Here is a 144,179-nt window from a genome sequence, read left to right on the forward strand (position 1 = left end):
GGCCTCTACCCAGTGCACTAGGTATAGGCCTAATTGCTCTCAAATTGTGCCTACAATCTTTTATTATTTTATTTTTGGGCCAGACCTGACAGTGCTCAGAACTTACTCCTGGTGAATCTTGAGAAAGTATATAAGATGCAAGGGATTGAATCTTTCGTTATGCTTTCGGAAGACCCATTCAGTTGCGATTGTCTCAGTCTGACCTCTGGAATGGGAGATCTTATTTGTTGAATAGATCTTAGACCAAAATCTAGGCTAGTGCTTTTTGTTGATGTTGTTGATGTTGTTGGTCCCGGAATGCATACTGTCCAGTTCTGGTTGTAACAACCAGTCATCTGTATATAGCTATCTTGGCTTTTGCACAGATCAAAGAGTGACATGTCTTCTGATTTTGTCTTATCGTTGGCTGGTGAGGAATGACAACTTGCTCTTGGATCAAGCTGTTCCCATTTCTTTGTTGTCAGGTTATCAATTTAGAACTGGCGCTTGTTGGTGTCAGAGCAGCATTATGGATGCCCTGGAGGGGATTTGGTTCCAGGAGCTGTTGTGGAGAACTCTGTTGTTTCTATGTCTGGTATCCAAGAGTCAGGGCTGGACGGTCAGTGCTTAATTCCCTGGGGTCTAAGTTGGTTCCCCATCATAGGAGCAATGTAATTACCAAGACCACCAACTACAGAAGATGGATTAAAACAACACTGAAGAAGCAGAACTGCTAGAACCACAAAGAAATATTTCATCATAAGCTCCATTCCTTGAGCTATACAGACACCAAGAGCTCTAGACACAGAGGTCCGATTTTACCATCCATGATGAAGCAGAAGTCTTCTATACACCAAAAAAGCACCGAGGAAAGAGTAAATGATCATGCAAGGAGTTTATAATTAATCCCATGACAGTATACTTCAGGGGTAAAGAAACCCTGTATCTCCTAGGCCAAGGGAATTCCCTCTATAATATCCCAAATAGTTACTGTGCCTATGCAGGTAGAAATGGAAAAAAGCACAAAATAATCATTTTTCCACATATAAAGTTATTGATTGATAGATTTTTATTGATGTTTTTATTTTGGTGTAGATATTGAAATTGATGTCTCCAATTTTATTTTATTTTATCTTTCTCTTTCTTTTTGTACTCCAGCATGGTTTGATTTCAGAACCGAGATTATTGTGTGGTGCTTGTCTTTATTGCTGTTGTGTTCATTGGATATTTAATTTGATATTTCTTTCTTTATTGATGTGGTGCTTCAATTACCTTTTATATGTCCTCACTCAAACTGAGGTTGAAAGCCTCTAGAAGGACTCTGCCATTTTCAACTTATTTGATTTATTTTATTTTACGTTATTTTTTTATTTTTCTTGTTTTTTACTTTATTCTATTGCTTTTCTTTCCTTCAAACAAAACCACATAACTCAAATTATTGAGCTCCACCTCTCAAATAGAGGGGGAAACAAGGGAGGATACCAGGACCAAACAGATATATGATCACTAATAGTAAGCTAAACAAAGAGGGGACCACCTACTCTAGCAGCCCGGGGGTGATGGTGGGGGATATGGTTGCAGGAAGGGAACGGGGATGGGGGAGGACAAATTTGGTGATGGGTATTCCCCTGATTCAATGTTAATATGTACCTAAAATACTACTATATGTAAGCCAATATGATCAAAATAAAAATTAAAAAATTAAAAAAAAGATGCAAGGGATTGAATCTATGTCAGTCATATGCAAGACAAGCACCTTAACCATTGTGCTATATCACTGGCCCCCATAATTTTAGTTATTTACATATTTTAAATTTTTGTGTCACACCTGGCAGCGCTCAGGGGTTACTCCTGGCTTTATGCTCAAATTGCTCCTGACAGGCCCATGGGACCATATTGGATACCAGGATTCAAACCGCCATCCTTCAGCATGCAAGGCAAATGCCCTACCTCCATGCTATCTGTCTGGCTCCAACATATTTTAATTTTTGTTTAATTAAATAGCCATGGTTTACAAAGTTAATTATGGTTAAATTTTAGGTATATAATGTTAACATCAAATCCACCGCTAATGCCCTACAATAATTTAATAATAATTTTATAATTTAAGTAAGCATAATTTTTTAAATTCCAATAATATATTTATTTAAACACCATGATTAAAAACATGACTAAAGTTGGATTTCGGTCATACAAAGAACACTCCCCTTCACCAGTGCAACATTCCCACCTCCAGTGCCCATTATCTCCCTCCTCCCACAAGTTCTGCCTATATTTGAGACAGGAAATCCACTTCTCTCACTTATTAAGATTGTCATGATAGTTGTTAGTGTACTTATTTCCCTAACTGCACCACTATTCTTTGTGGTGAGCTTCATGTTGTGAGCCAGTCCTTATGGCCCTAATCTCTATTGTTTCTGGAAATTATTATCATAATGTCCTTAATTTTTCTTAAAAGTTATAGATAATTGAGACTATTCTGTATCTATTTCTCTCCCTCTGACTTATTTCACTCATCATAATAGATTTCATGTATATCCACGTACAGAAAAATTTCATAACTTAATTTCTCCAGATGGCTGTATAATATTCCATTGTGTATATGTACCACAGTTTCCTTGCCATTCATCTGTTGAAGGGCATCTTGTTTTTTTCCAGAGTCTAGCTATTGTAAATAGTGCTGCAATAGGTGTAAGGAAGGGATTTTTATTTTATTTAAACACCGTGATTACAAACATGACTATAGTTGGGTTTCAGTCACAAATAGAACACCCCCCTTCATCAGTGCCACATCCCCACTACCAATGCACCCCGTCTACCCTCCCCTGCCTGTCTGTATTCAAGACAGGCATTATATTTCTCTCGTTCATTAACATTGTCATGATAGTTGTTAGTGTAGTTTTTTCTCTAACTGCACTCACCACTCTTTGTGGTGAGCTTCATATCATGAGCCAGTCAAGAAGGGATTTTTGAAGTGTATTTTTTGTGTTTCTAGGGTATATCCCTAGGAGTGGTATAGCTGGATCATATGGGAGCTCAATTTCCATTTTTTTGTGGAATCTTCATATTGTTTTCCATAAAGGATGGACTAGATGGCATTCCCATCAGTAGTGAATGAGAGTTCCTTTCTCTCCATATCCCCACCAGCACTGATTGTTATTGGTCTTTGTGATGTGTGGTGCGAGATGGTATCTCATTTTTGTTTTGATTTGCATCTCCCTGATGATTAGCGATGTGAAGCATTTTTTCATGTGTCTTTTGGCCAGTTGTATTTTTTCTTTGAGGAAGTGTCTGTTCATTTCTTCTTCCCAGTTTTTGATAGGGTTAGATATTTTTTATTTCTTGTTAAGTTTTGTTAGTACCTTGGATATTTTTTATATTAGCTCCTTATCTGATGGGTATTGGGTGAATAGTTTCTCCCATTCTATGAGTGGCTTTTGTATCCTAGGCACTATTTCCTTTGAAGTGCAGAAGCTTTTCAACTTAATATAGTCCCATCTGTTTATCTCTGCTTCCCCTTGTTTAGAGAGTGCTGTTTCATCGTTGAAGATAACCTTAGTCTCAATGTTATGGAGTGTTTTACCTAAGTTTTGTTCTATGTACCTTATGGTTTCCGGCCTGATATCAAAGTCTTTAATCCATTTGAATTTGACCTTTGTGCATGATGTTAGATGGGGGTTTGAGTTCATTCTTTTTTTGCAAGTGGCTAGCCAGTTGTGCAAACACCACTTGTTGAAGTGGCTTTTCTTGCTCCACTTTGGATTTCTTGCCCCTTTATCAAAAATTAATTGATTTTATGTCAGGAGAACATTCTCTGAATATTCAAGTCTATTCCACGAATCTGTGGATCTGTCTTTATTCCAATACCATTCTATTTTAATAACTATTGCTTTGTAATACAATCTAAAATTGGGAAAAATAATGCTTCCCACGTTCATTTCCCCAAGGATTTCTTTAGCTATTCGTGCATGTTTATTGTACCAAATGAATTTTAGCAGTGTTTGATCCACCTCTTTGAAGAAAAAAAAGAAGAATGTTGTTGGTATCTTTAGAGGGATTGTATTAAATCTGTACAATGCTTTGGGCGTATTGCCATTTTAATGATATTAATCCTTCCACTCCATGAGCAGGGTATGTCTCCACTTACTAGTGTCCTCTCTTACTTCTTGAATCAGGCTTTTGTAGTTTTCTTTGTATAGGTCTTTTCACGTAAATTTGAGCTTGTGTGGCATTAATGTGAATGGGATTGTTTGGGTTTTTTTTTTTACAATAATTTATTTATTGAGAGCTTCCCCGCCATGCACCCTAGATCATTTTCTGCGCTTATAGATCTTCTGTGCCAGCCCTAGGAAGATGCTCAGTGACACGGGCTTCACATCCTTCTCCACGAGGCTCAAAAGGTGATTGTAGCTCTCTTCTTCATACCGTGTGAACACACCATGCAGATCCATTTCCTCATAGAGCACCTTCACTTTAGCCACCTTCTTAGGATTTTTCTGCCCATAGTTTCCCTGTAGGATCTGACACTGCTCTGGCAAGGCTCACTGTATACACTGGACCACCAGCCAGCTGCACTTGTTGTCCTCAATGTCAGTGCCAATCTTGCCCGTCACATTGGGGTCTCCAAAGAAGTCCAGATAATCATACTGGATTTGAAAGAACGCTCTCAACACTATGAGGATTTTCTTGGCATTAGCATGAGTCTTCTCATCGTCAATGCCTGCCATGTACATGCAGCAGCCACAGGAAGGTAGAAGGAGTCGAAGGAGGTCTTGTATATGACAATGTCTTTGTGCCTCTTTTCGGTGAATCTGCCATGATCCACGCTGTTCTGTGGGTATATCATGACATCTAAAGTCTGCCCAACTGCAGTCAGATAGCTCATCTCTAGGAAGAGTTCAATGAGGTTCAGGTAATAGGGCTGATCTTGGCAGCAGAGCTTCAATAGACGATAGATACAGGCCTCCACCATCAGAGAATCATTCACAGCATCCAGCCCTATGCCCGAATTCTTATACCAACAGAGCTTCCCCCAGTGAGATATGGACGAATCCATGATGTTATCCATCATTAAGAAGAAAGTTTGGAACATTTCCACACACAAGCCCACAGTGAGAGCATGCTCGATATTCTTGGCATCCTGCTTCTTGGGCCCGGATAGCTCCCGGTAGGCGGCCACCACTGTTACGCCCTGATTGTATTTGCCCCCAATCGTGTTGTACTCCAGGATCTCCTTGAGACGGATGAACACATCTCCTATAACAGGGTGGTCCAGGTCATCTTCTGTCAGCATCTTAACAATCTCAGGGAAGTACTGGAGGAATTCTTGCCTCTGTTGGATAGCTGCATCTGAATTCTTGTCTCCATTCATTCTGGAAGCGGGAAGTGATCTGTTCCAGGGTGCAGCTTCGCGGGTGGCCGAGATTTTTTTTTACATCCATTTCTTCTCTATCATTATTACTGTATAAAAAGGCCATTGACTTTTGAGTGTTAATCTTGTAACCTGCTACTTTGCTATATGAATCTATTGTTTCTAGAAGCTTTTGGTAAAGTCTTTAGGGTTTTCTAAATATAGCATCATGTCATCTGCAAACAGTGAGAACTTGACTTCTTCCTTTCCTATCTGGATGCCCTTGATATCTTTTTCTTGCCTAATCTCTATGGCAAGTACTTCCAGTATTATGTTGAATAGGAGTGCTGAGAAAAAGGGTAACCTTGTCTCTTACCAGTTTTTAGAGAAAATACTTTAGTTTGCCTTTATTGAGATTAATATTTACCATTTGCTTGTGGTAGATGGCCTTGACTATACTGAGAAAATTTCCTTGCATTCCCATCTTGATGATGGCTTTCTTTTATCAAAACTAGGTGTTGGACCTTATAAAATATTTTCTCTGTATTTATTTATATGATCATATAATTTTTCTTTTTCTTTTTGTTGATATGGTGTTTTATGTTGATTGACTTACAGATGTTAAACCATCCTTGCATTCCTTGGATGAAACACACTTGGTCGTGGTGAATGATACTTTTTCAAAACTTATTGTTAACTCTCACCTGCCTCAGTATCATCTGCTTAGCAGTTGGGAACTGAGAGAGTGAGTACTGATACTTGGATTTTAATAACATAATAACATAATTAAGGAAAGTATAACAGTCTTCTTGGACAGAAATAACAAAATATTATAAACTAGGTGATCTAAGCAACATAAACTTACTTTATAAGTTTTGAACACTAAATAAGGCACATGTGTTGCCAGAGCACATGTCACCTGATCTCTCTTGAGATGTGTACTTTTATTTTGTTTACTAGGATCGTGCATCTTTGGAGGGGCCTGAAGGCTTTCTTTAGCCATTACTCTCTTTTTATTATTTTATTTTAAATTTATTTAAAGAAAATGAATCACGTAGTTTACAAAGTTGATCATAGTGCATTTTTCTTTTTTTTAAAGTACAAGAAAAATAAATGTTTTTTTATTTTTTATTTAAACACCTTGATTACATACATGATTGTGTTTGGGTTTCAGTCATGTAAAGAACACCCCCCATCACCAGTGCAACATTCCCATCACCAATGTCTCAAGTTTCCCTCCTCCCCACTCGACCCCCGCCTGTACTCTAAACAGGCTCTCCATTTCCCTCATACATTCTCATTATTAGGACAGTTCAAAATGGAGACCCATGAAGAAAATTTCCAGGAAGAATCAACGGTCAAGAACATCATTAAAGAGAAACTTCCAGAGCTAAAGAATATATGTGATCAAATTCTGCATGCTTGAAGAGTATCAACCAAAAGAGACACCAGAAAAAATACCCCAAGACACATCCTAGTCACAATGATGAATCCCACAGATAGAGACAGAATTCTGTAAACAGCAAGATCAAAAGAGGAAATTACTCTCAAGCGAGCATCCTTGAGATTTACAGCAGAACTGTCACCAGAAACACTCAAGGCCAGAAAGCAGTGGTGGGATATTTTGGCAAGACTGAATGAAATGGATGCTTCACCTAGAATACTGTACCCAGCGAAACTCACTTTTCAGTTTCACGGAACAATACATGGCTTCACAGACAAAAAACAGCTCAGAAACTTTACAGACTCAAAACCAGTCTTAAGAGAAAAACTGAAAGACCTAACTTAAGACAAGACTAACCAAAAGACACACCAAATTTCGATATAAAGATGGCATTAAATCCCAGGACAATTCTTTCTCTCAACGTCAATGGACTAAATGCACCACTAAAGAGAAACAGAGTGGCAAAATGGATAAAAAAGAACTCAATCCAACCTTCAGCTGCCTACAAGAAACGCACCTGAATAGTCAGAACAAAGACTCAAAATAAAAGGCTGGAGAAAAATTATCCAAGCAAACAACACCCATAAAAAAGCTGGAGTGGCCATACTAATATCAGATAATGCAAACTTTATACTCAGGAAGGTTGTAAGGGACAAAGATGGACATTTTATATTAATCAAGGGGTATGTAGAGCAGGAAGAAATAACTCTCCTAAACATATATGCACCGAATGAGGGGCCAGCAAAATATTTAATACAATTGTTGACAAATCTGAAAAATAATATCAATAACAACAAAATAATTGTGGGGGACCTCAACATGGCTTTGTCAACACTGGATAGGTCAACCGGACTGAAAACCAACAAGAATATACTAGACCTGAAAAAAGAGGCCTAATGGATATATATAGGACACTCCATCCCCAGACCTGGATACACATTCTTCTCCAATGTACATGGAACATTCTCCAGGACAGACTACATGCTGACACATAAAACATACCTCCATAATATCAAGAGGATAGAAATTTTGCAGACTACCTTTACTGACCACAATGCTCTGAAATTATTTGTGAATTCCAAAGGGACTCAGAAGAAAAACTTTAACACCTGGAAGTTAAACAGCCTCATACTGAACAACCGGTGGGTCCGAGATGAAATCAAGGAGGAAATCAAAAGGTTCCTGGAAACAAATGACTATAAAGACAAAAACTATCAGAACTTATGGGACATAGCAAGAGCAGTACTGAGAGGAAAATTTATAGCTTTGCAAGCACACATCAGGAAGGAAGAAGAAGCTTACCTGAGTAGCTTAATGGCACAGCTAATAGAACTAGAAAGGGCTCAACAAAAGACCCAAAAATAGGGAGACAGAAAGAAATAACAAAGATGAGAGCAGAAATCAACGAAGTGGAAACCCAAAAAGCAACCCAAAAGATCAATGAAAGCAGAAGTTGGCTCTTTGAAAAAATAAACAAGATTGATAGACCACTGGCAAACATAACAAAGAAAGAGAGAGAGAGAGAAACTTGATAACTCGTATTAGGAATGAAAAAGGAGAGATCACTACTGATATGACAGAGATTCAAAGGATAATCAGAAACTACTTTGAACAACTCTAGGCCACTAAAAATAAGAACCTGGAAGAATTGATGAAATTAAAACGGTAATCAAATGTCTGCCCAAAAACAAAAGTCCAGGCCCAGATGGATTCACTAATGAATTCTTTCAAGCATTCCAAGAGGAAGTACTAGCAATCCTGTCAAGACTCTTTCATTAAATTGAACAAACGGAAACACTTCCAAATAGCTTTTATGAAGCCAACATCACCTTGATACCTAAACCAGATAGAGTAGATACGAAAAAAGAAAATTACAGATCAATATCGCTGATGAATGCAGATGCAAAGATCCTCAACAAAATCCTGGCAAATAGGATTCAATGCCTCATTAAGAAGATCATCCACTATGATCAAGTAGGTTTCATCACAGGAATGCAAGGATGGTTAAACATCTATAAATCTATCAACATAATACACAACATAAACAACAAGAAAAACAAAAATCACCTGATCGTATGAATAGATGCAGAGAAAGCATTTGATAAGGTCCGACACCCATTCTTGATCAAAACTCTCAGCAAGATGGAAATGGAAGGAACCTTTCTCAATATAGATAAGGCCATCTACCACAAGACAGAGGCAAATATCGTCCTCAATGGAGAAAAACTGAAAGCATTTCCTCTAAATTCTGGCGCAAGACAAGGCTCTCCTCTCACCACTCCTATTCAACATAGAACTGGAAGTACTCGCTATAGCGATTAGGCAAGAAAAAGATATCAAGGGAATCCAGATAGGAAAGGAAAAATTCAAGCTCTCACTGTTTGCAGATGACATGATACTCTACTTAGAAAATCCTAAAGACTCTACCAAAAAGCTTCTAGAAATAATAGACTCATATAGCAAGGTGGCAGGCTACAAAATTAACACACAAAAATCAATAGCCTTTCTATACACGAATAGTAATAAGGAAGAAATTGACATTAAGAAAACAACCCCATTCACAATTGTGCCACACAAACTCAAATATCTTGGAATCAACTTGACTAAAAATATGAAGGACCTATACAAAGAAATCAATAAAAATCTGCTCCAAGAAATAAGAGAGGACAAGCAGAAATGGAAGCACATACCCTGCTCATGGATTGGCAGGATTAACATCATCAAAATGGCAATACTCCCCAAGGCATTATACAGATTTAATGCAATCCCTCTAAAGATACCCATGACATTCTTCAAGGAAGTGCATCAGGCACTTTTGAAATTCATTTGGAACAATAAACACCCTAGAATAGCTAAAGAAATCATTGGGAAAAAGAATATGGGAGGAATTACTTTCCCCAACTTTAAACTTCACTACAAAGCAATAGTTATCAAAACAGCATGGTATTGGAATAAGGATAGGCCCTGAGATCAGTGAAATAGGCTTACATACTCAGAAAATGTTCCCCAGACATGGAATCACCTAATTTTTGATAAAGGAGCAAGAAATCCTAAATGGAGCAAAGAAAGCCTCTTCAACAAGTGGTTTTGGCACAACTGGCTAGCCACTTGCAAAAAATTGAACTTAGAGCCCCAGCTAACATCATGTACGACGGTTAAATCCAAATGGATCAAAGACCTCGATATCAGACCCGAAACCATAAGATATATAGAACAACACATGGTCAAAACACTCCAGGACATTGAGACTACAGGCATCTTCAAGGAGGAAACTGCACTCTCCAAGCAAGTGAAAGCAGAGATTAACAGATGGGAATATATTAAGCTGAGAAGCTTCTGCACCTCTAAGGAAATAGTGCCCAGAATACAAGAGCCACCCACTAAGTGGGAGAAACTATTCACCCAATACCCTTCAGAAAAGGGGCTAATCTCCAAAATATACAAGGCACTGACAGAACTTTACAAGAAAAAAACATCTAATTTCATCAAAAAATGGGGAGAAAAAATGGACATACACTTTGACAAAGAAGAAATACAAATGGCCAAAAGACACATGAAAAAATGCTCCACATCACTAATCATCAGGAAGATGCAAATCAAAACAACAATGAGACACCACCTCACACCACAGAGAATGGCACACATCACAAAGAATGAGAATAAACTGTGTTGGTGGGGATGTGGAGAGAAAGGAACTCTTATCCACTGCTGGTGGGAATGCCGTCTAGTTCAACCTTTATGGAAAGCGATATGGAGATTCCTCCAAAAACTGGAAATCGTGTTCCCATACGATCCAGCTATACCACTCCTAGGAATATACCCTAGGAACACAAAAATACAATATAAAGACCCCTTCCTTACACCTATATTTATTGCAGCACTATTTACCGTAGCAAGACTCTGGAAACAACCAAGATGCCCTTCAACAGACGAATGGCTAAAGAAACTGTGGTACATATACACAATGGAATATTATGCAACTGTCAGGAGAGATGAAGTCATGAAATTTTCCTATACATGGATGCACACGGAATCTATTATGCTGAGTGAAATAAATCAGAAAGAGAGAGAAAAACGCAGAATGGTCTCACTCATCTATGGGTTTTAAGAAAAATGAAAGACATTCTTGCAATAATAATTTTCAGACACAAGAGAAAAGAGCTGGAAGTTCCAGCTCACCTCAGGAAGCTCACCACAAAGAGTGATGAGTTTAGTTAGAGAAATAACTACATTTTGAACTGTCCTAATAATGAGAATGTATGAGGGAAATGGAAAGCCTGTCTAGAGTACAGGCGGGGGTCGGGTGGGGAGGAGGGATATTTGGAACATTGGTGATGGGAATGTTGCACTGGTGATGGGTAGTGTTCTTTACATGACTGAAACCCAAACACAATCATGTATGTAAACAAGGTGTTTAAATAAAATATAAAAAAGAGATTCAACGGGTAATCAGAAACTACTTGAGAAACTCTCTGCCACAAAATTGAGAACCTGTAAGAAATGGATAATTTCTTGGACTCTTATAACCTTTCACGGATGAATAAAGAGGATGTAGCATATTTAAAGACCCCCATTACTATTGAGGAAATTAAAACGGTAATCAAATATCTGCCCCAAAACAAAAACCCAGTCCCAGATGGATTCACTAGTGAATTCTTTCAAACATTTTAAGAGGAACTACTAGCAATCCTGGCAAGACTCTTTCATGAAATCGAAGAAATGGGAACACTTCCAAATAGCTTTTATGAAGCCAACATCTACCTCGATACCTAAACCAGAGAGAGATGCTACCAAAAAAATTACAGACCCATATCCCTGATGAACACAGATGCGAAGATCCTCAACAAAATCCTGGCAAATTGAATTCAATGCCTCATCAAGATCATTCATTTTGATCAAGTAGCTTTCATCCTAGGAATGCATGGATGGTTTAACATTTGTAAATCTATCAACATAATACACAACATCAACAACAAGAAAAAATAAAAATAACATGATCATATCAATAGAAGCAGAGAAAGCATTTGATAAGGTCCAACATCCATTCTTCATCAAAACTCTCAGCAAGATGGAAATAAAAGGAACCTTTCTCAATATAGTTAAGGCCATCTACCACAAGCCAGTGGCAAATATTATCCTCAATGGAGAAAAACTAAAAGCCTTCTCTCTCAATTCTGGCACAAGGCAAGGTTGTCCTGTCTCACCACTCCTATTCAATGGCTAAAGAAACTGTGGTATGGAGCCAGCGCGGTGGTGCTAGAGGTACCAGCACTAGCCTAGGACAGACTACGGTTCGATCTTCCAGAGTCCCATAAGGTTCCCCAAGCCAGGAGCGACTTCTGAGCGCATAGCCAGGAGTAACCCCCAAGCGTTACCGGGTGTGGCCCAAACCCCCCCCCCCAAAAAGAAACTGTGGTACATATACACAATGAAATATTATGCAGCCATCAGGAGAGATGAAGTCATGAAATATTCTTATACATGGATGTACATGAATTCTATTATGCTGAGTGAAATAAGTCAGAGAGAGAAAGAGAGAAAGACACAGAATGGTCTCAATCATCTATGGGTTTTAAGAAAAATGAAAGACATTCTTTCAATAATTTTCAGAGACAAAAGAGAGGAGGGCTGGAAGATATAGCCCACTTCATGAGCCACAAAGAGTGATGAGTTTAGTTAGAGAAATAACTACATTGAGAACTATCCTAACAATGAGAAGGTATGAGGGAAATAGAAAGCCTGTCTAGAGTACAGATGGTGGTGGGATGGGGAGGAGGGATATTTGGGACATTGCTGGTGGGAATGTAGCATTGGTGATGGGTGCTGTCCTCTTATATGACTGAAACACAACCTCAATCATATTTGTAACCAAGGCGTTTAAGAAATTATTTAAAAAGTAAAGTAATTTTTAAATTACTTTTAAAAATGAAAAATAATATTTTAAGTACTAAAGCAAAAATTATTTAAATTTTCAGTTGCTGGAAAAATTTTTTCAAATAGTACAAAGGAAGGTAAATTAGTAATTGAGACCCCTAGATAATTCTTACTCTACTATCAACTCTCCTTTTGTACATATTCATACTTGAAAAGAAATTTCTTCATATATTGCTAATGAAGTTGAAGGCATTGGCAATGCAGAAGTATTTACTATGCCTTTTTCATGCATAAATACACATAACATTTCATAAATTTCTCCTCAAGTACGGTAGAACTGTTTCTTAGCAATTGCACCATCAGTGCCTTGGACCAGGCATACATCTAGATGAACATGATTAAGTTTGATAATGTGACATGTAGGTTCAAAGACTACTTTAAAACTTCAGCAATTTGTGGGTCATTTTAAGGATAGACAAGTCATATATCTCCGTTATCTGACCATCCAAGACCAACTACATTGTCTCATTGAAAGACTAGTGGGTAGGATCACAGATGTAGACTTTTTGTCATAAGTAAAATGTGACCACCATCTCTCAAAAAGAAATTTATTTAGAGATCCACTATTTAGAAGTGTGTCCAGTGATCTTTAACTACTATATTCTTACCTGCAATAAGTTATCCATTCTAGGTCAACTGTACAACTGTACCTGGCAGGCTTCCATCCTCATCCTACCCATAATTGGCCTGGGCATTATAAGTTATCCATTCTAGGTCAACTGTACAACTGTACCTGGCAGGCTTCCATCCTCATCCTACCCATAATTGGCCTGGGCATTATCAGGATAAACAGGGGCACTTAGTCATAAGATTAGCAGAAATATAACTGGATTTGGGGTCAACAACTTTGAGTTCCATTTTATTTTCCAACATGAAAGTAGAAAAATCACAAGCAAGTTGCTTAGTTTGTCTCAGAGTTCCTGTGAAGTTGAAGGGTGTCTCTGTAATAAAGTATTCTTGAAACTTGATGCCAATGTATATACAACTCCTTTCCACTAGCCACTATACTGTCATAACTTTCATTGTTTATTTTAGCCACATTTAGTCATTCTGAGGGATTATTCCTGCTCTGTTCTCAGGGATCACAGCCAGCAATTTACTGAGGACCATATGTTGTGGGTGCTAGGGAATGAACCCAGGTCAGCAATATGTAAATCAATGTCCTTCCTATTGTTTTCTTTTTATTGAATCTCCAAAGCCTGTTGGTGCTCGATAACTATTACTGAGAGAACTACTCTTCTCATACATTTTCTCCTTTAGCTCTCATTATCAAATAGCAACAAATGTGCTTAAAGTTAGGTTGTATATGTAGTTACAATTTATCTCAACTGTTCAAAAAAAAGCCATCTTAAGTGTCATTCCTGCTTTACATATCAAGATATTGGAGTTCAAAGATGTCAACTAATTTTTAAAAAATTTTAAGCACTGTGGTTACAAAAATGTTTGTAGTTGGGTTTCATTCTTTAGCAGTGTAACTTTCCTGCCACCAATGCTCCTCATTTTCTTCCTTCCCTACCTCCTACCTGTCTTTCGAACAGGCATGCTATTTCTCTCTCACACTATCATTGTCATGGTAGTTGTTAGTGCAGTTATTTCTCTTTTTTTTTTTTTTTGGTTTTTCGGGCCACACCCGTTAGATGCTCAGGGGTTACTCCTGGCTACGTGCTCAGAAATTGCCCCAGGCTTGGGGGGACCATATGGGACACCAGGGGATCGAACCGTGGTCCTTTCCTTGGCTAGCGCTTGCAAGGCAGACACCTTACCTCTAGCGCCACCTCGCCGGCCCCGCAGTTATTTCTCTAACTGCACTCACAATTCTTTGTGGTAAGCTTCATATTATGAACTGGTCCTTCCAGCCCACACCTCTAATGTCTCTAGGATCTATTGCCATGTTGTCTTTTATTTTTCTTAAATCCCACCGATGAGTGAAACCATGCTGTGTCTATCTTCTTTCTGACTCATTTCACTCAGCATAATAGTCTTTATGTCTATTTGTGTATAAGCAAATTTTATGAATTCATTTTACTAAAAGCTGCATAATATTCTATTGCATAGATGTGCCACAGTTTCTTTCATCACTCATCTGTTGTCAGGCACCTGGGTTGTTTCCATATTCTGGCTATGGTAAATAGTGCTGCAATGAATATAGGAGTGCAGAGGGCAATTATGTATTGTGTTTTTGTGTTCTTAGGGTATATTCCTAGGAGTGGTATTGCTGAGTCATATGGGAGCTCAATTTCCAGTTTTCTGAAGAATAAAAGATAAAAATAAATCAAACAAAACAAATAAAAGGGAAAGAACAGCTGCCTTTTAAATGGTTGCTAATTCTGACCATTCTGTTTGTGAATGTGTGCTTTTCAGTGATAGTATTGGGGGTATGATGTGTCTAAGAGCTAATTTCCTAAGCTTTATGGTAATGAAGACCAGAAAACTAAAAGAGAATTGGTTCCTCATACTCAAGAGCCCTTTTAGATTAAAAAGCTTGCAAACATGCCTCCCCCTCAGCTTCCTTGAGATTTTATATTTTCACAATCATATTTATTATTATTAATATGAATCATTATTAAATGAATGGTGTGCATGTGGGATTGGATGTATCACAACTGTGTTTGGAAAATAACTTTGTTTTCATGGAGCTGTCTGGCAATAAAAATACTTACTTAAAATAAGCTAATGGCTGTGTCTTGCAAATGCCTGCAGCTCCATTTTTAAAGTGAGAGTCAATACTTTGGCTTGAAAAGTACTATTTTTGATAGCACTGGATATTGTCTTGAATATTATTTTGGATAGTCAGTACTATCCAAAAATAAACATCAAACCTCAAATGTGTGTATTATGCTTCTGTCAAAATAAAACAAATATGTTCCAGACAACAAGCCTCAAATCATATGGTAAATAATTTGTGGAGCATGATAGAAACATAACCTCCCTTTCCTAGAAAGTTTTTATGAGGTGATTACAGGTTGTTACTTGTAATATAAAATATTAAAATTGACAGTGAATGAATAAGTGTGGGGTTTTCTCTTTAATTTTTGTATTGTTCTTGGGCCACACCCACTGAGGCTCAGGAGTTATTCCTGACTATGTGCTCAGAAATAGCTCCTGGCTTGGGGAACTATATGGGATGCCGGGAGATTAAACCTCTGTCTGCCCTAGATTAGCACATGTAAGGCAAACACCCTACCACTTGAGCCACCGCTCCATCTGCCTCTCTTTAATTTTTTAATTAAATCATCATGATATACAAAGTTAAAATTTTGATGGTAGTTTCACTCATACCATGTTCCCACACCCATCCCATAACCAGTGTTGATTTTCACCAATTTTCCCAATTTACCTCCCACCCCATGTCCCAGCAGACACTTTTTTTTTTCTGTCTCCTCCTCTTTTGCCTCTTTAGGCACAATGGTTTGTAGGGTCTCTCAAAGATGGTTTATATCTAAGGAAGAAAACCACTTTCAGGCAGGAAACAAAAACTAAGAAGGCAAGCTTCACAAAGCCAGTCATTACAACAGATCTTGGAAGTCATAGATCTGATACTTAAATACAAGAGTAAACAAGAAGTGTATCAATGATCCTCCAGGGAGTGTTAATATAGTGCCCACCACACAAAAGTCTAATAATGCTTCAATAGGGGTGAATCATGTTATTTTCATGTATGTTTTTCCTAAGACCTAGTGTCAAACTTTTAAGAATTCATATTTTAATATTTTTCTCAGATGGTTTTAATGTAGAGAAGTCAAGGTAGATAAGCTCATTCCATCTCACTCAGATTCCTCCTTTTTTCCCTCAGGTTAAATTAAAAGTTCTATCTCTGGGACAGATAATTAATATAATGGAAAAGGCACATGTCTGGCATGTGGCTGACCTGACTTTAATCCAGAGCATCCTGGAACCACAACAAAAGTGATACAGAATTTCAGAATCATGAATAAATAGATTATGTTTTCCCCATTTTTTCTCTTTCTCCTGCTCCATTGAGGAACACCCAGGCAAATCTTTTTTCTTTGGGGCCACACCAGCCAAGCTCAGAGGTAACTCCTGGCTCTGAACTTAGGAATTACTCCTAGTGATATTCAGGGAACCATATGGGATGCAGGGGATTGAACCTAAACCAATATCACAGAAGGCAATCACCCTACCCACTGTATAACCCCCAGATCCAAATATTTTAAAAGTGACTCCATTGCATTCTTATACTACTGCATTAGTAGAAAGTGGCCACAACAGTAAGAATTTAATGCAACACAGTGCTTCAGTGTAAATACCAAAAGCCCTTTTCATGAAAAATTTTTCCTCCAAGGCCAATCTTTGAGATTCCAAATTTCTTTTATTTTTAATAAACAAAGTTAGTGATTCTTTTATAGTCAACTTCGAGTTTAGGCCCTCTGACTCCAAATCTTAAGCTTTCCCCATTATGCGTGTCTTCTGTTTTAAATACAACCTTCTAAAATAAGATCCTATAATGTATATTTAAAGAAAATAGCAGTGAGCAATGTATAGGCAGGGAACCTCTTCAACCTGACAGTTTGAGGCAGCTTAAGGGAATGAAAAAGCTCAAAGAAGTTTTCAACTACCTTAAAGTTGCTCTCTGCTCAGAGTATTATTACTGGATTTAAGAATCAAAATTTATTTCTTGTGGGTCTTTAAATATGTATCTCTCTTCCATATCCCAATATCAGTTAAAATAAGTGTAGCTGTTTTTTCTTAAGCAGTAATTTTACTATGAGTGGACTTATTATGAAGGAAGAGACAATAGTAGAGGGATTTTTGTTGCTCAAGGAAAGGTCAGAACTTGAAATCCTAGGGAAGTAGCTCAGTCCAAAAGACAGACTCTGGGGCCCAAGATGTAGTTCAGTGCAAAGCATATGCCTTACAAGCACGAGACCAGGGTTTGGTGACTGTCATTGCAAGGAGAAGAGGAGAAAACTGGTGGAAAGAGGGAAACAGGATGGAAAGTAGAGATAGATGCTGGAGATACCTGATAGATTTCTTACACTCATACATTTACTTGGTTTTATGGAATGTCTGTGGACTCCCTTTCCAAAAGTTCATATATTGCCATCATAATGGTATTTGGATAAATTTGGGGGAAGTGATAATGTCAGGAGAGTGACGTGCTTATATGTGAAAACAGTACTCTTACAAAAAATGAAACACTAGAAGGGCTGAGAGAAAATACATGATTAAAGTGCATTCCTTGGATAGAGCCAATTCTTGGCACGATGTGATCTCCCAACCATCACCAAGTACCGTCCTGGAGGCTCCTGATCACAAGGGTGTGTCCGTGGAGTCAGCATCCTCAAACCCCCCACCCCGCATTGCTAGGAAAGGTTGGATAATACCCGTACTGAAAAAGAGAGCGCTACCTATCTGACAGAGACTTGGTGGAAGGAGCCCCAGGCCCTTGAGTACTTGGGAGCCACCTCTAATAACAAGACTTTATAAAGCTCCTCCATCCCTTCTGACACTTCAGGGAACAGTCAAAATTTGCCAATAAAGAACCCTGATCTGTGAAAAATATGTTTGTATGAATCTCATACCAGGTATATCTCTGTCATTTGTTATGCCTCTGCATAATTATTACCAGTACTATGACTGACAATACCTTTATGACTATTGCATATGTCCGAGTCATGCAATAGCTTCTTAAAGGTTGGAACTCTCTTGGGAGCCAGAGCAATAGCACAGCAGGTAGAACGATTTCCTTGCACGTAACCAACCCAAGCTCGAAATATGGCATTTCATATGGTCCCCCAAGCACCGCCAGGAGTGGTCTGAGTGTAGAGCTAAGAGTAAACCCTGAGCACCACAGTGTGTGCTCCCTTCAAAAAAGGGAGGACTCTAAAGAGCTTTTTTAAGACAAAACATGGGGGCTGGAGTTCAGTGGCTATGGCACTTGCCTTACATGCAACTGACCCAGGTTTGATCTACAGCACTCTCTATGGTCCCCAACACCCTATCAGAAGTTATTCCTAAGTAAAGAGCCAGGAATAAAACTTGAGCATCATCAGGTGTGGACCCCAAAACAAAGCAAATAATAATAAAACATTCAATAACAGTACTGCAAGCCATGGTTTTAAAAGTTTAAGAGGAGAGAGAGAATAAATGTGTGTATCATAAGGACAGGCTGGGGAGAGGGGTGGGTATGACAGGACAGTGACTGAGGAAATTTGGGGTGGGAAATGAACATTGGTGAAGAGATGGGTGTTGGAACATTGTATGATCAAAACACAACTTTTTAACCCTGTATCTCATGGTGACTTAATAATGCAAAAGAAATAATAAAAGCATAAACAATATTGTATATAATTAAAATAATATATAAAACAATGAATACCCTAGGGCCTATGGTATAAGACATAAGTTAATGCTTCTTGCCTTACTCACTCTCAGACACAATACTCTTGTAGCCAAACTTCAGCTGCATCTATATTTTAATGATTTGACTGACACCTGGTGGCCATTTCCAGGTTTTTCAGTTTATCTCAAATGGCATCTAAGCAATTTTGAGCCCTAACCTTAACAAGATATAAGGTTTTTGGGGTTTTTTTGTTTGTTTTTGTTTTTGTTTTTGTTTTTGGATCACACCAGGCTCAGGAGTTACTCCTGGCTCTACGCTCAGAAATTGCTCCTGGCAGGCTCCAGGGACCATATGGGATGCCGTGATTCAAACCACTGACCTTCTGCATGCAAGGCATGCCTTGCCTCCATGCTATCTCTCTGGCCCCAGATATGAGATTTTTTAAATGAAAAAAGTTATTGCTAGCTGGTAATAGCAGTTGCATTGTACTTTTTTTCCTCAAATAGTATTTAGGTTACCAACTGGCAAGCTGGTAGTTTAGAAAGGGTTCAACATGATGGTAAATAACAACACCTAAAATTTCTTTGTGAGATTTCAAGAAGGAGGAAGTTACTTTCTTTGTTTATACACAGAGGTGTGCTTCCTGAAATTATACCAAGTAGCCAAAGGCATGAAAGTTCAACAAAGTCATTAAGAATGTCAAGGCAATCAAATGTCAAATAAATTCTTAAAGGAAAATCTTGAATACAAGATAAACTCTTTATTAGTAGTCATGCTAGTAGAGAGCAAAGAAACAAAGGATGCATAAGTTGCAGAAAAATATTAAGAAAGTAAGAAAGCCATACTTCAGAGCATTGCTTTCATTTGTGTTCCAAAAAGTTGTCTAAAGAGAGGTTTGAAGTAATCAACTAACTGTTGAAACCTTGCTCAGGTTTAATCCACAGTGGGGTTTCCAAGAAATGGCATTTTTTTCTCTTTTTGTTTTTGGTCCACACCTAGTGGTACTCAGGGCTTACTCTTGACTCTATATTCAGGGACAATGCCCCTGGGAATGCTCAGGGGACCATATGGGATTGGCAATTAAAACCAGGTTGGCTATGTGCAAGGCAAATGCCATATACTCTGTACTGTATCTCCAGCCCTGACGTTTCTTTCCTTTTTGGGCCCCACCCATATGTGCTCAGAGCTTACTCCTGCCTCTGTGCTCAGATAACACTCCTGGCAGTGCTAAGGGATCATATGAAGTGCTAGGATCAAATTTTGGTTGACTGTTTCCAAGGCAAGGACATTTTATTATCTTTCTAGGTCACATAGAAGGCAATTTAACCTCATAACACCATAGAGATGGTACAAATTACTTTACTGTTCATTGGTGATACCTTGTAAGAAGAGATTATAGGCCCAGAGGAGAACTCAGTGGCTGAGAACCTCTGCATCATGAGCAGTTTGTGAACTTGATACCAGGTGCTGCCCTGTATACCAAGTACAATCTTGGTAGGCCTGCTTTCTGTGAACATAACTATAAGGGGCTGCAACGCTTAGTTATCATAAGGAATAGATGTATAAGCACATAAGCACAGCAGTCATGAAATGTGGCCCCATCCCCCCATTCTTCCTGTGCAACTTGATCTTACCTGCAAGACCCCTCCCAGTCCTGGGCAGTCCTGGGAGGGGTCTTGGAAAGGTTAGATAAGGCCTTGGACTGAAGGGATGAAGGCCTTTGCCAGCATGGAGAGTTAAGAGGAGGAGACATGGATGGAAAAGGCTAAGACGCAGGGCAAGCTAAGGATAGCATGCGTAAATGGTTAAGATAGACCACACATGTGGTGGATAGGGTATGAATAAAGCTGATACTTCCTGAAGCCTGCTTGTGAGTGAGATTTCTACCCGCCGCTATCCTGGACCCTGATGACCAGCCGGTTAATGAGGGATGGAGCCATGTGGTCCTGAGTGAAGGACAAAGGCCTCCATTTCCATCCAGCTCCATCTTAAGGGCCTTCATTATTATTATTAAACAACAATGAAATACAACTGCTGGTGATCACGGGTGTGAACATGCATCCATTCCCAGTAAGCATAAAGCGAATGTCAAAACTGCAGAGTTTGAGCCCTGGTGAACACTTCTATAAGCACAGCTAAAAGGAGCACAATCCTTAGTGGTAGCTGAGTGAACAAGTATTGCATCATAATAAGTCCTTGTGAGGACCAACAACCAGGTGTGTGATTGCCTCCCACCCCCAATTATCAGAACAAGGAAGAGAGGAAAGGGAGACTGCAGGAAAGAAGACTGTAAGAGGTATATCAAGAATCTCACACAATTAAAAGCTCAAAAGATAGCTAGATCTCCCAGTTAATGTATGCACAATCCGGACAGTATTAGCAATTTAAAGAACAGGAACATTTAAGTGTTTATGATAAAGTATTTGGAATTTCTCAGAAAATGTAAGCTGTCCTTCCATGTTTCTTTATAGTTAAAAAAAAAGTATTAATAAAATCCCTGACTACTTCAGGGTTAGAAAACTTCATAGTTTCTTATCACACACATAAAGAGGTCAGTGTTTGCACCCCAAGAGGAGCAGGGCTGTGAATAAGAAAGACTGGCAGAAGGTTCCTTTTAGATTCAGGCTTCATTATCAACCTAGGTCAGTGCAGCGGCTCTGCGTAGTTCCCCACGCATACATTCCTTCTAGTCAATGAGCCCCACCATAAAAAAAAATCACTACCACAGTGCAACCACCATATGGAAAAGTAAAGCAAAATTAAATCATGCTTAGTGAATGAAAATGGTATTACTGAGGGTCCAACTAGTATCAGTCACCTCTCTGATAAGGAATCTAGAGAAGAAATGTTGAGGTTGTTAAAAGAACTCAAATAAGCCATGGAATGAACAGCCAATAAGAATCAATAAGATGGGGCCCGAGCGTTAGTGCAGTGTTAGAGCATTTGCCTTGTACGTGGCTGACCTAGAACGGACTGCAGTTAGATCCCCTGACGTCCCATATAGTTCCCCAAGCCAGGAGCGATTTCTTTGCACGTAGCCAGGAGTAACCCCTGAGCGTCACCGGGTGTGGCCCAAAACAAAACAAAAAAAATAGATTAAGGACCTGAAACTATATGATACATAGAGGAAAACAGTTACAATACTCCATGACATTGAAACTAAAGTCATCCTCAAGAATAAAATACTAGGGGCCGGTGAGGTGGCGCTAGAGGTAAGGTGTCTGCCTTGCAAGCACTAGCCAAGGAAGGACCGCGGTTCTATTCCTCGGCATCCCATATGGTCCCCCCAAGCCAGGGGCAATTTCTGAGCACTTAGCCAGGAGTAACCCCTGAGCATCAAACGGGTGTGGCCCGAAAAAAATAAGAATAAAATACTACTTGCCAAGCAAGTGGAAGCAAAAATAAACAATAAAAATGAGACTATATTAAATTAAGAAGATTCTGCATCTCAAAGGAAATGGTGGCTAGGATACAAAGACTATCCACAGAATGGGAGAAACTAGGTACTCAATATCAATTTGATAAGGGGTTGTCAGATATACAAAGCACTATTAGCAAAAAAAAAAAAAAGCCATTAACCCTTTCCAAAAATGAGAAGAAATACATACATTTTCTCAAGGAAGAAATTCAGATGCCCTAAAGGCACATAAAAAAACTTTCCACATCACTAATCACTAGGGAGAAGCAAATCAAAACAATAAGATATCATTTCACACCGCAGAGACTGGCACACATCACAAAGAACAAGAACATTTAGTATGCCTTGCATGTAGAAGAACAGTGGTTCAAATCCCGGCATCCCATACGGTCCCCCGAGCTTGCCAGGAGCGATTTCTGAGCATAGAGGGAAAAGTGACCCCTGAGCGCTACCCAGTGTGACCCAAAAACCAAACAAAAAAAAAATAGAACATCCAATACTCCAGTAGTGGTGCAGATGCATGGAGAAAGGAACTCTCATTCACTGCTCTGAGAATGCATACTGATCCAACCTTTTTGAAAAACAATATGGATATTCCTTAAAAAAAAAAAAGACACTGGGGCTGGAGCAGTGGCACAATCAGTAGGGCGTTTGCCTTGCACATGCTAACTTAGGACATGCTAACCCCAGTGTCCAATATGGGCCCCCAAGCCAGGGGTGATTTCTGAGCGCATAGCCAGGAGTAACCCCTGAGCATCACTGGGTGTGGCCCAATCCCCCCCCCCCAAATAATAAGACATTGGGGCTGGAGAGGTAGCAGAAGGACGGTGGTTTGAATCCCGGCATCCCATCTCAAGGGACCCAGATGATCCCTTGGGCCTGCCAGGAATGATTTCTGAGCATAGAGCCAGGAGTGACCCCTGAGAACTGCTGGATGTGACCTAAAAAAAGCAAAACAAGGGGCCGGGCGGTGGCGCTAAAGGTAAGGTGCCTGCCTTGCCTGCGCTAGCCTTGGATGGACCACGGTTCGATCCCCCGGTGTCCCATATGGTCCCCCAAGCCAGGAGCAACTTCTGAGCACATAGCCAGGAGTAACCCCTGAGCGTTACCGGGTGTGGCCCAAAAAGCAAAACAAAAAGTAAGAAGACATTGAGATTCTATATGATCCAGAAATATCACTCCTAAGAATCTACTCTAGGAGCCCAAAACACAATGCAGAAAATCCTTCTTCATTTCTTTTTTTTTTTTTTTTTTTTTTTTTTTTTTTTTTTTTTTGTGGTTTTTGGGTCACACCCGGCAGTGCTCAGGGGTTTTTCCTGGCTCTGTGCTCAGAAACTGCTCCTGGCAGGCACGGGGGACCATATGGGACGCCGGGATTCGAACCTATGACCTTCTGCATGAAAGGTAAACGCCTTACCTCCATGCCATCTCTCCGGCCCTCCTTCTTCATTTCTAAGTTCATTGCAGCATTAGTTAAATTAGACAGAGTCAGGGGCCGGAGAGATTGCACAGCAGTAGGGCGTTTGCCTTGCAAGCAGACAATCCAGGAGGGATGGTGGTCCGAGTCCTGGCATCCCATATGGTCCCCCGAGCCTGGCAGGGGCGATTTCTTAGCACAGAGCCAGGAGTAACCCTTGAGCGCCATCACCAGGTGTGACCTAAAAAACAAAAAGCCAAAAAAAAAAAAAAAAAAGCTAGTCTGGAAACAATCAAAGTGCCAGAAAACAGATGAGTGGTGAAAGAAGTGTGCTATATCTACACAATGAAATACCACACTACTGTTGGGAAAATTGAAGTCATAAAATTTGGCTATGTATGGATAGATATGGAGAGTAATAAAATAAGCAAAATGAATCAAGGTGGGACGAAGAATAATCATACTCATTTATTTAAAAAAAAGATAGCATGATAATAATATCCAGAGACAATAGGACCAATCTATGGTAGGAAGCTTGCCACAATGAGTGGTGAATGTAGTTAGGGTAGTGAATGGTCCATTTTGACAATGAATTTATCACTCTGGACAAGAACTGGGTTCTGAAAGAGATAAATTAATATAAATACTACCTCTTCAGCAACAATATTGCTAGCCATAGTATCTCAAAGGAAAAAAACGAGAGAGGAGAAAGAGAAGAAAAATGTCTGCCCTAAAGGCAGGCATGGGGTGGATGAGAGGGACTGGGCACATTGGTGGCAGGTAATATGATTTGGTGAAGGAAAGATATTGTACAACGTATGACTGAAACCCACTCATGAACACTTTGTAATTGTGAAAAGAAACTATTATGAAGAACCTTAAAACAATGGTGTTTAAATAATGTAAATAAAAATACTAAACTGTAATTGTATCACTTAGTAGCTGATAAATCTTTTTAAGACATATCCTATAATTATGATCTCTGAATTCTGGCTTTATCATCTGATCTAAAAGGAAGACATGGTGCAAGTGGTAGGGCTTTTGCCTTGCATGAACTAACCCTGGACGCCAGACCATGGCTTGATCCCGTGGCGTCCCAAATGGTCCCCAAGCCAGGAGCTATTTCTGAGAGCGTAGCCAGGAGTAACCCCTGAGTGTCACTGGGTGTGGCCCAAAAAGCAAAAATTAATTAATTAATATTAAGAAATACTTTTTGAAAACTTTACAGAATGTGCTTTGGGGATTGTGAATTAGTCTGGAGACTGTAGTTGGTTCCTTGACTCATGTTTATGGGTAAGAACATCCTGTTATTAGGCCTAAAGTATTTTTTCAATGCAAATTATTTTTATTCATTTAGATTTTCCCTTGTCTTTTGGGGGCCTACTAATTATTTTCTATTTTGTTTTAATTTTTAGAGAACTAGAAAGGGAGAAATGAGGTAAATTGAGGCCTTTGAAATAGTTCCGATTTGTATCAAATATTTCTCATTTGTATCTTAATTATTTTCTGTTTGTCTTGTTTTCCCATTGTCTTTTATCTGTTTTTCCCCCTCCCCTTAGGGAGAAGTTTGAATTGGATTTCAGTAAATAGAAGGCAGAAGAGCTTAGTGGGGGCTGTCATCTAGGCTTTTGGTTCCATGGAGTGACTGGCTTGTGGGTGAACAGCTTGCAGTGTGAGTTTTCTTGACTGCTACATCCTCCACATCTGTGTAGATTACTTATTGCAGAGAATTGTTCCTGAACCAGCTACTCCAGTCATCCCTGGATAGGGGGTATGGGCCATTTCTATGAACTGTGGGATAACCAAACCTTAACCCAATACCCAAAGAATGTCTCATTACAGTAGGATTTTGCAGTCGACTTTATGCAACTCTAGCCCTATTCCCCAAAGCTTGTCCCTTTTTATTATAGTAACTTGATAGAAAATTTAGGGTCGTCAAAACACACACAAAACACCAGAATCAATAAGACTGTGCTTTATTACATGCATAATTAAAAATCTGTACTAAGAGAAAATGTATAAAGCAATGGTGACTTGGATTTAAGCTAGAGGAAATGCTAGAAAATTCCATTAGCCCTTTTGCAAATGTCCATTTCATTGCCTTTAATGTGACTGTTTTCATTGCTTACAACTTTGCATATCACTTTTTTGTCAAAATACTTTCCATTCACTGTCAATTTTTCCTCACAAAAATCCTGTGAGGTAGGTAGGGCAATTAATACTATCCCATTTTGAAGATGGGAACATGAGGCACAGAGCGGTTAAGATCTTGAGGCTAGTTAGAAGCATAAGAATAGAAACCAGGTTCCCTCTTTCCACAGTCCATGTCTTCCCCTTTAGGCGGTTGCTATGCATGCCTCAGGAGCAGAAAGAAGTGGCTGGTAAGTCATAGCAGCTTAGTACTGGTTGTGAACTATGAACAGGGACAAAAATCTCTAAATAACATAATAAAACTAACAGATTGTAACTAAATGGTTGGAAATAATCAGATAAATTATTTCTCCAAACAGTTCAACACCAAGCTTCCTGTGAAAATTTGGGCTGTATTACCTTTGGTTGATGCTAATTTCTAACTACCAAGCTACTGATATCTATATATTAGCTTCAGTTGAACTTCCACAAACTCTCAGGAACTAAAATGTCTATTTATAGAGGCTTTCTTTGGCTATTGTAGATGGAGCTTTCCCTACAAATGAGCTTCTAAGATATTCATTGGATGAAGCCTGGCCTCTCTGATCCTCCTGACCCCAAGGACTCACCCAATGGCCAGAAATAATCAGAAGTATGAGTAGGGAGGACTGGAGAGATAGCACATTGGTAGGGCATTTGCCTTGCACTCGACCAACACAGGACAACCCTGGTTTGATTCCCGGCATCCCATATGGTCCCCCAACCCCTTCAAGGAGTGATTTTTGAGCACAGAGTCAGGAGTAACCCCTGAGCATTGCCGGGTGTGACCCCCGCAAAAAGTATAAGCAGAAAGCTGACCTTGGTAAAATGGATTACAGATGCCCATACGACATCAATATCAGTCTGGTAATTTGATCAAGGTGCTATCTGTCAGGCCCCACTCCTTCTAGATGTGCAGCATAGCTTCTAAAGGCAGTTCACAAGAAAATAATAAGCACATAATTTTTAGATTTAGAATGTAATTGACTTTTAGTTATGACATAGTCCCAAAGGACCAAATATGTAAAAGTAGAAATGTATATAAAAATCTTTGTAATTAAAATATTAAAATGAAGGAGTACAATGGAGTATCAAAGTATAAAGTATTCATAAAGTCATGTATTTTTTGTTTTGGGATTACACCCAGTTGTGCTCAGGGCTTATTCCTGACTCTTGTTTCAGACATCACTCCTGACAGTGCTCAGAGGACCCTATACTGTGTTCAGAATTGAATCAAGGTAAACTTTGTGCAAAGCAAGCATTTTGTCTGCTGAACTCTATCTCTCTAGCCCGAGGGCCATATACTTTTAGGTACATTCAATATGAGGCCAGGCACCCCACCCTAAATAACTAGTTCCAGCCACTAATGTCACACCATTTTTCCAGGTAGTATTTTAACCACCAAATCCTTGACTGCCTCTGACTTTCAGTACATTTGGAATAGTAGACAATATTAAGGTTTAGTCATAAACACTTCCTATGTCTGCCTTGAGGTGTTAAAGTCACAGACATTCTCAATAAAACACCTGGTTTGACTTCCTACAGTGGAATAGACCTCTGTCTATTGGCTACATAAACTCAGAAGTATTTTTCATTCTCTATTTACAGAATAGAAGGATCCTCTCTTCCCTAGAATCCACTGAAACTGACAAGGCAACAATTGAGGAGAAAAAAACAACCCTGAATTTAGGGCATAGGAGGCAGGAACAGAATGAGAGACAAGAAAAAGAGTTGGGGAGAGAGACCAGAGACAGAGATAATTTTTAAGCACTCAAAATGTTCTAACATCACATACCATTTATCATGAAAAGATCAAACTTTTGGCAAAGCATGAATTCAGCATGTGTGCACACAGAAGTTGAAGACCCTTTGGCAGAAATTTAGAGGTAGAAATTTATGACTGCAAGACTGAGTAAATAGATGGGTCTCCTCCAAGAAACACAAACTCTCTATAGCCTAGCCTTTGCATCTAGTGATTGGACAAAATTAAGTCTACACAGTGGGAAAAAAATTTTTGTTCTCTACATCACTTTGAAGCTTTGAGTAGATTCAGATGTTTAAAAATGAGACTGGCTAGTGGGGTCAGTATGATATTACAGTGTGTAGGGTGATTTCCTTGCACATGACCACCCTGGGTTCAATCCTTGGTCTCCCATATGGCAAGCAACCTGATCATTACTAAGGATTAATTCTTGCATATATAGCAAGGAGTTAAACCTGAGTACCAGTGAGTGAATTCCCAAAAGCAAAATGATGATGATGATGCTGAAATAATAATGATAATGATAAAAGATATTGGCTAGAGAACATTTGGAAAGTAATAATGTTGCTAGCTAATACCTTCTATTTCAAAAGTTCTCCTTGGAGAAACAAGTAAAATTGAGGTCAAGACATGGTAAGTGATCACCATGGGTCCAGTAGAATGATTCACTTCAAAGTACAACTCTCAGGAGGTCTGATATGAAAAAATATCACTTTTCCCCTTATATAACAAATAAATATTTAGGAGGCTAAAACAAAAATTTTAAAATATTTTGCTACCAAAATTTAAGACAACCTACAAATGTTAATACATAAACAATGGAATAGATAGATGATGTCCTCATTTATGAGATGTCTTGTCTTGGTTTGGTCAACCCTCCAATAAGGTCCATCAGCCCAATGTTGCTTAAAGTTTCTCTCTCCTTTGATTGGAAAATCTGGTTATGGGAGATAACATGCCTTTTCTTCCCTTTGAGGTACAGAATTTGAAATTTATAAAATCAAGATGTACAGCATTAGGGATGGGATGACCTTCCACCACCATCATATCCAAGGTACTATTTTTTCTTAGAGCTTTTCTATTTCCATACATTCCAATTCTGTCTCCAAAAATAATTAGAGGTGGTTTTTAAAATAAGACATTTTAGGGCAACTCTTCTCTTATTAGACTACATCTTGTTTTACCCAAAACAAAGATCACCCCTAGTTTCTTTGTATCTGTTTGTGTTACAACTTGGTTTCACTCAAAACAAAGAAAACCCCTGGTTCTTTTGTATCTGTTTGTTTATAACGTGGTTTTACCCCAAAAGACAGACAATGTCTTACATGTCTCAAGCAAACCTGGGTGGGACTAGCAAAGGATAGCCCAAGCTATCTGATCTTACTCTGTCCTTACTTCCCCACTTGGGTGGTCTCAGTAAACAATAAAAACAACATTTCTGGCAGAAAGTTCACTCTAGATATGAGGTAGGAGATTGCCAGACACATGTGTTTCAACCTCAGCTAGTTTGTATTATTTCATATGGTGACCCTGCTTCAAACCCATTCATGTAGGGTTGGAAATAGGGTGTGTATATTTATTTACATTCTCTCAGACATGTTTTTTTCTTAAATAAGAACTCAACATTCTACCTTCTACTTACTTTCCAAATTCCTAATTTTTCTCAGGATCTTCAATAGCTCAAAATTTATCACTGCAATGAAAGAAGTTCTTTACATACAGTATGGTCAGTATTCAGTAAAAGTTTACTGAAGTTTACAATACACTGGCCTTTTTAATTCTTAATATCATCTTCACTATTACTAAAAACTCAACTTTAAAAATGAAACTCTTTGTAATTTATTAAAAACACAACCAATTAAATGAAGATATTAATAAAAAACACAACCAAAACATACTGTGGAGGTACCAATTACACTTTTGTACTCATAACTTTGTAAAATTAACCAAGATTGGGGCCATGGGAATAGTACAGCAGGTAGGGTTCTTGCCTTGCATATGACTGATCTGGATTCAATCCTCAGCATCCCATATGGTCCCGTGAGTCTACCGAGAATAATTCCTAAACTCAGAGACAGAAGTAACCCCTGAGTACTACTGTTTGTGACCCCCAAAGCAAAAACAAAAATCTAACAAAACTAGCAAGATCAACCAAGAGAGATGACTGAAATAAAACAGAGAGTAATAATTACTTGCACACTACTCTTTTTTAAAAAGCACAGTTAGTTGTTTTTACTCTAGTCTTCAGAGGTTATTCTTTTGCATTTTTAGTACCTATCTTTTCCCCCCAATCAGTAGACTCAGTCATTCTTTTAACTCTTTAGGCTCAACTTTTTACTCTGAATATCTGAAGATTCACAATATTGCAGGAAGTCTTTTTAAAAAATCTATAGACATACCCTTTTCAAGGTTATATCAAAATTTTAAGTCTCCTGAAGCAGTATTTATAGGAATTCATTTTTTAATCCCCTCTCTTGTCAATTTTCTTTTCATAATACTAAGACTAGCTAGCTTCAAAGCACTTCCATTTAAAACCATATATACCTCATTTGCACTGAGGTATATGGTCATTTGAGGCTACTGAAAGACCAGCCCAGATGGAACTTGTTGGTTCAGAATGCTCATTACTGAACTGATATTGACAGAAAGCACATTTTCCTTTGCCTCAGAAAAATTGTGAGTCTTTGAGTTGTTGAGCCAGCATGTAAATTAAACAGAGCTTTCTAGTCACAATTAGCCAACTTTTGAGTCAAAGTCTAGAATAAGATATGGATATTATACACTACAGTTGCTTCAAACATATGAGTTATAATGATTCCTGAGAAGCTGAGGTTAATGAGTGAGATTTATGAGGAGTGAGGTATCCAAGGTATATTATTCTCTGGAGGGCCAATTAGTGTTTAATACCTAGAAACTACACCTTGGCACAATTATATGTGATTTCTTATATCTATTCTCTGAAGTAGCACCTTAAAACTGGCTCATCTTTGTAAAAAACAAACAAACAAACAAAACAATAAGAAAACAAAAAAACCAGAGCCTAGTAGAAAGACAAGAGGCAAACTCCAAACCACTGCTAGGCTAAAAATATATGACCAAATCTTTCACTATCATCAAATATCAGATATAATAACATTGCCTCTTTTTGAATTTCAGGTGAACTGCCATTAAGAAAAATTAGGTAATGTCAGAAATTTATAAAGAACGCTCACTTCTACACAATATATAGGAATGGTCAGACAAAGAGCCTCATCATGTTAGAGTCACTGGCATTAAAGAAAGAGGGTAAAGGTACTCAGTGGTAGCTATCATAATATCCCCTAGAGAATTTTTCCCTCCCCGTTTTTACTAAATATTAATCTACTTAAATCAAAATAAAACTTGGCTACCTAGTTCTGGTAGAAGACTTTCATATTTTGAAAAGTTAAGATCTGGGGATAGGGGCTGGAGCAATAGAACAGTGTTAGGACATTTGCCTTGCATGCTGTCGACTCAGGACGAACCTAGGTTCAATCGCCAGCATCCCATATGGTCCTCCGAACCTGCCAGGAGTGATTTCTGAATGCAGAGCCAGGAGTATCCTCTGAGAGCCATCGGGCCTGGCCCAAAAAACAAAAACAACAACAACAAAAAAAGAATTGGGGGTAAGAATTCCTAGACTAAGGAATGAAAAAAAATTTAAATGCGATCCATTGGGGTGTTTTTGAAGAGGGGAAGGAAGGCTAAATGTCAAATAACTATTGATTCTAGGCTAAAAGTACTGGAAATAGATTTGGTGAATGGGAATGGCTTATCTTTCACCCCCGGCAGTCCAATTTTATTGCCAAGAAGATCAGCATGAAAAGAGGGACATAAACAGGGTGAGAGTAAAGCAATGGCTGACTGTTACCTCTGACCCACATGTTTTAAGATTGCTCAGCCTTGATTTATAATTTAACTAGGCCTGAGAGTTATTTTAACATAGGAATGATTAACTAGGCACAATGCTCCATCCCAAAAAGAAGGGGTGGGGAAAGGAAGGGGTACACATGCAGAGAGGCATAAATGTGGGAAATCAAACAGCAGTTGGAATGATGGTGGTGGCTCTAAATCTAGGTTTCTTTAGGCTTAATTGTGATATCTTCTACTATAGTAAATGTGTTAGGAAATTGAGAGTTACTCAATTGAATACAAGCACCTTTGGTATCACCAGGTCTTGTTCCACCCATTTCTGAGGCTTATGGCGCTGTATTTTATTTAGAATCCAAAAGAACTTCAGGAAACCTCAGCTACCTATATTATTCCCATGCCTTGATATATTTGAAAGCATCCCAAGTCTAAATTTATATCCATAGGAACAAAACTGGCATACTTAACATTGTGAAAAGAAAGGCACAGGTACCCAGATATTTCAGTCCTGAATGTCACTACAAAGAGATGCAAGAATGCATGAGAATGCAGCCATGGTTTGGGATCATCCCTGTTTTACCAGTATGCTCTCTAGACTTAGTTCCCTTTGCTTTTCTTACATATCCCAGAGGCCTAAAGCACCATCACTTTGGAAGATGGCATCTGGGTAAGAGGATCAATTGGTAACCTCACAAAAATGTGAAATTCCTACTCAAAGACATTTCTTATAACTTTACTTCATTTTACGAGGCTGGAGAAAGATCATTCTTTGCTACCAACAAATGCATGGCTAAGTCCTTATCTTAAGCTAACAAATACCATCTGAAGAATATCCCTTTTTGCAGACATGGAACAAGTTTTCTAACTTATCTTTGTGCACTTTAAAAGCATATCAGGGAAAAGCAAGCTGTAAAACATTAATCCCTCAATTCATTAGGAGGACACTAACCAAAGCAGCATTGTTTTATGATTAGGTATTAAAATTAACATATACTTTACACACAAACTAATAATGCTAAATATTATAACAGGAAGAGCTATCATTTGAACTGAAATGTTACAGTCTGGAAAATACCATTACTATTTTCCTTTTGGCTTTCTTTCTGTATTTGGAAAAGAAAAGTCTCTCAATTTCCACTTCATCTTCCACCAATGACAGCTAACTCCAAAAATAGTGACTTTTTTTTTCAAAAGTTTCCTGCAGGCTACATGTCAGGACAATTTTTATTTTTCTTGCATAGTTTTCAGTGATTGCATATTGCTAATGATTATTTTTGTCATTAAAATAATGACAAAAAGGAGAAGTCAAACCATAGCAATCTTATTAATGCAATATCACAGATACCTAACTGTATTTTCTCCTAAACAGAAGGTTAATTTCTAGAGATTATGTAGTGCAACTGGTTAACTTATAGGATAGAGATAACACACTAATATGACTTCACAATCCAAATATTGGAAAGGTGTTTTAGGTACCCAGTTAATAAAACATATCAATGGTCTGCAGTATCTGTCCTATTATATATCCAGCAAAACCCTAGATTCTAGTTGAAGAGAATTGAATCAGGATCTTGGTTCGCCATCTGTGCTATATGCTTTAACACATCTTTTTTTGTTATGATTCCAAGCAGTCGCCTAAAAGACAAAACAAGACAACAAAGCAAAAATACAATTGTTAAGATAGCATTTTCAATGGTAGCATTCAGTCCTCTTCTTTTTGGGGGGCTGGTGTTTGGGTCACACTTAGTGGTATTCAGGGGCTATTCCTGGCTTTTATGCTCAGAAGTATATGTGGTACCAGGTATTCAAACGATGGCTGCAGTCAGAGCAACATGCAAGGCAAGCTCCCTATTGCACTATCTCTGACTCTCTCAGTACTTTTTTTTTTTTTTTTGGTTTTCAGGCCACACCCAGTGATGCTCAGGGGTTACTCCTGGCTATGCAGTTAGAAATCTCATCTGGCTTGGGGGACCATATGGGACGCTGGGGATCGAACCGAGGTCCGTCCTGGGTCAGCCGCATGTAAGGCAAACACCCTACTGCTGTGCTATTACTCCAGCCCCTCTCTCAGTACTCTTAAACTTTGTCTTCAAACATTATCTGAAATTAGAAAATGAATAAACACAAACCAGGAAATAAATACCAGGTAAACGTCACAATGTATTGGTCCTTGAACTTGCTTCAAGCATTTCTATTCTACTGTCAGAGGTCTTTCTTCTGCCTAAATCATTCCTATCAACATTTAAGAATCTTGATTATCTTTTGGAGTTCAGTTCATATATACTTCTTCCAGAACATCTTTCCTGACACTACAAGTCAGCAATGACTATGCTCTCCTGTAATAAAATGTATATTCTGTGCCTGCTTCTTCTCTAGTACTGCTCCTACTTATTGCTACATTATAACTACATTATTTTAGCTCCTCTAAAATACTACAAATTTCTTGGGGGACACATTAAGGGCTTATTCAATATTTATTTGGCTCCAGAGTCTTAAATGAAGTAAGGATTGAGTGTTGAATTACTTAGAACACATTTCCTATCTCACTTAAGTCCTAGAAGGCATCTGTTATAACATCTAGAAATTTTATTTATTTTGTTACTGTTTTGGGGGTTTGTTGATTTTTTTAATCAAAACCTGATAATACTCAGGGGTTATTTCTGGCTCTTCACTCAGGAATTACTCCTGGCTGTGCTTGGGGGACTATATGGAATGCTGAGGATTAATCCATATCTGTTGCATACAAGGCAAGCACTGTACCCTAGCCACTTCAGCCCTGCATCTAGAAATTTTAGAGGGTGAAATCTTTATCTAAGTGCTGAATACCATGCTCATAACAAAATAAGTACCTTTCAACCTCCCACCCCCTTTCCAAGAAAGACAACAGGTCCTCCTTTACTGGATAAAGTTTCCTATTAAGAAACTCAAGCAGGGGCCGGGCGGTGGCGCTGGAGGTAAGGTGCCTGCCTTGCCTGCGCTAGCCTAGGACGGACCGCGGTTCGATCCCCCGGTGTCCCATATGGTCCCCCAAGAAGCCAGGAGCAACTTCTGAGCGCATAGCCAGGAGTAACCCCTGAGCGTCACAGGGTGTGGCCCAAAAACCAAAAAAAAAAAAAAAAAGAAAGAAACTCAAGCAAAAGTACAGTAGTTGGGCACCTGTCTTGCGAATAGCTGCCCCAAGTTTAATCCCCAATGCTCCATAAGGTCTTCCAAGCTCTCCAGGAGTGATGCCTGAGTAGTCAGGAGTAAGCCCTAAACTCCCTTGGTGTGGCTCAAATCTTTTAAAAATAAACAAAAAGCAAGGTAATGTACATTGAGATTAGTGATAAAGCTAATTAGTAGAGTGCATGCTTCACATATATGAGTTTCTAAATTTGATCTCAAACACAAAGAGTAAAAAGGAGGAAAAGAAGAAGGAAAGGGAAATGAGCTGGGAAGGGAAAGAAGAAACAAAAGGAGAATGAAAGAGAGGAGAGAAATGGAGGGATAGAGGAGAGGGAGGGAAGGAATGGAAGAAAGGAGTTATCTCAGAAAAATAAGCCTTAGTGTTGAGCAGAAGACTTATGTTTTAATTGAGGTGGTGAGGGCACACCCTGAAGTGTTCAGGGCTTACTCCTGGTTCTCAGGGATCTCTCTTGATGATGCTCAGGGAATATATGTAGGGCTTGGGATCAAAAAGGGGTTGACCATACACAAGGCAAGAGCCTTATCCACTATACTATCTCTTCAGTGCTAGAAGTCCTATGTTTAAAACCGACCTCTACAAGGTTGGAGCAACAGTCCAGCTGGTAGGGCACTTGCCTTGCATGCAGCTTACCTGGGTTCAAACTTTGGTACTCCATATCATTCCTCAAATCCTGCAAGCAGTAATTCCCAAGAGTATATTCAGGAGTTAACCTTGTATACCCCCAGGTGTGGACCCTCAAAAAAAATAAAACCTACTTCTACTATATTTCAACTGGAGGCTCTAGTGTAAATATTTATTTTTGTTATCTTGGGGGAATATACTGGCTAACTTTGTTCATGTGATCATATGTGTGTGCAGGCTTTGCTCTCATAATCCAATTTACTGTCACTAAACAGCACCACTCACCCATTGTGTGTAACCAGACACTGCCGCAGTCCTAGCTTACGGAAAATATCCACAACAATCTCCATAGGTGTAAGGTCAGTCACAGTGAAGGGGCTAAGATCCAGGATATTCCGAAGCTTTAATGTGGGTGGAGTGTATGGTGGCATCGGAGGAGAATGTTCAGTGAAATAAATGACAGAAGTGCTCACGACTCCATCCTGCTTTTTGCGTGCATTTTCTATTTGAAAAGCAGAAGAAAAATGTTAAAATGGAAATGTCAGTTCTATTCTTTGGGTCCTTAATTAGGTCTCTCTTCCATCCATCTTCCCCCATTTCATGCATATTTCCGTCATTATTCCCTATCTGAAACCCTTACCAATTGAAATAATGAGATCTCTCCGGAGAACAAAACCCACAAGTCTTTGGGATTCATAGGACACTACAACTGGGAAGCCACTATAAGTGGTTTCATTGATTATGGTCTCAACATCTTCCACAGTCATACTGTCCTGTGTAATAACAGTCAACAAAGGATCATTTCTCCGGGGTTTCATCACATCCATTGCTAGTGTCTTATGAGCAAATTCTTCTTTGGCTTCAAGGAAGGGATATCCATTGAGACGGATGTGGGCATCATAGATCCCTTCCCGTCCAAGAGCATCAGCAACCCACTTGCTTGTCATGGCTGCAGCCATCAGAGGCACAATGTATTCCAAGCCACCAGTTAGCTCAAACATGATGACAACAAGAGACACAGTCATCCGAGTCACACCACCTGCAAAGAAACAGGCAGAGGCTACTGAATGGGAGAAAAAGTGATGGATTCTTTGCAATTATGTGCCTCTTACAGCCCCATTGAGGAATTTTTACTTAGCAGAAACATTGCTAAAAAGGTAAATCTTCTCTGCCCTAGAATACAACACAAAAACCCCTTCCTTACACCTATATTTATTGCAGCACTATACAAAATAGCCAGGCTCTGGAAACAACCAAGATGTCCTTCAACAGAAGAATGGCTAAAGAAACTGTGGTACATATACACAATGGAATATTATGCAGCCGTCAGGAGAGATGAAGTCATGAAATTTTCCTATACATGGACGTACATGGAATCTATCATGCTGAGTGAAATAAGTCAGAGGGAGAGAGAGAGACGCAGAATAGTCTCACTCATCTATGGGTTTTAAGAAAAATAAAAGTCATTTTTGCAACAATCCTCAGAGACAATGAGAGGAGGGCTGAAACTTCCAGCTCACTTCATGAAGCTCACCACAAAGAGTGGTGAGTGCAGTTATAGAAATAACTACACAGAGAACTACCATAATCATGTGAATGAATGAGGGAACTGGAAAACCTGTCTGGAGTACAGGTGGGGTGGGGTGGGATGGAGGGAGATTTGGGACATTGGTGGTGGGAATGTTGCACTGGTGAAGGGGGTGTTCTTTACATGACTGAAACCTAACCACAATCATATTTGTAATCAAGATGTTTAAATAAAGAAAAAATAAAACATAACCTTATATTATAAAAAAATCTTCTCTGCCCTAACAAGACTCCCCCACTCTTGTGGCAAGGTTACTACAATGGACCAGTTCACCTCAACCTCATCTCTATTGTATTTGGACATTATTATATTATAATTTTATATGCCACATGTAAGTGCAAGCATTAGATGTCTAGTTCTCTCCTGATTCATTTTGCTCAGCATAACACTCTCCATATCCATTCAAGTAAAAGCAAAGGTAATGACTCCGTTTTTCCTAAAATCTGGGAAGTATTCTCTGGTAAAGATGTACAATATCTTTTATCCACTCTTCTTTTCTTAGACACTTGGATTTTTTTCCAGATTCTGGCTATTGTGCGACATAGTGCTGCAATGAACATAGGAATACAGAAGGCTTTTTGCATAGTTGGGCTCCTAAATTAGATTCCACAGCACAGTGTTGTTCAGTCAACATTTCCATCGTATCTTTCTCCCCACAACCATACCAGCACTAGTTGTTCTTGTTCTTTTTGATGTGTGCCAGTTTCTGTAACACGAGAGGGATAGACATAGGATGATTACACTCAATTGTGGGATATAAAAATAAGATATTTTGGTAATAATTCACCCCCACAAATAGAGATGATGGTGAGGTAGACCAGTCCATGGTAGGAAGCTTGCCACAATTACTGGGTGATTTCACTTAGGGCAGAGAAGGGACCACTATAACAATAGAAATGATCACTTTGGACAAGAACCAGGTGCTGAAAGGAGGTAAAGTGATAAGCATGATACCCCTTCTGTAATATTACTGCAAATGAAAGTGTCTAAAAGGAAAAAAAGAAAAGAGAGAAAGAAGAAAAATGTCTGCCATAGAGGCTGGCAGAGATTAAGGCAGGTGGAGGGTGGAGGGAAAATGGGGAACAATGGCAGCAGTAAAGTTTCACTGGTGAAGTGATGGGTGTTGGACATTGTATAACTGAAAGTCAATCATAAACAACTTTGTAACTGTGTGTATCATGGTGACACAATTAAAAGTATTTTAGAACTGAGTTGAATGAGTCCAGACAAGAGCTTGGCCAGGAGAATGAAAAAGACTTTTTGACCTGCAGTGATAGGAGTGACTGCAGGCTGTGGGCTGTTGGTGGCATTTGGGTTAAAAATAACTGTTTTGAAATGAACTGAAGTGAATGAGTCTAGGCAAGAGTGTAGCTACTCTGTTTTGCTCTGCAGTGTCACATTTGTTGTAGTTAAGGAATTCCATCACAAAACATAAAAACACCAACACATGACAAAGGTTGCAATGAGAAAACAATGCTGAACTCCACCACACCTGGTTAATGAAGTTGGTAGTCTGAGACTCAAGTAACATCAAGCACTAATATAGCCTCTTTGATCAGGACTTTAGAAAGGAAATTTTAAGGCTGTCCTAATAACCCAAAGAAACCATGGAACAGACAGCCCATAAAACTCAAGAGGATATGAAAAATAGAAATGAGAAAACTTCAAAGAGAAATATCAGTACTGAAAAACATGTAGAAGAAATAATAAAAGGTAGAACAAAAAGTAATCAACCTAGACACCAAAAATTACAAAAATTCAGTGAAAGCAAGAGTTGATTCTTTGAAAAAATAAACAAGATTGATAAACCATTAGCAAGACTCACAAAGAAAGAGAGGTAATTAGAATTAAATTAGAAATGAAATGAGTATGTCACTACAGATACTATAGAATTAAAAGAGTAAATAGAGATTATCTTGAGAAAACAGGTGAACCTAGAATCAAAATTTAACTTCTTAGACTCCTATAATATCCCAAATTTAAGTCAAAATTATGTGAAATACCTGAATAAACCTACCTCAAAACTAGGAAATTGAAATGATAATCAAAAATCTTCCTCAAAATAAAAGCCGAGGCCCGGATGGTTTCGCTAGTGAATTATTTGAAACATTTAAAGAGGAACTACTGCTAATTCTTTTCATATTCTTCCAGGAAATTGAAGAAATAGAAACACTCCCAATTTTTGAAGCTAACATCATCCTGATACCAAAGCAGACAGAAACACTACTACTGAAAAAGATAACTACAGGCCAATATACCTGATGAACAGAGATGCAAAGATCCTCAACAAAATACTAGCAAATAGAATCCAACAGTTCATCAATAAGGTCATACACCATGAACATTTTAGGTCATGATGCAAGGATGATTTAACATACATAAGTCAATCAATATAATATGCCATATCAATAAAAGAAAATATAAAAATCATATGATTATAGCAAGAGATGCAGAGAAAACATTTGACAAGATCCAGCACCAATTCATAATAAAAACTCTCACCAAATTGGGAATTGAAGGACCTTTTTCAATATGGTCAAAGCTACTTACCAAAAGCCAATGGAAAGCATTACATTCAATGGGGAACAGCTAAAAGCATTTCCTCTAAGATCTGGCACAAGAGAAAAATGCCCCACATCGCTAATCATCAAGGAGATTCAAGACAACAATGAGATATCATATCATATCACAGAGACTGGCACACAGCACAAAGAAAAAGAATAATTAGTGCTGTTGTAGATGTGGGGATAAAAGGACTCTCATTCATTGCTTGTAGGAATGTAGACTAATCCAACCTTTTTGAAAAACAATATGGATATTCCTCAAATAATCTAGACATCGGGGTCGGAGAGATGGCATGGAGGTAGGGCATTTGCCTTGCATGCAGAAGGATGGTGGTTCGAATTCCAGCATCCCATATGGTCTCCCGAACCTGCCAGGAGCGATTTTTGAGAGTAGAACCAGGAGGAACCCCTGAGCACTGCCGGTTGTGACCCCAAAACAAACAAACAAAATCTAGACATCTAGCTTCCATATGACCAACAATACCACTCCTAAAGGTATATTGTAGTAATCCCAAAACACCACACAGAAAAGCCCTCTGCTTTGCTATGTTCATCACAGCACTATTTCAATAATCAGAATCTGGAAATAACCCAAGTGCTAGAAAAATAGATGAGTGGCTAAAGAAACTGTGTAATTAACAGGATTAGGAGAAATGAAGTTATGAAATTTGATTATACATGGATGAATATAGAAAGTATGCTGAGTGAAGTGAATCAGAGGAATAGGGATAGGCATAGAATAACCTCACTTGTTTGTGGAGTATAAGAACAATAAAAGACAGTATAGTAATAGCATACAGAGACAATAGAGATGAGGTCCAGGAGAGCTATTCAATGGTAGGCAGCATGCCCCAAAGAGTGTTGAATATAGTTCAAATCGAGAAGAGTCCACTATGATAATAATAGTTGGAACTGATTACTCTGGAAAAAAACTGGGTGCTGAATGGGGAAAATGATGGTATGGATTATTATTATTATTATTATTATTATTATTAAGAATATCTGGAACCAAAGTGTCATAAAGGAAAAAAAGCAGAGATAGAGACAGAGAAGTAAAACTGCAGCCCTAAAGGCAGGTGGGGAGGGGATAGGTGGGATGGAAACTGAGGACATTTTTAGTAAGAAATGTCCATTGGGTATATAACTGAAATTCAATGATGAACAATTTTGTATCCGTAGTGCTAAATAAAATAACTATAAAATGAAAAAATATTTAAAAAAAGTTTTATTCAAATTAAATTTTTGCATTTAATGTGCAGCATTAATGAAAATACTGATTTAAAATATATTTGTAATGAACAGGTATCATATTTCACAAATCTCATCCTCAAAAGTATAAGGTGCTTTCTTAATTCCTTTTTAATTATATGATATTGACTTTTCTTTACCTTCAGTTATCAGATGATTACAGAAGCTATTGATTCTCTTTATATCACTATCAGGATTTGAGTCTGCTCTCTGACATATGACAAAAACATTTCAAAAATATTATTAAAGTGTATAAAAGAAATATTATTTCACTGTCCAGAAATAAGCAGAATTATCTTATAAATTATATTTTTGAGATTTCTACTATGCAAAATATATTGGGGTCACACCTGGCAGTGCTCAGGGGTTATGCCTGGCTCTATGCTCAGAAATCGCCCCTGGCAGGCACAGGGGACCACATATAGGTTAATTCTCCACCATGCTTTCTATCTAATACTTAAGCCAAAAACAGTTTGCATGTGTTTAAAAATCTGTACTACTGAATTTAAGATAAGAAACTTATTTTTCCATTTTATGGGCCCGGAGAGATAGCACAGCAGAGTTTGCCTTGCAAGCAGCCAATCCAGGACCAAAGGTGGTTGGTTCGAATCCCGGTGTCCCATATGGTCCCCCGTGCCTGCCAAGAGCTATTTCTGAGCAGACAGCCAGGAGTAACCCCTGAGCAACGCCGGGTGTGGCCCAAAAAGCAAAAAAAAAAAAAAAAAGAAAATTATTTTTCCATTTTAGGGCCACATCTAAAATTGCTTGGGGCTTATGACTGGATGGATCTGTGCTCAGGGATAGCTTGAGTAACTGTATAGTAAATCAGTGATTGATCCTGGGTTGACTGCATGTAAGACAATGCTCTACCAATTACATCATGATAGCCCTAATATTAAAAAATTTAACATTACATTAATATCACCTAGGTTTAGCTATATTATATTATATACCATTACATATTTAATTGTTCCTAAACTCATATACAATACTTTGAACATCTTTATATGGAAGTTTTTTTTAACCAAAATTATGATGATTTCCTCAGTATGACAGAGTTTCTGAGTAGAATTATTCTCAGTTTGAGACTATAATTAAGAATTATTTTGCACTGAAGAGGTAGGTAATACAGCCAGTAAAGCATTTGCTTTGCACACAGCCAACTTGGGTTTGATTCCCCATATCACCTAATGACACCAGAGCACTGTCAGTAGTGAATCTTAAGTGCAGAGCCAGGAGTAAGCCTTAAACATGCTATGACTCCACACACAAAAAAGAAAGTTATAAGAAAGCGTTCTTTATGTTTGTTTTGAACATAATCTTACTTAGAACCAGGGAGACAGCTCAGTGTGCTAGGGAAGTCTGCATGTGGGAGCCCTGGATTTGATCCTCCAAACACTGGGAATAATCTTCAAGCACTGAGCTGGGAGTAGTCCCTAAATACTTCTGGTTATGTTCTATTACCCCCCATTTCTTCAATTGAATTATGGTTTTTGATTTGGGGGGTTTGGGTGGATACCAGTTGTGCTGAAGGTTTACTGCTGGCTGTCCTCAGGGATCACTCCTGTAGGGGTTCAGGGGACCTTACCCTTTGTACTGTTATTCTGTCCCTGAAACTGATTCTGTTTATTTAATAGTACTCTTCTTTATTATCATATCACCTAGATAGCAGCTTCTTTGAATTGAATGTAGACACTGTACTCACCTAAGCAAGCTGCAGCCCCAACCATTGCATAAAGACCAGGGGTGATGCAGTCAGCTCCTTGACTACACCAGCTATTGAAGATGGCCCAGTCATGGTGGTAATAAGCCAGTTGCTCCATTCCTACACCCAAAAGTCGACCAGCGATAGCACCAACAGCCATACTAGGGATAAAGAGGCCAGAAGGTATCTGAAAAAAGAAAGCATCAGATGATTAGAAGTCATGTGATTGCTTAGCATATATAAAGGCTACACTATCCCAACCCTTTGTAAAGTAAACAGTTCAATAACCATGTAACTATTTACTATGCTAGTAAATGTCTGTAAAGATACTTGTAACACTACCAGGACTACAGGGTGTCTGGAATGTGCAGGCAAGTACAAACTGCAAAGAAGCTGATCCTGCTTCAGGGTCCAACAGGCAAGAGTCTGGATTCTCCAGATCAACAATGAAATGGTGGCAGAAAGTAAGCCTTTCCTAAAGAAAAAGGAAACTAGATGGTGTTTCTCATAAATACAAACAGTGTCCACAATTCTGAGTTCCTTGTGAACACAACTACTCTTTATTGACTATGTTTAATGCTGGATGTTCTATGAAAAAAAAACAGCCATTAGAAAAAAAAAGTCATGAAATTTGCTAATACCTGAAGCCTATTTGTTTATTTTTTGAAGGGGGGAAACCAGGATATGTTTGGGGCTCCCTACTGGCTCTGCATTCAGGGATAATTCCTGGTATGTTTAGGGGACCATAAGGCACACCAGGGACTGAACCTAGGTTGGTCATATACAAGGTAAACATACTACCTATTGTACTATCCCTCTGGTCTCATTGAAAAATTTCATGTTTTTAATAATCAATGTAGGAGGCAAATGCTATTATTTTAAAAAATCATAGAATCTAAAGATCAATTTGGATAAGTAACTTATCCAAAGTCAGCATTTAGGAAACACTATTGGTAAAGTTCTGGGGTTTAAATCCAATGCCTTGCATAGTCAGTCTCAACCTACTACTCATATAAAAGGAAAGCATAAGAAGTTTCATATATTTATTTATATATATTTATTTAATGTAATGTTTTTAAATAAAGTAGGACATATAGTTTCATGACTATCAAAAACAGGATCCCTTATCCATCTCCTCACTTTTTCTGGATAACACTAGAATATGAGAGTGAATTCCCAATTTCATACAGAAATTGAGAAGCAGAAAATCATGACAAGCATCATCAGGCCAGCAGATTATTCTAAGATAATCTGTGTTTAGTTCTGGAATACAGTTGGATCTTGGTGAGTCTGATGGTCTACAATTCAGCTTAAATGGAAAAATAAACCCACAAGTTAAAAAGCCACACAAGAAGCATTGCACATTTCCAAGGTGTTGAAGGGGGAATTTCAGAGACTTCAGTACTGCTGAAACTGGGTGGTCATCTCTTACTACTACTGAGATTGAATTCTGGGTCCCTAGAGAACAAATGGAAATAACTTGATAGCAGTAGGCTAAAGGGAAGAAACAAATGTTAAATAAAAAATGGTGTGAACCTTAATGAAATTTACTTTCTTATGAAATATAGAAATGATAGTAGGTGCTGAAAATAAAATATGGTCTGATGTCTGGTTTAGATCATTTAAATTTTTAGGCCAACCTGTAAAGTTCTTGGTTATATTTCATTGATACTTACTGCAGAAAATACATTTACTTAGAAATAAGCTTATACTTTAAATGTAGAAAACCCCTGAGCATAGCCATGAACCACCCTTGAACACAGAGCCAGGAGTATCCATTCTCCTGAGTATATGCCCCCACAAAAAATAAAGGATTTTGAATTATATACTGAGTTGAATGATATGAAATTGCTGTTTTAGTGGTAAAAAGTGTTTGAAAGTCAGCAATTACATTTGAATCAAACCAATATTTTGATGTACTGGTATACTTGAAAATACCCTATATGGATCAACATTATGTTGGCTAGCCTTTGTTTTAAATGTCTCCCACTATCCTTTATAAGGGGCAAAAATATGTTTAGTACAGAAAAGAAAAAATGATATCTTTTGTTTGTCCTAAATATAACTTTGGGGAATTATAGAGATAAAATTGTCTAAGTGTGGGAATAGTTGGGGGTAAAAGGGATTTTTGAAGAGGTGAAGAAGGGGATAATGCTGGTTGAAGTTGAACATATCTCATGAGATAGAATGATTACAAATCTCACATTTATTCCCCCCAAACACCATCACAGATACATATACCAATATCAAGATAATTTCCTCACCTTCATGCCAAAGGTGAAAATAGTAATGACAATTTTCAATATGAGTGTCAAAGCCAGCTGCCACATGGCATTGTAGACTCCCACGCCAGCAGGTCTGTCAGGCAGTTCACCTCCCTTGCTTGTGTTGAAACTGTTCTCATAGTCACAGAGCTTGGAGGAGTCCAGAAGACCACAATCATTGAATAGTTCAGAAATGAGCTCACTTGTGCTCATCCGGGTATACTCACTGGGGAATGCCAAGATGGCAGTGATGGCTGTTATGACAAGTACCTCTAGGACAGGATACTTGCCCAACTGTGTAGTCTTACGCTTCCGACACCAGGCAATGTTTGTGCGGATAAACAAAGCTCCCCAGAGACCACCAAATATGCCCAGTAGAATGAATGGCACAAGCTCAAAGAGATGCCACGGGGTGTGAAACTCCACGTAAAACAGAACGAGGCGGCTGTTCCCAAATGGATTGATGGAACGCAGAGTAAATGCTGCCACCAGGGCAGCAAAGAATGAACGCCATAATGTTTTTAGGGGAAAATAGTAGCTGACCTGTAAAGAGAAAGTGAGAAAGGAAATTCAGTCAACAAGAAGACACTGTATATTTGTGTGAAAAATTGATGCTATAGGAACTGAGAATAAAACCTTCTCAGAGATCACTGGTGATTGGGAAAGCACTGAGTTGGGTGGAGCACTTCAGGACTACACTGTACATGAGCCAGAATTAAAAAACAAATACACATTCTACAGAAAGTTCAAAATAATTACCTCTTCCAGGCTGAATAATACTCCGCCAATAGGTGCCCCAAAGGCTACAGATACTCCAGCTGCTGCTGCGGCTGACAGGACCTACAACCAACCCCAAACTCAAAATTAGTGATGAAATCATGCTACTGTTCCATTTCAATCACATATTCTTTTGATTTTTGGGCTACATGCAGAAGTGATCAGGGCTTACTGTTGGCTCTACTCTCAGGAATCACTTCTGGAAGTCCTCAAAAGACCATATAGGATGCTGGAAGTTGAACCCAGGTTGCATGATTGAAAAGGAAGTGCTTTATCCTATGTTCTATCACTATAGCCCCTCTGATCACATTTCTTAAAGAAATATTATCAGTCATTTGAAATACAAAAACATGTTCCTTATTTAACTTATCAAAAATGAAGCTCAACTTATATATATATTCTGAGAGCAAATATAGTACTTAATTTGAACCCAGATGGTTCAGATACTTGAATAAATAGAGACCCTTCTCTGTGTAATTCACTAAAGGATGCAGCAAATTTTACTTTAAGCTTCAAATTCAGTAACTTAATTTGAATGTATAAAACTACATAGTGCTTTCTTAGAAATTCTTCTAAAATGAACTGAAATAAGATTCAAAACAAACACAAAACTGTAGGAAGGAGACAGAGAAAAAGTACAAAGGGTAAAACAGTTGCATTGTATATAGCTGGTTTAGGTTTTATCCCCAGAATTCTATATGAGCATCACCAGGATTAATACCTGAACAAAGAGCCAGAAATAAGCCCTGAGCACTGCTGGACCTGAGTGTAGACCAAACAGTCAAAAACTAAAACCAAAACAAACAAACCAAATGACTGAAGAAGGAAAATTTTTACAAAAAACATTAAGTCCATTCATGACATTTGGTTATTCTTGAATAATATAGGATATGAGATAGCATATAAGTTTAGAAGTATTTTACAGACAAAATCAAATTCAATTCAATGTTTGACAGACAAATTGGCACAATTTAGGTATTTAGGGTTTTCTGTACTTTGTGCCCTGGTCCATATCAACTACTCTGTGGAAACAGAATTAAGGAAGCATGTCAAAAGACAATTGAGAACAGATTTTGAAGAGATGCTAAAAAATAAACATGCTTAGATGTGGCAAGAAAAGAATCAAGCAAGAAGAGAAATAAGTAAATGCTGTCAGAGCAAAAGAACATAAGATAATAAAAGAGCACAAGATATTTGAAGAACACCATGTTTGTATAACTGAATGCACAGGTGCTTATAAAATCAATAACCATAGGAACTGGAAGGTTGCCTACACAAGGCTGACAAAGGTTCAATCTCCAGCACCACATAGTCCCCCAAGTTCTATCAGGAGTGATCCCTGAACACAGAGATAGGAGTAATCCATGAGCACTGCTGGGTGTGGCCCTAAAACAAGTAAAATTAATTTGAAAACATACTAGTATTCATGTTATGACAGAGTTCTTTCATTGGATTCTGGCTGCTGTGGAGAATTGCATGATTTGGTATAGCAAAATAGCTAACTAAGAAAAGCTTAACATAATTCAAGAATGAATTGAAGGCATGTGGCAAAGCAAGAAGGCCCATTTCTCTGGGAGTGTAAGACAGTCAGAAAAATGAAGGGGTCTCTGTTGCTCCCTCTGTGGGAGCTGGTGGATTGGAATTCAGAAGTCAAAGGTTTTATCTGACCTGAGATCAATAAGGACTGTAAATAGGAAAATCAGTAAAGGTATTTCAGTGACTAAATATAGAATTAATTAAAGAAACACCTTTCTTCCTAAATCCCTACCTTTTGACAAGGCCCTTAGACAAGAAAAGGTTGCTGCTTCTGGGAGCAGAAAAAAATAACTGGAAAGTTTAGGAACCAGAGACTAATACAGCAAGTAATCAATTCCTATCACTCCATAGGGTCCTCTGAGTTCAACCAGGAGTTTTCCTTGAGCACAGTGCCAGGAGTAAGTCTTGAGCACAGCTGAGAATGACCCTCAAAAAAAATACTATCAACAAACAAAAATTAATCGAAAAGTATAAATAAGCAACATGAAGAAACAAAAATTCAACTATTCACAAAACTTTTTAGAGAAATATATGATAAGAAATCACCAAATCAGATTGCTTTTTCTTCAACTGAACAAAATGCCAAGGTTTGCTTTTGGTATTATATTCAGCAGTGCTCAGGTGGTATTTGGGGACCATATCTGGTGTCAGGAATCAAAGGGGTAAAATCCTTGCAAGGAAAGTACCTTATCCTTATACTATCTCTTGAAACCCTCCCCCAAACGACAATTTTATGGAATAAAAATAAACAAAAGTCTGTCATTTCAAATCCCCTTTATCCATGCAAAATCACCAACAATTAATACATAACTATTGTCAGCTAAAAAGTTAACAACTGCAGCTTCTGTTATTTCTATTTAACATTCTAAACATCTGAATCCTGCCCTTAGGTCACTCTATTCCATGACAGTAAAAAAAAACTACCGTATTTTACAGCAAAAAAGTCAACCGAAAATCAGGGTCGTCTTAAACGCCGAGTATATCCCGAAAAATGTTTCAATATGCCGCTAAACGAAACAAACAAACAAACAAACAAACAAAAAAAAAACCAGGCCGCAGAGTTTCCAAATCTCTTTCTTGGGGGCTCTCAAACAGTACTCAGGAGATCTGGGGACCACTTCTGGCAAAACCCAGCTAACCGTGTTGGTGGCTCAGTGCTAGGGTCCGAGGATGGGGTGTTGTTTGTTTCATGTAGTGGGGGAGATTAACTGACGCCACTAGGGAATTGCCAGAAAAGATGCCTATGATAAGGGAACAATCACTGCAAGGCTGCTCAGACTGCCTCTCGAACTCAGCTAATCAAGCATGCTTTTTATGCATGCAAATTAGACAATGTTTTGGACCCAAACTACACTGTTAAAAGCCTGCTCAGTTTGGCCAGAGTCAGAGAGGAAGTCTATTACAGTAGAACCTTTGAACCTTTGCTTGTTGTGATTGGCTCACTGTGATACATACAGTTGCAGCACAGGAACGTTCTGTCTGATACAGCGAATATAGGCCTAAACCTATGTTTTAACTGCAAAATTAGGAAGTCGTCTTATACGCCCAGTCGTCTTATATGCCGGAAAATATGGTATTAAGATTTCCATTTTTCTCCTGCTAGGTTTCCACTCCTCTCTATGCCAGGAGCTTTTCACTTGAAACTTTAAGAATGTATTTATTTCACATTTGAAACTTTCAACATCTTTAAGTTTAATTCTGTGTCTTATGGTTAATTTTTGTTTTCAGAATTGACCAAGAGGTTTCAATTTTGTAAAAAAAAATCTTTTCTAATGAAATGAACTTTGTCTTGACCTATATACCCTATGAGTTCTTTGTAATTCAAGAGAACAAGAATAATTATTTTCTTCAGGCCTTAATTATAAAAGATAAAAGTAATCAATGACTGGATCACTTAATAAAATACATTTTCTCTCCAAAATGATATATATTAAAAAACTGTATAAATATGATAATAACTAGGGAGATGCTGTACTAATTTAGAACTAATTTAGAGAGCCAGAGAGAAAAGGAAGAGAGGGAAATCCGATATAATGAGAAACTTATTCAATGTAGTGTTAGGAATGAAGGGCTGATATCTGAAATAAATAGTGAAATTTCTCAAGAATTAAAACTTCTTCGAAATATTATATTTTAAACTTATTTTGTAACTACACATACTTGTACACAATAAAGGCCAAAGAAATAGTAAAAGAGGCAGTGCATTTGCATTACAAAAGCCTGACTCACATTGAATTTTATTTTATTTATTTATTTATTTATTTATTTATTTATTTATTTATTTTTGGTTTTTGTGTCACACCCAGAAGCTTTCAGGGGTTACTCGTATTTCTACACTCAGAAATTGTTCCTGGCAGGCTCGGGGGACCATATGGGATGCCGGGATTTGAACCACCATCCTTCTGCATACAAGGCAAATGCCTTACCTCCATGCTATCTCTTCGGCCCCTCATGTTGAATTTTAATCATTACATATTGATCTGTAAACACCATGAGGAGTGATCCCTGAGCACAGAGCCAAGATTAAACCCTGAGCAGAGACAGGTGTGGCTAAGAAACAAAACAAAAATACAATAAGGCCATTTTGAACTGTACTGAGATGAGTGAGCCCACATAAAAGCATGGCTTGGAGAAAAAATGGACTGCTAACTGTAGTAGTGGGAGCAACTATGGACAGAGGTGACATCTGGATAAAAAAGTGCCATTTTAAACTGAACTGAAGTGAGGGGTCCCAGAAAAGAGCGTGGATTGAAGGAAAAAAGGACTATTGACCTTCAGCGGCAGAAGTAACTATGGGCTATTGGTGGTGTTTGGACTGAAAAACACCATTTTGAGCTGAATTAAGGTATGCGAGGCCAGGTAAGATAATGGCTGCTTCACTCTATGGCTGTGCAATTCTTCTAATGAAGAGCCCCACCAGAACACATAAACACAACCATACAATAAAAATTGGCAATGAGAAAATAAATCAGAACCCACCACACCTAAATAATGATGGCTGTTCTAAAGACTCGACAAACATCAGCTACCTATATAGTTCCTCTGATTAGGGCTTAGAGAGGAAATGTTAAGGCTATTTAAAGAACTTAAAGAAACCATGAAACAGACAGTAATAAGACTGAAGAGGCTATTAGAATAGAAAGGAGAAAACTTGAAACACACATATAAGTAAGGACTGAAAAACTTGGTAGGTAAAATAAAAATTTACTGGAGAGCCTAACTAGCAGAGTAACAGATGATGAGAACAGAATCAGTGAACAGGATGATGAGCTGCATAATATCGCCATTCAACAGGCAATAAAAAAGAGAATTAAAGGCCATATTCTTGATTAACACAGATACAAAAATCCTCAACAAAACACTAGCAAATAGAATCCAACAGTTAACAGTTAATAAAGGAGGTCAAACACCAAAACCAGGCCAGAGATCCAAGATGGTTTAACATATGCAACAGCTGCTCCCATTGCTACAGTCAATAGTCCTTTTTATTCTCAGACATATTCTCTTACCTGGGCTCACTCATCTCAGTACAGTTCAAAATGACCTTATTGTATTTTTGTTTTGTTTCTTAGCCACACCTGTCTATGCTCAGAGTTTACTCTTGTTTCTGTGCTCAGGGATGACTCCTCATGGTGTTTGCTGGTTCATATATAGTAATTGGGATTCAATATGAGTCATGCTTTTGTAATGTAAATGCACTATCACTTACACTATCACTTTGGTCTTTATTGTGTTCAAGTATGTGCAGTTACAAAATAAGTTTAAAATATAATATTTCAGGGGCCAGAGTGGTGGTTCAAACGGTAGGGTGTTTGCCTTGCATGTGCTGACCTAGGACGGACTGCAGTTCGATCCCTCAGTGTCCCATATGGTGCCCCAAGCCAGGAGTGATTTCTGAGTACATAACCAGGAGTAACCCCTGAGCATCACTGGGTGTGGCCCAAAAACCAAATATATATATATACCGTAATATTTATATATACCATATACCATAAATGTATATATATGTGCTTATGTATACATATGTATATGTATATATAAATTTTCAAAGAAGTTTTAATTCCTGAGAAATTTCACTACTTATTTCAGAAACCTATTCCTAATACTATACTTTAACACTAACAAATATACCATATCAACAAAACAAAATATAAAAATCATATGATCACAGCAATAGATATAGAGAAATCACTGGACAAAGTCAGCAAAAATCAGAATAAAAATTCACCTATGAGAATTAAATATAGACAACTGAATATAGACAAAGCTAGATATCTCAATATAGACTACGCTATTTATCAAAAGCCTATGGAAAGCATTATAACCACCAAAGAAACCTAAAAGCCTTCCCTCTAAGATTCGGTATCTTAAGATACCGGATACAAGACTGCACCCCTGTCACTACTTCTACTGAATATAGTACTGAAAGTGCTTTCATAGCATGTAGGTGGGAAAAAGATACCCAGGGCATTCAGATAGGAAAGAAAGAAGTCAAGCTCTCACATATAACAGATGACATAATAACAAAATGCTACTAGAAAAAATTTGTATAGTAAAGTGGCAGGCTACAAGGTTAATACAAAATAATCCATAGCTTTTCTATATACAAAAATGAAAGAAAGCGATATAAAAATTCCATTCATAATTGTGCTTTGAAAATCAAGTACCTTGGAGTCAACTAAAGAGGTAAAAGGTCCATGTATTAAGAAAAATACAAACACTACTTCAAGAAAAAAAGAGGACACAAGGAAAAGGAATACACACACCCTGCTCATGGATCGGGAGGATTAAAATAATTAAACTGTCAATACTTTACAAATCATTGTACAGACTCAAAGAAATCCCTATAAGGATATGCATGACATTTTTCAAAAAACTAGATCAAGCACTCTTGAAATTCATATGAAACAATAAATGTCCACAAATAGCTAAAGCAATCCTTGGGAAAGACAAGATGGGAACCATCACTTTATCCATCTTCAAACTGTACTATAAAGCAGTAGCCATTAAAACAGCACAGTATTGAAATAAATACAGACTCTCTAATCAATGGAATAGACTTGAATATTCTGAGATTGATACTCAGGTATATGATCAACTATATTTTATTTTAAAAAAGTAAGAAATTCTAAGAGGAAGAAGGAAAGCCTCTTCAACAAGTGGTGTTGGGAGAACTGGTCAAACATATACCAAAAAGTGAACTCAGAGCTCTCTTTAACACCAAGAATGAAGGTCAAATCTAAATAGATTAAAGACCTTGATATCAGAACTAAAACCATCAGATACACAGAAGAAAATATAGGCAGATCACTCTAGAACACTGAAGCAAAAGGAATTGTCAAGGTGAAACACCCCTGTCCAAACAAGTGGAAGAAAAAATAAACAAAGCTAAGAAACTTCTGCACTTCAAAGAAAATGGTGATGAGGATACAAAGACTACCCACAGAATGGGAGAGACTATTCACTTATACCCACCTGATAAAGGGTTAATATCTAAGCTATACGAGGTACTGGCAGAGCTTGGCAATAAAAAAAATCACCCCATCCAAAAATGGGGAGATGAAATGAACAGACATTTCCTCAAAGAAGTAATGATGGCCCAAAAGGCACATGAAAAATGCTCCACATCACTGATCATCAAGGAGATTCAAGACAACAATGAAATATCATATCACATCATAGAGACTGGCACACAGCACAAAGAAAAAAATTATTAATGCTGTTGTGGATGTGGGGAAAAAAGAACTCTCATTCATTGCTGGTGGGAATGTAGACTAATCCAGCCTTTTTGAAAAACAACATGGATATTCCTCCAAAAAAATCTAGACATCTAATTTCCATATGACCAGCAATACCACTTCTAGAGGTATATCGTAGTAACCCCAAAACACGACACAGAAAAGCCCTCTGCTTTGTGTTCATCACAGCACTATTTTAATAGTCAGACTCTGGAAATAAGCCAAGTGCTATAGAACAGATGAGTGACTAAAGATACTGTGGTAACTCTATACAATTTACTACTATGCAACTCTTAGGAAAAATGAAGCCATGAAATTTGATTATACATAGATGAATATGAAAACTATTAGAGTGAAATGAATGAGATGCAGAGTGATAGACATAGAATAACCTCACTCATGTGTGGGGTATAAGAAAAATATAACCTATTATGGTATTTATGTCCAAGACAATAGAGAAAAGGTCCATTCCATGGTAGGAGGCTTGCCCCAAGAGCAGTGAATGCACGTATGCAGTGGTGGTTTCATTATGACAATGATAGTTGGAACTGATTTTTCTGGACAAGAACTGGATGCTGAATGGGGATAAAGTGATATGAATGGTACCTCTTCATTAAAAATATTGTAAACCAAAATGTCAAAAAGGAAAAAGAGAGAGAGAGTTAGAGAGAACAAAGTAAAATTTCTGCTCCAGAGGTAGGTAGGGGTTGAAGTTGGATGGTGATAATGAAGACACTGTTGGCAGAAAATGTACACAGGCGAGGGATAGTGTACATTCTATAAATTAAACTCAATCCTGAACAATTTCGTATTCATGATAGCTAAAGTTATTATTTTAAAATGCAAAAAAATAAAGTCCTTCACCATTATCTTACCTTTCCACTTATCAGATGCAAATATTTTAGTGCTTTAATTTAAAGCCAGCATTCAAAAAATGTTTCACCTTTCATTCTCTACATATTATTTTATAATCAAATTAATTACTATACATAAGTCAAATATTATCATTTTCACTTAATGGTGTTTCACAGCAATTATTCTATGCCAGTTTGTATAGCACTATTAAACATATAGAGGTATCTCCAGTTTAATGACTGCACAGTATTCTATATTGTGGACAGAATTTGGTTTATTTCATTTCCCCTGGAAATGTGCATTTTGATTGTTTTAGTGTTGACAATTGCTATAAAGGTCTTCTATCTACTCTTGGTACATACATGCTGGGGCATGTGTAGAATAAACTTCGTTGACATGTCAATGTGTCAATAAATATTTGCATAAACTGATTTTCAGATTCTCCTCTGGAGAGTTGCATTATTTCACCTCCAAAAGAGCCTATTTGGTTTTGGGGGTTTTTTCTTTGGTGCACTTTTTTGTCTTAATTATTTGTCTGATGTTATTTTTGTGAGGTTTGGGGGCAAGAAAAGAAATAATTAATGCCACTTGTGCTTACCTCTCTGCGCTTGGCTTCATTCTTCCTGTATTTGTTGAAGCCATGGCATAGGATGTTCCCACAGCAGCAAGCCACGTGCACAAGGGGGCCCTCCTTGCCCAGGCTTAAGCCAGATGATACTGCCAGCACCAATGTGATGGTTTTGATAATTAGGGTCCACTTACCCAAATAACCCCTGATAATGAAACCACTCAGGATAGTTTTTATCTGCAGATCAAACAAAGAGACATTATATATAGACAAGTTAGCAAACAAATCAGGCTAAGCAAGAATATGAACCTTCTTATACAAAGTATCTGTTTTGAACATGTGGTTTCCAGTGATCCCAAGTGGGGAAGAAGCTCAGGTGCTCAAGGAAAGCAAGAACTGTTTTATAAATATTTTAAAATTCCTTTTGGGAGGAGCCATGTGCCGGCTGTGTGAGAGAATAACTAGGATAATGGGTATGGAGAAAAGGATTTGAGTGGGAAGGATAGATGCTTTTTCTTTTTCTTTTACATCCATTGATTATCATCTACCAAGAAAATATGTAACTATAACTTGGTCAGGAAATAGAGGGGCAAAAGTCATCCAAGTAATCTAAAATCTCTGGTTTTGGGTACTGTCAAGCAATCTAAGCCAATGTTAATTAGAAATATGCCTTATATCCTCTAGATCAAATCATATTGTAGGGAATTTAGTTACATCATTTTAGTCTTCTTACTAAATTAACACTACATTTTCAGGCCATATTGGGATTTACTATGGTTACCTCTTGGCTGGGAATTGGGCAGGTTTGGGGACCCTGGTTTACCAGAGCACCAAAAGGAGGCTAGAAATCCTCTCCCTGGTATGTTCAGGTAGCCAAGCACTCGGAGAGGACTTGACGGTAACCTAGAGGACAAATTCTTGATTTCTTCAGGGTTTGGTCATGGTAAATATTTACCAGTTGGAATATTTAGCAAAGGGTTTTAGCTAAAAAGGTTTCACCATCATTCACCATCACTGCATTTTATAAACCACGTTAAAGACTCACCTCTGGGATTCCAGAGCCACAGGCATAAGGTGCAAACACCTTGACAAGGGACACAGCAAGGAAGGCAAACAGAAGAGCCCACAGGACATACATGAAGTAGTTGACTATGTAGGCAAAGACTCCCTGGGAAGAGAGTGAAAATAAAGTACTTTGCTTTAGTACAGACCATCTTACTGAGGCAAGCAGTTCTTCTGAGTCATCAGTTTTCAGGAGAGGTCTCAGATAAAAAAGACCAATATTAAATTCATTTAAGACTTTCCTTCCTGAACTGTCAGCAAAGTAACTACTGATTAAAGACCTCAATATCAGACTTGATACCATAAGGTATATAGAACAACATGTAGGTAGAACACTCCATGACATTGAGACTCAATGCATCTTCAAGGAGGACACTGCACTCTCCAAACAGAAATAGAAAGCAGAGAAATAGAAAGCAGAGATCAACAGATGAGAAGCTTCTGCACCTCAAAGGAAATAGTGCCCAGGATACAAGAGCCACCTACTGAGTGGGAGAAACTATTCACCCAATACCCATCAGATAAGGGGCTAATCTCCAAAATATACAAGGCACTGACAGAACTTTACAAGAAAAAAACGTCTAATCCCATCAAAAATGGGGAGAAGAAATGAACAGACACTTTGATAAAGAAGAAATAAAAATGGCCAAAAGACACATGAAAAATGCTCCACATCATTAATCATCAGGGAGATGCAAATCAAAACAGCTATTAGGTACCACCTCACATCAGAGAGATTGGCACACATCACAAAGAATGAGAACAAGTAGTGTTGGCGGGGATGTGAAGAGAAAGGAACTCTTATCCACTGCTAGTGGGAATGCCGTCTAGTTCAACCTTTATGGAAAGCAATATGGAGATTCCTCCAAAATTTGGAAAGTGAGCTCCCATATGATCCAGCTATACCACTCCTAGGAATATACCCTAGGAACACAAAAATACAATACAAAAACCCCTTCCTTACACCTATATTCATTGCAGCACTATTTATCATAGCAAGACTCTGGAAACAACCAAGATGCCCTTCAACAGATGAATGGCTCAAGAGACTGTAGTACATATACACAGTAGAATATTATGCAGCCATCAAGAGAGATGAAGTCATGAAATTTTCCTATACATGGATGTACATGGAATCTATTATGCTCAGTGAAATAAGTCAGAGAGAGAGAAAGATGCAGAATGGTCTCAATCATCTATGGGTTTTAAGAAAAATGAAAGACATTCTTGCAATAATTTTCAGAGACAAAAGAATGGAGGGCTGGAAGTTACAGCCCACTTTATGAAACTCACCACAACGAGTGGTGAGTTTAGTTAGAGAAATAACTACATTGTGAACTATCCTAACAATGGAATGTATGAGGGAAATAGAAAGCCTATCTAGAGTACAGGTGGGGGCGGGGTGGGGAGGAGGGATATTTGGGACACTGGTGGTAGGAATGTTGCACTGGTGATGGGGGGTGTCCTCTTAAATGACTGAAACCCAACTGGAATTATGTTTGTAACCAAGTTGTTTAAAAAAAAAAGAAGATGGGTTCAGAGCGATAGCACAGCAGTAGGACTTTTGCCTTGCACAAGGCTGATAGGACAAATATCAGTTAGATCTCTGGCATCCCATTTGATCCTCCAAGCCAGGAGATATTTCTGAGCACATAGCCAGGAATAACCTCTGAGAGTCACCAGGTACGGCCCCAAAACCAAAAACAAAAAAAGGAAAGTTAAATCATATAAATTACAGGTGAAATTCACTCAGATTACATGAAACACGTAACACAAAGGACTTTTGAATTTTTAAACAAAAAATTCCATTAAGTTAATTCCCTGACTAACACAAAGAAAACTAGAAAGCTTAATCTTCTTTTGAGCCTTAAAATTGACATAGATCTAGTATCTTTAGCTCCCACTGAAACTAACATTTGACTTTCCAATGAAAGCAGTTAGGGAGGGAGAAGACAGAGTGGTTGGAAAAATAGAGGGAGAGGAAGTAAAAGTAAAAGTAGTTGAAACTGGCTAGAGACACACACTAGGAGGCCAAATTCTTGGCAGAACTCTTCTTAAAATCTAATGAACTCTTTCTTCAGTCAAGGATTAATTCATAAAAAGGAAAACCAAAGAAATCCATCACTTGAGTAAATCTCAAGCTTCAATTTGAAAGTAACTGTTGGAAAACTTAAGAAATATAACTAAAAAAGTGGATTATGATGAGGAAGCCTGGAGGGTCTTTTATCCTGATTGTTACTGTGGTTTCACCAATTAAACATGTGATAGTAATTATAAAGAATTGGGGGCTTGGGCAGAGAGTACAGTGGGTAGGGCATTTGCTTTACATGATGACGATCTGGTTTGATTCCTCTGAACCATATATGGTTCCCTGAGACCTGCCCTGAGTGATTCCTAAACACAGAGCTAGAAGTAAGTTTTGAGGTGTGTCCCCTAAATTGCAAAGAAATGCACAAATATATATGCATATAAAACTGGTCAATAAGGTCAGTGGATTGTACTGAGGTGAATTACCTTGCTTTGCTCCTTAATGTTTTAAAGTTACATAAGTTATTACCATGGTGTAAGCTATTACCATGGTGTAAAAGCTGTATGAAGGATACAGGGGACCTCCCTATATACTGCTCCTTTAACTTCCTATTAATCTACAAATTACCTCGAAAATAAAATTCAGGGCCAATGATATATCTCAAATGACTGAGGCACATACTTTGAATGCTTAAGCCTCAGACCTTGCATGCCTGGACCCCTGAAAACCACCGAGAGTAACCCCTGAGCACTGACAAATATATTCATTGTAAATTCTAGGGCTTCTCAAAATTTTCTATTCAAATACTGTTAATCTCTGAGTGTGAAATGAATGAACCACAAATAAGACACAAGAAGATATGAGGGTAGAAATGAGAAAACTTCAAACAGAAATTACAGGACTCGAAAACTTGGTAGGTGAAATTAAAAACTCACTGGAAGACCTTACCAGCAGAATAACTGTTGCAGAGGACAGAATCGTGACCTGGAAGATGAGTTGCATAACAATTCAATACAAAATAAAGTGGTTGTAAAGGAACCTTAAAAAACAAAAGGGACTGGTGAGATACCATGGAGGTAAGGCGTTTGCCTTTCATGCAGAAGGACCGTGGTTCGAATCCCGGCATCCCACATGGTACCCCGAACCTGCCAGGGGTGATTTCTGAGCATAGAGCCAGGAGTAACCCCTGAGTGCTGCCGGGAGTGACCCCCCCCCAAAAAAAAACATGGAATAACTCCTCAAAACAAGAGAAAAGACAACAGTAGAAACCCTGGGATAAATAAAAAAGAAATGACATAAGAATCACTGGAGTCCCAGAGACCCAGGAAGAAAACTCTAATGAAGAATAAACAATCAAGAACATCTTTACTGAGAAGTTGCCCGAACTAAAGAGTGTATGCAATTACATCCTGGATACACAAATAGCACCAGCTAAAATAGATCCAAGTTAAAGCACTTTGCATGAAGGCTTTTCATCCTAGTCACACTGATGAAAACCACAAATAAAGAGAGAACAATAAAAACAGCAAGACCAAAAAGGGAACTTACATACAAAGAAAAATTCTTGATATTTACAACAGATTTATCACTACCAATACTTCAGACCTGAAGAGTGTTGTAGGATATATTGAAAAAACTCAATGAAATCAATGAAATAAATGCTTCACAAATTATACTTCACCCAGCCAGACATTCATTCAGGTCTGAAGAAAGAAAACACAGCTTCACAGACAACAGTTCAGAAATTTCAGGCTCAACAATTGGAGGATTTGGGGCTGGAGCAATATAGCAGTGGTAGGGCATTTGCCTTGCATGTGGCTGACCCAGGACAGACCTCGGTTAGATCCCCAGATTCCCCTCTGGTCCCCCAAGACAGGAGCAATTTTTGAGTGCATAGCCAGTAGTAATCCGAGTGTCACCAGGTGTGGCCCAAAAAGCAAAAAATAATTGGAGGACTAACAAAATCAACCCAAAATAAGCAGTTAGAAATAAATAATAAAGCTTAGTGCATAAATCAATAAATTGGAATCCTCCAAAATCTAAAAGGTCAATCAAAGCTAGAGTTGGTTCTTTGAAAAAATAAACAAGATTGATAAACCACTAACAAGTTTCACAAAGAAAGAGAGAAAGTTAATGAACAAATCAAAATTAAAATGGGAAGGTCACTAAAAATTCTACAGAAATTAAAAGGGTATTCAGAGATTACTTTGATAAACTCTATGCCACAAAACAAAAGAACCTGGAAGAAATGGATAAAACCTTGGAATCCTATAACCTCCTACAATCTTCCAAATTGGAACGAAAATGATCTGGAATATCTGAACATACCTATCACTATTGGAGAAATTAAAATGGTTATCAAAAGGGTTCCCAAAAACAAAAGTTCAGGACCGGATGGATGGTCCCTGGTACTAAAAGTGCATTCAAGCCCTCTACAGTAAGGTATATGTGGTAAGGAAAGGAATGCAACCCCCACCCCGAAAGTACCACAACCAAAAAAAGAACATGTGTGAGCACAATGGAGACTATGAAACAAACCCACAGATGAGTGCAATAAAACCAGATACATATGATTTAAATAAGGTGTGGAACCCCCAGTGAGCATATGTGCCAGTACAACTAAAGGCATGTAAATCTTAGCAAGCACCACAGCAGAGAGCATAATCTCTGTGCAACCCCCACATCCTCACAAGAACAAAAAAGACAGAGAGACGGAGGAGGAGAGAATAAAAACATCTATAAGCATAGATACTAAACTTGGCCCTTTCATTTCACTGGCAGCAATGAGCAGTAAACTGAGATGAGGCCTGCTTTAATTTGAGGAACTAGAGTTGTTTTTGGGGTTTTGAGGGTTTTTTTGTTGTTGTTGTTGTTTTTGTTTTTTAGGCCACACCTGGTGACACTCAGGGGTTACTCCTGGCTCTGTGCTCAGAAATTGCTTCTGGCTTGGAGGACCCATGGGACACCGGAGATCGAACCAAGGTCCTGGGTCAGCTCGTGCAAGGCAAACGCCCTATAACTACGCTATTGCTCTGGCCCCTTAGTTTTGTTTTGTATATTTCATTTTTAGTAGGAGTGGTATAAGAAAGGGAGGGAGAGGGAGACATGTCAAGTGGTAGAGCACATGTCTAGCATGAGCTATGCCCTGAGTTTGATTACTGGCACTTGGCACTATGTATTTCCTAATTATTAATGAGTAGAACATTGCAGGTAGTGGTCATTGTGACCCTGAGTATAACCAGTGTGGGTTCCTATAAAATTTAATGCATGAAAAAAAGTTCTTATCTAATACAGATAGGAACACACAAATTTTGTAAAGCAGTGGGGCCTTACATGCTGACCATTATCACAATGACTTGGCTTAGGCCTCAGAAGAAAGAGCATTGTCCATTTACCCCTGAACCATCGACACAATCTACAGAAACAGCCACGGTTGTCTATAACATCACAAGGAAGCAACCTCTACCAGGGAAAGCCCTACAGCTGCCCTGGCATCGACTTACTCCAAAGAGGGTTATTTTAACACCCAGTCAACTTAGCGACAGCAACAACCTGCTTTCAGGGCAGGACTCTCCTCATTGCCCTCTAATGGTGAGGTGAAACTAGAGGACTCTCCACATCATCCTGACTTCGATGTAGGTTATGCACAGAAACCAGGATCTCTTAACTACAGAAACCTGACACCAACAACAGTAATTGTGTGAAAAAAAATTTATTGGGGCCAAAAAGAATGACTCAGAGGTAGGACAACCTAGTATGCGTGGAGCCCAGAGTTGGTCTTATGCCAAAATACTTCAGGGGTAAGGTCTCCTTGTATTTAGGCCAAGGCTTTTCCTTTCTAGCCCCTGCCCCATATTTTGCTGGGCCTATGCAAACGACAATTGCCACCCTCACACCTTTTTTTTTTTTACTGTATTTCTTAACTCTTATCCTTAAAAATAAGAAGAGCTTAGCTTAGGAAACCTTCTGCTATTGCTTAAATGAGTTCATTGGTGATACAATAATTTTTACAAATAGAATTGCTAATGAACTTTTTCTTCTTTCCTTTCTCTTCCATTTTTTTAGTTTTTTTTTAGATTCCTATTTTTAATAACTTTGCTTTTGGTCATCTTGAAACAAATGTATTATGATCAGTTATATCAGCTATGTGATGCATTTTCTTTAAATAAATTAATTAAAATTTAAAAAATAATTTTTTTGTTTTTGGGCCACACCCGGTGGTACTCAGGTATTACTCCTGGCTGTCTGCCCAGAAATAGCTCCTGGCAGGCACGGGGGACCATATGGGACATCGGGATTCGAACCAACCACCTTTGGTCCTGGATCGGCTGCTTGCAAGGCAAACACCGCTGTGCTATCTCTCCAGGCCCTAAAAAAATAAAATTTAATGCATAAATAAAAGAAAGCAAATAAGTGAAAAACAAAATTCCTCTTGCATTTATTGATTAGCAAGCATAGGCAAAAAAGAACAAACAAAAAACATTCATTTACTAATGAAAAAGGGAAAAGAGAAAAAGAGAAAGAGGTAGAAAAATGAAGAGAAATACCTGCCACAGAGGCAGGCAGCAGGATGGGAGGAGAGAAAGGAGAGAAACTTGGGGACACTGGTGACAGAAAATGTACAGTAGTGAAGGGTGTTGTACATTGTATGATTGAAACTCAATAATGAATAACTTTGTAACTGTGTGTCTCAGTGATTTCATTAAAGAATTTATGTAAAAAAATCCCATTCTTTCCTGGTGAGCTGAGAGGTAGATAGGTTAGATAGTAGCATTTCTTATTTTATTCATCCACTTTCAAATAGAGATGCTACAGATAATATGCAGCCTAAGTTAGAACACTTAAAATGTAAATGTGGGGGTCAGAGAGATACCATGGAGGTAAGGCATTTGCTTTTCATGCAGAAGGTCGGTAGTTCGAATCCCAGCATCCCATATGGTCCCCTGAGCCTGCTAGAAGCGATTTCTGAGCATAGAGCCAGGAATAACCCCTGAGCACTGTCAGGTGTGACCAAAAAAAACAAAAAAAAATGTAAATGTGGTTTCAAAGCAAGTTCCCTAGTAGGGTCCTCTTTCACTAGTAGCTTTTTGGCATGAAAAAAGATAAGACAAAGAAGATCTAGGATATTGAGAAACAAAAATTGAAGTTAGCTAAGAAATTTGGCAAATATAGTGGATGATAATAAACATCTTCTAGCATTGGCTCTAATTTCTGGCAGTCTAAATTTGAGTCCAGTTGGACAAAAATTGTATTTTTAAAAAGGAAAAACATTTCTTCTACACACTTTTTGATAGGATTAGATTTTTTTTATTGTTGTGTTGTCATTATCTTGTATATCTTAGATATTAGCTCCTTATCTGATGGGTATTGGGTGAATAGTTCTCCCATTCTGTGGGTGGCTTTTATATGCTAGGCACTATTTCATTTGATGTGCTTAATATAGTCGCATCTGTTTATCTCTGCTATCAATTGTTTGGAGAGTGCTGTTTCCTCCTTGAAGATGTTATTAGTCTCAATGCTATGGAGTGTTTTACCTACATGTTCTTCTATGTACCTTATGATTGCAGGTCTGATATCAAGGTCTGTTGTGTATGTAAATATTTCAGGGGATTATGTTACTGACCCTACCCTGATAGGTGATTGTGCCCTACCCTAGGGTGTGACCTGGCATTCTGCCCCCACCCTAGGGTGGTACCTGATTCTGCTTTCACCATTGGGTGGTATCTGATCCCACCATTAGGTGGTACATGATTCTGGGGGATAAAAACAAGGGTCTGTGGAAGGCGAGAGGCTTTTGGCTGGAACTGATGCTGAGGCTTTGGACTTCAGTCTTGTCCACCGAATAAAGCTAATATTTCCACAAGCCTGACTGTCTGCGAGCTGTTTACCCGCCGCTTAACCTCAGAATCGCCGGCTGAACAGGGTGGCAGATGCGTGCTCCTCGCTGGAGGGGAAAAACCTCATCCTCCATCCTTCCATCAGTCAATCTCTTCAGGGGCTGGCTTGCAACAAAGGTCTTTAATCCATTTGGATTTTACCTTTGTGCATGGTGTTAGATGGAGATGGAGTTCACTTTTTTGCATGTGGCTGGCTAGTTGTCCCAACACCATTTTGCATTTCTTGTCCCTTTATCAAAAATTAATTGATTGTATGTCGGGGGAACAGACATTTCCACAAAGAATAAATACAAATGGCCAAAAGTCACATAAAATGCTCCAATTACTAATCAGGGAGATGAAAATCCAAATAAGAATGAAGTACCATCTCATGCCTCAGAGCCTGGCAAACATCACCAAAAAAAAAAAAAAAAAAAGAACAATCAGTGCTAGAAGCGATGTGGGGAGAAAGGAACTCTCATTCACTGCTGGTAGGAATGCCGTCTAGTCCAGCTTTTATGGAAAACAATATGGAGATTCCTCAGAAAACTGGAAATTGAACTCCTATATGATCCAGCAATACCACTCTTTGTGATATACCCTATGAACACAAAATGCAATACAAAATTCTGCACACATATATTCATTGCAACATTATTTATAATAGACAGAATCTGGAAACCACCTAGATGCCCAACAACAGATGAGTGGCTATAGAAACTGTGGTACATATACACAATGAAATACAATAAAGCTTGTCAGGGAAAATGAAGTCATTAAAATTGCTTATACTATATGGAAACTATTATGCTGAGTGAAATAAGTCAGAGAGAGACATAGAATAGTCTCACTCACCTGTGGTATTTAAGAAAAATAAAAGACATTATGTTAATAATACCCAGAGACAACAACAATGAGGGCTGGAAGGACCGGCCCATGATATTGAAGCTCAGCACAAAGGCTGGTGAGTGCAGTTAGATTGAAATAACTACACTATGGGGCTGGAGAGACACCACAGTGGCGTTGCAAGCAGCTGACTCAGGACCTAAGGTAGTTGGTTCGAATCCCGGTGTCCCATATGGTCCCCTGTGCCTGCCAGGAGCTATTTCTGAGCAGATAGCCAGGAGTAACCCCTGAGCGCTGCCGGGTGTGGCCCAAAAACCAAAAAAGAAAAAAGAAAAAGAAAAAAAGAACTACACTAACAACTATCATAACAATGGTAGTGAGTGAGAAAAAATAGAACACCTGTCTGGAATACAAGCATAGGACAGGGAAGAGGAAGATGAGGGGCATTGATAGTGGGAATGTTGCACTGGTGAAAGGGGATGTTCTTTATGACTGAAATCCAAGTACAAACATGTTTATAATCATGGTGCTTAAATAAAGATATTATTAAAAAAGAAAGGATGAGGAAGAGAAAAAAGAAAACCAGCTTCTAAAGCAGCTTGGTACTCTGACCTCAGTTTTTCATATCCCAACTTGGAGAACACAGTCTCCATCCAAAAAAGAAAAAAAAATATATTCAGTTATCCTGTTGACTAACAACTAAGAAAAAATACCAAGCTTATTTAAAGTTAAACTTTGGAGTCACTGTGTAAGCATTAAATGACAATACAGGTTTCTAAGTCAACCACAAAGAAGGGCAGCTGGCACTGGTTCTCCTTTTCATGAAAGGGAAAACAAGTGGGAGACTCCCTAGTGGTAATAGTATAAGAAGCAAAGTAAATGTAAGAATTCCAATTAGTGTTAGAAAATTTTCAGTATATGTTACCTCATTGGTGTTGATGATAAGCTGAGACCAGCTATTCCACTCTGGGCATTTGTCTCTGTCTTCAAAGGTGACATGCTCAGAGTTCCAACAACAGTGTTCGTGATTAAACCAGAATCCCCCAGTGCATATACCTTCTTTTAAATCTGTCATCCAATGAGCAGAGATGTCTATCAAACCAGCTAATGAACCTAATTTGAGAGAAAGGTGGGAGAGATCTAAGTTAAATACAATTTCTAAAACTGAATGAGTTGTTGGAATAAGCTGTATCAGAAAATGAGAAAAATCATAACTATGGAAAAGCATATACTTTCTCATTTCTTTCTGAATGCTGCCTGATCTCTCTTAAGCACTCTATAGAAACTTCGGGGACAGGAAAACAGTTGAATCCCCATAGATATGATTTGTTGCTGACTTAACATGGCAAGGACTCTTCTTTGACTTAACACTGAAGTAGATACACAAAGAGACAAACACACAAAAGAATTTTATTCTCATAATATACATATGATTTCAAATGTGACTCTACAATGGCTTAGGGAGGGAGTTTGTAAAGAAAGTTTGTATTTTATAAACACACAAACTACTATATATAGGATGAACCTGAAGACAAATTGAAACTTCTTAAGCATAAGACATAAATGTTGTGATGTTTTCTAAGTGAAAATGTACAAGAAATACTTATTACATATAGGGCACTGGTCAAATAAAATTATGGCTAATTGGGGGATTATGTACTCTAGATAACAGACTGATTATGGTTTTTAAGGGTAAAGGTAGTTACAGTACTTTTGATTATGGCCTTCTTATTAGTCCTATTGTCCAGATGAAGAAATTCTAGCACAAACTAATTAAATAAACCAGAATTGTGTTTTAGGGGAATAACACACATCCCTTTAATTCCCACACTGTTTTTGCTTTTAGATACACTGTTTCTATTGCTTAAAAAGTAACATGTATATGAGAGAAAGAAAAATATTTATTGAAAACTAGTAACAAGAAATACATTTAAAGTTGAGAAAATTATGCATACATTCCGGCAGAATGGAGGTTATATGCTTTGTATATGTTTTGGTAGGTGCTAGGATAAAAGTGCTAACATGGATTACTTACAAACTGGAATAATCTAGTCAAATCTAACACTTTGACACCCACTCTTAACTACCTACCCGACACCCTTTTCTTTTTTCTAATTTGTAAGTATACTTATTACTTACTTATATTCAGAAAGTCAACACAATGCTATATAATTTGGATTGTTCTTTTGATATTTCATGTGTGTTTTTGTCTTACTCTATTTAATGCTGACACCTCCAATCCTATCTTCCCCTCTACTTCCACTTCTCCATTTCTCAATTTGTTCTTTTTTCCTGGTTACCAATTTTACCATCTTTCCTTAACTTAGAAAATAAAATGTTTTCCCTAATTCTTGTTACCAATTCAAATTTTTGTGCTTTTGTTTTTGGTTCCAAATATTTTTAGAACTTTCAGTTTGTCTCCATAGGAAATTTGGCTTCTAATATTTACCTGAAGTGTTTTTTTCAATGTCATTGGTATCCTCCTAACTGCTAAACTCCATAAAGAAGATCACTGATAAACTCCTGGCTCCTAAACTATATAAGCATTCCCCATGGTCTTCCTTCTCTTAAGCTTCTCTGAAATAGTTGACCTACTCTGTTACTAGGTAGTTGCAAACTGGCCACATACACACACTCTATCAGTTCAAACCCAAGGGGCTCCAAGACCAGGGCTGGGAGACAAACTAAAAATAGTCAATTTCTCCTGCCATTTCCATTAATAAAAAATAAGTTTTTCTTGGGACAAAACAATAGCAGTTAGGGAACTTGTCTTGCATGTGGCTGAACCAGGTTCAACTCCTGAGTCCCTCAAACCCCATCAGAAATGATCCATGGGCGCAGAGTGAGGAGTAAGCACAAAACTGGATGTGGAAAAAAAACAATAAAAATTGTATTCTTGGTAACAGCCCGCTCACTTGTTTAAATATTATCTATGACAGTTTTGTGGTATAGATATATGGTTTTGCTAATCTGAAACAATTGACTATATGAACTCATATGGGAAAATTTGTGACCCTCTGCCTTAAATAATTTTTGCAATACCATCTAGGGAGAAACCAATTATTTTATATTCTCTGGATCATGAATTATTTTTGTTTTGTTTTGTTTGAGCCACACTCAGATGTGCTCAGGGGTTACACCTGGTTCTGCCCTCAGAAATTGCTACTAGCTTGGGGGACCATATGGGATGTCGGGGATCAGACCACCATTCATCCTAGGTCAGCCGCATGCAAGGCAAATGGCCTATCTCTGTGCTACCACTCTGGCCCCAGGCTCATGAATTATTATCTCTAAGTAACAGTAGCAACCAGACTGGCACAGTGTTGAGTTTTGCTATATGTAGAATCTTTCATTTAATCCTCTGGACAAGCACACAAAATCTCCATTCCCCAGATCAGTAAACAAAACTTTCCTAGTGATTAAGAAACTTGCCCAGATGATGGGTGTGCTGTTGGAATTATGTATATAAAAATCCATTATTAACAGTATCATAAAACAGAATCTTGACCAATACATTTTAATAAAAATTCTCCCTTTTCAAAGAAAATAAACAAAAACTCACCCAGAGTCATGAAACTATCAAGTTGTAGGGCCAGGACTCAAATTCAGACTGCCAGAAATTAGAGCCAATGCTTGAAGTTGTTGTTTATTATCACCTACTAGATTTGCCAAATTTCTTAGCTAACTTCAATTCTAGCTCAGCATCCTAGATCTTCTTAGTCCTATCTTTTTAATGCCAAAAAGCTACTAGTGAAAGAGAATCCTACTAGGGAACTTGCTTTGAAACCACATTTACTTTTAAAGTGTTCTAAGTTAGGTTACATATTATCTGTAGTAGCTCTATTTGGAGGTGGATGGATAAGATAAGAAATGCAACTATCTAACCTGTTTACCTCTCAGCTCACCAGAAAAGAATGGGATTTTAATTTTTAATTTATTTTTACATAATTTTTTTTTTGGTTTTTGGGCCACACCTGGTGAAGGTCAGGGGTTACTCCTGGCTATGTGCTCAGAAATCGCTCCTGGCTTGGGGGACCATATGGGACACCGGGGGATCAAAGCTCGGTCAGTCCTAAGCTAGCGCATGCAAGGCCTTACCACTTGCACCACTGCTCCGGCCCCAAATTTTACATAAATTCTTTATTAGAATCACTGTGAGGTACACAGTCACAAAACTGTTCATTAATGAGTTTCAGACACACAATGTACAACACTCTTCACCAATGCACATTTTCTGTCACCAGTGTCTCCCAGTTTCCCTCCTCCCAGCCTCCTGCCTGCTTCTGTGGCAGACATTTTTCTTCTGTTGCTTTTATTCTTTTAGACACCTGACCTTGACATCAGACTTGAAACCTTAAGGTATATAGAGGAAAATGTAGGCAGAACACTTCATGACATTGAAGCTAAAATCATCTTCAAGGATAAAACACAACTGACCAAGAATGTGGAAGCAAAGGATTACATTAAACTGAGAAGCTTCTGCATCTCAAAGGAAACAGTGAGTAGGACGATACATGGCCATGAAATGGGAGAAACTATTCATCCAATACCCATCTGATAAAGGTTAATATTTAAAATATATTAGGCACCAATAAAGCTGATCAAGGGAAAAAACACCTAACCCAATTTAAAAAATGGAGAGACAAGATGTATAGAATTTTCCTTAAAATGGGATTTTTAAATTCCTTGAAGTTATGAAACTTATCTGATTTGTCTTTGCTTTTACCCCCAACTCTTTGTATTCTATTTGCTTTTGCCCCCAACTCTTTGTATTCCATTTATTTATCAGTGTCTTATAGTTTTCAGTGTCAGTGTCAGGTTAAATTCACTTCTTGTGATAAATGTATTCCAATATAGTTAATTATTTTTTATTTTTTAAAAATTACTGTTTTTTTCAAGGTTTTCTTTTTTATAATATAGTTGTGTTTTTTCAAGTTATAAAGTTTTTCATGATTGAGTTCAGTCATATACTGTACTCTAACCTGTCTTTCCAAGGAGAACACCAGGGGCTGGAGCAGTAAACCAATTTGCCTTGCAAGTGGCTGACCCAAGTTCATTTTGTGGCACCCAAATGTTCCTCTGAGCCAGCCAGAAGTTATCCCTGAGTGTAGAGCCAGGAGTAACCCTTAAGCACTGCTGGGGATATCCCCAAAAAATAGGAGAATTGGAATATTTATAGCTACAGAATTTCTAGGAAGTTCTCTTTTCTCCTAAATCCCATGAAATAGGTCTAAAACATAAATTTCTTTAGCACTTCCTCAATCCAAGCACAAAATAGTATTGCAGTATTTCCTCCTGTACCCTTATGTATTCTAGGTAGAATATACAGATATTAGTATTCTTAGAAAAGGAAACATCACATTTCTAAAAGGTTCACAGTGATTTTATCCAGCCTCCAGTGATTTATTCATGTGGAAAAAGAATAAAACTCAACATTCAACTCAGTTTGTGGTGATGGTGGTGTTATACTGATGTAGGGAGTGCACATAATAATTTTAAGAGATTTGTTTAGATAGCAAACAGTTTACCATACCTGATAAAAGTCCAATCAGTAGCATCAACAACCAGCCAGAAAATGCATCACTCACACTGTGAATTAAGGCCCAGGTTGACTCTTTGCTTTTATTAGTAATCTAGTGAGAAATGAGAAAACATTGATGAATGATACAAAAACCCTTGCTTTTTTAGCCTCACATGTGCAGTCAAATAAAGAATTACAAAATCAGACCATCCGGGAACAGATCAAGTTAGAGTTACTTTTGATATCATCTTTGACTGAAACAAGAACTTACGGAACCTCAATGGTGCCCTGCCTTCATCTACTTTATTGAAATGCTTATTAAGATTTTTATTCATGGCTCTTCCTTTTAGCTACTAATTTCTGATAGTATTAGGATATTTTGCTTATTACAGTGGTCTTTTTCTGTCCTGGACAACTACGGTCTCTTGATTCATATAGCAAATAATCTGTTTTAAGAAAAAATAAACAAATAGATAAATTTGAGTGGTGAATAAGAAAGAATAAAAACTAGGTTTATTTAGGTGTTGAAAGTACTACAATTTGAGGTTTACTATCAGGCTATGATTCTAGTCAGGAAAATTTTAGGACTTGCTTCCATGCCTCCTACTATGTGCACTCTTCATAGGCAGATACTAAATTTCTTAAGTTTCAAAAACCTGCTGAGTACAGGCAAGGAAATAATAATGGGTATATATTTTAAGGCCTAACATTATTGCCTTAATCCATCTGTAATCACATCTCAGACTCAAGCACTGTAGGTCAAAGAGAGGGCTTATAGTGCTGGACTGCATATTTCTGGCATTGAATGATTCCACCAACACTAACTACAACTTGTGTCCCACTAGTTGTGTCACTCCCCAAAATAAAACCAAAGATTTTGACAGCATGTCTGGATACTTACCGTTCTCTTACCTTATATTTTTTTGGTTTTGAAATTGTCACTTAGCTATCTTTTTAATCTATAGCCAAATTATAAAAAATGTAATGAACAATTATCTAAAATTTTTAAACAAGCCATTATATTGCATGTGTGAAGTTCTAGGGCCAATATTGGAATTAAAAAATAAAACATCTTTATTATTACCATTATTATTATTATTATTATTATTACTACTACTATTATTATTTTGGTTTTAGAGTATCACCTAGGGGTAGTCAGGGATCACACTGGGACCATATGTGGTACCAAGTAAAGAAGCTAGGTCAGCTGTGTGCAAAGCTAGCACCATATAATTATGCTACATACCCAGCCACATAAATAGCTTAAAGTTCATTCTGACCTATAACTTTTAAATTTATAGTTTCGAAAGAGCCCAAGATATTGCTCAAATGTAAAGATTTTTTTCTTGTTTGTCTGAAGCCCTGGGTTCAATTCATGGCACAAAAACACAAAGAACCAAACCTTTAGGGCTGAAAAGATAGCACAGGGATTAAGACGTCTATCTTTTTTAATTAAATAATTACTTTATTTAAGCATCTTAGTTACAAAATTGCTTGTGATTGAGTTTCAGTCATTTAGATTCCTATCTTGCATGTAACCCACCCAGGACTACCAAGCACTGCTTATGTATCCCATATCCTCTCCCCACCCAAAAGAAAGTTTCTAGTTTCAGTGCTAAAAGTAAATGAGGTGATATTTTCCTCTGTTTCAGTATTTCCATTCTGATTATGGTTAATTCTAAAAAAATCTCCTTTGAACATTTGATAAAAACATTTAATTGATTTTTATTTAATTAATTGATATAATTTTCCTTATTGCAACCATTTTAATGGAACAGGAAATGTCTTCTTGTCATATAGGTGACTTTCAACAATCTCAATAACATGATGACAAACTGAACTCTAAATTCCAGATGGCAGGCCAAGGAGAGAGAGTTCAATGAGCAAGCCATATGCTCTGCATGCAGGAGGTCCAAGTTCTATTCTTGGCACCATGTGGTCCTCAGAGCACTACTGGGAGAGAGCTCTGAGTTCAGAGTCAGTAGTAGCCCCTGAGCACCATCAGATATGGCCCAACTTCCCCATTCCCTGCAAAACAAATAAATTATAGAAAGCTATAAAGAAAACTAATAACAAAAATGATAAAAAAAAAAAGGCCGCTAGATAGAAAGAATGTATATGTTCCTAAAATGTTATAAAAAACAAAGAACCTTTTTTGGGGGGCTGGAATATACTTGGAATATACTCAGGGAAAAAATACATAATTTTTGTTTTGTTTTGTTTTTAGTTTTTGGGTCACAACTGTTTGGTGCTCAGGGGTTATTCCTGGTCCTGTGCTCAGAAATTACTCCTTGCTCAGGGTACCATATGGGATTCTGGGGATTGAACCTGGGTTGGCTACGTGCAAGGCAAACACCCTTCCTGCTAATGTTTCACTTTAGCTCCCAAATACAGAATTTCTAACAGTGATTATCTTTTTGAGCCAGAATTTTAAAATACTCCCTGGGACTATCATAAATTCGAAGATTACAAATGAATTCACAAAGCCTGTACCTAGGACATCAGGCTTCTAGTTTCAGTTACTTGTAACAGAAATTGTCAGGAGTTCGCTAAAGTTTAAACAAAGTAACTTTAAGCTGACTGTTCAGGAGAGAATAGAGTTAGCTCAAGAATCAAAATTTCAGGGGGCCGGAGAGATAGCATGGAGGTAAGGCGTTTGCCTTTCATGCAGGAGGTCATCGGTTCAAATCCCGGAGCCCCATATGGTCCCCCGTGCCTGCCAGGAGCAATTTCTGAGCCTGGAGCCAGGAATAACCCCTGAGCACTGCCGGGTGTGACCCAAAAACCACAAAAAAAAAAAAAAAAAAAGAATCAAAATTTTCATTTGGAGGAAAAACATAAAGGACAGTAAGAAATAAAAACAGCTCTTTACATAACTGAAACCTAACTACAATCATATTTGTAATCAAGGTGTTTAAATAAAGTTATTACTAGAAAAAGAAATAAAAACAACAACACCTACTGTTGGTTAAGAAACCTATTTCCCTAGTGATCATCTTTTCAAATAGGATTCTTCTTACACAAACTAAAATCTGATTTAAATGATACATAACAAGAAGTTATAGGCAAATCACAACAGCATACTGCTCTGAGATGCTTTCACCATGTTTGCAAAGAGTAAAGCAGGGAAATTTCTCTTGTCCAAGTCAAAAGAATCTGTGCCACAGCCCTAAGTATCATTTATTATCTATTCTATTAAATGTGTCTTGAATTTGAATATTGGTTGAACTTGTGGATTATATCTGAGGTGAATCAACACATCTGCATTTATTTCAAGATAAAGTGAGTGTTTTAACCCCCTGATTTTCTACAGTATTTTAAAAAGAGCCCATTTTCCTTTTCTTAGTATAAAATACCATTTCAAGGGCAAACCATAAAAGGGATGGGTAACATGGGAGGAAGATCTTTGGAAATTCATTTGTGTTCTACCCAGCACATTTGCTACCATTCAGCAAGTTTGCTCCTACCTCTCTGCGGAGACATTTATACCTATTACAGGGCTGCAATGATCTTTTCAAACCATTCTTTATAGGAAGCTAAAATAACATTTAATATAAACTCTTTTTAGGGTGGAGCAATGATATAGCAGGAAAGGAGGGAATTGTGTACACAACTGACCCAATTCAATCCCAGTAACACATATGGTCCCCCAAGCCAGCCAGGGGTAATTCCTGAGTACAGAGTCAGGAGTAACTCCTGAGCACTGCTGGGTAGTGACCCCAAACAAACAAACAAAACAAACAGGGGCCAGAGAAATAGCATGGAAGTAAGGCATTTGCCTTTCATGCAGAAGGTCATTGGTTCGAAACCCGGCATCCCATATGGTCCCCTGAGCCTGCCAGGAGCGATTTCTGAGCATGGAGTCAGGAGTAACCCCTGAGCACTGCCAGGGTGTGACTCAAAAACCAAAAAACAAACAAACAAACAATAAATATCTTTTGAAAATCATTTTTATAAAAACATTTGAAAAAATAACACCCTACATTATTCATAAAAATCAAGTTTCTGCCACATACAGGGCCAAAGGAAGGAATACATATAAAGTTCACATATTTTCAACTACTTTCCCTGGTATTTCATAACACTCATTCATGGTCCATTTTTCATCTTACCTCTCGATGTCTATCCCGGTCCCGAGATTTTTCTCTCACCCAGTCAATAGTATTAAAATCATCATAGGTTCCCACACCAGGGATTGGTTCCTCCAAGAAGTCCATCATTCTAGCTGAAGAACTTATTCCTCCACCATTGTATGACCTGTCTTCTATATTGAACAGGAAACAATCATTAGTATCTCTGATACTGTAGATTTTGAATATCTCTATTCTAAACCTTAAATAGTAATCCTTTAAAATGATCAGATAGTGAGAATCAGGGTATGCTGATAAAATAACAGGAACATCCATTCCACTCAGAGATTCCTATGATCTAGGCACAAAATGATAAATGCCATAAGAGCAGTGTTAATGGAAAAGGACAGATGAGAGTGAGTTGTACAAAAAGAGAATTGAAAAGCATTTGAAATTCAATAGGGAATTTTGTCTTTTGTTATAAAACAAAAGAGAGGAACTTGAAGCAGCAAGGCTCTTTCAGTTTCTGTTAGGGAAGGGAGACAAAAAGATCAAAGGTCTTTACACACATATCACATTAGAAAATAGTTTACATTTATAAGGCAGTAATTCAATCCTAGAAGGTAGAGCTTGCTTGAGCAGGGGCTCCAAAAAAGGTATGTGTACCTCTTCAAGAGTTTAGCTGAAAGGAGATAAAGTGATACCCCTTCAGTAGCAATATTGCACACCTGTATTTAAAAGGAAGGAAAGGGGAAAAAAAGGAAGGAGGGAGGGAGGAAGAGAAGGATGAAGGATGTCATAGAGGTAAGGAGAAGGAAGGCATGGAGGGGTGGGGGGAGTAAACTGGGGACATTCATTGGTGCCCAGAAATGTGCACTGGTGAAGAGACCAGTGTTGGACATTGTATTACTGAAACCAAATCATGAACAACTTTGTAACTGTGAAAATACAGCAACAATTGCATTATAAACAACCTTGTAAACCACAGTGTTTAAATGAAGTGATTTTTAAAAACCTAAAAATGATTTAAGCAGTTTGGAATGTATATATTTCTCTTTCACAGCAATTAGACTTTGTTCCCTGATGCAATGTCCTTGTAGAAATGTACTAAATCAGACTAGTCACATACAAGACATATCAGAAGATTCACAAGTAGAGATTAAAAAACAGTGGATGGCTCACAGATGAGAAATCCATTTCCATCTTTCAGCGAAGGACAAATATATCCATCATAGTCTTTTCTCCAGTTTTACTTCTAGCATTTCTCTCACAATTCTGTTTGTAAATAATTAGAAAGGCTAATAAGCCCACTATCTTATTTTCTGTTGGTTTCTCCAGTGTCTAGCACATATCTATGATTTAATAAAGATCCCTAGAGTCAAAGTATATTTCTAAAGGAGTACGTCCCAAGCAATGCTCAGGAAACCTGGGGAACCCCTCCCAGAAATCCTTGGCCAATCAGGCAATCAGTGCAAACACTGGGGCCTCCAGAAATATACTCTTGTACTATCCTCCTGAACTAGTTATTTTCTGAATATAAAGAAGTATTCAAAATGAATTGTAGTCACACAAGGGGTTAGTATTGCTTAACAACTAGTTCAAATATTTCTGCAATATTCTCTGGTAGAACAATCTTTGCCATTGTACATTAAATGTAAAACTGGATTCAGAAATTTATGCAAATACATGCTGATGAAAGCTACCAAAGTACAAGTCTCTGAAATTAACCAGCTCAGATTTGCTGTACCAAGCTTTTCAAAGATAGAGATTTACCCAGACTATTTGGTAATAAATCACTGTGGAGAAGACTAGTGTGGATTTGATCTGACCACTCTCTTCCTACCCTGCAAGCTATATACCTCTTTCTGCAAAACTTCTGGTTTCTGTGGTCAATTTGAATTAACACCCCAATTCCACTGATCTCTAGATAAGAAGTTCTAAACACTTAATTCAGCATATCTTCCGCAAGCAATCCTCCCCCCATTGGAAAGGAAAAGCTCTGCAGATTTGAAATAAAATTAAGGATAAGGGTGAGGCGGGAGTAGAGTGGAGGAGGTTAACAAGTTAATCTTAAAACCCAAACCAAAGTCTTCTCATACTCTCAAGCATACCTGGTCTGGTTGGCTGCAGCTGAATTGCCAGCCCAGCATTTTCTCTCATGTCAGTGGGGGTACTGCTAAAGATTAATTCTGGTGTGTTGTTTGAGAGCTTGGAGGGAAATAGCCAGCTAGAAAATGGGGGCAAAAAGAGAGGAGTATGTGTAGGGGAGGACAATAGGGAAAACCATGCATTTCCAATCCTCAAGAGAATACACATCACCAATTACCCAGTAATATACTTTTTAAAGAAGGTTCTGCTTTAGTTGAATTTGTGCTGCTATAAGAGTTCTCCGTTCAGGAGAAATTTTTAAAAGCATTTGTGCAATAGACTTTTAAAAGCACCCAAGAACTGCCAGCGATACATCATCTATCAAATGAGGAAATTATGACAAAATGAAGACCAGCCACAGTTTTCTAATAGGAAAGAAAGACTTCCATTACATCATTAGGTAATTTGAGCACCCACCATCCTTCTTTGTAAGTCTCCAGTGAGAGAGAGACTCAAATTCTCAGCTGCTTTTCTTAAACAGCAGGCAGTGATTAGAATCTACGAACAGACATTTGTGATTCTCCAGACCCCATTTCTCCCTGGGGTCATTATTCGGTTTTTGGCTGGGCTCAAGTCTGCTTACCTTCACTCACAGCTTTCGTTTTTTCTGCCTCAAGGAAGAAATAGTCTTGGCAGCCCGCATTGAGTCATTTAGATTGAGGAGCACCCCGGTATGAACTTCTTTAGAAGCAAACTGGTTGTGTTCGCCTCTCACAGGAACAAACCTAAAGCACCGCCAGTGTTCCCGGGCGGTAGAGTGTGATGTCACTCTTGAATCACATGACCGTACCTCGGACCAGTCTTGCAGAAAGGAAGATTTTTAACTGAGCACAGAAGCCTTAAAGATGTAGTCTCATCGAAGCAAATGCCATCAAATGGGCGAGAATAGGAGGGGGGTGGTAGTACAGCAGGTCATTTCATAAAACTGGGGTCTAGAAAGTTTTATTCTTCAGATTTCAGATTTCACTTAGCATAAATTCCAAGAAAGCAATGCAGAAATATCCAAAAGCACTGCGAGTTATAAGTATCCTAAGTAAAAAAGGAGAGAGACAAATCTAGAAAAGGATTTTGAAAAAGAAAAAAGTAGTGAATGGTAGGAATACAGAGTATCTCCCAAATATAAGACAAAGATGTCAGCCACAACAGAGCACAGGAACTAGCAGTCTATTTGCAGAAGCACACACACACAAACACACACACACACACACACACACATACACACACCACCACCACCACCACCACCACCACCATCACCACTACCATCAGCAGATAAAGCTCAATTGCAATTTTTAGGATACAGTGTAAATAAGTAGCTACATACAAAGAGAAGAAATGAATGACAAATGTACGGCTGAAGACATAGCGCGAAGGACTGAAAAACATGCTCTGCCAGAATGGGAGCCCAAAGTTCAATTACAGCATAGACTCTTACCGACCCCACTCCCCCAAAATAAAAGTGCTGCCAGTGATGAACCCCCAGCCGGGAGTGCCCTTCAATAAGACAAGTTCCAAAAACCGAAAGAAAAAATAACAAGAGAGAGAAAAAGAGAAAAGGAGAGAGAAAAGGAGAAGGGGTCACAATCTGTAAGGAGCATAGAAGGAGTTTGGGATTTTGTAAGTGATTACAATTTTTTCTTCAGCTCTGTGGTGGTTATCTGAGGTTACACACTATAATCACTTTTTAAACTATATATTAATGTTTTGTTATTTTATGTATACATCATAATTTGATAAAATGTGAAATATTGAAAGACCTAAGGACTTACTTAACAAAGTCAGTTTTCAAGTAGCACTTAAAATTGAAAACTTAAAATACAGTCCAGTAAATTACTGTTTCTCAGACTTCCACCTTTATTTTTTTTAATTTTCTTATTTAAACACCTTGATTACATACATGATTGTGTTTGGGTTTCAGTCATGTAAATAACACCACCATCACCAGTGCAACATTCCCATCAACAATGTCCCAAATCGCCCTCCTCCCCACCGAACCCCTGCCTGTACTCTAGACAGGCTTTCTATTTCCCTTGTACATTCTAATTATTAGGATAGTTCAAAATGTAGTTATTTCTCTAACTAAACTCATCTCTGTTTGTGGTGAGCTTCATGAGGTGACCTATAACTTCCAGCTCTTTTCTCTTTTGTGTCTGAAAGTTATTATTGCAAGAATGTCTTTCATTTTTCTTAAAACCCACAGATGAGTGAGACCATTCTGCATCTTTCTCTCTCACTGATTTATTTCACTCAGCATAATAGATTCCATGTACATACATGTATAGGAAAATTTCATGATTCATCTCTCCTGACAGCTGCATAATATTCCATTGTGTATATGTATCACGGTTTCTTTAGCCATTCATCTGTTGAAGGGTATCTTGGCTGTTTCCACGGTCTTGCTATGGTAAATAGTGCTGCAATAAATATAGATGTAAGGAAGGGATTTTTGTATTGCATTCTTATGTTCCTAGGGTATATTCCTAAAAGTGGTTTAGCTGGGTCATATGGGAACTCGATTTCCAGTTTCTGGAGGAATCTCCATATTGCTTTCCATAAAGGTTGAAAATAGACAGCATTCCCACCAGCAGTGGATAAGAGTTCCTTTCTCTCCACATCCCCGCCAACACTGCTTGTTCTCATTCTTTGTGATGTGTGCCAATCTCTGGGGTGTGAGGTGGTACCTCATAGTTGTTTTGATTTGCATCTCCCTAATGATTAGTGATGAGGAGCATTTTTTCATGTGTCTTTTGGCCATTTGTATTTCTTCTTTGTCAAAGTGTCTGTCCATTTCTTCTCCCTATTTTTTGATGGGATTAGATGTATTTTTTCTTGTAAATTTCTGTCAGTGCCTTGTATATTTTGGAGATTAGCTCCTTATCTGATGGGTATTAGGAGAATAGTTTCTCCCACTCAATGAGGAACTCTTGTATCCTGGGCGCTATTTCTTGTGAGGTGCAGAAGCTTCTGTTTAATATATTCCCATCTGTTAATCTCTGCTTTCACTTGCTTGGAGAGTGCAGTTTTCTCTTTGAAGATGCCTTTAGTCTCAATGTCCTGGAGTGTTTTACCTACATGTTGTTCTATTTATCTTATGGTTTCAGGTCTGATATCAAGGTCTTTCATCCATTTGGATTTAACCGTCGTGCATGATGTTAGCTGGGGGTCTAAGTTCAATATTTTGCAAGTGGCTAGCCAGTTGTGCCAACACCACTTGTTGAAGAGGCTTTCTTTGCTCCATTTAGGATTTCTTGCTCCTTTATCAAAAATTAGGTGATTGTATGTCTGAGGAACCTTCTCTGAGTATTCAAGCCTATTCCACTGATCTGAGGACCCTTCTTTATTCCAATACCATGCTGTTCTGATAACTATTGCTTTGTAGTGCAGTTTAAAGATGGGGAAGGTAACGCCTCCCATATTCTTTTTCCCAATGATTGATTTAGCTATTCGAGAGTGTTTATTGTTCAAATGAATTTCAAAAGTGCCTGATCCACTTCTTTGAAGAATGTCATGGGTATCTTTAGAGGGATCACATTAAATCTGTACAATGCTTTGGGGAGTATTGTCATTTTAATCAAATGCTTTCTCTGCGTCTATTGATATGATTGTGTGATTTCTATTTTTCTTGTTGTTGATGTTGTGTATTATGTTGATAGATTTACGAATGTTAAACCAGCCTTGCATTACTGGGATGAAACTTACTTGATCGTAGTAGATGATCTTCTTAATGAGGCATTGAATCCTATTTGCCAGGATTTTGTTGAGGATCTTTGCATCTGTATTCCTCTGCGATATTGGTCTGTAATTTTCTTTTTTGATAGCATCTCTGTCTGCTTTAGATATCAAGGTAATGTTGGCTTCCTAAAAGCTATTTGGAAGTGTTCCTGTTTTTTTGATTTCATGAAAGAGTCTTGCCAGAATTGGTAGAAGTTCCTCTTGAAATTTTGATGGAATTCATTAATAAATCCATCTGGGCCTGGACTTTTGTTTTTGGGCAGACATTTGATTACTGTCTTAATTTCCTGCAATAGTGATGGGTGTGTTTAGATATGCTACATCCTCTACATTGAACCGTGAGAGACTATAAGAGTCCAAAAATTTATCCATTTCTTCCAGGTTTTCATTTTTAGTGGCACAGAGTTTCTCAAAATAGTTTCTGATTACCCTTTGGATCTCTACCATATCAGTAGTGACCTCTCCTTTTTCATTGCTAATACAAATTATCAAGTTACTCTCTCTCTTTCTTTGTTAGTTTTGCCAGTGGTCTATCAATCTTGTTTATTTTTTCAAAGAACCAACTTCTGCTTTCATTGATCTTTTGGACTGTTTTTCGAGTTTCCACTTCATTGATTTCTGCTTTCAGCTTTGTTATTTCCTTCTGTCTCCCTATTTTTGGGTCCTTTTGTTGAGTACTTTCTAATTCTATGAGCTGCGTCATTAAGCTATTCAGGTATGCCCCTTCTTCTTTCCTGATGTGTGCTTGCAAATCTATAAATTTTCCTATCAGTACCGCTTTTACTGTGTCCCATAGGTTCTGATAGTTTGTGTCTCCATTGTCATTTGTTTCTAGGAAGGTTTTGATTTCCTCTTTGATTTCATGTCGGACCCACTGTTTATTCAGTATTAGGGTGTTTAACTTCCAGGTATTAATGTGTTTCTTCTGTGTCCCTCTGTAGTTCACATATAATTTCAGGGCCTTTGTGGTGAGCGAAGGTAGCCTGCAAAATTTCTATCCTCTTGATATTATGGAGGTATGTTTTATGTGCTAGCATTTAGTCTATCCTGGAGAATGTCCCATGTACATTAGAGAAGAATGTTATCCGGGCTTCTGGGGGTGGAGTGTACTGTATATATCTACTAAGCCTCTTTCTTCCATTTCTCTTTTCAGGTCTAGTATATTCTTGTTGGTTTCAGTCTGGTTGACCTGTCAAATGTTGACAATGCCGTGTTGTGGTCTCCCACAATTATTGTGTTGTTATTGATATTCTTTTTCAGATTTGTCAACAATTTTATTAAATATTTTGCTGGGCCCTCATTCAGTGTATATATGTTTAGGAGAGTGATTTCTTCCTGCTGTACTTATCCCTTGATTAATATAAAATGTCCATCTTTGTTCCTTGCAACTTTCCTAAGTATAAAGTTTGCATCATATGATATTAGTATGGCCACTCCAGCTTTTTTATGGGTGTTGTTTGCTTGGATGATTTTCCTCCAGACTTTTATTTTGAGTCTATGTTTTTTCTGACTACTCAGGTGCGTTTCTTGTAGGCAGCAGAAGGTTGGATTGCGTTTTTTGCTCCATTTAGCCACTCTGTGTCTCTTAACTGGTGCATTTAGTCCATGGACATTGAGAGAAAGAATTGTCCTGGGAGTTAGTGCCATCTTTATATCAAAGTGTGGTGTGTCTGTTGGTTAGCCTTGTCTTAAAGTAGGCCGTTCAGTTTTTCTTTTAAGAATGGTTTTGAGTCTGTAAAGTTTCTGAGCTGTTGTTTGTCTGTGAAACCATGTATTGTTCCTTCAAACCTGAAAGTGAGTTTTGCTGGGTACAGTATTCTAGGCGAAGCATTTATTTCATAGAGTTCTGTCACTATGTCCCACCACTGCCTTCTGGCCTTGAGTGTCTCTGGTGACAGGTCTGCAGTAAATCTCAAGGATGTTCCCTTGAATGTAATTTCTCTTTTCAATCTTGCTGCTTTCAGAATTCTGTCTCTGGGATTCATCATTGTGACTAGGATGTGTCTTGGGGTGTTTTTTCTGGGGTCTCCTTTAGTTGGTACTCTTCAGGCATGCAGGATTTGATCGCATATATTCTTTAGCTATGGTAGTTTCTCTTTAATGATGTTCTTGACCATTGATTCTTCCTGGAGATTTTCTTCCTGGGTCTCTGGTACTCCAATGATTCTTAAGTTGTTTCTGTTGAGCTTATCATAGACTGCTATTATCATCTGTTCCCATTCTTTGAGTAATTTTTCCATTGTTTGATCATTTGCTTTAAGGCTTTTTTCCAATTTCTTCTGCTGTATGGAATTGTTATTCATCTCATCTTCCAGTGTGCTAATTCTATTCTCAGCTGCTGTTAACCCGTGGGAAAACTCAACCATGTTTTTCTTCAATTCTTCTACTGAGTTTTTCAGACCTGTTATTTGACCTGAAATTTTAGTTTGGAGTTTTCTTATTTATATCTTCATATTCTTTTGATTCTTATTAGTGTTCTCTTCTATACTTTCTTTGAGTTCTTTGAACATCTTCCATATTGCGACTCTAAACTCCGTATCTGAGAGACTGACTAGTTGGTTGGTCATGTTCATCATCAGAGTTGCCATCGTCATTCTCTATGTCTGGTGCTGGCCTGCGTTGTTTTCCCATTGTCACACCTGTATTGTGGGTTTTTCTACGTGTTGTGGTTGTATTCATTGGCTAAATGATGTGCATTGCCGGGAAGCAAAACGAAGCGGATGTGCTCCTCTGGCTCCACCCTTTCTGGGCTTGTAAACTCACCTCCAGGGAAGGCGAGCCGACCGCAGATGAGCCACACACAGGATGAAATCAGGCCCAAAATAAAGCACAGCACAGAAAACAGGCACATGGGGTGCTGGCATCTGAGTTCCAGCAGAGTTCAGCGGCTTCCACTCTGGGCTTATAAACTCACCTCCAGGGAAGGCGAGCCTTCCGCAGATGAGCCACACACAGGATGAAATCAGGCCGAAAATGGAGCACAGCACAAAATACAGGCAGATAGGGGTGCTGGCATCTAAGTTTCAGCAGAGTTCAGTGTCTTCCACTTTCTGGGCTTGTAAAGTCAGCCTCTCACTGGGTAGCTTCAGAATGCAGTTTTTTGGGGATTCACTTCCAAGGGCTCTGAGGAGAGCTTCAAGGATTCAGAAAAGACAGAGAAGCACAGGACAGGTCTCCCTTCCGGTCCTCAGGTTCCTCAGAAGAAGCACATCAGGGCGGAGACTCCGTAGGTGAAGCAATCAGTATTTCAACTGGCAGTACCCACAGTCAGCCATTTCTTACTCACTCGCTCGCTGGGTAGCTTCAGAATACTGTTTTTTGGGGGTTTGCTTCCCAGGGCTCTGAGAGAGCTTCAACGATTCAGAAAAGACAGAGAAACACAAGACAAGGCTCCCTTCAGGTCCTCAGGTTCCTCAGAAGAAGCACATCTGGGCGGAGACTCCACAGGTGAAGCAATCAGCACTTCACCTGGCAGTCCCCACAGTCAGCCATCTCTTACTCACTCACTCACTCGCTGGGTAGCTTCAGAATGCTGTTTTTTGGGGTTCGCTTCCCAGGGCTCTGAGGAGAGCTTCAAGGATTCAGAAAAGACAGAGAAGTACAGGACAGGGCTCTCTTCAAGTCTTCAGGTTCCTCAGAAGAAGCACAGCAGGGTGGAGACTCCGCAGGTGAAGCAATCAGCACTTCACCTGGCAGTCCCCACAGTCAGCCATTTCTTACTCCAGACTTCTATCTTTAAAGAAACATCACATCTGATCTCAAATAATTCAGCCTGGGAAAAAGTATCCATCATAATATTGAATATATTACATGTATATTGTCTTAAAGGTTTTTCAGGGCTGGAACTATAGTACAGTGGGTAGGGTAGGTGCCTTGCATGCAGCTGACCAGTATTCAATCCTGCATAAGATGGGAGCAGTGGCTCAAGCAGTAAGGCATCTGCCTTGCAGGTGCTAGCCTAGGATGGACTGTGGTTTGATCCCCCAGCATCCCATATGATTCCCCCCAAGCCAGGAGCAATTTCTGATAACCAGGAGTAACCCCTGAGTGCCACTGGATTACATTTGATTAGTTTGATGCCCCATTTATATCTAATTTGATGTGTTTCTACTGAGTAGACAATATTTAAAAATTGGAGTTGTCATGTGGTACTGTATGATATTGTGCCATCCAAGAATTCCAAGATCTGTGGCTGACATTGTGGCAAATATGGAACATGGTTTCGGGTACCAGGCCTTCTAGAAGTATAAGAGGTTGGAGATAATTGTCTACATTCTTCATCCAGGCGACTCTTTAGATAGCTGACTTAAAAAAAATAGAATGGTAGCTATGTATCAAAGTGATAGCTAATTGATTTTTTTTAGTTTTTTTTCTTGGTGAAAAGAAATAGTAAATTCACAAAATTTAAGTTATCATGTATGGAAGCAAAAATGATACCAATCAGAACTAACTAATGATGTGCAAGGGATGTTAAGATGTAAAAGGTGGGACCGGAGAAATAGCATGGAGGTAGAGCATTTGCCTTGCATGCAGAAGGACAGTGGTTTGAAGCCCGGCATCCCATATGGTCCCCGGAGCCTGCCAGGAGTGATTTCTAAGCATCGAGCCAGGAGTAACCCCTGAGCGCTGCCGGGTGTGACCCAAAAACCAAAAAAGATGTAAAAGGCATGGGAAAATATATTGAGTTATGTTTCTGGTATGTAAATATTTTGCAAGTAAGGAAGAAAGTAAAATTATCAACCCTAACCACCAATCATGTAGAGGTACTTAGGTAAGCTTAGTTCAGTGTTTCCCAAAGTAGGCAATAGTGCCTCCTCGGGAGCACTGAAGTGATCCTGGGGATGTAGCATCCTGGAGTGCAATCGGGCATGCTTTCTTGGGAGAGGTGTTATAAGGCAGATTTCCAGGGCAGAGGTGACTGTACTGAAGTAATTTTATTATTTTTTGAGAAAACTATTGAAAATAAAGGCAAAACTCACATAAGTTTTGATGGCAATGTGATATATAAAATAATTTAAATATCTTACAGGAAAATTGTTTAAAGTATAGTTAGGACTTAGTGTGAATGATAAAAGAACCCCTAAATCGATTCTGCACTGCTTAAATCTGGGAACAGCATACAAAGGATAGGTTAAAAGAATGTCAACATTGGGGTAGGAAGATAGCTCTGCCGACTGAACTGTGTGCTTTGCAGATGTATCCTCTGCACTGTGTGGTTCTTTAGACACCCAGGGGTGACCCCAGTGCTGAGAGTAGCTCCTAACCACCACCAATCATACCACAAATATCAACATTGAGACAGTTTCCTGGCAGGTGACTTTTAGGTCTAGAAACTTAACAACAGTTATTTAAAAACATTGCATAAATGAGTAAGCATAAAAATAAATATATTCAATCCATTCCAATTCTGGAAATCAATTCATCATTTTTCTAAGAATTGCATGATGCCTAAAACTAGAAAACACTTTAAAGACAATAAACATTATTCCTGCTTGAGAATGTTTATTTAAATTCCTTAAATTTCCATTAGAAATTTACCTAGGGGTAATGAATAGTAACTGATTAAGTGGACTAGTTAAACATTAAACAAAGCAGATGAGAATAAGATAGAGAAGAAACCTCAGAGAGTAAAGTTTTGCTTTAGTAATGTTACAGTTGTGTGAGGACTCACAGGCAATAGTTGCACTTATACAGTTTAAGAAGTAGCACTAGAAGTGGGCTATTCAAAAACACAATGTATAAAAAGCATCTGCACTCCTATATTGATCGCGTCACTATCATACCTAAATTTGGAAATTATCCAAGAGCCCAAGAACAGATGAGTGGATAAAGAAACAATGAAAGACTATGCATACAATAGGAAAAAAATAAGTCATAATTTTCTTATACACTGATATATATGATTATTATGCTGAGAAAACCAAAGGGAGAGAGATAGAGATAGAATTATTCCATTTAGGATACCATCTATGGAAACAACCACAATTGTCTTTAACATTACCAGGATCCAAGCCTCTACCAGAGATGACCTACTACTGCTTTGGCATTACCAGGATCCAAGCCTCTACCAGAGAAGACCTACTACTGCTTTGGCATTGAGTGCTCCCAACACCCAGGCAACTCAGCAACAGTCTGCATGCAGGGCAGATCGCTCCGCATTTAATGATATGCTGAAACTAGAGGATGCTCCACATCAGCCTGACATCAATGAAAGAAATGCACAGAATCCAGAGTCTTTAAATATAAGAGTCTGATACCAACAATAGCTAAAGTGTGAAAAAGTTTCACCGGGACCTTGAGAATGACTGGAATTAAATAGACTGGTATGCCTGGAACCCAGAGTCTGTCTTATGCCAATAAACTTCTGGGGTGAGGCCTTTTTGTAATCAGGTCAAGGATTTTTTTCCCATTTTCTCCACTTTTCTGGACCTATGCAAACATTGGCGATTGCCACTATCACACCTTTACTATATTTTTTTACTCTTATCCTTTAAGGAAAAAAATACAACTTACTGAAGTTAAAAACAAATTACTGTAGTAAAATGCCTGTCTCGAATACAGGCAGGAGATGGGAAGGGGGTAGGGGTTAATTTTGCACTGGTGAAGGGGGGTTTTCTGGTTATGACTGTAACCCAAATATGATCATGTTACTTAAATAAAAATATATTAAAAAAGAGATTGCATTAAAGACAAACAATTACTGTTTGCTTTTGGTTTAATTCAATTTCATAAATAGGTGATTAGATAGAAATAAATAAGAACCGATTCCTACTAATAATATTTCCTATGTATCATTTCAGTATAAGCTGCATTTAAAATTGAATAATTATGGGAGGAAGGTATTGAGCAGTGGCAGAAGACAATACTTTAATTTGGGCTTAATCCCTGGCATTCTCAAATAAACAAAAACAAAATCATAAAAAAAGAATTATTCCATTTATATATGAAATATAAAATAAAAGTAGTATGGTAATAATATCCAAAGACAATAAAACTGAGGTCCAGGAGGGCTAGTCCATGTAGGAACCTTGTGAAAATAAGTGGAGAATGCAGTTAGGACAGATAAGGGACCATAATGACAATGATAGTTGGAAAGGATCACTCTGGACAAGAATTGGAGGCTGAAAGAAGGTAAAAATGATACTCCTTCAGTAACAATACTATAGTCTCTAAAAGGGGTGAAAATAAAACAGAGAGAGAGAAAGAAAAGAAGAAAAATATCTGCCATAGAGACAGGGAGGAAGAAAGGAAGAGAGAAGGGTGGGAAGGAAACTGGAGACATTGGTGGAGGGAAATGTGCAGTGTGAAAGGATGAGTGTTGGAATTTTTGGGGTGGGGGATATTTGGGCCACACTCATTGATGCTCAGGGGTGACTCCTGGCTATGCGCTCAGAAATCGCTCCTGGCTTGGGACCATATGGGTCGCCAGGGGATCAAACCATGGTCTGTCCTAGGGTAGAGTGGGCAAGGCAGACGCCTTACAACTTGCACCACCACTCCGGCCTCGGGTGTTGGATATTTTATAACTGAAACATAATCCTGAACAACTTTGCTTTTGGTTTTTGGGTCACACCCAGCAGCACTCAGGGGTTAATCCTGGCTCTATGCTCAGAAATCTCTCCTGCAGGCTCAGGGGACCATATGGGATGCCGGGATTCGAACTACCGACCTTCTACATGCAAGGCAAATGCCTTACCTCCATGCTATATCTCTGGCTCCATGAACAACTTTTTAACCTATCATATGGCGATTCAATTTAAATAAATCATTAAAATAATTAAAAATAGGTTATTGTCATGTTTCACAAAAGCTTGAAGCTAGCACATTTTTAAAGATGTATTTCAGCATTTACAGGGATATATTATATTTTCTGGCTGGCTGGAACCACAACTACAAAAAAATCAGCATCCTTACTGGCACATAACCAATAAGTATTCCTGTGGTCATTTAAGTGCAGCCTTCATTCAAGTAGTAAGTGCTTAATCACATGCCACATCTTACTTCTATACAGGCTATCCTTTTACATTTCTGGTACTGACTGATTTATCCATTCCAGATCTCTCAAAAGTGATGAAGCTTATTACATTCTATTCACTAAATTAAAGTTCTAATAATTAGTGAAAAAGTTAAGGAAACTCAATTTGTAGTTCCAGGTATTTGGGAGGGGGGTTGGGCCTCACCCAGCAGCTGCCAGGATTTACTCCTGGCTCTGTGCTCAGAAATCGCTCCAGGTAGGCTTGGGGGACCATATGGTATGCCAGGATTCAAACCACTGTTAGTCCTGGGCCCATTGCTTGCAAGGCAAATGCCCTATCGCTGTGCTATCTCTCTGGCCCCCAGCTCCAGGTATTTTTGTTGTTGTTTTGCTTTATTTTACTTTCCCATATACCAAACTCAGTGGCTGAAAAGCAATTCCTGGTTAAGTAGCCCTCCCATCTAAGCCGTGGATAGTATTAAAGACCAAATATCTGTTTTTCTTTGATTTTTGGTTTTTGGGACACACTCAGTGACGCTCAGGGGTTACTCCTGGCTATGCACTCATAAATCCCCCCTGGTTTGGGGGACAATATGGAACACTGGGACATCAAACCACAGTATGTCCTAGGGTAGTGCATACAAGGCAAATGTCCTACCACCTGTGCCACTGCTCCAGCCCCCATAATATCTTTTGTTGCCTTAATCAAACCCCAGAACACATAGGTAGGTTGTAATTCCATTGGTGTATATCTCTATAGCCATAACAGATGATAAATAATGAACTATCTCCCTAGTTCTTGATAACATTTTTAAATTGCAAGCCTTTCACAGTTATATTTAAAGTACAAGTGACAGTGAATTAAGGCAATTGCCACCAGTAGTATTGACCTCACTCTTCCACTGTTCCCAGCATGTAACCCATACCTCCACCCTTGTGGTTGTTTGGCTTTGATCAGTTTTTATTTCCACACAATGCTCATGAGACCTCTTTGCCCCTGATACCATCCACTTTTTTCCTCAATTTGCAGGAAGACATAAAAATATAAGGCAGAAAATGATAATGCATGTTCTATGGTTCTGTTTTTAAAAAGTGGGTGGAAGCCCCTCTAGAAGGTATAAATATAAATTTAAAGGAGGAAAATAACAAAAGAGTAAGAAAAAGAAAAAGAAGGGGAGCTGATGTGCCAAGTTTTTTTTCAGAGGCATAGTAAGCATTAGGGGAATTAAAAAGGAAATTCCCTTGGCCTAAAAGATAGAATGTCTCCACCATTGACACATAATATCATGAGGCCAACTACAGGCTCTGGACATGTTCATTGTCAAACCTCAGGTCTTGTGCATCCAGGTTCCTTTCCTGAAAGGAGACTTACAGCATGGGCATTATGATACAGTAACATAAACTAGCTTGAATTGGAAAAGAAGAGACATTTTAAATGGCCTCTTCTTTGCTCCCTAATTGATTTCTTGCTCAGTTCCCTGCTTTGCTCCATGAAGCAGCTGTGAAAAAACACAGCGAAATAAACTCCTAAGGGCATGCAAGCGAGGCAGGCTGTATCCGCCCATGAAAGATTGTGCCTGATAGCAGCCATGTGAAGACAGAAAGGAGACAATTTAAATGGTCTCTACTTTACTCCCTGCGCAGTATCCTGCTCTGTTCCCTGCTTTGCTCTGTGAGGCAGCCATGAAACACCCCAGCAAAAATATTCCTGAGGGCAGGTAAGTGAAGTAGGCTGATCCACCCATAAAGGGTGGAGCCTGATTATGACCATGTGCTTTGACACAAAGAAGATGTGCTTTGACACAAAGAAGACATTTTAAATAGCCTCTGTTTTGGTCCCTGCTCGGTTTCCTGCTCAGTTCCATGTTCTGCTCCATGAGGCAACCATGGAACACCACAGCGAAAAAAACTCCTGAGGGCATGTCAGCAAAGTAGCTGTCTCTGCCCACAAAGGGCTGAGCCAGAGGTGCCTTTGTGGCCACACACATCTTCTAGCCAATAAATCCCACCACAACACAGAAAATATCACATTGCGAGTGATACAATAAGGAAACAACACAGGCCAACACCATGAATAGAGAATAAAGATGGCAGCTCTGATAACCAGAAAAGTGCCAACCCCCTATTTAGCCTCTCAAATAGAGTTTAAATAAGAAATATAGAAGATCCTCATATAAAACAAAGAACGCATAGATCAAGTTGAACAAACCATAAAAAAGAATCAGGAGGATATGAAGAAGAAAATAAATAATAAAAATGAGAAAAATCCAGATTGAAATAACAAGACTGAAAAACTCAGTAGATGAAATGAAAATCTCACTGGAAAGCCTCTCCAACAGAGTAACAGCAGCTAAGGAAAGAATCATTGAGCTGGAAGAGGAGATGCATAACAACTCCATACAATAGAAAGAGATTTAAAAAGAGCCTTAAAGCAAAGAACAGATAATGGCCAAAAAATACTCAAACAATGTGAAGAGATGAAAACAGAAGTCTTTGATTAACTCAAATGAAACAACATAAGAACCATTGGAGTACCAGAGACTAAGGAAGAAAATCCCCCAAAAGAATCAACAGTCAAGGACATCATTACAGAGAAACTCCCAAAGACTGCATGCAACCAAATCCTGCATGCTTGAAGAGTACCAGCTAAAAGAGAACTGAAGAAAAGCCCCCTAGGACACATTCTAGTCACAATGACAAATCCTAGAGATAGAGAATACTGAAAGCAGCAAGATCGAAAAGGAAAATGACATTCAAAGAAAGAAGCATACTTATGATTTACAGCAGATCTAACACAAGAAACCCTCAAGCCAAAATGCAGTGGTGGGATATAGGGACAAAACTCAATGAAATGAATGCTTCGCCTAGATAATGCACCCAACCAGACTCACCTTCAGGTTTTAAGGAAGTATACATAGCTTCACAAATAAGTAACAGCTCAAAAACTACAGGTCAAAGCCAGCCTTAAAAAAAAACTGAAATGTCCACTTTAAGACAAGACAGGGGCCTGGAGAAATAGCACAGCGGCATTTGCCTTGCAAGCAGCCGATACAGGACCAAAGGTGGTTGGTTCGAATCCCGGTGTCCCATATGGTCCCTCATGCCTGCCAGGAGCTATTTCTGAGCAGACAGCCAGGAGTAACCCCTGAGCATTGCCGGGTGTGGCCCAAAAACCAAAAATAAATAAATAAATAAATAAATAAATAAATTTGTTGGGCCCAGAGAGATAGCATAGGGGCGTTTGCCTTGCAAGCAGCCAATCCAGGACCAAAGGTGGTTGGTTCGAATCCCGGTGTCCCATATGGTCCCCCGTGCCTGCCAGGAGCTATTTCTGAGCAGACAGCCAGGAGTAACCCCTGAGCACTGCCGGGTGTGGCCCAAAAACAAAACAAACAAACAAACAAAAAAAGACAGACCAACAGACACACACCAAATGTCTACACAAAGATGATACTAAATCCAGAACAATTATCTCTCTCAACATCAATGGGCTAAATGCACCAGTTAAGGTGAACAGAGTGGCAAAATGGATCAACAAGCTACATCAAACATTTTGCTGCCTACAAAAATATGTCTAAATAGTCAAAACAAACAGACTCAAAATCAAAGGTTGGAGGATAATCATCTAAGCAAACTACTCCCTTAAAATAGCTGGCATGGCCATATTAATATAAAATGACACAAACTTTAGGCTTAAAAAATTTATAAGGAAGGGAAAATGGAGATTTTATAATGGTAAAGGGATATGTAAAACGGAAAGAAATCACACTCCTAAACATATACACAGTAATGAGGGACCAGAAAAATATTTAATATAATTATTGTCAAATATGAAAGAAGAAATTAATAGCAACACAGTAATATTGGGAGGCCTCAACACCACCATGTCGCACTTGATAGGTCAACCAGGATGAACCCAACAAGAATATACAAGCTCTGAAAAAATTAAACAAAGTGGCCGTGTGTGTGTGTGTGTGTGTGTGTGTGTGTGTGTAATACAGATAGATAGATAGATGATGAGAGAGGAAGGAAGGAAGGAAGGAAGGAAGGAAGGAAGGAAGGAAGGAAGGAAGGAAGGAAAGAAGGAAGGAAGGAAGGAAGGAAGGAAGGAAGGAAGGAAGGAAGGAAGGAAGGAAGGAAGGAAGGAAGGGAAAGAAAGAAAGAAAGAAAGAAAGAAAGAAAGAAAGAAAGAAAGAAAGAAAGAAAGAAAGAAAGAAAGAAAGAAAGAAAGAAAGGAAAGAAAGAAAGAAAGAAAGAAAGAAAGAAGGAAGGAAGGAAGGAAGGAAGGAAGGAAGGAAGGAAGGAAGGAAGGAAGGAAGGAAGGAAGGAAGGAAGGAAGGAAGAAAGAAAGGAAGAAAGAAAGAAAGAAAGAAAGAAAGAAAGAAAGAAAGAAAGAAAGAAAGAAAGAAAGAAAGAAAGAAAGAAAGAAAGAAAGAAAGAAAGAAAGAAAGAAAGAAAGAAAGAAAGAAAGAAAGAAAGAAAGAAAGAAAGAAAGAAAGAAAGAAAGAAAGAAAGAAAGAAAGAAAGAAGGCCTACATAATAACTTAATGACACACATTTTTTGTTTATTTTTTGGGTCACACCCGGCAGCACTCAGGGGTTACTCCTGGCTCTACACTCAGAAATTGCTCCTGGCAGGCTCGGTGGATCATATGGGATGCCAGGATTCGAACTACCAACCTTCTGCATGCAAGGAAAATGCCTTACCTCCATGCTATCACTCTGGCCCCCAATGACACACCTTTTAAAATTAGAAAATGATCAACAGAAGGAACCAAAAATAGGTAAGCGAATGAAATTAGAAAGATTAGGGCAGAAATCAATGAAACAGAATTTAAAAAATGCAAAAGATCAATAAAAGCAAAAGTTGGTTCTTTATAAAAATAAGCAAGGTTGATAAACCATATCAAAATTCACAAAGCAAAGGAGAGAGAAGCATAGTCAACTAGATTAGAAATTAAAAGGGGATATCACCACAGATAATACTGAGATTCAAAAGATAATCAGAGATTAGTTTGATAAACTCTATGCCACAAAACATGTGAACCTGGAAAAAATGGATAAATTCTTGGACTCTAATATTCTTCCATAGTTGAGTCAGGATGATCTAACATATCTAAACAAACACATCACTATTGATGAAATTAAAGTGTTAATCAAAAGTCTTCCCCAACACAAAAGCCCAGGAACTGATGGATTCACTAATAAATTCTTTCAAACCTTTCAAGAGAAACTACTACTACTACAACTACCAATCATTTCAGACTCTTTTAGAAAATTGAAGAAACAGAAACACTCACAAATAGTTTTTATGAAGCTAACTTCATCCTGTTACCAAAACCAGACACAAAAAAAGAAGAAAAAAGAAAAGAAAATAGAAAAGTACAAACCAATATCCCTGATGAACACAAGATCCTCATCAAAGTTCTGACAAATAGGTTCCAACGCCTCATCTAGGTCATACACCATTACCAAGTAGGTTTCATTCCAACAATGCAAAGATGCTTTAAAATACATAAATCATTCAACACAATACACCATATCAACAGAAAAAAAACATGATATCAACAGATGTGGAGAAAGCATTCTATAAGGCCCAACACTCATTCATAATAAAAAGTATCAATAAAGATGGGAATGGAAGGAACTTTTCTCAATATAGTCAAAGCCATCTACCACAAGCCAATGGCAAATATTATTCTCAATGGGGATAGACTAAAAGAATTTTCTCAAAAAAAAGAATCTTCTCTTAAATATTGTATAAAGCAAGGCTGCCCCCTCACAACTCCTGTTCAACATTGTACTAGAAGTATTTTCCATAGCAATTAATCAAGAACATTATATCAAGTGCATCCAGATAGGAAAGGAAGAAATGAAGCACTCACTGTTTGTAGATAACCTGATCCTATATTTAGAAAACCCCAATGACTCTACCAAAAAGCTTCTAGAAACAATGAATTCATATAGCAATGTGGCAGGCTACAAAATTAACATGCAATATTAGTGGCCTCCATATACATAAAAAATTATAGAAAAGAAATGGCAATTTAAACCCTCCCCCCCCAAAAAAAAACAATCCCATGTACATTAGTGCCACACAAACTAAAATACCTGGGTGTCAACTTAACTAAAGAGGTGAAGGACCTATACAAAAAAAATCCTGCAAAACATTGCTTCAAAAAATAAAAGAAAACACAAGAAAATGAAGATGTATCCTGTTCATGGATTGTGAGGATTAACATCATTAAAATGGCAATACTCCCAAAGGTATTGTACAGATTTAATGCAATTCCTCTAAGAATACCCATGACATTCTTCAAAGAAGTGGATCATACACTCCTGAAATTAATTTGGAACAATAAATTCCCATAAATAGCTAAAGCAACCCTTAGGAAAAAGAAGATGTGATGCATCACTTTCCCCAACTTTAAATTGTACTACAAAGCAATAGTCATTAAAACAGCTTGGTATTGGAATACAGACAGACTCTCAGATCAGTGGAATAGTCATGGGTATTCATAGAATGTTCCTCAAACATACAATCAATTAATCTTGATAAAGAGGGGAAAACACAAAAAAATGAATCAAAAAAGCCTCTTCAACAAGTGTGCTGAGTCAACAGTTCAGCCACATGTAAAAAGTGAACTCAGACCCCCATCTAACACCATGCACAAAGGTCAAATACAAATGGATTAAAGACCTTGATATCAGATCTAGAACCTTAAGGTATAGAGAAGAACACATAAGTAAAACACTCCATGACATTGAGATTAAAGGCATCTTCAAGAAGGAAACATCACTGTCCAAACAAGTTGAAGCTGAGATACACAGATGGGACTATATTAAGCTGAGAAGTTTTTGCACCTCAAGGGAAATAGTGCCTAGGATACAAAAGCCACCCACAGAATGGGAGAAACTATTCACCCAATACCCATCATATACGGGGCTAATGTCGCAAATATACAAGTTACTGACAGAACTTAACAAGAAAAAACATCTAACCCCATCAAAAATGGAAAGAAGAGGGGGCTGGCATAATAGCACAGTAGTAAGGCATTTTCCTTGCATGCTGCCAACCCGGAACAAACCAGGGTTCAATCCAGGGCATCCCATATGATTCCTCAAACCTTCCAGGTAGAATTTCTGAGCACAGATCCAGGAGTAACCCCTTAGTGCCTCAGGTTTGACACAAAAAACTAAGATAAAAATGGGGAGAAAAAATGAATAGACAGTTCCTCAAAGAAGAAATACAAATGGACAAAAGACACGTGAAAAAAATGCTCCACATCACCAAACATCATATAGATGCAAATCAAAATAACAATGAGTTACCATCTCATGCCCCAGAGACTGGCACACACGGCAATAAGACACGAATAAGAACAATCAGTTCTGGCACAAATATGGGGGAGAAAAGAACTCTCGTTCACAGCTGGTGAGAATGCATTATAGTCCAGCCTTTATGGAAAATAATATGGTGATTCCTCAAAAAAAAAAAAGAAAAGAAAATTGATTTCCCATATGATCCAGCTATATCACTCCTATGAACACAAGAACACAATACAAAAATGCCTTCTGCACACTTATATTCATTGCAACTCTATTTACAATAGCCAAAATTTGGAAATAACTCAGATGCCCAACAACAGATGAGTGGCTAAAGAAACTGTGGTGTATATATACACTATGAAATACTATGCAGCCATTATAAAAATTAAGTCATGATTGCCCCCCCCCCCAAAAAAGACAGTATAATGGTAGGGCATTTGCATGCAGCCAACCAAGAATGGACCTGGGTTCAATCCTGGACCTCCGAGCCTGCCAGGAGCAATTTTTGAGTGTAGAGCCAGGAGTAATCCCTGAGTACCCCTGGGTATTGCCCAAAAACAAAAATAAAAAAAAAATAAAGTCATGAAATTTTCCTATACATGGATGGAACATGGAAGCTATTATGCTGAATGAAATAACTGAGAGGGAGAGAGACAGACACAGAATAGTCTCACTAATATATGGGTTTTAAGAAAAATAAAATACATTATTGTAATAGTACCCAGAGACAATAGAGATGAGGGTTGGAAGTACCTGCCCACAATATGAAGCTTACCATAGAGTGGTGAGTTCAGTAAGAGAAATAAGTATATTGACAACTATCATGACAATGGTAGTGAGTGAGAGAAATAGAATGTCTGTCTCAAATACAGGCAAGGGATTGGAGAGGGAGATAGAGGGCATTGGTGGTGGGAATAGTGCACCTGTGAAGGGGAGTGTTCTTTTTTATAACTAAAACCCAACTGAAAACATGTTTGTAATCATACTGCATAGGATTCCATTGTGTCAGTTTACCACAAATTCTTGAACCATTCATCTGTAGTTGGATATTTGGCTTATTTCTATATTTTAGTTATTGATAACTATATATTTTAAGAATTCTTATTCAATCCCTAGCTGTTACCTCTCACTGTGCAACAAGAAGCTCCAAGCAAGCAATGCCCAGCCCTATGTCTGATATCCAACCTTGCTGCCAGTGCTTATGTTGTTTTGAATAGCACTGAGGCATGCATGTTAATTTGGGACTTTGGTTCTTCTCAGAACACATTAAAACTTGAAGTGGACTAAGACACAGGAAGGACAAGAGAGGAAATTCTATCCAGCTCTGCTAAAAGCTATTTGGTGGTTAAAGATTGTGGGTACCAGAACAAAAGTTATCAATAAATATATTATAGAGACCCTGACAATGAATATCTAAAATTATGAGAAGGACTGAAAAAGGAAGGGTATGACAGAAAGGAATATGGTAAAGATTTAAATATATTCACCTTTGGACTTCTTGGTTCTTGATGGATACAACTCTGTACCCACTGGTCTATAGACAATGGCTTTGTGGAATACGTTTTATGCCTCTCTTCTAATCTAAAAGGTCTTTGCTCAACTCAACTTTTTTTAACCAGGGAAGTCAGAGTGCTAATTGATAGAGTTGTCAGAATAAGGAAAAAGAATTTGCAGAGTATGATTTGGTGTCTGCAGGCTTTCACTGGACTAAACTGACACAAAGTCAAAGCAGAATTTTAAGAAAGGGAGCAAGAATTGACAATGTTGCTAAAAGTTGGCCTTGTAACGAAAATAGCCCTCATCTCTGTTACTTTGTTCTCCAATCCATCTTTCTCAGTTGTACAATTTTTTGGAAGTGATAGCATAATTGGATAATGTTAACAGGGAGATATATCAGAAGGTCAGCAAGTCCTGTGGATAGCAAGATCTTGTGTAATAATTATAATGACAATTTTTAGGAGTAGTCATTCTCCAATTCTTCTGTGTCACATTGAAAGACCACAGTGGTAGTATAGCAGGTAGGGCTCTTATACCATACTTGACTGAATTAAGATGCAAAAGGAAGTAGAGGGCTAGAGAATAGTAATTAGTTTTTGAGATGGGAGATGAACAAGATCAAAAGTCAAAAGATGTCAAAAGAGACAACACTATGAAGAAATTGTTGGTTTCATGGAAGAAGTGTGATGTCATGGACAGAAAATGAGCTACAAAAACAGATATAAAATTTAGAACTTACACTTCAGTAGATTGCACTGTTAGTAGCAAAACCATGGAAATAAGAGTTCAGAATTGAGGAGGATAGCATGAGGAATGTAGACTTATATTTACTGAAATAAAAAGCTTCCCAAAAAGTATATGAGAAAGTAGGCCATACAATAAGTAGAAGGCTGGGAAAATAATTTGATAGACTGAAGTAAATACCTAACATGAACCAGGAAAAGTTCCATGACCCTCCAAGCACTGAAATGCAGAACTCTGCTGGCATCAGTGTCAGTCACCTAAGGCTGAGAACTAAAAAGATCAAGACAAGAGGAAGGGTCATGTCTTTTAGCATAGATCAAGCTAGCTACACCCAGTATCTCTGGGACCCTACAAGAGTCTCTGGTGGTGGTTCCACCAAAGAAATGAAATCTCTTTAAATTATAAGTAGCATATGATTAATTTTAAAGATGTATGTGGGTTAGCTGTTTAGAAAAGGAATTGAGGGGCCGGAGAGATAGTATGGAGGTAAGGCGTTTGCCTTTCATGCAGAAGGTCATCAATTCGAATCCTGGCGTCCCATATGGTCCCCTGTGCCTGCCAGGAGCAATTTCTGAGCATGGAGCCAGGAGTAACCCCTGAACACTGCCGGATGTGACCCAAAAACCACAAAAAAAGAAAAGGAATTGAAAGGGTTGTATTGAATTATTTAAGGGGTTATTCCATAATGAGAAGAAGAGGGGGATGGGGTTGACTTTAACCTATTATATACAAATGTACTGCTTCAAATTTTTAGTTAAGATAGTTATATGTTACATTGTTTTCTAAAAGAGAAAATAAATGGTAATACAACTACAAGAATGTTTGCAAGCCACATTATCAACTAAAAACTTAAGGAGTAGATATGGGATGTAGATAAGGGGAGACATCAATTCTGAGAGGTATACCACTGGCATACTTAGAAGTAAAACATTTTTCTGGGCAATACCAGAAGGAAAGTACCAAGAGGTGGTTTACTACTTTTTTACTCTATATTTTGGTTCTTCAACCACAATTGGCAGTGCTCAGGGTATATTTTTGGTAGGACTTGGGGGACCATGTGGAATGATAGGGAATCAAATGCAGGTTCTGCCACATGCAAAGCATCTCTGCCAGCTGTACTATCACTGTCCCTAGGTTTACTGCAATGGGGGGGGGGCACACCCGGCGGCACTCAGGGGTTACTCCTGGTTCTGCACTCAGAAATCGCTCCTGGCTGGCTCGGGGGACCTTATGGGATGCCTGGATTCGAACCACTATCTGTCCTGGGTCGGCTGCGTGCAAGGCAAATATCTGTGCTATCTCTCTGGCCCATTTTTAAGTATTAGTGGGAATTTAGGCTTTGTTTATGTCCATCAATGAGAAACTGCATTCTAATCCTAGCTACATTGCCCACTAGTTGTGTAACCTTGGGAAGTGGGAAGCCAGGGGATATTAGGCTCCCCATCTGTAAAATGAGGCCTATTGATTTTTTGATGAGAGGAGTGGATTAGAGCCACACCCAGCTGGGCTCAGGGTTTACTTCAATCAGAGCTTTCTGGAAGAGCACAGGAATGCTAAGTGGTATAGGGATTGAATCCAGGTTGTCCCAGTACAAGATAAATGCCTTAACCCCTGCCCCTTATCTCCAGCCTCAGAATGCATAAAAAATTTCAAGGTCCTTCCAACTGTTGAACTTTGTCCCTTTAGCAATGACTCTTCAAACCTAAGCTTTAAAATATCTGCTGGCCAGAGACCTGTGAAACATACAGCACTTATTCTAGAGGCATAAATAATGACTTCTTCCTCTCCCATAAATCAGAACAGGATAGGTTAAAAAACAACCCACTCAGAATTTACAGTTTTACCAAGAGGCCTCAAAAATATATCCTCTGCCCCCCACAAAAGGCCAGCAAGATAGTCATGATGTGGCATTAAGAGTCTTGTCTTTGCATGGTTAGATCTCTGGCAATGCATATGGTTTCCTGCAACTTGTCCAATTTGACCTCTTGGCACACCCAGGTGTGCATGACTCAAAAACAAAGTTTTCCCTGCATAAGGAACCAAAGTGAAAGTTAAAATAAGGAACTTCCAAACATAGCTCTAGTAACAGAGCTTAGAACATGACATGCCAATCCTTACAATATAAAAAAATAGGAGAAATTGGAAAGTCACTAACTTTTCTTGGACTCATGACAGCCAAGATTTTTTAATAATGGGCTGTGACTCTCTATGGGGTCATGTGAATGAAGGTGGGTGCCTCAAAAAATGGAAGAATAGGGGCCGGAGAGATAGCATTGAGGTAGGGCATTTGCCTTGCATGCAGAAGGACGGTGGTTCAAATACCGGCATCCCAAATGGTCCCCCGAGCCTGCCAGGAGCGATTTATGAGTGTAGAGCCAGGAGTAACCCCTGAGCGCTGCTTGGTGTGACGAAAGAAAGAAAGAAAAGAAAGAAAGAAAGAAAGAAAGAAAGAAAGAAAGAAAGAAAGAAAGAAAGAAAGAAAGAAAGAAAGAAAGAAAGAAAGAAAGAAAGAAAGAAAGAAAGAAAGAAAGAAAGAAAGAAAGAAAGAAAGAAAGAAAGAAAGAAATAAAGAAAGAAAGAAAGATAGAGACAAAGAAAGAAAGAGAGAAAGAGAGAGAAAAAGAAAGAAAGAGAGAAAGAAAGAGAGAGAGAGAAAGAGAGAAAGAAAGAAAGAGAAAGAAAGAAAGAGAGAAAGAAAAAGAAAGAAAGAAAGAAAGAAAGAAAGAAAGAAAGAAAGAAAGAAAGAAAGAAAGAAAGAAAGAAAGAAAGAAAGAAAGAAAGAAAGAAAGAAAGAAAGAAAGAAAGAACATAAAAGGTTTCTGAAGTACAGTATCCCAGTCAATTCCAATTTAAATGTATCTTGACTCAAATGCTTCTGCTAATTTTCGGCTCTGTATTGTATTTCTACATGGGATCTTGAGTGGTATCATGAGTGGGAAAAACTTGAGAAGACCTATGCAAGAGGTTTAAAGCTGCAGAGGAAAATCAACCTTCAATTCCTAAAAGATAGGCTAGGCTCATCCACAGACATAATGAGAGAAAGAAGCTCAGCTTACCAGGAGTAGAAATGGCTCAGGACCATAATATGGTAGGATCGCTTGAAAAGCAACTGTGGATTGCTGCCTTCTGAGTGTGAGCTTCAGAAAGAGAGGGACTACTCAAGCAATATATCATGAACATCTAAGATCCCCTCCAGGCTCTAAGGAGGAGTGAGTGGGGTAAGAGAAATTCTTGTGAAACAAGAATTTCTAAAACATAGGCCTGAAGGGAAATATACTTGGTGAGCCTTATCCAAACTGAGTGAAGGGCATTCCCAGTATTCCTACCCCACCTTCTGATCCTTACCAAATAGGGCAAAGCATAGTAAACTGAAACCTAGGTTTCCAGGAAATTGACTTGGAATGCAGAGGTCAGGAATGGGAGAAGGGGACTGGGAAAACAAAATGTTTTCGTATTTTGTAAATGCTTTACATGTTTTATAGTAAATATGTAGGAATAGCAGTTACAGGTCATCAGACATTGACATTTAATCAGAAGATTTTAAAGTGACCAGCTACCCACTAAATTACCACCAAACCAAGACAGAGTTCCACTGCAATGATGGAATAACAGCTGAACAAGTTATAAATTACAGAATATCTCTCCCAAATTTTTGAGGGAAGACAAAAACAAATAAGACTTTAACCCTCTGACACAATGATGATTATACTAAATGCTAAGAACAGCCCATCTCTAAGGTAATTTATAACACAATAAAACATTGTAACACAATAAAATTAAACTAGAAACCAATAATGGAAAAATAGCTGATGAAATGCTCAAGTGCCTAGAAATTAAGGTAACATTTGTCCAAGTAACCCATAGATTAAAGAATACTAATGAAAAATATTTTGAGGATCTGGGAGATAGTTCAAAGGGTTCATGCTTTATAAGAAGAACTCAGAGGTTTAGTTCCCTAGCACTGCTTGGTTTCCCAAATGAGTACTAAGCCTGACACCTGAAGTACTAATCTGGGAGCAGTACCCATGCACTGCCATCATAGGAAAAAAGGAGGGGAGGGGGGAGGAAGGAAGGAAGGAAGGAAGGAAGGAAGGAAGGAAGGAAGGAAGGAAGGAAGGAAGGAAGGAAGGAAGGAAGGAAGGAAGGAAGGAAGGAAGGAAGGAAGGAAGGAAGGAAGGAAGAAGGAAGGAGGGAGGGAGGATGAAGAAAGCAAGAATAAAAGAAGGGGGAAGGAAAGAGGGAAGAAAAGAAAAACCTGAAATTTGAAAATCTAAAAAAGAAAGAAATCTCAATGCTGGAGTGTTGTACTGACCCACTGGAGTTTGATGCCTAGCCTCCCATATTGTCAACAGAGCCCCACCAAGGGTGATCCCTAAGCACAAAGCCAGGAAAGTCAAGAGCAAGAGCACAGATCCAGGAGTAAGCCCTGTGTTGCCCCAAAACCAAAATAATGTTAAAAGGTTGCAGACTACTATATGATTCCATTTATCTGACATTCTGGAATATAATTTTATGGAAACAGAAAATGGATGATGACCTATGGCTCAGAAAGGAGATGACTACCCTGCTTAGACATAGAATCTGTGCAAAAACCAAGATCTCTAATTACAGAAGCCTGACTGCAACAATCATGATTGAGAACTTTTCCTGAGACCATGAAGAAAGGGTTGGACTATTAGTAAGCCTGGAGCCTGTAGTTGGTCTTATGACAGGATGCCCTATTTTTTGGCCAAGGATATTTTCTTTCTAATTTCCCCAACATTTGTGCACCTACACAAGTTATAATTATCATATTAAAAGTAGTATACCATAGTTTTTACCATGTACATGGTAGTAGCGACCATGAAATAAAGCTGGCTGACTCCTGGAACTTCATCTGACTGCTTGGTGAATTTCCTCTGCCCTCATACTGCAGCTTTCAGACCCTTGGGCATAAGAAGCAACAGGACCCAGGCCAACCCAAGAAAGACATCACCATCCCCACTCCAACTCTAGGACTTTGTTTTTTTTTTTTTGTTTTTTTTTTTTTTGGTTTTTGGTTCACACCCGGCAGTGCTCAGGGGTTACTCCTGTCTCTACGCTCAGAAGTCATTCCTGGAAGGCTCGAGGGACCACATGGGATGCCGAGATTCGAACCATTGTCCTTCTGCACGCAAGGCAAATGCCCTACCTCCATGCTATCTCTCCGGCCCCTCTAGGACTCTTTAATTAAATTAAAACAACAGTACCATAACGCATAATATATACACTGCATTGGGTTTGCACTGTCACTGTATGCACTGAGTTACTACATATGCAGCATTACTGCATATGTAAGGCATCATCTGTAGGTGTAGACTGATAGCGATAATTGGCCACCTATCAAGCTGATAACAGATATCAGATGGCCAATATTCCTGTACATTTAAAATGTACATTTTTATTTTCTGTAGATTTAAAAATATTTTGTATGTAAAAGTCTTTATTTTTAATGACAGGACCTCTTTAGATAAGATTTGGGGTCTAAAAAACCACAAATGTGTCTAGGGACCTTAAAATGGGTAGTGGCCATTTAAGAAGAAGTGATTGTGTAACTATGGTAACAGTTTTATTATTATGGTACACTTAATATTATTATACTTTGTTTTGTTTTTTGAGTCACCCCTGGTGACACTCAGGGGTTACTTCTGGCTCTGTGCTCAGAAATTGCTCCTGGCTTGGGGGATCATATGGAATACCAGGGGATGGAATTGCGATTTGTCCTAGGCTAGCACAAGCAAGGCAGATGCCTTACCGCTTGCACCACAGCTCCAGCCCCATTTTTTATACATTTAAATACGTGATTACATTTACAATATATGATTGTTTGGTATACTGTATACCATTAACATACCAAATTAACCCATAGTATTCAATGGCAACTTGAATAAAGTGAATAAACCACTTACGACAGTAAACCATTGTAAATAAATGGTTAAAAATCCTGAATCCTTATACTCCAGAACCCCTGATTATAAGGATTCAAGATTTATAAACATTTATTTACATGACTTTAATGCCTTAAATGGGTTTTTCATTTAATTAAATGTGCTATTGAATATTGTGGGTTAAATAGTTCAGTTCAGCCACCTACCTCTTCAGCTCAGCTTTGACTTGTGGACTGAGCTGAAGCACTGCCCCCTTCAGCAGATAGCAGAAGACAACTGGAGACTTGAAGACTACTAGCACTGCATGCGCACCAAATCAAATAACCTGTATGACTCGAATATAAGCCGAGTTCAGGTTTTTTGGCACAAATTTTGTGCCTAAAAACTCGGCTTATACTCGAGTATATAGGTACTTCTATTCTTAATGGATGTTCTGCACTGGGATTTGAGTAAAAGTAGTGGACAGAATGGCCATATGAACGAAAATAGTGAGATTTATCCCTGAATCAAGGAAAGTGAAACAAACTTGGCAGTTTAATGAGTCTATTATTACTACACTTTTTCAAGGCCAACTAAGATCCACAGAACAATGTCTCATGTGCCACCATGAATTTCAGATATCAGAGACTTTTAATTATAAGTGCCTCTGACATCCACAGACATGCACAATACAAGACTGCCTTGAAATGTTTTTTGAAAAAGAGGAACTTAAAAACAATAATAGGGTTTTTCTGCAGCTATTATAAAAAAAAAAACAACAGGATGCTCTAAAAAAGACAGAAATTTTGAAATTACCTCCTGTGCCAATAATACACTTGAAACGTTTTCAATATAAAAACAAGAAGGTGAAAATGAAAACATTACAGGCTTATGTGAACTTTCCTTTAGAAAACCTTGACATGTCACAATATATCAGAAATGCTAAGAACAGCCCTGAACAATAGAACTTATCCGCAGTTAGTGAATTGGAAAAGGGTCATTGCACATCATATTGTAAAAATTCAACAAAGCAACATTGGTTTAAATTTGATGATCAAGAAGTTTCTGAAATTGTCAAACTATATGTGAAATCGTTGGTAATAGATACAGCCGTTTAAACTAGTTAATGGAATGCTTCTTAGAGATGTTTCTAATAATGTTCTAATATTTTATCAACAGGAAAACAGCAGTTAGATGGTTTGGAAAATAAAGTCTCTCACTACAGTGTTCATTAGAACGCTTTAATATATTAATTCCTATGTTTATAATAATCGTTAATGTTTTTGTTTATAGTGATCCATTAAGAGATATTTTATTTTGGACTCCTAATGCAGTGCTCATTGTGATGTTATAACCACTCCTTTCAATTAATCTTTTTTCGTTGATTACAACTACTTGTGTGATTTCATATGTTTATCCAGAGACCCATGGATGAGACATTTGAATACTTTGGACTCTTACCATAGTGCTCAGTCATTGTGTATGCTATTTTCAATTTATCTCTTATTCCTGCTGGAGTTAGGGTAATTGGGAATTTTTAAAGTCTTTTCTTTCTTTAAGTGTATGTTTGATTATTTTGCAGAGTGCCTTCTGGTTAAAACCCATCTTGCTAGTATTTGGGGTCAGAACTGGACGGTTTATATTCTAGATTAGGTACTTAGAAGACACATAGATGTACTGTATTTTTTGTCATATATGACAACTTCTTTTTGGTTTTTGGGTCACACCCAGCAGCGCTCAGGGGTTACTCCTGGCAATACGCTCAGAAATTGCCTCTGGCAGGTTCAGGGGACCATATGGGATGTCAGGATTTGAACCACTGTCCTTCCGCATGCTAGGCACACACCCTACCTCCATGCTATCTCTCCGGCTCCCATAAGACAGCTTTTTAGCCCATGGAAAACATTCTCAAAAGTGAAGGGTCATCTTATACTGAAGTATATGCTGAAACTTATTCCAGCTTCAGGGACGAGTAATCTGCCCACTCTTACTGCCACATCCCATCCAGCTGCCAGTCCTTAACTTTAACTTTATCATCACTCAGTCCTCTGCTTATCCTGATTAATCTTTCAGGGTACACAGAGGAGCTGAATTACTGAGAGCTGCATCCCATCCAGCCACCGGGTGTCATTGCTGGTATGTGGCTTTCCAGTGCTCAGTCCTCTGTTCAGCTTTTATGGGACACAAAGAAGGTGCTCTGTCTCCCTCTATCTGTACTATTAATCACTGTACCCCAGCCAGCTGATCTAGGAGGAGACCCCTCTCCTTGGTCTCAATGTAGATCACAATTTAAAAAAAAATCACAGTCAGTGCACTACAAGTGAAAAATGTAAAATGATTGTTGGCACTCCAAAGTTTAGCTTGATTGAACATATACTGTTAAAATTTGAGGGTTCTACTCTTTTTCTCCTACCTTTTTTAATTTTCATTTGGCATGTGTTAAAGAGAGGCCGTCTTATACAGTGAATATAGCCCAAACTCTATATTTTAACAGGAAAAGTAGGGAGTCATCTTATACAACCAGTCATCTTATACGCCAGAAAATACATTATTAGATTTGAATAAATACACACAAGGTTGCTCATTGTAGCAATGTTTATAGTACCAAAAATATATCCATAAGAATGTGCATCAACAAGTTTTATTAAGTAAACTATGTCATATCTTTATGTCGACTTACATTATCATTAAAATGTTCTGGATAATAAACAATAGATGAGGAGAATTTTTATTTTCCAAATATATTCAAATTTAAAAAAAGAAAGGAGGGGTAAGAGAAATAATACAGAGGTTAAGGCACTTGCCTTGCACTCAGCAAACTAGTTTAATTTCAGGTACTACACATCTTCCCCTGAGCACTACCAGTGGTAATTCCTGAGCACAGAACCAGTAACAAGACCCGAGCATGATGCTTGTTGTTCCCCAAGTAAAAACAAGTAAAAGAAAAAAGGATTTGAAATACCACCTCATCCAGAAATGGTATAAAGCTGGCAAATATGTACATGAAATGATGTTCAAGATGGCAAGCTATTAAAGAAACAACATTCAAACTACAATGAGAGTCCAGAGATATGACTCAGTAGGTAAAGTGCTTGACCTGCATGTGTGAGGACTTGAGTTCTATTTATTACATATATAGGTTGTAAATATCTTATGACCCATTTTATTTATGATTCTAAATGAGTCTTTAATTATGCTCCATTTATTTTGTTATTAAATAAACTATCACTTCTTATAAACTGAAATATACATTTTCTACATGATCCAGTTACCCCACTCTATAAGAATAAGGAATGAATAAACTAGATTCATCTCTAGGATATTAAACTTCAAAATGTTACTTTCAAAATGTTACCTTCAAAAATGATTCTGAAGTGACTCTATGTAAATAACATCCTGAAAAAAGCAAATACAATAGGAATAGGAAGTACAAGTTGCAGTAGAATAGTAGTAAGCAAGAAGGAATTCTTCAGAATAGACTTGACTGTATCCTTATAGTTGTAGTAATGACAAGAATCTGTTTGGAAATAAATTGTACTATATAACACTAAATATTTTTAAAGATACATAGAGTAGTTATACCTTCTATTTCTTTATCTAGAGGAGGGACATCATCTCTCATAGAGAAGTCCATTGATGTCTCTGGTATGTCCATCAAGTCTTCATCACTGGAGCTGCTCTGGAAGCTACTAAAATTTCGCTGCTGAAAGCCTCGATTATCCATGGCTCCTGTGAAAATGGAACACAGAGGTTTATTCTAATAAACTCCAAATGTCTTTACATTTATTCGTTTTTATAACTGTGATAAAACACATAACAGGAAGTGGTTAGGGCACTTGCCTTGCAAGCACCCAACCTGGGATTGATCCCTAGCATCCCATATGGTCCTTTGAGGACCATAACGAATAGCTTTTGAGTGCAAAGCCAGGGGTAATCCCTGAACATATCCAAAAGGAAAATTTAAAAAAACCACATATAACATAAAAATAAACATTTCACCCATGTTAAATTAACAATTCATAGCATCAATTGTACAATAGCATACAAGCAGCACTATCCATTTTCAGAAATTTTCCAGCATTCCAATCTCTGTACCTAATAAACAAAAACACCCATGCTCTGCATTAAACATTAAACCTTCTCTCTCTCTCTCTCTCTCTCTCTCTCTCTCTCTCTCTCTCTCTCTCTCTCTATATATATATATATATATATATATATATATATATATATATATATATCCTTCCTCATTTTTTTTGGTTTTTGGGTCACACCTGGCAGCTCTCAAGGTTTACTCCTGGCTTTACACTCAGAAATCGCTCCTGGCAGCTCGGGGACCATATGGGATGCGGGATTCAAACCACCGCCCTTCTGCATGCAAGGCAAACGCTCTACCTCCATGCTATCTCTCCTGCTCCTCATTCCTCAATTTCTCTCTTCTCTTTTCCTTTTGGTTTTGGTTCACATCTGGTAATAATCAGGGCCTATTTTTGGCTCTGTTCTCAGAGATCACTCCTGCCAGGCTCGGGCAAACATATGGAGTGCCAGAAATTGAACCTTGGTCAGTTGTGTGCAAAGCCCTACCTGCTATACTATCACTCCAGTTCTTCTAGTCTCTTTCTGTCTCAGATTTGCTATTGTTTTATGTAAATGGCTTCATACATCTTAACCTTTTGTGTCAGGCTTATCATATATACATATATATGTGTGTATATATACATATAGTGTATATATACATACATAGGGGATACACTTGGCAGGGATCACTCCTGACTCAGCTCAAGGATCACTTCTTAAGTATTTTGTGTTCCATATAAGATATCAGGGATAGAACCTTGATTGGTCACATGCAATTGGTCCTATTCACTATATTATCACTTCAGCTCCGACTTCTCATATTTTTGGTTCATTTATATTAGTGTGAATAAGTACTTCATTCCTTTATATTAAACCCACTCTGTACAAATATAAAGCATTTTATTTATCCAGTCAACAATGCATTAATATTTTTTATTTTTAATTAATTTTTTAAAAATATGTATCATATAGTTGACATAACTGATAATAATACATTTGTTTCAGGATGACAGAAAGCAAAGTCATTAAAAGTACAAAGAAAAATAGACTCATATAGCAAGGTGGCAGGCTACAAAATTAACACACAAAAATCAATGGCCTTTCTATACACCAATAGTAATAAGGAAGAAATGGACATTAAGAAAACAATCCGGGCCCGGAGAGATAGCACAGCGGTGTTTGCCTTGCAAGCAGCCGATCCAGGAACAAAGGTGGTTGGTTTGAATCCCGGTGTCCCATATAGTCCCCCGTGCCTGCCAGGAGCTATTTCTGAGCAAACAGTAAGGAGTAACCTCTGGGCACCGCTGGGTGTGGCCCAAAAACCAAAAAAAAAAAAAAAGAAAGAAAGAAAGAAAACAACCCCATTCACAATAGTACCACACAAACTCAAATATCTTAGAATCAACTTGACTAAAAATGTGAAGGACCTATACAAAGAAAACTATAAAACTCTGCTCCAAGAAATAAGAGAGGACACGCGGAAATGAAAACGCATAACCTGCACACGGATTGGCAGGATTAACATCATCAAAATGGTAATACTCCCCAAGGCATTATACAGATTTAATGCTATCCCTCTAAAGATACCCATGACATTCTACAAAGAAGTGGATCAGGCACTTTTGAAATTCGTTTGGAACAATAAACACCCTAGAATAGCTAAAGCAATCATTGGGAAAAAGAATATGGGAGGAATAACTTTCTCCAACTTTAAACTTTACTACAAAGCAATAGTTATCAAAACAGCATGGTATTGGAATAAGGACAGGCCCTCAGATCAGTGGAATAGGCTTGAATATTCAGAAAATGTTCCCCAGACATAAAATCACCTAATTTTTTATAAAGGAGCAAGAAATCCTAAATGGAGCAGGGAAAGCCTCTTCAACAAGTGGTGTTGGCACAACTGGATAGCCACTTGCAAAAAATTGTACTTAGACCCCCAGCTAACATCATGTACGAAGGTAAAATCCAAATGGATGAAAGACCTCGATATCGGGGGCCGGGCTGTGGCGCTAAAGGTAAGGTGCCTGCCTTGCCTGTGCTAGCTTTGGACGGACCGCGGTTCGATCCCCCGGTGTCCCATATGGTCCCCCAAGCCAGGAGCAACTTCTGAGCACATAGCCAGGAGTAACCCCTGAGCGTTACCGGGTGTGGCCCAAAAACCAAAAAAAAAAAAAAAAAAAAAAAAGAAAGACCTCGATATCAGACCCAAAACCATAAGATATATAGAACAACACATAGGCAAAACACTCCAGGACATTGAGACTACAGGCATCTTCAAGGAGGAAACTGCACTCTCCAAGCAAGTGAAAGCAGAGATTAACAGATGGGAATATATTAAACTGAGAAGCTTCTGCACCTCAAAGAAAATAGTGCCCAGGATACAAGAGCCACCCACTGAGTGGGAGAAACTATTCACCCAATACCCATCAGATAAGGGGCTAATCTCCAAAATATACAAGGCACTGACAGAACTTTACAAGAAAAAAACATCTAATCCCATCAAAAAATGGGGAGAAGAAATGAACAGACACTTTGACAAAGAAGAAAGGCAAATGGCCAAAAGGCACATGAAAAGATGCTCAACATCACTAATCATCAGGGAGATGCAAATCAAAACAACAATGAGATACCACCTCACACCACAGAGAATGGCACACATCACAAACATTGAGAACAAGCAGTGTTGGCAGGGATGTGGAGAGAAAGGAACTCTTATCCACTGCTGGTGGGAATGCCGTCTAGTTCAACCTTTATGGAAAGCAATATGGAGATTCCTCCAAAAACTGGAAATCGAGGTCCCATACGATCCAGCTATACCACTCCTAGGAATATACCCTAGGAACATAAAAATACAATACAAAAACCCCTTCCTTACACCTATATTCATTGCAGCACTATTTACCATAGCAATACTATGGAAACAACCAAGATGCCCTTCAACATATACACAATGGAATATTATGCAGCTGTCAGGAGAGATGAAGTCATGAAATTTTCCTATACATGGATGTACACGGAATCTATTATGCTGAGTGAAATAAGTCAGAGAGAGAGAGAGAGAAACGCAGAATGGTCTCACTCATCTATGGGTTTTAAGAAAAATGAAAGACATTCTTGCAATAATAATTTTCAGACACAAAAGAGAAAAGAGCTGGAAGTTCCAGCTCACCTCAGGAAGCTCACCACAAAGAGTGATGAGTTTAGTTAGAGAAATAACTACATTTTGAACTTTCCTAATAATGAGAATGTATGAGGGAAATGGAGAGCCTGTTTAGAGTACAGGCGGGGGTCGGGTGGGGGGGAGGGAAACTTGGGACATTGGTGATGGGAATGTTGCATTGGTGATGCGGGGTGTTCTTTACATGACTGAAACCCAAACACAATCATGTATGTAATCAAGGTGTTTAAATAAAAAATATTTTTGAAAAAAAATACAAAGAAAATAGAAAATCTAAAAATATTGGAAAAAGAAAAGGAGAAAGTTCATTAGAAGTTATATTTGTGAAAATTATTGTCATTATTTTCAAATAAAGTCATTATTTCAATAGCCGAAAGTTTAGTATGCTCCTTTTTTTTATAAAAATGGGAGAAACACTAAAAAAATGTGTGTGTGTGGCAGTTGTTGTTGTTTGCATAGGCACAGCAAAATATGGAAGAAATTGGAAGAAAAAACCTTTGGCCTAAAAACAGGGAGATCTTAACCCCGAAGTATTTTGGCATAAGACCAACTCAAGGCTCCAGGCATACTAAGTTGTCCAACCCCATAGTCATTCTCTGTGGTCCCAGTAACAGCTCTTCACCATCACAGTTGTTGCTATCAGGTTTCTGTAATTATAGATCCTGGTTTCTATACCGGTCCTATGTTAAAGTCTGGGTGGTATGTAGTGTCTTCTGGTTTTCTCTCACCGTTAGTTAGCATCACAGAGAATTCTGCCCTAATATGACCATGCTTTACATATGATGGTTTGAGAACTGATAACACCAGGCTGATTTTTTTTTAGTGAGTGAGGGCATTGTTCACCAGTAGAATCCTTCCAGAATCTCTGGAAACTGAGTAAAAGTCCAAAAAAGTCAGTAATGATGCTTTGAATTTCTGGACAACTTAATTTGATTGATGTAAACCCCAAATGAAATTCCAACTTAACAAAATGGGCAGCGGACAAGAGCTCTCTAAACCCTCTGCTAATGAATTAATAATTTAATTGGAGACAATAATTTTAATATAATAATAATTTTTATTTTGACCAAAGTGAATTACATATCTTTCACAGTAATATTTTAGGTACATATTGACATTGAATCCAGGAATTCCCACCACCAAAGTTGTCCTCCCTCCATCCCCATTCCCAGTATGCATCCCATATCCTCCTTACCCCCCCCAAGCTGCTAGTATAAGTGGTCCCCTCTGTGTGTAGCTTGTTGTAGATTGGGTATTGATTCTGTTGTCATTGGCTTTGGATTTGGTCCGATCATTTTTTTCAAGTTATGTGGTTTTATTTGAAGAAGAGAAAAGTAATAAACTGGGGTAAAAGTCTAATATGCCAAAAGTGAGGGGAATCCTTCTAGAGGCTCTCATCGTCGGTTTGAGAGATGAAGGAGAAAAAGAAAGTGAAACACCCCAACAGTACAAAAAGAAGAGTCAAATATTCAGTGAGCACTCCAGTGATAACGATAGGCACCACAAAAAAAGCCATGGTCTTGAGTTAAAAAACATGGCAGAGCACCTAAAGAGAGAAAAGAAAAGAAGAAAAAAAAACAATGTAAATATAAATGGGGACAACAACTTCAATAACCACACCAAAACAAAAAAATTGACAAAAAGTAGTTATAGGTAATAAAAATAAAAAATAATAATAATTAATGAAGAAAAAATAATATATAAAAGATAAAAATGTTTTGTGCTTTTTGCCTTTTTTTTCCCTCCTGCACTGGCACAGTGCTATGGGGTTTCTCCACCCTTGGGGTATATTGTAACGGGATTAACTATAGACTCCGTTCAGGTTCATTTACTCTACCGGTGGTGTTTGGAAAACTTCTGCTCCGTCCTGGGTGATGAAATAAGACCTCTGTATCTAGAGATCTCAGTATCTGCACAGGTCCAGGAGTGGGACTTATGATGAAGTCTTTCTTTGTGGTTCTAGAAGTTCTCTGTTCCCTCAGTGTCATTTTAATCCATCTTCTGTGGTTGGTGGTCTTGGTCTTTGCACTGATCCTAGGATGGAACCTAGGATAGCGTCTTTTATTGTGTTTCCAGAAGCCCCATTCCGTTGCGATTGGGAGACAATAATTTTTACAAATATGCTTACTACTGTAGTTTTCCTTCCTTCTTTCTTTTTCTTTCTTTCTTTCTATCTTTCTTTCTTTTTTTCTTCTCTTTCTTCTTTTATTCCTTTCTTCCTTCTTATTCTCTTCAATAACTCTTCTATCACTTATGAGAAAACAAATTTATTATGATCAACTGTGTCAAGTTTTTTTTAAATAAATAGAAAGAAAACTATATAAAATGAAGAAATGAAAGAAAAGATAAAGAAAGAAATAAAGGAAGAAAGATTTTTGCATGTTAATTTTGTAGCCTGCCACTTTGCTACACAAATCTATTGTTTCTAGGAGCTTTTATATAGTGTTTGGGGTTTTCTAAATACAGTATCATGTCATATGCAAACAGTGAGAGCTTGATTTCTTTCCTATATGGATGTCCTTGATACAATTTTCTTGCCTAATTGCTATGGCAAGTACATCAAATACTATATTAAATAGGAGTGGCGAGAGGAGATAGTATTGTATGAGATTTTAGAGGGAAGGTTTTAAGTTTGTCTCCATTGAGTATAATATTTGCCAAGGTCTTGAATATATTAAGAAAAGTTCTTTCCATTCCAATCTTGTTGAGAGTTTTGACCATGAAAGGATGTTGGACATTACCAAATGTCCTCTGCATCTGCATCTGCTGATATGATCTGTCCTCTGCATCTGCTGATATGATCATATGTTTTTTCTATGGTGTATAATGTAGAGGATATAAATGGAAAATCATATCTTGTTCATGGATTAGGACTATTAACATCATTAAAAAGTCAATACTGGGGGCCGGAGTGGTGGCACAAGTGGTAAGGCCTTGCCTGTGCTAGACTAGGACGAAATGCGGTTTGATCCCCTGGCATCCCATATGGTTCGCAAAGCCAGGAGCAATTTCTGAGCGCATAGCTAGAAGTAGACCCTGAACGTCACAGGGTGTGCCCCCCAAAAAAACTAAAAAAAAATTTAAAAAGTTAAAAAATGTCAATACTCCCCAAAGAATTATACAGATTTAATGTGATTTCTCTAAAGGTACCCATGACATTCTTTAAAGAAGTGGATCAAACAATCCTTAAATTCACTTGGAACAAGAAATATCCAAGAATAGTTAAAGCAACACTTAGGAAAAAGAAGATACGAGACATCACTTTACCCAACTTTGAATTGTATTACAAAGCAACGGTGATTAAAAAAGCAAGGTATTGGAATAAAGACAGAACCCTCAGATCAATGGAATATACTTGAGTATTCAGAGAATGTTCCCCAGACATGCAATCAATTAATCTTTGATAAAGGGGCAAAAACCACAAAGTGAAACAAGGAAAACCTCTTCAACAAGTGGTGTTGGAACAACTGGTCAGCCACATTCAAAAAAGCAAGCTCTGACCTCTATCTAATACCATGCACAAAGGTCAAATCCAAATGGATTAAATACCTTGATATCAGATCCAGAATCATAAGGCATATAGAAGAACAGGTAGGTAAAATACTTCATAGCATTGAGACTAAAGGCATCTTCAAGGAGAAAATACCACTGTCCAAAGAAGTGGAAGCAACGATAAATAACAAATGTGGCTGCATTACTCAGAGAAGTTTCTGCACCTTAAAAGAAAAAGTGAGTAGGACACAAAGGCCACCCACTGAATGGGAGAAAACATTCACCCAATACCCATCAGATAAGGGGCTAATAGCTAAGATATATAAGGTACTGACAGAACTTAATAAGAAAAACATCTAATCTCATAAAAAATGGGGAGAAGAAATTAACAGACACTTCCTCAAAGAAGAACTACAGATGGCCAAAAGACACATAAAAATATTCTACATCATTCTACATCACTCATCATCATGAAGATGCAAATCAAAACAACAAAACTGAGGTACCATTCACGCTATATTGACTGACACTTATCACAAACAACAAGAACAATCAGGGATGTGAGGAGAAAGGAACTCTCATTCACAGCTGATGGGAATGCATTCTAGTCCAGCCTTTATGGAAAACAATATGGAGATTCCTCAAAAAATTGAAAACTGAGCTCCCATATGATCCAGATATACCACTCCTAGGGATGTACCCTAGGAACACAAAAACAATACAAAAATGCTCTCTGCATGCCTATGTTCATTGCAGCTCTATTTACAATAGCCAGAATCTAGAAATAACCCTGATGTCCAACGACAGATGAGTGCTAAAGAAATTGTAGTACATAAACACAATGAAAAACTATGCAGCTGTTATGAAAACTGAAGTCATAAAATGTTCCTATACAAGAATATACTTTCAGGGATCATTTCTATAGTATGTGACTAGAGAAGTTTCTCTGATCCTGTAGAGCACCCAAAGCCACGAGGAGGAGCCAGAGCATCCTCTCCTGAGCATGAAGCCGGCTCTAGGTGTCGCTTCTGCAACTGCCTCTTGCCATTGATGATTGTTCTCCCTTTTCTCCGAAAAAGGTAGAGGGAGAAGATGCAGTCTGAGTGGTAAAAAAAATGTTCCTATACATGGATGACAAGAAACTATTATGTTGAGTGAAACTATTCATAGGGAGAGATTTAAGACACAGAATAGTTTCACTCCTCTGTGGGATTTAAGAAAAATAAAAGACAGAGCTTCCAAGAGAAATTGCTCCAGAAGAAACTTTTTCTCCCTCGGCTCTTTTTAACAGAATCCAAGAACAGAATGAGGAACTTGGAATGATAATTGATTTAGCATATACTCAGCGCTATTATAAATCAGAGTATTTACCAGAGACTATTCCTTACTTAAAACTTTTTACAATGGGGGGCCGGCGAGGTGGCGCTGGAGGTAGGGTGTCTGCCTTGCAAGCGCTAGCCAAGGAAAGGACCACGGTTCGATCCCCCGGTGTCCCATATGGTCCCCCCAAGCCAGGGGCAATTTCTGAGCGTGTAGCCAGGAGTAACCCCTGAGCATCTAATGGGTGTGGCCCAAAAAACCAAAAAAAAAAAAAAAAAACTTTTTACAATGGGACATCAGGTGCCAGATGACAAAAGTATTTCAAAGTTCAAATATGTTGTCAATGGGTTTTTGAAAGAAAATAAAAATAATGACAAACTTAAAAAAATAAAATAAATAAAAGACAGTATGGTAGACAGTATGGTAATAATACCCAGAGACAAAAGCGATGAAGGCTGGAAGCTTAAAACAAATATTGGTGGTGCAGTTAGAGAAATAACTACACTGATAACTATAATGACAATTGTAGTGAGTGAGAGAAATAGAATGCCTGCCTTGAATACAGGCAATGGGTGGGCTAGGAGGGAAATGGAGGGCGTTGGTGGTGGGAAGGTTGCACTGGTGAAGGGGGCATATTTCTTATTACTGAAACCCATCTATAAATATGCTTGTAACATGGTGCTTTAAATAGATATACTAAAAATTAAAAAATGGAATTAAAATAAAAAAAGAGTGATTCCTAAGTGCAGAGCCAGGTAACACTGCTGGGTGTTACCTCCCACCAAAAAAAAAAGTAAACAGACAACCCCCCAAAATGTGAGAAAATATTTGCAAAGTATGGAATGAATATTTAATTTCCAGAATATATAAATATACCTAAACAAGTCTGCAAGAGTATAGGCAACCCAAATATTTTATCTGCTTATTGTGAAGCTTGTATTTAATAAGCATGTACCTTAAATATAACCATGAAAGACTTGTAATTCACATTGGTCTCAATAAAAATTATTAACGAAAAGAATGTGGACTCTTTCTGTGTCTGGACCTTATCATTTGGGAGCTTGTACAGGATAGAATGACATAACCCAGGTCACCAATATATGTTACCAAGTTCTCATAAATATTCTTTTTTTTTTTTTTTTTTGGTTTTCTGGGCCACACCCGGCGGTGCTCAGGGGTTATTCCTGGCTGTCTGCTCAGAAATAGCTCCTGGCAGGCACGGGGGACCATATGGGACACCGGGATTCGAACCAACCACCTTTGGTCCTGTGTCGGCTGCTTGCAAGGCAAACGCCGCTGTGCTATCTCTCCGGGCCCTCATAAATATTCTTAGACCTCCTTGAAGTAGGAGAAGGCCCAAGGGAAGAGGAGATCTGGGTGTGGCCCAAAGGTAAAAACTGAATGAAGAGCCACTTCCATGCCAGAGGAAGTACCAGTACTGCCCACTCCTCCATACAGTCATAGCAGGAGCTACAAGGTACACAGCAAGAGCTCCAAGGTTTTGAGGATACCTAGGGGTCGCGGCAGCAGCTGTGAGGTAGAAAGGACACCCATTGACCCAATGTTCAGGAGAGGGTCAAGGGTTGTAGCAGGAGCTTCAAGGTTTGGGGCAACAGAGGCAGTGAGAGAAGTAGAATGCCTGTCTCAAATACAGGCAGGGGTTGGGGAAAAGGGAGGGGCATTGGTGGTGCAAATGTTGTAATTTGAAGGAAGGTATTCTGCTTATGACTGAAACCCAACTACAATCATGCTTGTAATCATGGCGCTTAAATAAAATTAAAAAATATTCAAAGCCTTATAATTATGAAGAAATAACCAAAGTTACCTAAAGTGAGTTTTGAAAGCATATCTAGCTAAAATCAACAAGAGCACTTATTTATCAATAACTTTGGGGCTTTACTGTGTATGACATGTAAGTCCTGACAATGGCACATCTGAAATAAATCAAACATCTAAAGACCCAGCCTGCAGCTAGCTAGAATTCACTGCAAGCTAGGAACAAAGGAAGAAGACTTGGTTTATTATGCCAACTAGAACATTACATATAGGACTTGTCATATGGAAGACTATAATGAAAACAATCAGGGAATAATATCTGATAGATTTTGTATTAATAGCTAATATGTTCAGTGCCTTTTGTCATTTTCTTGCTTAAAATCTAAGCTCACCAATAAAAAAGCCCTAGTCTAGGGTTTGATCTACGACCTGCACAACAACCATGATCTCTAATTCCAGAGGTCTGACTGAGACAATAGCAACTGAATGGGTCTTCTGGTAACATAACGAAAGAGGCTATCCCAGGCCCCGTCCTAGGATCAGCGCAAAGACCAAGACCACCAAACACAGAAGACAGATTAAAATGACACTGAGAGAACAGAACTTCTAGAACCACAAAGAAAGACTTCAAGTTCCACTCCTTGACCTGTGCAGATATCGAGATCTCTAGATACAGAGGTCTGACTTTATCACCCAGGACGGAGCAGAAGTCTTCCATACACCACAAAAGCACCAAGGGAAGAGTATATGAACCTGAAAGGAGTCTATAGTTGAGTCCATGACAATATACTTCAAGGGGGGAGAAACCCTGTATCTCTTAGGCCAAGGAAATTCCTTTTTGAATGATCCCAATATTTACTGTGCCTGTGCAGAAGGGAAGAAAAAAAAGGCAAAAAGCACAAAACATTTTTTTATTTTATTATTATTTTTTATATATTTATTTATCTAGTTTTTGTTGATTTCTTTGTTTTGGTGTTGTTTTTGAAGTTGTATCCATTTTTATTTTTTTTATCTTATTTTTCTTCTTTTCTCTTCTCCCTTTATGCACTATGACATGTTTTTCATCTCAAGATCATGGCTTTTATGTGGTGCTTATCTTTATTGTTGGAGTGCTCACTGGATATTTTATTTGACACTTCTTTTTCATAATGTTGTGGTGTTTCACCTACTTTTTCCCCTTCATCTCTCAAACCGAGGATGAGAGCCTCTAGAAAGACTCCGCCCATTTTCGGCTTATTTGATTTTTACCCCAGTTTATTACTTTTCTTTTCTTCAAACAAAAATCACATAAATTGAACTATCTAGTCCAGCTTCCCAATTAGAGGGGGAAATAAGGGAGGTACCAAGAACAAACAGGTGTAAGATCACTAAGTAGTAAGCTAGGCACAGAGGGGACCACTCATTCTAGCAGCCCCGGGGATGAGGGAGGAGGATATGGATGTGGGAGGCAGGACGGGAACGGAGGTGGAAGGAGGACAATTCGGTGATGGGTATTCCCCTGATTTTATGTTAATATGCACCTAAAATATTATTGTCAACGATATGTAAGCTACTATGATTAAAATAAAAATTATATTAAAAATCTAAGTTCACCCCGCCTGGCTTCAGGAATGAAGTTTAAACGTCTTTTTCCAGTGTAATTGTTTCTATTTTTGGCTTTAATTCTGCTGCTGTAAGCCACTGTTGTGGTTTTGTTGTTGTTCTTATTAATTCGACTACTTGATATCATTTCTATCTTCTTAGAGGCTTCTCAATCTTTATTTCATACTTTCTGCGAGTTTATTTATGGATATTTCCCACTTCTGCAAGTTCACTGAATATTTAATAGGGCTTGAAGTCTTCATTGGAAATGTTTATAAAATTCTAGTGTATTTAAAGACTTTCCTTGCACTTTTCCCCCCATCCATTTAGGAAGGTGGATCTCTCCATTTCTATATTACTTTTGATGTTACAGAGTGCAAGGGGTAGAGATCCTGCACCTAGATGCAACTTAGATAAAACTACAGGGTGCTTTTTAAGCAAAATAAGTTAGATGGGGAAGGACAAATGCTAAATGATTTCACTCCTACGTGATATATAAAAAATAAACACTGTAATGGATAGTATCTAATAGCAAAAACATTGGCTTTGATTACAGAATTATTGTTACCTAGTGGAGTTAATATAGTGGATACTGTGTTTGGGGTAAACTAGAAGTGGCCAAGGGAATGTTCAAAGTTGATACTGGGACATTGTTGGGAGCGGTATATCTGAAGTACAAGCATTAATACTATAAATACTATTGTAAACCATGCAACTTCAATAAGAAGAAAATGTATTTTTGAACTGTAAACTTTGGAAGGCAGGGTTGGGTTACCAGAGGATACCAGGATGCTCAAAATGTGGTATTTAGGGTCACTCTCAGCAGTGCTCAGGGGAATAGGCAGTGCAGAGTACTGATTCTAGGGTTCCAACATGGAAATAGAAGTGATCAATTCCTTTGAGCCTTCTCTGTTGGCACCAAAAAGGTTTAAAACTTCTCTACATGACCTACAAGGCCCTGTCAAATCTAGATACCATCTGACAGACATGACATTATCTCCTACTAAAAACTGGTTATACTTCATGTACATTTATACATCATTTATACCATGTACATTTATACATGTTTAGACCAGATATTCTCTCTGGAATTACCCTCACCCCTTACATCCCCATTTTCTTTTCAGCCTAATGAAATCCCATACAATTCATCAAGGGCAGCTCAAAATGGGGTTTTCTTTAATACCACCTTTGCCCAATACATTTATTTTAACTGTATAATCTATTCTATGCTGGCCTTTTTTTCTTTTTTCTTTTCTTTTTTTTTTTTTTTGGTTTTTGAGTCACACCCAGCAGTGCTCAGGGGTTACACCTGGCTCCACGCTCAATCGATCCTGGCAGGCTTGGGGGACCATATGGGATGCCGGGATTTGAACCAGTGACCTTTTGCATGAAAGGCAAATACCTTACCTTCATGCTATCTCTCCAGCCCCACTATGCCAGTCTTGTGACTGCACTGTGATATTCTTATATCTGCTGTATGAGAATTCCAGTGTTAATTTGGAGTAGGTGTTTACTAAGTGCTTATTAGACAGATTTCAGTTGGAGTGGAAGAATTAACAGCCAATCAACATATTTATGTGGTTGGCACTCAATAAATCTATATCTTGCAATATGAGAAGAGGGAATTGTGGATATAAAAGGTATTTTCTAATTCTTTCAATAAGCTTAAGGAATATAAGAACTATATGTGAAGAAAATTTTCATATAATGCAATTATACAAGAGTTAAAAACTGCTGGAATGAAAAAATAATTAAGATTCATAAAATGGAGGAAAGATCATAAGCTAAAAAAGTTTCATTGCAGACAGAGTGAAATCCAGATAAAGGAAACAAAATGGCCAAAGGCTGAAGATGAGTATGAGGCTGGCATTTCTGTTTAACTGGAAGTCAGGAAGTCAGGGCAAACGGTAATAAATGGAGACACATAAGACAGAACCTAGAAAGTCAATAGGATTGCTATGATTTTTAGAAATAACATATACAAACTTGATTTTAGGGGTAAGTGTAGAATTAGTGGGCTTGAGGGAACAAAGGGGAAAAAGACTAAATAGCAATTTGCTACTTTTGTTTCATGGAAGGTCATTTGGAATAGAGCAGGAAGAGAAATAAATACAAATATTCATACTCCCAAGAAATGGTACTAAGTAACTAAGTGGTGGGGGAGAATGAAATGATGCTAGTTTGGATTTGACATACTAGCATTTTCTTTATAATAACATTGACATATTTTGGATAAAAGTAATAATCCCATCTCAACGGGCCCACAATGGTAGGCCCATTTATGCACATGAAACTGCAAATGAAAATATGACCTTTAAAGTATGTCACATATATCAATGCAATCAATTACAAAGAAACAACTAACTACTTTATTAGTTTTGCTTCACACATATAAGTTGGTTTCACATGGCATTTTGCATAATATATGTCATACTACAAATTTGGAAAATGGAGAATGAAAAAGGAAAAGAAAAGTTAAAGAGGCATTATAGAGATTGCCAAATTAGGAGTATTATTGTATCATTAAAATTAAATAAATTCTAAATAGAGGTGATAAAGCCTAGAACTTGCCACAAAAATCACCTTTTGGAATTATGTGTCTGAGAAACCATCATTAATAGCACCGTAACGCATAGAATCTCAATCAATAAAACTTTTTATATTTAAAAACAGCTTTGTCTACACAGACTCCTTTGCTATTTGAGAATAGGATTACTTAAATCTGTATTTTCAAATGCCTGGCCAAAAAAAGAGAGCTGATTCAATAAATAACAGCTCATTCACCAATAGCAGATTACATTTATTTTGAGTAGCTGATATGAAGTGACAGTTCCAGATAGCAAAATCTGAGATGCCATGAACATGCTCATGTTGGAGGTTTGGGTGTACCTTTAACGCATGGGCCCCGATCTAGCTGAAAGATTGTGAGTAAAAAGCTCCAGAAGTTGCAATTAAAGCGTGCAACTTTAGGCAACACTGCTACTAGGTGTTTGAGCACTACAATCAAGTATGAAGCTTCTGCAAGCTCGTGCACTAAAACAAAAGTGTGTGAGCCCCCATAAGCAAGTGTGTAGGGACCATAGTCAAGTGTATGACCCATTTGGTGGCTGCAGCAGCAGCAACTAGAAGGGAAAGGAGGCAAATAAAAGTAAGGTTTAGATGGTTGCAGAATAGATGGGCACTGGTGAAGAGATGAGTGTTGGACATGTGTTAAAATACAACCACCAACAACTCTGTAACTGTGAATATCATAGTTAATTCATTATTAAAAAGTAGGATCTAGAAGTGAAAAACTGGTGACAAAGATGCTTTCCATGTTTGCTGCTACTTTGCAATTCTAAATGGGATTACTTTCTTTTTGCTTTTTGGGGCCACACCTGGTGATGCTTAGGTATCACTCCTGGCAAAGTTCAGGGAATCAACCCAAGGACAGCTACTTGCAATGCACGTGTATTATCTCTTTGGCAGGAACTGTTACCTTAATATCTTTTTTTGTAACTCAGAAGTTCTCCCAACTTTTCTTCCCTATAGGCCACTTTTCAGAAAATAAATTAGCCATCACCTCCCCAGCATGAAAACCAACTGTTTTTAAGCAATCAGAAAGATGCAGCAATGAATTTGTGTCCTTGTATGTATCTATATTTTGCTTACATCCTACATCATAGTAATTAAATATCATGTAAGACATACTGAAGATTTAAATCATAAAATCATTTGGTAAAATCAACCATAGTGAGGCTGGAGCAATAGCACAATGGTAGAGTATTTGCCTTGCATGTGGCTGATCCAGGACTGGCCTTAGTTGGATTTCTAGCATCCCATATGATTCCCCAAGCCAGGAGCGATTTCTGAGCGTATAGCCAGGAGTAACTCCTGGTGTCAAGGGATGTGGCCCAAAAAGAAAAAAAAATCAACCATAGTAATATTTATTTATTTATTTATTTTTTTTTTTTGGTTTTTGGGCCACACCCGTTTGACGCTCAGGGGTTACTCCTGGCTATGTGCTCAGAAATCACCCCTGGCATGGGGGGACCATATGGGACGCCGGGGGATTGAACCGCGGTCCTTCCTTGGCTAGCGCTTGCAAGGCAGACACCTTACCTCCAGCGCCACCTACCCGGCCCCAGTAATATTTATTAAGCACAAAAATAAAATAATACATTTAAGTAAAAATTACAAATAACATTTGAAATAAATTCTTTTTTTTTCTTTTGGTTTTTGGGTCACACCCAGTGGCACTCAGGGGTTACTCCTGGCTATGCGCTCAGAAATCGCTCCTGGATTTGGAGACCATATGAAATGCTGGAGGATCTAATCACAGTCCATCCTAGGCTAGCGCAGGCAAGGCAGATATCTTACCCCTTGCTCCGGCCCCTAAAATAATTTCTAATAAGAAGTATGATGTTATTTTCATCAGTTCAACTTGCACTTTTGGAAGTTCTACTGTTTCTACTTGAAAAAGAGTTTGAAGAAAAGAAGGGTTTAAAACCTAATCAGGTATATTCATTTTAAAGGTATCATCACATTGGTGATTAAAGTTGGAATGGTGAGGCCCCAAGTGCTAATTGTATATAGCAAGTTCTCATCATGTATTCGTACTGCTGCTAAATTTGAAAACTGGCGGAATTCTCCTTATCCTAAATTCTGTTTGTACATAAAAAATGTTGCCATAAACTTAATAGTTATTTTTGGGCCTGGAGAGATAGCACAGCGGTGTTTGCCTTGCAAGCAGCCAATCCAGGACCAAAGGTGGTTGGTTCAAATCCCGGTGTCCCATATGGTCCCCCGTGCCTGCCAGGAGCTATTTCTGAACAGACAGCCAGGAGTAAACCCCTGAGCACCGCCGGGTATGACCCAAAAACTAAAAAAAAAATAAATAATAAATAAATAAATAAATAAACTTAATAGTTACTTTTAATTGAGTTCAATGCCTTGAAGTTCTAGATTTGTTTCATTAAATCTTTCAAATAAGTCTTTCACATAAGCTATGGCTATTCTAAAATCATCACATTGGTATATAAAGCATCATCATTGTTTTCCAGGAACTCTATCACTGAGTCAAGAATTTATAAAAAGCCAGGGACTGGAGCAATAGTACAGTGGGTAGGGCACTTGTCTTGCATGTGACTGACCTGAGGTCAGTCCTTGGCACCCCATATGGTCACCTGAGCCCCACCAGCAGTGATCCCTGAGTGCAGAGCAGCAAGTAACCTCTGAGTATCTCCAGATATGGCCCCAAATAGCAATATAATACTAAAGAATGAATAAAACCGATCTACATAGGCACCTTTGATAGTCAACAGACTTATGCATGAATTCTTTTGATAAATCTTGTCCTTTCAGTGAATTACTTTTGATTTTGTTAGCTGCTTTAATGATGTAACAACCTATGGAAGATTTATTCAGATTTTTGGAAACTAAAAGTTGATGAAGAAGAACAGAGCAAACAGCGAATTTATTCAGAACTACATTATGCAAGAAAGCCTTTATAGTACACAGCAGCACTGTCAGTTGCAGCTGACAAGATACAGCTCACAGGCACCCAAAACTGGCTATTGAGATCAAAGTCCTCAACTATGGTGAGTAACCTGACCTTCTGATAGATAATCACCATGACAAGCTGGAATGAATGTGCCATACCCTTGACTGGAACATTGGTGCACCTGGCCCAACTTATGAATGGCTTCATGTTGCTTTGGTCCATCTACCTGCATCTCACTCTGGACTGTACATTACAGGCTCCTTAGAGATTTTCCCACACACATGTCCCCGTGGTTACCTCCCAGTGGTGACAACTTTTCTATCTAAACACTGTCCAGGGGCCGGAGTGGTGGCGCAAGAGGTAAGGTGTCTGCCTTGCCCACGCTAGCCTAGGACGGACTGAGGTTCGATCCCCAGCGTCCCATATGGTCCCTCAAGCCAGGAGCAATTTCTGAGTGCATACGTAGGAGTAACCCCTGAGTGTCACTGGGCGTGGCCCAAAAACAAACAAAACTAAAAACTAAACGCTGAGCCACGGTGCATTAATTTATCGTTAACTACTGCCATGAAACCAGAAAAAGACTCATTTTCAAAAAAAATGATGAACTCTGCAGACTCACAGGCAGAAAATAGCTCAATTAGAGATACCCACACTCCTCAGGCCCAGAATCAGGTGGACAAGCCAGTGTTGGCAATCCATGTAAGTCCTGGGCACTGACAAATAGTTCAACATCCAGAATGGTTATGGGCTTCTCAATATAAATGATACCCGATAAGATGTCTTTGTTCATTGGACGGCTAGAAGAGAAAGAATCCAAGGAAGTTTCTTTGTACCATTGGAGAGAGGGAGTCTATAGAGTTTGATGTCAAGAAAGGAGAGAAGGGTACAGAATACTGTATCCAAACTAGTGCTTGAATACTAATGTACCTGAACCTGGTGGGTGATAGTGAAAAGTAGCTGCTATGCTCCCAATTGAAAGTTTCTGCTGATTCATATCCCAGTCTTGATCAGCTGCTCTACCACCCATAGTGGCAAAAGCCCTCTCAGGAGATACAGAAGCAGGAAGTAAATGGGAGAAAGCGGAAGTCTCTAGGCAGCATCCTAGACTCTGAAACCCACCATATTTCTTCTAGTGAAGGTGCTTTGTGCAAGGAACGTGGCCCCCTAACTTGCAGCATCTTATCAAAGTCACTGATAGGGAAGAAGCCAAAGAGACAGGCCCATTTGAGGAGGACCAGCAACACAGAGATAAGCAGATACCCACCACCCAGATTCTGACCCAGGTACTGAAGACCATTCTATTCCAGGCGACCTCAGCAGCCTACCACAGAAGGTGGAGATAGAGAATCCAAGCTCAGTCAAAGCCCAACTGAAGACAAGCTGCTTTCATAACCTCCTGCACCTGGGTCACCTACAAAGTATTAATTTTCCACTGGTTACTCTCTTGATCCTGTTTGCATGGATCATTGTATGGATGATTAAACTATATGTTCTACATGTATAGATCTTAATAGCTACTCTTGTTCTATGCCCGATTTCAAACAGAAAATTTTGTACCAAACTCCAGTGGTTTAATGTTAGTTTGCACAGTTCCAGTGAAATGCATAATGTTGTTAGATTTTAATGGTCCTTGGCTATCTTAGTGAATGTTTACAATTGCTATGATACTTGATTGTGTATCATTTAGCAACTTCTCAAATTAAGTATGTCTGCAAAATGTTGTAATGTTTTGTCCACAGAAGTCTATGCAAAAGGAACTTAGATACTATAGACTCATTGCAGTGCTCATTATAGGAGTGTTTTAGCAAATTTTTTTCAAATTATGCATATCTGCAGAAATGTTCTAATGCTATTATTCATAAAAGTTTATGGGAGAAACTCTATGGAATAGAAACTCGGATGCTCTGGACTTTTATTACAGTGTTCAGTATAAGAATGTTTAGCAAGGTTTTTATAAAAACATTATGCAATGCTCTCAGATCACAAAAGAACTGAACAAGAAGTCAATAACAAATGTGTTTGGAAAATCACCAAATACTTAAAAAGTAAACAGCACACATCTAAATAGCATAGTTCTAATTCAAAAAGTGAATTAAGACATTTCAAAAAAAGAAAGATCTAAAATTAACCATCTAAAGGGCCAGATATGGCTTAAAGGTAGAGCATGCAAATTAGATTGCCTTGCATGTGCATGTGTGGGGTGCTAGGATATATAGATAATTAGATATATGCATAACTATCTATATATGGTTTGTGGTCAAAATGCCAGTGCCCTGGACTTACTCCTGGCAGGGCTCAGGAGACCACAGGAATTCTGGGTATCAAACTGGATCAGATGTATGCAAGTATCCTACCCAGTATACTGTTTCTCCAGCCCCTATATGTTTATATTTAAAATCAACTCTCTAAGTATTCACTTGCAAACTTGTAAAAGAATAGCAAAATAAGATAGTCATGCTTACTTAGAAGACAACTATGGCAGGACAAACAGATCTGGTTCAGCAAGAGAGTCACCAGGTGAAGGTCATCTGGGAGTACTCTGAGGTCATCACTAGCAACTTCAAGAAATTGATAAACTTTCTCAACTTTAATATGTATATTGATCATTCAAGACTAGCAACACTAAACAAGTAGCTGACAATCCTTTAACAGAGAAACTGAAGATAAAAAAATCAATAGAATATTAATAAAATTTAAAGTATTTAAAAATATCAGTAAATTTAATAAAACTCTACTAATTAGGGGCTGGAGAGATAGCATGGAGGTAAGGCATTTGCCTTGCATGCAGAAGATCGGTGGTTCAAATCTCAGCATCCCATATGGTCCCCCGAGCCTGCCAGGAGCGATTCCTGAGCATAGAGCCAGGAGTAACCCCCTGAGCGCTGCTGGGTGTGACCCAAAAACAAAAACAAAACAAAAATAAAAAAACTCTACTAATTAAATGCAAAGGCAAGATGATATAAATTACTAGTTCTGAAAATAAAATAAGGATATCAATATTCAACATTATATGATAATTCTATACTCATTTGATATGCTAAATAAAATAAATTAATTGCTTAAAAGATACAATTTAACAAAACTTGCAAAAGAGAAATGAATCAGGAGACTCTGCCTATATCTACTACAGAAATTGAATCCATAATCACCTTACCCCCCAAAAAGTTTCAAACCCATAGGAATATGTTGATTAAAATATAAAATATAAAAGTCCACATGTTGGATAAGGCCTCCCTTGACACTGCGCTTCTTAGCCTCTTCGGCTGTTGGCTCTGAAGATGCACAATAACAATGGAGAAATAATTCACAAGCAGTTAAAGTTTCATCAGAGTCAGCTCTCTTTATTCCCTCATGGCTTTTCTCTGCCATGAGCCTCTGTGCTGTCTCCCTTGCTCCCTTGCTGCTGCCCCAAATGGAAAGGTATATTTTCTTTTATTCCTCCCCACCAAGCCAGCACCTTTTACTCTTTATTCAAAACCACTGACTCATCCCAGGTGTGGGTGGGTCTGACCACCCAGGTTTGATTAACATCTTAAAAGAAAGCTTAGGACATTCCGGAAAGGAATACCTTACAGGGATACTAATGGTTTTTAATATTTTTACTTTAAAGAAACTACTTTCTTTTAAAGTAAGATATTTTTACTTTAAAGAAAACTATTATCTATTTAACAAAGATGATCAGAATACATTTGTTTCCAGATAAATAAAAGTAAAGTTATTAAAAAATAGAAAGAAAAAATAAGAAAGAAAAAGTACAGTAGCAAGCACATTTTTGAAAATCGTTGTATCTCCAATGAAGTTATTAATCAATGGCAGAAGATTTAGTAAGCTCTTGCTGTTAGTTGTTCATTCTGTTAAACATCATGATTTATAAAGTTGCTCATAATATAGTTGTTTCGGGTATTCAATATTTCAACACCAATCCTACCATCTATGTGGCCCTATTCCACCAAAGTCACCTGTTTCTCCCCACCCCCTAAGTTTGCCTTCCAATGGCACAAAATAATTTACTTTAATTCTTGTAAAACACACTAAAACATAAAATTACTCTTGCACTTATAATTCCCTTTGTGATGGGGCTGCTTTGGGATGGACAAGGTGGCACATTCATGCTGCCTTTCTGAGACTGCACCCATTTTGGCTCTCTAAGGTTGCTCCCTCATGCTGAGTTTCTGAGTTCTATTCATCTGATTGTACTGTAGAGAATTTGAAGAGGATACTACATTTAGAGTGTTAGCTGCAGGGCCGGTGAGGTGTCGCTAGAGGTAGGGTGTCTGCCTTGCAAGCGCTAGCCAAGGAAGGGCCACGGTTCAATCCCCCGGCTTCCCATATGGTCCCCCCAAGCCAGGGGCGATTTCTGAGCGCTTAGCCAGGAGTAAACCCTGAGCATCAAGCGGGTGTGACCCAAAAAAAAGTGTCAGCCACAACTTTTGACGAACTGAAGTGTCAAGTGTTTCCTTTTTTTAAATTTATTTAAAGAAAATGCATCACATAGTTGACAATAATACATTTGGCTTCAGCTAAGTAATAGAAAAGTTATTGAATGTTGTGTATGTAAATATTTTAGGGGATTATTATGTTACTGACCCTACCCTGATAGGTGATTATGCCCTACCCTACGGTGTGACCTGGCATTCTGCCCCCACCCTAGGGTGGTATTTGATTCTGCTTCCAACATTGGGTGGTAACTGATCCCTCCATTGGGTGGTACCTGATTCTGGGGGATAAAAACAAGGGTCTGTGGAAGGCGAAGGGCTTTTGGCTGGAACTTATGCTGGGACTTTGGACTTCAGTCTTGTCCACTGAATAAAGCTAATATTTCCACAAGCCTGACTGTCTGCGAGCGGTTTACCCACCGTTTCACCTCAGAATCATCAGCTAGACAGGGTGGCAGAAAAGTGCTCTGAGCTGGAGGGGAAAGACCTCATCCTCCATCCCTCCATCAGTCAACCTCTTCAGGGGCTGACTTGCAACAATTGAAGAAATAGAAAAAAAAGAAAGTTTAAAAAAGAAAGAAAAAATATACAATAGCAAGCACATTTTGAAAACTATTGTATTTCCAATGAAGTAATTAATACGATAGCAGAAGGTATTGTAAGCTCTTCTTGATAGCTTTCCATTCTGTTAAATTGGTGCTTTGCTATAGGGAAGACAGAATTAAACAAATGAAATTGTCCAGAAATTCAAAACACTATTATTGATACTATGGCTTTTAGGAGTTAGTATTCAGCTGCCAGCCTTCCTGGAAGAAGGAAGATATAGGGGGAGGGTGTTCTCACTCACTCCAAAATGTCCTGGTGATATTATCATATCTGAAATTTAGTCAGATTGGTGTCCCCGAAGGGAATCATAAAGGGGTGATGAGGCGAGGCCATTGAAAAATGGTGATTCTGGTTGACAGAGGCAGCAGGAGTAGCTTTGGTAGGGCGGGAGCTTCGCCTGCCCTTTCCTCCCTCGCCTGCTGTGTGACTGGTGTTCTTTCATGGCTCGGTTTACATGTCATTGGAGAAAAGACTAAGTGAGTCTATGGAAATGGCCTCCTTTAAGCATTGCAATGCAGGGATAGTAATGAATTTATTATCTTTTTAAAAAAGCAAATTTACTTTATTTCTTTAAATTTAAAATTTTTAATATATAAAATATTTATTTAAGCACTATGATTACAAGCATGATTGTAGTTGGGTTTCAGTCATAAACAGAATACCCCCCCTACTTCACCAGTGCAACATTTCCCAACAGCAATGCCCTCCCTCCCTCCTTCCCAAACCCTGCCTGTATTCGAGAAAGGCATTTTACTTCTGTCACTCATTAACATTGTCATGATAGTTTTTACATTCCATGGGATAAATTTTGTTTTGTAATTTTTTATTTTGTTTTGTTTATTGGCTCTGCAATCAGGAATTATTCTTGTAAGTGTTGGAGACCCTATGGGATGCTGAGTTCAAACCTTGTCAGCTGCATACTAGTAAAGCACCCTACAAACTGTACTCTGGCCCAAGAGTCAGTTTTAAGCCTGACTTTGCAGTACCTGTATCTTTCTTTCCCTCTCTCGCCCTCTCTCCCTCCCTCAATTCCTATTCTCTCTCTCTCACACACACTATACACACATTGTAACATGATGTTGGTATGCTAACCTGGCAGTCATATATGTGTTGTTGGGCACTAAAAAAGGGGAGGACTGAAGAACTGGGGCTAACTGATATGGAAAATCACTACTAGAGAATACAATAAGGTCAGGCGTAAGATCAGAATATACTAGGAGACAGGCTCAAAGATACCTGACTAAATCTGAATTCTCTATTCCTCTCCACTCCAATCCTTTTCTTGAGAATTTTTCCCAGCTACCTTAACTCATAATTGTCTCTTCATTTCTAGGAAACAAGTCACGTTGTTGATCTTCCACTTTAGACTCTGAGACAGTACTCTTATGCCTTTTCTTATAGTCAAACATCAAGTTGATAAGTGGATGGGGAGCATATTAAGAGTTTCTAAGATACTCCTATATATGCCCAAGGCCATACACTCAAAGATGTCATTGTATTCATGACCCTATATCTTAAAACCAGTGCAGTGCCTGACATCAAGTAAATAATTACATTACTCAAAGAATGACCAAATCTGTGAGAGTGATGTAAAGATGAACAGACCCTCTATTAATCATATTGCACACGTTTTTAGACCCATGCATATAGACATTGGTTTAGAAAAGCATGGTACCTACTTGTAATGAATATGAGAGCAATAGGGCAGTACATGCATACACCTGTAAGCACCTCAATCTGCTCATCCTGACACACTACATGTAAACATATAGCAATAAGGAAATTGGCTTCATATATGCTTTCTGTCTTGTACAGAAAGAGAAACAGACAATATGTTTCCTTATGCACTGAACATGCAATCACAATTAAAATATGTTTATTCTCAAATGAATACATGAACAGTAAAGCCACTGCACACCCATTTCTCAGAAGACAGTTGATAAATATCAGATGACACTGAATAAATAAATTAATAGGTATATTGACATGGTGGATAATCTAAGCAAACTCTGTACTTAATTATGTCCAACAAAAATCACTCTCAAAACAGATACTTTTGAGATACTGCAGTGATAGGGTGCTTGCCTTGCATACAACCAACATGTGACCCCAATCATTACATATAGAACTCCAAATACCACCAGTAGTGATTCCTGACTGCAGAGCCATGAATAACTCCTAAGCATCATCAAGTGTTGCTCCAACCCTCAAATTTTAATTTAATTTTATTTTAATTAAATTTAAATTAAATTTAAAAAAACCACTGAGTCCTTGATTAAGACACTATACTGAAAGATCACTCAGGACCAGCCAAGTACCAATAATTGGTGAGACAAAATAAATCCAAATTTGGGATACCTGTATATCCAAGGTAAAATAAAACAGAGAGACATGTCAATAGAGAGATGAAAATGAAAATAAAAAGGACAGTAAATTAATGAACAACTTATGTTGTCCATATTGTACAGTATATATACAAGATAAGCACTAAGATGGGGCCCCTGATCTTCACTCTCCATTCAAATTTAAAAGTTTCTGCTAGACATTTTACTTTAGTTTTTGGACCACATTCAGCAGTACTCAAAGCTCACTTCTGGGTCTACACTCAGGGATCATTCCTGGTATGGTTGATGGATGATATGCACTACCAGAGATGGAACCCTGGTCTGCTGCCTGCAAGGCAAGAAACTTACACACCATGATATTGTTCCAGACACATCCAGTGGGCATCTTAGGTAAGTTTGCACAATCCCGTCAGCGAGGTGCTGACTTTGTAGCATTCCCAGACTTCGGCTAAAACGTATACATCCTGTAGGTATGACACTTCTCCACGATGTGTTCTCTAAAGGTCTGGAATGAGGGTTGTCCCAGTGGTTGGGTAAAGCTGACTGTAGCACTGCAAGCACTTGGCTCCTGTGTACTATGAAATGCATGAGAAACTTATTCTCTCAAAGGTGATGCCCATACATAGAGTAACTTTTGTCTATCTTGTTATTGCTAAATGTTTTTAGGGGGCTACATATCACACTATAGTCATAACTAGATCTTGGCACTAAGATCAGGGGTCACTTCTGATGGGATTTGGGAACCATATGTGGTACAGGGAATTAAATTTGGTTGAACTGCATGTGAGCAAATGAGATAGTACAGAGCAGGGGTGGCGAACATGCGGCTCCCGGCCAAAATGAATGAGGCTCTTTGACTCTTATCATTATTTTGTATACTGTGGCTCTTTGCCAAGTTTGGATTTTGTTCTGCTGCTTCTGAGGAGGGACCTCTGAGGAGAGATCTCCGAGCATGTAGTCCCGCCCCCAGGCTGCATCATCCCATCTTCCATCCCTCGGAAACAACCGCATGGTCCAGCGAGCGGGGGGACCCGTGTGTCACATGTTATGTCACATCTTGCCATTAGTTCTTAGTGTGGAGGACTCAGCACACTTTCACCATCACTGCAGGATTTTTACCCTCACTCAAAATGGCAAAATGCAATATGTGTTTAATAGATTATTGTTAAAATTATATGGTTTTGTGTGAGTGTCTGTTTTGGCAGGTCACTGCGTGTTGTGGCTCTCTGACTTTCACAGTTTAAAATTTTGGCTCTTTGTGTCGAACTTGTTCACCACCCCTGGTACAGAGGGTAAGGCACTTGCTGTAAGGGTTGATAAGCTGTACCTGCCGTAGTATCTCTTTGTACCCCATTCATCATATACCTTTAACACTCATTCCAGTGCTTGACACATAGCAAAGAATCCATATACATATACATATACATTCACAAAGCCAAACTAGCTATACTCATTCCTGCCATAAAAAGGCTCTCCACTCTCTGGAGCCTCAATTGAAGACAATGCTTGAAATATGTCTCTAGGCTTCTAGGCTGAAAGGAAGAGAGGGAGGGAACATAGTAAAGTTCTGGTTCCCATCCACCATCCTGTGTGTAGATGGCTGGTTAGGAATAATGAGTACTCTGACTGGGGCTTAGTGCACTTTCAGTATAGTGTCTTGTTACAAGGACAATGAATAATGAGAAAATGTGTTCTCAAGCAATGTGGGATCTGGAGCACATAGATATTATGTGGGTAGTTTTTTCTAGTACATTGGGGACATGTTTTCTAGAGCACAAACAAGTTCATCAGAGAAGGCCTGAAATCCCAAAGTGTACTGTTCTCCTGTGCTTCCCCATCACCCACCAACTACTCAAAAATTATTAACAGAAGGGAAGAGAGATGAGGAAAAGATCTGTCTTCTTGATGCAGTTGGACCTACTCTCTCTGAATCCTTGCCCAGGTGCATTGCATTGAGACAGCACTGGCACCCAGATAGCAAGAATTAGAGAGGGTGGGCAGTACAAAAGGCATGAGCATGTCATGTGGAGAACTGTCTGTTGCTTAGATTCATATGTGAGTAGGAAAAAGATCTGATACTTTGCATGTTAAGATAAAATGATGACAGGAAGGGCCATTTTATGACCCACCCAAAGTCAGTGAGTTTGAGGTTCTTGAGAGAAGAGAAAGATATTTTTTCCTGCTCAGTCTCTGAGGCAGGGTCCAGTTCCATTTTCTATGCTCTCATATGCTAAGTGGCCACTATTTATGGAAGGGAAGCAGAGAAATCAAAGAAACAACGATGATGACTTGTGCTAAACACACAAAGCCTAACAGCACACATATCCTGTTTTTCTTCCTAGACAGTGCATACATCCTCTTTTTCTTCCTAACAGAGCAAACGTCCTCTTTTACCCTTAAACAGACCTCATGTACTGTTTTTCCTTAAACAAAGAGCTTATCTTGTTTTTATAATTTTCTGTGTTCCTCCAAACATGACTGGCACATTATACAAATCTCATCCCCTACCTAAAATAAAGTTATTGAAGTTATTGCTCCTGAAATGGCTCATGGTGGTTTTTGAATCTATAAACTCTCTATTTGCCTGGGACCCAAGTTCATCAGTTCTTTGACAGTGACTCACAGGCACATTGACTTTGTACATGCAGAAAAAAGAATTTCATAGAACCCTGAAGCAGAGTGTATAGATGGTGCACTTACATCCAGGTTGCAAGGAAATAAAAGAAGAGGCAGCCACACACACACACTTTATGTATCTCTGTGAGTGGAAGAGAAGCTCAGTTCCTGCACTGTAAGCTCACATGTCCACAGGAGGAAGTTAAGTTTGCAGGGGTATGCAGGGCAGGAAGGCTGACTTCTCTGAACAAGTCAGCTCACCATAGTGTTCCCACAAATTGCAGAAACACAAGAAACTTGGTTACTGGATGGGCAGTGTGCATTACACACAGCTAACTGAAAGAACAAAGCACAAAACAGGAAGTGCTAGATAGACTCTGCAAGATACATAAACCAGGCTCAGAAGTTCATCTTTTCATACATGCCTATACCTCTCATGAGTCAACACTTGTGTTCATAGAGAAGGAAAGAACTGGAGAGCAAAAACAATAATCTAGGGGCTAGAAATAGACATATATATTATATTTTAACAGTGCTTCTTTCCCTCCTTCCCTCCCTCCCTCCCTCCCCCCCTCCTTCCCTCCCACCCTCCCTCCCTCCCTCCTTCCTTCCTTCCTTCCTTCCTTCCTTCCTTCCTTCCTTCCTTCCTTCCTTCCTTCCTTCCTTCCTTCCTTCCTTCCTTCCTTCCTTCCTAGTGTAGGACCCTGAAGTTTCAGCTTTCTCCATGAAAGTTTCTGCTTTTGCTAAAACTGCTTCTGTATACTCCCTTTGTTAGCTACTTAGCTTGTGGGAATATGACCTTCAGATAAGAGTTGGAGACAAAGGGAGACAAAAGACCCAGAACACAGCACCCACATCTGTGCACTCAGGATAAGCCTTAACAAATCAGCCTTGTAACATCTAAATTATGTATTTGTGGCATTTTTATTTTTGCTTTTTGGGCCACACCCATTTGACGCTCAGGGGTTACTCCTGGCTATGCGCTCAGAAATCGCTCCTGGCTTGGGGGGACCATATGGGATGCTGGGGGATTGAACTGCCCTCCGTCCTAGCTAGCACTTGCAAGGCAGTCACCTTACCTCTAGCGCCACCTTCCCGGCCCCTCTTCTGGCATTTTAATTATGTATCACATTTATCTGCTTGGCTATGGCTATATATACAATCACTCCCCTAGACTTGAGGTCCTTGACTGGAAGCCTGTTCCAAGATGGAAATGTTGAACCCTTAGCTAGCTAAGCAAATAAACCCCACTATGTAACTTGCATTGCTGTGTGGTCTCTTTGTCTTATCACTGGGATGCTAGCTCAGACCCAACATTTGGGAGCTCATTTGCTGGCCCAAATCCGTTGATATGGCAAATGGCCCCTGGAACTGGGGTTTTGGAGACTGGGTATCTTTTGCCCCTCAGAGTTGTGTATGTAAACATTTTATGGGATTATTATGTTACTGACCCTACCCTGATAGGTGATTGTGCCCTACCCTAGGGTGTGACCTAGCATTCTGCCCCCACCCTAGGGTGGTACCTGATTCTGCTTCCACCATTGGGTGGTATCTGATCCCATCATTGGGTGGTACCTGATTCTGGGGGATAAAAACAAGGGTCTGTGGAAGGCGAGGGGCTTCTGGCTGGAACTGATGCTGAGGCTTTGGACTTCAGTCTTGTCCACCGAATAAAGCTAATATTTCCACAAGCCTGACTGTTTGCGAGCTGTTTACCCGCTGCTTCACCTCAGAACAACCGGCTGAACAGGGTGGCAGACGCGTGCTCCGAGCTGGAGGGGAAAGACTGCATCCTCCATCCCTCCATCAGTCAACCTCTTCAGGGGCTGACTTGAAACACTCACTAGGCCCAAAACTTGGGACAGGTCTAGACCCCACATTTGGAGACTGGGTCTCCATTTTCCCCTGCTAGGTGGGGATCAGGCTGGGCCCAACTTTTAGGACTGGGCTGGGCTCATCATTTGTATCAGTGGCATCTAGATTGGCCTCCCCTCTGTGAGAACTGGGTTCTCTTCTTGCCTGGGTCAGGTTTTCATTTGATCCTGGATCCTCAATTATCAGGTTTTTGGTGTGCATCGTAAGAGGCCTCTGATGATTTTGAAGTTTGTGAACTGAAGCATGCAGCTTGTGTGTGCCTTTCCTGAAGGTATTTGTTTGATTGCAGGTTTAGCTGCTTAGGCTTTATGCTACCTGGAGTACTTATTCTTGTCTTCTGGCCCTATCTGTTGTCTTCTGTGCCCTGAATGAGAGCAGTGCTGGCCCTCTGAGAGTCTTGAAGTCCTGTATATTTGGTGTGCTGTTAGTGTGGTGTCTGTTGTCTTTTTCCATTTATAGACTACGGAAACTTCTAAAACTCTCCTCCTGGACCCCTTTCCATGGGAGCAGGGAGTCTCAACCACCTGTGAAGCAGGCAGAGTCAGGAGAGCTGATGCCAGCACTTCACAGAGTTCTGGCAGAGCTGTCTTCAGGTGAGGGCATGCATGATAAAATGCCCCCCCCTTTTCTGGGCAGTACAACGCAGGCAGTGGAGGGCTGGCAACAAAAGCAATCAGCTGGACTGTGAGTGTCTATGAGACCTGAAAAAAGGGGAGTATGAGGGCCGGGCGGTGGCGCTAATGGTAAGGTGCCTGCCTTGCCTGCGCTAGCCTCGGACGGACCGCGGTTCGATCCCCCGGCGTCCCATATGGTCCCCCAAGCCAGGAGCAACTTCTGAGCGCATAGCCAGGAGTAACCCCTGAGCATCACCGGGTGTGGCCCAAAAACCCAAAAAAAAAAAAAAAAAAAAAAAAAAAAAAAAAGGGGAGTATGAACCCTTTCCACTGTGGGGTCATATTGACCAACTTGCTGACCATAAAAGTGGGTGATTTGAATGATATACATTGAGAATTGAGAAACTTTCTAAGTTATGGTCTATAATGATTAAAATCTCCAGAGAGCTAAAAGAGATAAGAACACTGAACTCCCTTTGTGCCACTTCTGAGCAAGGTCATAATTCTGTTAAGTGCCATCTGTAATAACAGTCTATCAGCCAAAGAAAAACTTTGGTCATTTTAAATCCAGTGGGCTACAAAAGAATAAAAATTGGGTCTTTCATATTTCCTCTGAAGAAGATTTCTGGTTTTAAAGCTATCTACAAATAAAATATTGTGTAGGAAATGTTAGGTTAGGAATTATAAATAATATTGTTAATTTTATGAGTACTTAATATTATAAAGACAACTAAATTCATAAGTGGATTGTCACCAGGTATTAAATTGAATTTTTGTCTTAATATCTAAATGTGGAAATGCTTTAAATGTCTTTAAAAAGATATAATCAAGGACAATTTGATCCAGTCAAATGTAAGCAATTTGTTTTTCAAAATTGAAAGCTAGAAAATAAAATTATGAGTATTTAGAAAAAATGCAGACTCTTCAAAATTAGAGTACAATTAATCTTATCCTATCTCTCTGAGGCTTTACCACTTTAATTACTGTAATATCTAAATTTGAAAAAAATCTACAGAGTTGTTTTCTAGTTAACTATTTTTAGACCTATGTTAGAAACATGTTCATTTTAATTGAGTTACTTATTTAGAAGTATTTACAGATTTATTTGTATTTTCAGGGCAAGAGGTAAACTCCTTGCTTCACATTGGTATGACATGCATTTACTATATTTAGCAATTTCAAAAGATAAAACACTGAAGCAGCAAGAAATTATGAGGTGTGTGTAAAATATATAGTTAAAATTGCATAATAAGGTCAGAGAAAGAAAATTATTTTGGACAATTGCCAATTTATTGAGTAGGGAGCTGAGTAACCAATAATTTGTGTGATGAAGTCACATAAAATTGTAATTTCTCTGGAGTACAAATCTTGAGAGTCTTTTTAAGGGATTTTATATCTTTTAATAATCTAAAATTATTTTTGTTAATATGACATGAAATTTTAACATACAACACTTATGATCACAAGACCATAGCTTTTGAATTTACTCAATTTTGATACAATGTTTTGACTAAAAGTTTTCTTTTCAAATAAAACTTAAGTAAATTAAAAGGGAATCTTCATTAGCTTTGGACATTTAAAAATAGGCTAAATTTATTTTAAAAGGGCAAATGGAATTCCTGGTCATTTACAAATTATTAACCTGAAATATTCAAAGATAGGAAATTTAGTTAGCTTCTTGAGTCAGTTTTGCTTACCTCTAATAGTTATAATTTATATTTTTGTGTTTGATAATTGGAAATTTAACAAATTATTACAGCTGTCTTACTGTTCTACTGTGGGAATATTTCAAAGTGTGTATGCTTTAAACATAGAAGCCTAACTGTGAAGCAGCAGGGGCACTCCATAAGAATTATAAGAAGAGAAATGGAGGATGTACAGATGCTTTGTCCTATGAGATGATGCCCTCTTCTAGAATATTTGACCAGTTGTACTGTATTTCAAAGGCATTCTCAGCAAAGCAGCAAAGATTAGAGAGGGTGGACCAGAAGAAAAGATGCTACCACTTCGACCCTGTGTTACACAAAAAGTGTATAGCTCTTGCACAATATACATATGTTGGACTGAAATAAAATACAGAGAAAATGCTCCTAAAAATCAGTGAGACTGTGGAACGAGCTGACTCTTCCGTGTTTCTTGAGCATGGCAGACATCTTGGCACTTCTGTTTGCTTGCTTCAGCCTGGGAACTTTGATCCTCTCTGGCACTCTTCCCTGAGGGCTTGCCTTCTCCTGAGGTGAGTCTTTCCACCCAGAGACAGTGGAACTAGTGCAGCTGCTCCACTTTGTGACCGCGCACTCCACCCAGTGGATGAATACAACCACAACACGTAAAAAAAATCCACAATACAGTGTGACAATGGGGAAACAACACAGAACAATACCAGTCATAGAGAATGAAGATGGCAACTCTGATGTACCAAAAATGGCCAACCACCTAGTTAGTCTCTCAGATATGGATTTTAAAGAAATATGGACAATGTTCACAGAACTCAAAGAAAGCATAGATGGAGTTAAATGGAACACTAATAAGAATCAAGAGGTTATGAAGATAGAAAACAGAAAACTCCAATCTGAAATAACAGGTCTGAAAAACTCAGTAGATGAATTGAAAACATCAATGGAAAGTCTCTCCAATAGAATAATAGCAGCTGAGGATAGAATAAGTGAATTGGAAGATGAGATGCATAACAACGCAATACAGCAGAAGAGATTGGAATAAAGCCTGAAAGCAAATGAACAAACAATGGAAAACTTACCCAAAGAATGTGAACAGATGAAAATAGAAGTCTTTGATAAGCTCAACAGAAAGAACTTAAGAATCATTGGAGACCCAGAGACCCAGGAAGGGGATCCCCAGGAAGAATCAATAGTCAAGAAGATCATTACAGAGAAACTACCAGAGCTAAAGACTACATGCAAACAAATCCTACCTGCCTGAAGTGTACCAGCTAAAAGAGACTCAAGGAAAAGCACCCCAAGACAAATCCTAGTCACAATGACAAATACCACAGACAAATCCCAAAGACTGCAAAAGCAGTATTGAGAGGAAAATTTATAGCTTTGCAAGCACACATCAGGAAGAAAGAAGGGGCATACATAAATATCTTAATGACAAAGCTTATAAAATTGGAAAATGATCAACAAATGGAACTGAAAATGGTTAGGCAGAAGGAAATGACAAAGCTTATAGCAAAAATCAATGAAGTAGAAAACCAGAAAACAATCCAATAGATCAACAAAAGCTAAAGTTGGTTCTTTGAAAAAATAAACAAGATTGATAAACTTCTGGCAAAACTCACAAAGAAATCAAGAGAGAGAAACTTGATTAAACCGAATTAGAAACTAAAAGGGGGAAATCACTATTGCAGAGATTCAAAGGGTAATCAGAGACTATTTTAAGAAACTCTATGCCACAAAACATAAGAACCTTGCAGAAATGGATAAATTCTTGGATTCTTATAACATCCCACGGTCAAATAAGGATGAGGTAGCATATCTGAACAGCCCATCACTATTAAGGAAATTAAAATGGTGATTCAAAATCTTCCCAAAAACAAAAGCTCAAGCCCAGATGGATTTACTAATGAATTCTTTCAAACCTTTCAAGAGGAACTACTACCAATCCTTGTCAGGCTCTTTCATAAAATTAAAGAAACAGGACCACTTCTAAATAGTTTCTATGAAGCTAATATCACCTTGAAACCAAAACCAGACAGAGATGCTGCCAAAAAAGAAAATTACATACCAATCAACATACCTGATGAACGCAGATGCAAAGATCCTCAACAAAAATCTGGCAAATAGAATTAAATGCATCATCAAGGTCATTCACCATGACCAAGCAGGTTTCATCCAAGGAATTCAAGGATGGTTTAACATCAGTAAATCGGTAAACATAATACACCATATCAACAAAAAGAAAAACAAAATCATATGATCATATCGATAGATGCAGAAAAAGCATTTGATAAGGTCCAACACCCATTCTTAATAAAAACTGTCATCAAGATGGGAATGAAAGGAACTTTTCTCAATATAGTCATGGCCATCTACCACAAGCCAATGGCAAATATTACTATTAAGGAAGATAAAGTAAAAGCTTTTCCCCTAAAATCTGGTACAAGACAAGGCTGCCCTCTCATCACTCCTATTCAACATAGTACTGGAAATACTGGACATAGTGATCAAGGGCATCCAGATAGGTAAGAGGAAGTGAAGCTCTCATTGTTTGCAGTTGATATGATAATATATTTAGAAAACCCTAAATACTCTGCCAAAAAGCTTCTAGAAACAATAGATACATCTAACAATGTGGCAGGCTACAAAATTAACACACAAAAGTCAATGGCCTTCTTATACACTAATAATGATAGAGAAGAAATAGACATTAAGAAAACAATTCCTGGGGTCGGAAAGATAGCATGGAGGTAAGGCGTTTGCCTTTCATGCAGAAGGATGGTGGTTCGAATCCCGGCATCCCATATGGTCCCCCGAGCCTGCAAGAAGTGATTTCTGAGCGTAGAGCCAGGAGGAACCCCTGAGCACCGCTGGGTGTGACCCAAAAACCAAAAAGAAAGAGAAAACAATTCCATTCACATTAGTGCCCCCACAAACTCAAATATCCTGGGATCAACTTAACTAAAGAGGTGAATGACTTATACAGAGAAAACTACAAAACCCCACTTCAAGAAATAAGAGATGATACAAGGATATGGATATCCTGCTCATGGATTGGCAGGATTAATATCATTAAAATGGCAATACTCCCCAAGGCATCATACAGATTTAATATGATCCCTCTAAAGATACCCATGACATTTTTTTCAAATAAGTGGACCAAACACTCCTGAAATTAACTTGGAACAATAAACACCCACGAATAACTAAAGCAATCATTGGAAAAAGGAATATGGTAGGCATTACTATCCCCAATTTTAAATTACAAAGCAATAGTTATCAAAACAGCATGGTATTGGAATACAGATCCTCAGATCAGAGGAATAGACTTGAGTGCTCAGAGAATATTCCCCAGACATACAATCAACTAATCTTTGATAAAGGGGCAAGAAATTCAAAGTAGAGCACGGAAAGCCTCTTCAACAAGTGGTGTTGGCAAAAGTGGTTAGTCACTTGCAAAAAAGCGAACTCAGACTCCCATCTAACTCCATGCACAAAGATCAAATCAAAATGGATTAAGGACCTTGATATCAGGCTTGAAACCATAGGTATATAGAACAACACATAGTTAAAACACTATATGATATTAAGACTAAAGTTATCTTCAAGGAGGAAACAGCACTCTCCATACAAGTGGAAACAGAGATAAACAGATGGGACTATATTAAGCTGAGTAGCTTCTTCACCTCAAAAAAATAGTGCCTAAGATACGAAAGCCACCTACAGAATGGGAAAAACTATTCACCCAATATACATCAGACAAGGGTCTAATATCTAAGATATACATGGTACTGACTTAAAAAGAAAAAAACATATAACCCCATCGAAAAATGGGGAGAAGAAATAAACTGACACTTCCTCAAAGAAGAAATACAAATGGGCAAAAGACACATAAAAATGCTCCACATCACTAATCATCAGGGAGATGCAAATCAAAACAGCTATGAGGTACCATCTCACTGGCACACATCACAAAGAACAAGAACAATCAGTGCTGGCGGGGATGTGGAGAGAAAGGAACTCTCATTTACTGCTGGTGGGAATGCTATCTAGTTCATCCTTTATGGGAAACAATATGGAAATTCCTCAAAAAACTGGAAATTGAACTCCCATATGATCCAGCTATTCCACTCCTAGGGATATACCCTAGGAACACAAATATATAATTCAAAAATCTCTTCCTCACACCTATATTCATTGCAGTGCTATTTAAAATAGCCAGACTCTGGAAACAACTAAGATGCCCTTCAGCAGATGAATGGCTAAAGAAACTGTGCTACAAATACACAATGGAATATTATGCAGCCATCAGGAGAGATGAAGTCATAAAATTATCCTATATGTGGATGTACATGGAATCTATTATGTAAAGTGAAATAAGTCAGAGGGAGAGAGATGGACACAGAATAGTCTCACTCATCTATGGGTTTTAAGAAAAATTAAAGACATTACTGTAACAAGTCCCAGAGACAATAGAGCTAAGTGCTGGAAGGGCTGGAAGGATCAGCTCACAATTTGAAGCTCACCACAAAGAGTGGTGAACTCTGTTAGGGAAATAACTACACCTACAACTAACATGACAATGTTATAGAATGAGAGAAGTAGAATGCCTGTTGTGAATACAGGCAGGGGTGGGGGAGAAGAGGGGCACTGGTGATGGGAATGTTGCACTGGTGATGTAGGGTGTTCCGTTTATAACTAAAACCCGATTACAAACATGTTTGTAATCATGGTGCTTAAATATTTATATTAAAAATATTTTGAATAGATTGAAGTTCAAAAATCTATGAAAGGGATGTTGAGAAAATATGCAATCTCTGGGAACCCTTACCCTGGTGTCTTTTTCTGGTCTAGGGTCTGCCTCTAGGTAGTAAAGTTAAACAAAGAAATCCCAATGGAAGTCCCAGACACTTGAATATCCATTGCCAGCACAGATACATAATTCATGCAAATAAGAACAAAGAAATTGTCCACTATTTTATTTCTTTGTTTCTAATATGCCATATCCAGTATGATAGAGTAAATCCAATTAGTGCTAATTTTAAAATAATTCATATTAGACCAGTTTTCCTCTTTTTCTCGTTAACACATATTCATCAATATCTTTTTCTTTTTTGATTATACTGAACCTGTAGATCATAAATATCTTTATCAAGAAAAGTCTTGGGGGGAGAAAAATTGGGACATGGGTAGTGGGAAATGTTCATGGGTGAAGAGTGGTTTAACTTGTAAGGCTGAAATTTAATCATGAACAACTTTGTAATCATGGTATTTAAATAAATGAAAAAATGTTTTAACATAAAAATATTCATAAATATAGAAACACAGGAAAACAGAGCAATAGTACAGCTGGTATGACAATTTCTTTGCATATGAGTGACCTGGTTCTAATTCCTAGCACTAGATATGATCCTAGAAACATTATCAGGAGTAATCCCTGAGGACAGTAAGAAGTAAGCCCTGAGCACTAACATGTGTAACTCCAAACAAACAAAAATAAATATTAAGGGAATGCCAAATAGCTAAAGTCAATATAGCCTGAGAACTGGTTTATAGAACTGAGATTATCATGTGCTGGGGCAGAAGGGGCAAGGAGGCAAAGGACAGGGCCACTCTGCTGGATAAAGTGTGGTACTAAAACACTGTATGCATGAAACCTTATTATGAACAATATTGTAAAACACTACACCAATATTTAAAAATGAAAAAGAATATTTTTGTTTTGTTTTCAGGGATCACTCCTGGCTCTGCACTCAAGAATCACTCCTGGCAGGCTGGAGGGACCATAAGGGATCCCTGGGATTGAACACAGGTCAGTTGCATGCAAGTCAAATGCCCACCCCGCTGTTCTACTGCTCCAGCCCCAGAATTTTTTTTTTAAGAAAAGAAAAGGCATCAAGACTTATTCCAAGATTTTAGTTAGTTTTTGTTTATTTATTTGTTTGGGGTTTTGCCAGCCAGACAAAGCAGAGGAGCTCTGTACCAACTTTCCCTTTAGTTTAAGCTTTGAAAATCCATCAATATCTTATAATGAATTATTTCACAAACCTCTTAATTTCAACCAGACTTTCT

At 38.4% G+C, this 144,179-nt stretch overlaps 1 protein-coding gene, 1 non-coding gene and 1 pseudogene across 3 annotated transcripts; 1 reads left to right on the forward strand and 2 right to left on the reverse strand.

Moving 5' to 3' along the window:
• Positions 1-4,240: 4,240 nt before the first annotated feature.
• Positions 4,241-5,385, reverse strand: LOC125999232 (farnesyl pyrophosphate synthase-like; annotated as a pseudogene).
• Positions 5,386-32,779: 27,394 nt separating this feature from the next.
• CLCN5 (chloride voltage-gated channel 5) lies at positions 32,780-106,663 on the reverse strand. Of its 2 annotated transcripts, none has more exons than XM_049767219.1 (12): positions 106,610-106,663; positions 73,763-73,914; positions 69,663-69,762; positions 65,055-65,242; positions 55,362-55,484; positions 54,347-54,553; positions 45,602-45,682; positions 44,843-45,385; positions 42,579-42,765; positions 36,114-36,512; positions 35,759-35,975; positions 32,780-33,300 (listed from the first exon to the last, which is right to left on the reverse strand). In XM_049767219.1, exons 1-12 carry the CDS (start codon positions 106,659-106,661, stop codon positions 33,210-33,212), a joined length of 2,340 nt encoding a protein of 779 aa, XP_049623176.1. In that variant the 5' UTR covers positions 106,662-106,663; the 3' UTR covers positions 32,780-33,209. The 2 variants fall into 2 exon arrangements, with proteins under 2 accessions (XP_049623176.1, XP_049623177.1); XM_049767220.1 differs by lacking the exon at positions 106,610-106,663 and adding an exon at positions 76,452-76,610.
• An 8,005-nt stretch (positions 106,664-114,668) lies between these two features.
• On the forward strand, positions 114,669-114,882 carry LOC126000045 (small nucleolar RNA U3). The gene has a single exon (XR_007492431.1). It is a non-coding gene; the product is annotated as a small nucleolar RNA U3 (small nucleolar RNA).
• The last annotated feature ends 29,297 nt before the right edge of the window (positions 114,883-144,179 follow it).

This window comes from Suncus etruscus, chromosome X, assembly GCF_024139225.1.
Source record: "Suncus etruscus isolate mSunEtr1 chromosome X, mSunEtr1.pri.cur, whole genome shotgun sequence".
NCBI lineage: Eukaryota > Metazoa > Chordata > Mammalia > Eulipotyphla > Soricidae > Suncus > Suncus etruscus.

Coding starts and splice junctions, on each gene's coding strand:
- CLCN5 (XM_049767219.1), bottom strand. CDS start 106,661: ATGGACTTCTCTATGAGAGATGATGTCCCTCCTCTAGATAAAGAAATA. Junction 69,763..73,762: donor ACCGGGATAGACATCGAGAG/GTAAGATGAAAA, acceptor ATTTCTCACTAG/ATTACTAATAAAAGCAAAGA. Junction 36,513..42,578: donor TGGGGCTGCAGCTTGCTTAG/GTGAGTACAGTG, acceptor GTTTCTTTGCAG/GTGGTGTGACTCGGATGACT.